The 143,453-nt window shown below is 46.2% G+C and overlaps 3 protein-coding genes across 12 annotated transcripts; all 3 read right to left on the bottom strand.

Annotated features, from left to right (window-relative positions):
* Positions 1-4,913: 4,913 nt before the first annotated feature.
* Positions 4,914-7,760, bottom strand: PNMA3 (PNMA family member 3). 2 transcript variants are annotated; one of them, XM_032592130.1, is made up of 3 exons: positions 7,583-7,760; positions 5,885-7,296; positions 4,914-5,763 (listed from the first exon to the last, which is right to left on the bottom strand). In XM_032592130.1, exons 2-3 carry the CDS (start codon positions 7,187-7,189, stop codon positions 5,659-5,661), a joined length of 1,410 nt encoding a protein of 469 aa, XP_032448021.1. In that variant the 5' UTR covers positions 7,190-7,296; positions 7,583-7,760; the 3' UTR covers positions 4,914-5,658. The 2 variants fall into 2 exon arrangements, with proteins under 2 accessions (XP_032448021.1, XP_030162105.1); XM_030306245.1 differs by having other exon boundaries at positions 4,914-7,296.
* Positions 7,761-46,541: 38,781 nt separating this feature from the next.
* LOC115507487 (paraneoplastic antigen Ma6F-like) lies at positions 46,542-52,076 on the bottom strand. Its single transcript, XM_030305874.1, has 3 exons — positions 51,590-52,076; positions 50,763-50,887; positions 46,542-49,127 (listed from the first exon to the last, which is right to left on the bottom strand). Exons 1-3 carry the CDS (start codon positions 52,059-52,061, stop codon positions 47,874-47,876), a joined length of 1,851 nt encoding a protein of 616 aa, XP_030161734.1. The 5' UTR covers positions 52,062-52,076; the 3' UTR covers positions 46,542-47,873.
* A 4,330-nt stretch (positions 52,077-56,406) lies between these two features.
* Positions 56,407-117,700, bottom strand: ZNF185 (zinc finger protein 185 with LIM domain). Of its 9 annotated transcripts, XM_030305804.2 has the most exons (23): positions 117,631-117,700; positions 117,344-117,467; positions 116,853-116,918; positions 114,633-114,671; positions 114,449-114,526; positions 113,857-113,946; positions 112,977-113,063; positions 111,782-111,865; positions 111,476-111,517; positions 109,738-109,821; positions 109,179-109,268; positions 103,576-103,662; positions 100,208-100,309; positions 99,049-99,147; positions 96,086-96,175; positions 90,452-90,649; positions 78,991-79,188; positions 76,040-76,150; positions 74,907-74,987; positions 72,397-72,468; positions 70,670-70,772; positions 69,683-69,781; positions 66,428-68,743 (listed from the first exon to the last, which is right to left on the bottom strand). In XM_030305804.2, the coding sequence occupies exons 1-22, from the start codon at positions 117,662-117,664 to the stop codon at positions 69,683-69,685; spliced, it is 2,058 nt and encodes a 685-aa protein (XP_030161664.1). In that variant the 5' UTR covers positions 117,665-117,700; the 3' UTR covers positions 66,428-68,743. The 9 variants fall into 9 exon arrangements, with proteins under 9 accessions (XP_032448040.1, XP_032448041.1, XP_030161664.1 ...); XM_032592149.1 differs by lacking the exons at positions 66,428-68,743; positions 109,179-109,268 and adding an exon at positions 56,407-56,465 and having other exon boundaries at positions 78,991-79,206; XM_032592150.1 differs by lacking the exons at positions 66,428-68,743; positions 109,179-109,268 and adding an exon at positions 65,608-65,642 and having other exon boundaries at positions 78,991-79,206.
* Between the last annotated feature and the right edge of the window lie 25,753 nt (positions 117,701-143,453).

Genomic DNA, 143,453 nt, shown 5'->3' with positions numbered 1-143,453 from the left:
AGAGAAGCAGATACTAGCTGAGAAAGATATCTCCCTCTAAGGAGTGGGAGATGGCTAGGTAAAATGCTGTTTTCCAATGGAGAAGTTTGGCCCAAGTCAAACTGCAAAGAGATCCTGTCCATCAAGAATCTGTTTGACTCCCAGCTCTGATGTTCCTCCAACCTCAGTAGATAACACTTATTTCACTCACCAGCTGGATCCCGGTAGCCACTTCTGATATAACACAAGTGCTCCTTCTAGTCCATCACCAACACTGCTTTCTTTCTCACTGACTTCTCTAGTTCACAGACATGAGCATGTTATCCCTCTCCTGTAAAAACTTCTGGGGAAGTGATACTTCATTTGAGATTCTGGTTGCCTACTTCACATGTGGAACAGAAGTCCAAAGTTAGCATGGGTACCACAGGAACTTCATAACCCCATACAACTTCCCTGTGGAACTGCTCCCTCTTCTTGCCCCTCTATCCATCACTCCAGACCCCGTCTACACCAGCCTTTTCCCCAGACACCAGATATCCTCTGACCATTCAACTCCATCCACTACAGGATAAGGGTCTTGGCTGTGAGGAGCTTACCAGGATTGTGAGGCCTGAGAGAAGGCAAACAGTCAAGGTGGGGTCAAAGATCAGCCCAGATTTTGGTATGGAGGTACTTTACAGTCTATGGCAAAGGGAGGGGAAATCCAAACAGCATGTGGAAGTCTTGCTGAGTTGTGGATTTTTATGTTCCCCACTTTGCAAGAAGTATAGTAGAGAGAAGGGAACTGGGCATAGACAGAGCCCAGAGTATTGCACAAAGCTCTCACTGAGATTATGACTGAATACTAATGCTGCATGCTCAGATTGAGACATTACAAGTTTTGGCACAGAACACCCTCCAGGAGCTGTAAGATGGAGAACTACCAGACCTTACACAGTGTTCCCACCAGCCAGAGCGGAGAGACCATATTGAAGTCCCCAGATGTTCATCACAGAACCCAGTAAGGCCATACATTAGGAGAATGGTTCATGTAGCTCTACAAGACCTATATTAACAAGGCCTAAAAATGAGCCTTAAGAAGCTCATTCTGGTCTGTAAGTAAACAAACTTCATGATGGAACAAAACTCAACCCAGAAATAAGGTAAACAAAACCAAGACACTTAACAACCTAACAACCAAATGGCAGACTTCTATGCAAAATTTCTAGATATGTTAAGGAAGAAAACATGACCCATAACCAAGGGGGAAATGTACCAGTAGGTTCAGAAATAGCAAGGATGATGGGGTTAACACATAAAGACTTAAATACAGCAATTGGAAACAAATATGCTACAGAATTGAAAGAGAAGCATGAATATAATGAAGGAACCAATGAGTAAAAGTCTCAGCAGGGAAATGATAACTATAATGAAGAAACAAATGGAAACTCTATAACTGAAAAATACAGAAGAGGGAATATAGAAAACTGTAATAGACCCACAGGTACACAGTTAATTGATTTTTGACCAACACTCCAAATAAAATTGATGTCAAAATGAAAAGTTTTCAAATGCATCCTGACTCCTCACATCCCCTAAAATACAAAAATTGGTTTAGGTACATCCCAAGACATAAATGCAAAAGCTAAAACTACAGAGCTTCTAGAGGAAAACAGATGTTTTCTGTAAAACATTTGTAAATGTAGGCCAAGCAAAGATCTCTTAGGCAGGACCCAGAAACTAGTCACTGTAGAAGAAAATAAATAATGCAATGGACCTCATCATAGTTAAATCCATCTGCTTATGAACAGACACCACTAAGAATATGCATAGACAAGACACAACATGCAGAAAATAGTCCCAACATATATATCTTATAAAGGGCTTATATCCAAAGTGTTTTGACAATTTGCACAAGCCACTAATAAAACAAGGGAAAGGATCCTACTTGAAAACTGGGCAAGAGACTTGAATAGGCAGTTCACTGAGGAAGATAGCTAAGAAGCACACAAAAAGTGCTCCATATCATTAGTCATCCCAAAAATGCAAATTAGTATCACAATGAGATACCACTATGAGTCACTGACCAGAATGGCTAAAAGTTCAAAGCTGACAACCCCAAATTTTTGAGAAGCCCAAGAAAGAGATACTACTGATGGGAATACAAATTGTCATAACAGCTTTGCAAATCTGTGAGGAGTTTCTTATAAACATAGCCCTACTCTGTGGCATAGTAATTTCAATGCTAGGTATTTATTCAGGAGAAAGGAAAACAAACGTCCACAAAAAGACACAAACAGATGTTCACATAGGCTTTGATCACACACCAATATTAGTAACACACATAGCTGTAGACACCTTGATAACAGTAATGTACCAGGGGCTGCAGATGGATGATTGCATAGTAGGCCCAGCTGTACCACTCATCAGTTGGCACCAACAGAAGTCTTGCTCTTGTTTTGTGAAGCAGTGACATGTGCCTTGTTCTGCCTTCTTCCAACTTTCTTGTTTGATTCCTCAAAGAAATAAAAAACCACCAACCATCTGACACATGCACTCATACAAAACTCACACATCTCATTTGTTCACTCATACACTAACACATGTACACTCCCCCATTAGCACACATTCACTCATACTCATGCACACACTACCTCACACAAACTCATACATATGCACACACTCACACTCATACACCAGACACTTTCACTCATGAACACATTCATGCACACTCACATATATACACTGACACAAATCCACTTATACACACTAACATTCATATATACACTTGGCTACCCACATACTCTCAGTCACTCACACATAGTCATGTACATACAAACTTATACATGCTCACAAACACATACTCACACACACACAAGACACATTACCCATGTACACAATTATACATACATGCATTCACTCACACATGCTTATTTTGCTCATTCACATATATACACATACAATGACACACATTTTCACTGATACTAACGTATATAAACATACATCCACATACCTACATACTCACATAGTCACACACACTCATCCACATACAAACTAACACATATTCACCCATGCTCACACTCAACAAACACATTTACATACATTTACTAACACATTCACAGACTTACATAGTTGATCACATATTCACACACATTTACTGACACACATATAGGCACATATTCACACACTCATACACTCATACTTTCACACAATTACATTTTACACACACTTACAGATACACTGACACAGGCTGGCCTGATTTTGATGCTCCAGGTCTGGATGCCCTGAGCCCCAACGAGGCAGTGAGGGATCTTGGAGTCTCTGGCGACTGCCTGCTGTTCCTCACCCTCCCTTATTCCTGGAAGTTCCCTGGGAATCCAGACAGCCACTACACACTCCCACCAGCATCCTATTCACTGGCACCATCTGGCTCTGCTTAGCTTCATTCCCTTGCCAAGGTCCGTAAGACACTGTTTCTTAAATGTTGGCCACCTTTTGCAATTAAGACATTTCAAAGCTCTCATGGACCTTATCCTACACATACTCTCATGTTGACCAGGCAACTGTTTCCCCTCTACACCCACACCCCCAGGTGAACCTTCCCTCAATTGCCCATAGCAGAGGCAAGACTCAGCTGAAACATTCAATGAAATTTATTGAAGAGAAACATTTACTGAAACCATTGAAGAGAGGGAATGACAACACAGAGAGGAATGTCTAATGGCCACTACAGCCCACAGGTCGCGGACCCCTACTCTTGGGGTCCTGAACAAGGTGCCTCTGTTTCCCCCAACACCATGGCCCTCCTGCCATAGTCTCCCTTCCTGAGGGCCCCACGATCGGCCTCTGGCCAGGATGATGGATGCCATGGAGGGCCAGGATGATGGAGAGCCATGGCCCCTCACTCCAGAGCACTCTCCACTCTGGCCAACATGGTGGGGCCTGGTCCTGCCCTATGGCCTGCACAGGACAGTCACAGGACACTGGAAAACTCAGCACGGGGCACTGGGACAAGCCGAAGAAACTGAGTCACAAGTAACAAGAGAGTGGCACATCAGAGCACGGTTTCCGTGGAGACTCCCACAGGCCACCTCTGTCCTTGGTCCAGTGCGTCCTTCCTGAGGTCACGGTGTGAGCACCAGCCATGCTCTCTTCTGTCCTTCCCGCCATCTCCTGGGATTGGGCTCGAGAGGTCTCCGGGGTGGGGTGGGGGCGGCTGCTCAGATAAGAACACACACACATCTCCACAAGAACAAGCAGCAGTTGGCCTAAATCTACACCAAGGAAGCAGAGGTTGAGCTCACGACACCGGACGAGAGCGAGCAGAGCCTGGGCTCGCACTGAAGCTCGTGGCACACACCCGGGGCTGAGAGGTGGCTCCTGCGTTAGGCCAGGACACCCGCTGCGGGCTCCTGCACACCTCAGGGCTCTGCACGGGAATGGTAACTAGTGTGTGTGTAGGGGGAGCTGGGGGGTGAAACTTGACATGGGGGTCACTAAGGGGCCTACAGAGACACAAGTGGGCTTCCCAGAGCATGGAGTGACGTGCTCCAGGGGTCAGTGAATGAGGGTCCCCCTCTTGGGCGGCCCGAGGGGCTGGCACCCTCGAGACGGCTCCTAACATCTCCCAGGCCAGTGTGGGTGGCAGACATTTTCAGGTGCCCCTCATCTAGGCTAGGGCCAGCCACTCAGGAGTGCTTCCCAGACTGGCTGCCTGAATTGGCAGGGTTTGGTGCTGGCCTTGGCATTGCCAGCTGCTGAGTTGTCGTTCACCAGGCCAGTTCCATGCCTCCTTGCCTGCAGGCTCCTGGTCTCCAGTGGCACTGTATAAACAAAAGCAGAACAACCTCCCACCACCAAGCCCTACCCCCTCCTCCTCCTCTCCTCTACCTTTTCCTCCTCCTCCTTCTTTACCTCTTTCTCTTCCTTCTCTCCTACGCCCTTTTCTCCTCCTCCTCCTCTTCCACTTCCTTCTCTTCCTCTTCCTCCTCCTCCTGCTTTGGAACCAAAGTTTCTCTGCTACACACTCACTCACACCAAAGCCAGCTGTGAGGTACTGGCCCACCAAGTACCAGTACTCCCACCTGCCAGGCTGAGCTGAAGCTCTGGCCCAAGGATCTTCTCCTTGTAGTTTTTGCTCTCCTTGCCCCTATAGCCCTTCCAGGCTGCAGCAGAAGGAAACTGCCTGTAGGCTGGTGCTAGGCTCCCAGAGCCTTTGGTTCTCCTGCCCTCACTTGTGCAGGGGCTTGAGGGTTCTGCCTTCCTGGGGGTCCCCTAGAATAGTGTAGATAGATAATCTTGAAAACAGGCTGGACCATGTGGCCTCCTGTCTGGGGCATTACCTGTCTGTTGTACAGCTCTTCTTTGCCTGAGATGACTCCTTCAGGCAGGGCTGGTCCTGGGGAAGGCTCCTCCAGGCCCCACATGGCCTGCGGGCCAGTTGGCATCTTTAGCTCAGAGCCCACAGGGTGGGCATTTGGGGGTGGCCAGATGATGGGGCTGATGAATGAGTCCCCAGCTCTACTTTCTTCAGCCTCTGCTGTGTTGGGGTCTTTGCCTGCAGCTGGTGCACCCCATGTGCTGGGTGGGGCAACCCCCCAGTTGTGTCTCTGGCACCTCTTCAGTGCACTGTTGGCCTTCACTGAGTCCCATGTAGCTTGGTGAGTGGAGTCTTTTTCATCTGGTAGAGGATGAGGGGGCTCAGCCTGGGCATGGCTTCTTTGCCCCTCTACCCCACTCAAGTCCCCTGCTGTTTCTGTGGGCTGCCCCTTTCCCTTTTTCCAATATCTCTTTTGTTTCCTCTGCCTGAAATAAGAAGAGGTGCCCTGTTCTCCTGAGCCTACTTGGCTTTGGGCTTGGGATGGCTCTTTTCCCAAGCCCTGTTCCCATTTCCCGACTCCATTGCAGCCTGTCTCTTCTGCTTTACCAAGAGCGGGTTTGGAGGGTTGCTACACTGTGCCCTGATGTGGCCATCTTCTCCACAGCTATAGCAGAATGTGTGATGTTTCCGTTTTCCTGAACCTCGGGAGCTGGCCCTTAGCACACGCCCCCTTCGATGCTGTCCTCTGCCTCTCCTGCGCCGGGAACCTTGGGAAGGCCTGGCCTGAAGAGTGCTGCCAGGGGCAGCAAAAGACACTGCTCTGAGAGCATTGGCTCTGGCAGATGCCCTTACTCCTGCATCCAGCCCCTGTAGCCTCCCCCTTTCTGGACCAAAAGTGGCCTCCCACTCCTCCTCCTCACGCAGGAGCTTCACCAGTGCCAGAAAACCAGGTGGTTTCCTTCGCTGTTTCATCAACTTAAGCCTGTCTCGAAGTTTGTCAGTAAGGGTAGCCCCACTTAAGACTTGTTTCAGGCGAGCCTGATTCACATTCCTTCGCAATACTGCATTTTTTTCTACAGCTCTTTGGAGCAGGGGTTCCAAACGCAACACAAAGCTGGAGACTTTCTCTCCCACCTCCTGATAGGCCTTATAAAATTTCACATGGGCGATTTTACGACTTTCCACAGGTCCAAATACCTGTTGCAGGGCTGCCAGGCACTCCTCCACAGTTATGGCAGCATTGTTGGCCCGGAGCCCACTGACCACCTGCAGAGCAGGGCCCCGCAAGCATTCCATCAGCCGCCGCCTCTTTTCACCCTCAGGCACCTGCCACATCTGTAGCACCTCAGTGGTGTGCTCAAGCCAGGCTTCAAAGGCTAACGCCCCTGGGATGGACACAGTGTTCCCAGAAAAGACTCTTAGTTCTCTGTACAACATTTGTTCTAGCAGAGGCTGCACTGCTGCCCCCAGGGTCTGGGCCCAGGTCCAGAAGTCAGGTGATATGGCCACTCTTGGAGCAGGGCAGTTGGTGTCTGATCCAAGCACTCTGTTCATATCTGACACTGTCCGCCTCTCCTCCTCTAAGAAGCGGTTCAGTCTATTGAGAAATTCCCCATCTGAGTTCCGAGGTTTTACAACCACTTCCCAGGGCCCTCCCTTTCCGGGTATTTCCCTGGGGATCAAAGCATAGTCAATATCTTGGGCAAGCTCCAAGAGAAATGCTTGGGCATTCTCTTCCCTCCTGAACATCCTGCCAATGACCCTATACCTGCCCAGGTGCCTGAGAGCATCCTGGAGAGTCTCCTCAAATTCATCCTCACCACAGTCCTCAGGAATCCCCAGGATAAGCATGGACCTCTGCGTGTTCAGATGTTCCCCCCGACACCAATCCTGCAACAGGGTCAATGGCATGTCCCCAATCTCTGTGGAGCCTAATTTAGGGGATAATGATCACTGCGTGGTGCACATGTATCAGGCCAACTCCCAGGGCGACAGCAGACAGCCCAGATCTCCACAGCCTGTGAATACAAACGAGGCGAGAGCGAAGCTAAGCGCCCCCCCCCCGCCTCCGCCCCGCCGCGCCCACCCCCCAGGTGACCCTCCTCCCCCGGGGCGGTGCCTTTGCAGCCCAGGCTAGACCCCTGCCCCGCCTTCCACCCGCCCGCCGGGGCCACGGCCCCTCCCCACCGCGTCCCTCTCGCCCCCGCGGGCTGCCGCAGTCCTACTGGGGCGGGCGGAGGGCAGGCGGCGGGCGGGCGGGTCTCCCGGAGGGCTGAGCGCACCCTCCCCGGTTCTGGTACCTACCTTCCTCTGGGTCGGGGTCCTTCCTCGTCGAGGTCCCAGCAGGTGGGGCGCAGGGGCTGCGCCGAGCGGCAGCGGGGTCGTGCGCCCCTCTTTTCCTGGCTGCCTCTCACTCCCTCTCCTTCTTCCTCTCCCTGTCCCTCTCTCAGCGCGGCACGTGGGCTAGCGCGCCGGCGCCTGCTCGCCACCACTCTCTGCAGTGCGGACTCGGGGCGGGGGCGCAGTGGCGGCGGAGCGCGGACCCTCCGCGTCGCCCCGGAGACCGCCGGGCCATTGGCGCGCGCGGGTCACGCGGCCAGGCTGTGGCCACCGCCGCGGGCACCCCGGGACCGCGCGTGACGTCACCTGCTCCTTCCCCCGCCCCCGAGGGGGCGCTGGCACAGGTGGGGATCCTGGGGACCCGAGAGCCAGTGCCCCCATCCTAGACCCAACCCTGCCCACCTCCCGCCCCTCCCGGAACATGCTCTCGGGGCGTCAGCCTGGCGAGGGGTCCATATCCCCGGGTGCCCACCAGAGAGCCGCTGGGCAGGCCCGAGATGTGCCCGCCAGCGCTGCATTCTGGCATGGGTGGAGCGCGGGATGGGGGCGCGTTCTGGGGCTCCTTCACCTGTTTCCGCCCCTCCTCCACTCCACCCAGAACGGGTCCTGTCCCAGCTAGGCGAGAAGCACTTCGTCCGGGTGCTACTACGTGGAATAGATGCCACCTGCGCACATGAGCGCTCGCACACACCACCGCAACCGGGGGTCAGCAGTCCCCATACTCGCGCGGGGGCCGTGGCCGCTGTGGGCACACGACGGGCCAAGATGCGTCGCTGCCCCAGTGCCAGGGCCCTGCCCCAAAGAGGGTACTGGTTTGCTCGGTCCTTTTCCATTTTGAGTGCTGCAAGTCCACTGTCTGGAAAAGAAAGCACTCCATTTGGAGCCCAATCCCTTGGACCTGCCTTTTCGTGATGGCAGTGGGCTGTGGGTTGTACTGCATCTGTAGGGTCCCAGTGTTATCAGAAAGAGGAAAGGAATGATTGCCCTTCAGGCAAAGGTCCAGCGGTCTGTGCTCCTGCCTGCTCTGCCAACTACATCCTCACCTCCTGTGTGCAGAGCTCTCCCAAGCTACAGAAGGAGGGACCTGTGGTGGATGCCCAGGTTAGGCTCACCCATCCAGCCAAGTCTGGAGAGACACCTTGTACTGGGTGTGGCATAGAACTCTTCACTTGCTGCTATAAACATTGGGGTTCTCTTAATTACTGAGAACAAATTGAGGGTTGATGGGGGTGGGGGAGAGGGGAAAGTGGGTGATGGGCATTGAGGAGGGCACCTGTTGAGATGAGCACTGGGTGTTGTATGGAAACTAATTTGACAATAAATTATATTTAATATATAAAAAAAGAACTGTTCACTTGCATTCCCACTCCACATCATGATGATGCATTCTGTTTGCCTGACAGGGACCATGTAATAATGACCTCTAAGTGCTTTTCTCTGCTCAAACTGGATAAACGTTCCTACCATGACTTCATAAAACTTATTTCTTTTATCTCTCACCAGAACCCTGAGAGGTAGGTATTAGCATCCTTATTTGACTCATGAGGCTCAGAGAGGTGAAGGGACATATACAAAAGCATGCACCTTAATGCAGGTGGAATTGAAATTAGATTCTAAATTGGTCCCCATAACCCTTTGAGTAGACTTAGGACTATTTCTATTCTGGTTATGTCATCCACATTAGAATTACTTCCCTTATTTCTGTCCACTCACAGTCCATGTGAGGAGGAAAAATCCTCCTCATATTTACTAGAGAGTAAATTGGCTCAACTTTAGATTTGTAGGTTTCCTTCTATTCAATCATGTAGGAAAATGGGAAAATTGTTAAAAATTGTTTTTCTCAAAAGTGGTGATTCACTTTCTATGGCATATGGAATGGGACTACTCAGGGGTGCTTTGAAAGTCTACCATGTGGGGGCGCCTGGGTGGCGCAGTCGGTTAGACGTCCGACTTCAGCCAGGTCACGATCTCACGGTCCGGGAGTTCGAGCCCCGCGTCGGGCTCTGGGCTGATGGCTCGGAGCCTGGAGCCTGTTTCCGATTCTGTGTCTCCCTCTCTCTCTGCCCCTCCCCCGTTCATGCTCTGTCTCTCTCTGTCCCAAAAATAAAAAAAAAAAAATTAAAAAAAAAAGTCTACCATGTGTATCTTTTTTTCTTAAAAACATCTAAGTTACTCAAAATCCATGTCTCTTATAAAACACTTGGTTGCCAATTTCCAAATCAGCTTTTTGTGATCCTGGGATGGCAATGAAATAGCATAGTTATCTGGAAGACTACATACAGTTCCCAGTTTTGCCACTCAGAGGACTTAACCATCTACTCAACTTACAGAAGCAGAAATGAGTCTCAGTGAAGGAACACAACCAGCCCAAATGACACAATGAGTAAATGGCAAAGTTATGAGACATCAAGGGGAGATGCAAAGGCATCTCCAAGGAAAAAGGGGACATTCAGAATTTCTCTGGGAAAAGGCATGTAGAGGTCCCAGCCAGGTGCAATGCAGCAGATCTGTGGATATCCTGGATGTCAGGAAAGAGTGATTTGGAGACACCAGGGTTGAAGTGATATATTTCAATATGCTTAGTTTGAAAGTTTTTGAACCCTTTTGTAATTGGAGATAAACTTTCCTCTGGTTTTAGGGCCTCCTTGACTCTGTGCTCAAAGGATGGTAAAGAATAATGTCTCTTCTATTTAAATAGAAGGATTTTCAAGCCAGTAAAAATATCTTATTTGCTTTTATGTCTCCATTGCCTTGCATGGTTCTAGCACAAAGGCACTAAAATTGAGGAACTGGTAGATAAATTCCACTTATAAAGTGGAAAGTATAATAGAGCATGAAGGAGGCCACCTCCACTGGAGTGGCCTTCTCCTAGCTTAGACCAGTAGTGTCAGGGTTATTTAGAGAACAAATTCCTGAGCCCTACCTCTGGGGAGTCTGATCTGCTGGGTCTGAGATAGACCTGGGATTTTTTTTTTTTTACCAGAGTTTCTGGTAAGTAAATACTATAAAAAATACATTCTACAACATTAAACATACAAAAGGTCATAAAAAGTACAACCAATACTTTGATACCTACTACCTAAGATGTAAAACACTGCCAGTGAAGTTAACCTCTTTGCATACTCCTTCCCAATAGCCTCTTGCTCTCTGCCCCATAGAGAGAAGCAATGTTATGCATTTGCATTTCTTTTGTATTTCCACTGCAAATAAATTTATCTTAAACAAGTGGAAGTATTGTGTTCTCATGTTTTAAACTTTGTATAAAGGTATCATATTGTTGGTATTCACCCATCTAGTTAACTAATCATTGTTTGTGAGAATCACCATTTTGATACATGCAAGTTCGGTTCATCAATTTTCACTTCTGTATAATATTCCATTGTAGGGGTGTATGTATGTGTATGTGTGTGTGTGTATACAAAAATGTACTTATAAGTTTTCACATTGATGAATATATAAGTTGTTTCTCATTTTTAGTATCACAAATAATGCTTCTCTAAAATATTGTTGGAGAGTTTCACTATGGTATGTACCTAGCAGTGGCATTGCTGGGTCAAAGACTATTTTTAGTGTTAAGATACATTGTCAAACTGTTCTTCAGTTTGATATACCAATTTATACCTCTATCAATCTCCACATCATCACCAACATATTACGTGACTTAAATGTTGCCAATTTAGAGGGATGCCAATTGTTATTTCTTATGTTTTACTTTGAATTTCTCTGATTATAAATGAGGTTTAATACCTTAGTTAGGGGTCCATTTCTGATTCCTTTTGTTTGAAATTCTTACTAATCTTTCCCATTTCTTTATTGGAAGTTTCTCATTTTTATGCTTCATAGGAGTTCTTTGTGTAATCTGGAAACTTTTTCTATTTAAGTTACTTTTGTTGGTAACTAATTGGTAACCAATTACCCAAAGCATACTGGCTTACAACAACCATTTTATTTTGCTCACAATTTTGTGAGTTAGGAACTAGGGGAAAGTTTAGCTGGGCGGTTCTCACTTAGGATTTCTCATGTGGTTGAATATGTGAGCTGGGAATTTAATGATATGCAGGCATAACTGGGCTGGAAACCTGAGATGGCTCACTCACATGGCTGACATTGAATCGTATTTTGGGTACTCACAGCCAATAACATTCTAAATGTTTACACACAGTCAGATTACAATACCTCCTCTGAATTACCATTCTTGGGTCAATGAAGTTTTTGCTGTGGACTATAATAAATTTCTGTGGGAGAATGCATGTATAGACAGAAATTACTCCCCTTAATTATTTAAGATTGCTATATGTTGGATTATATCCTCCCAAAATTCATATGGTGAAATCCTAACCTCCAGTATATCAGAATGTGGCCTTATTTGCAATTAAAGACATTCATTGCAGATGTAATTATAAAAAAAGTTATGCAGCCATAATTTTGCATTATTTTGAATTAATAAACTTTATTTTTTAGAGCAAGTTTTGGTTCACAGCAAAATTGAGTGGGAAATATAGAAATTTCCTGTATACTCATTATTCCCCAACACACACAACCCCCTACACTATTGACATCTCACAATATAGTGATACATTTATTACAATTACTCAAACTGGTTTACATTAAGTTTATTCTTGGTGTTGTACATCCTCTGGGTTTTGACAAATATAATGACATATATCCACCATTATAATATTATAAAAAGTAGTTTCATTGCCTTAAAAATCCTCTGTGTTCTGCCCATTCATCCTTTCCTCCCCACTAAATCCTAGCAACCACTGATCTTTTTACTGTCTCCACAGTTTTGATTTGTTCAGAATGTCATGTAGCTGGAATTATATAGTATATATCCTTTTCAGATTGACTTCTTTTATTTAGTAATATACATTTAACATTTTTCCATGTCTTTTCATGACTTGATAACTCATTTCTTTTTAATGCTTAATAATTTTCCATTGTCTGGATGCACCATAGTTTATCCATTCAACTACATATTTTTCTTTCTTTTACACATGACTTATTTTTTAAAATATTTTTGAATATATGAAATTTATTGTCAAATTGGTTTCCATACAACACCCAGTGCTCATCCCAAAAGATGCGCTCTTCAATACCCATCAGCCACCCCCCTCCCTCCCACCCCCCATCAACCCTCAGTTTGCTCTCAGGTTTTAACAGTCTCTTATGCTTTGGCTCTCTCCCACTCTAACCTCTCTCCCTTTTTTTTTTCCTTCCCCTCCCCCATGGGTTCCTGTTAAGTTTCTCAGGATCCACATAAGAATGAAACCATATGGTATCTGTCTTTCTCTGTATGGCTTATTTCACTTAGCATCACACTCTCCAGTTCCATCCACGTTGCTACAAAAGGCCATATTTCATTCTTTCTCATTGCCACGTAGTACTCCATTGTGTATATAAACCACAATTTCGTTATCCATTCATCAGTTGATGGACATTTAGGCTTTTTCCACAATTTGGCTATTGTGGAGAGTGCTACTATAAACATTGGGGTACAAGTGCCCCTATGCATCAGTACTCCTGTATCCCTTGGGTAAACTCTTAGCAGTGCTACTGCTGGGTCATAGGGTAGGTCTATTTTTAATTTTTTGAGGAACCTTCACACTGTTTTCCAGAGCGGCTGCACCAGTTTGCATTCCCACCAACAGTGCAAGAGGGTTCCCGTTTCTCCACATTCTCTCCAGCATCTATAGTCTCCTGATTCGTTCATTTTGGTCACTCTGACTGGTGTAAGGTGATATCTGAGTGTGGTTTTGATTTGTATTTCCCTGATAAGGAGCGATGTTGAGCATCTTTTAATGTGCCTGTTGACCATCCGGATGTCTTCTTTAGAGAAGTGTCTATTCATGTTTTCTGCCCATTTCTTCACTGGATTATTTGTTTTTTGGGTGTGGAGTTTGGTGAGCTCCTTATAGATTTTGGATACTAGCCCTTTGTCCGATATGTCATTTGCAAATATCTTTTCCCATTCCGTTGGTTCCCTTTTAGTTTTGTTGATTGTTTCCTTTGCTGTGTAGAAGCATTTTATCTTCATGAGCTCCCATTAGTTCATTTTTCCTTTTAATGCCGTTGCCTTTGGGGATGTGTCAAGTAAGAAATTGCTACGGCTGAGGTCAGAGAGGTCTTTTCCTGCTTTCTCTTCTAGTGTTTTGGTGGTTTCCTGTCTCACATTCAGGTCCTTTATCCATTTTCAGTTTATTTTTGTGAATGGTGTGAGAAAGTGGTCTAGTTTCAACCTTCTGCATGTTGCTGTCCAGTTGTCCCAGCACCATTTGTTAAAGAGACTGTCTTTGTTCCATTGGATATTCTTTCCTGCTTTGTCAAAGATTAGTTGGCCATACTTTTGTGGGTCCAGTTCTGGGGTTCCTATTCTACTCCATTGGTCTATGTGTCTGTTTTTGTGCCAATACCATGCTGTCTTGATGATTACAGCTTTGTAGTAGAGGCTAAAGTCTGGGATTATGATGCCTCCTGCTTTGGTCTTCTTCTTCAAAATTACTTTGCCCATTTGGGGCCTTGTGTGGTTTCATATGAATTTTAGGATTGCTTGTTCTAGTTTCGAGAAGAATGCTGGTGCAATTTTGATTGGGATTGCATTGAATGTGTAGATAGCTTTGGGTAGTATTGACATTTTAACAATAGTTATTCTTCCAATCCATGAGCAGGGAATGTTTTTCCATTTCTTTATATCTTCTTCAATTTCCTTCATAAGCTTTCTATAGTTTTCAGCATACAGATCTTTTACATCTTTGGTTAGATTTATTCCTAGGTATTTTATGCTTCTTGGTGCAATTGTGAATGGGATCAGTTTCTTTATTTGTCTTTCTGTTGTTTCATTATTAGTGTATAAGAATGCAACTGATTTCTGTACATTGATTTTGCATCCTTCAACTTTGCTGAATTCATGTATCACCACTTCTATCAGACTTTTGGTGGAGTCTATTGGATTTTCCATGTATAATATCATGTCATCTGCAAAAAGTGAAAGCTTGACTTCATCTTTGCCAATTTTGATGCCTTTGATTTCCTTTTGTTGTCTGATTGCTGATGCTAGAACTTCCAACACTATGTTAAACAACAGCGGTGAGAGTGGACATCCCTGTCGTTTTCCTGATCTCGGGGAAAAAGCTTTCAGTTTTTCCCATTAAGGATGATGTTAGCTGTGGGCTTTTCATAAACGGCTTTTATGATGCTTAAGTATGGTCCTTCTATCCCGACTTTCTTGAGGGTTTTTATTAAAAAGGATGCTGAATTTTGTCAAATGCTTTTTCTGCATTGATTGACAGGATCTTTGGTTCTTATCTTTTCTTTTATTAATGTGATGTATCACATTCATTGATTTGCGAATGTTGAACCAGCCCTGCATCCCAGGAATGAATCCCACTTGATCATGGTGAATAATTCTTTTTATATGCTGTTGAATTCGATTTGCTAGTATCTTATTGAGAATTTTTGCATCCATATTCCTCAGGGATATTGGCCTGTAGTTCTCTTTTTTTACTGGGTCTTTGTCTGGTTTAGGAATCAAAGTAATACTGGCTTCATAGAGTGAATCTGGAAGTTTTCCTTCCCTTTCTATTTTTTGGAATACCTTGAGAAGGATAGGTATTAACTCTGCTTTAAGCGTCTGGTGGAACTCCCCTGAGAAGCCATCTGGTCCTGGACTCTTATTTGTTGGGAGATTTTTGATGATTGATTCAATTTCTTTGTTGGTTATGGGTCTGTTCAAGCTTTCTATTTCCTCCTGATTGAGTTTTGGAAGAGTGTGGGTGTTTAGGAATTTGTCCATTTCTTTCAGGTTGTCCAGTTTGTTGGCATATGATTTTTCATAGTATTCCCTGATAATTGTTTGTATCTCTGAGGGATTGGTTGTAATAATTCCATTTTCATTCATGATTTTATCTATTTGGGTAATCTCCCTTTTCTTTTTGAGAAGCCTGGCTAGAGGTTTATCGATTTTGTTTATTTTTTCAAAAAACCAACTCTTGGTTTCGTGGATCTGCTCTACAGATTTTTAGATTCTATATTGTTTATTTCTGCTCTGATCTTTATTATTTCTCTTCTTCTGCTGGGTTTAGGCTGCCTTTGCTGTTCTGCTTCTATTTCCTTTAGGTGTGCTGTTAGATTTTGTATTTGGGATTTTTCTTGTTTCTTGAGATAGGCCTGGGTTGCAATGTATTTTCCTCTCAGGTCTGCCTTCACTGCATCCCAAAGCGTTTGGATTGTTGTATTTCCATTTTCGTTTATTTCCATATATTTTTTTAAATTTCTTCTCTAACTGCCTGGTTGACCCACTCATTCTTTAGTAGGGTGTTCTTTAACCTCCATGCTTTTGGAGGTTTTCCAGACTTTTTCCTGTGGTTGATTTCAAGCTTCATAGCATTGTGGTCTGAAAGTATGCATGGTATGATCTCAATTCTTATATACTTATGAAGGGCTGTTTTGTAACCCAGTATATGATCTATCTTGGAGAATGTTCCATGTGCACTCGAGAAGAAAGTATATTCTGTTGCTTTGGGATGCAGAGTTCTAAATATATCTGTCAAGTCCATCTGATCCAATGTATCATTCAGGGCCTTTGTTTCCTTATTGACCGTGTGTCTAGATGATCTATCCATTTCTGTAAGTGGAGTGTTAAAGTCCCCTGCAATTACCACATTCTTATCAATAAGATTGCTTATGTTTATGACTAATTGTTTTATAGATTTGGGGGCTCCAGTATTCGGCGCATAGACATTTATAATTGTTAGCTCTTCTTGATGGATAGACCCTGTAATTATTATATAATGCCCTTCTTCATCTCTTGTTACAGCCTTTAATTTAAAGTCTAGTTTGTCTGATATAAGTATGGCTACTCCAGCTTTCTTTTACTTCCGGTAGCATGATAAATAGTTCTCCATATCCTCACTGTGAATCTGAAGGTGTCCTCAGGTCTAAAATGAGTCTCTTGTAGACAGCAAATAGATGGATCCTGTTTTTTTATCCATTCTGATACCCTATGTGTTTTGGTTGGCGCATTTATTCCATTTACATTCAGTGTTATTATAGAAAGATATGGGTTTAGAGTCAATGTGATGTCTGTATGTTTCATGCTTGTAGCGATGTCTCTGGTACTTTGACTCACAGGTTCCCCCTTAGGATCTCTTGTAGGGTTGGTTTAGTGGTGACGAATTCCTTCAGTTTTTGTTTGGGAAGACCTTTATCTCTCCTTCTATTCTAAATGGCAGACTTGCTGGATAAAGAATTCTCGGCTGCATATTTTTTCTGTTCAACACATTGAAGATTTCCTGCCATTCCTTTCTGGCCTGCCAAGTTTCAAAAGAGAGATCTGTCACAAGTCTTATAGGTCTCCCTTTATATGTTAGAGCACGTTTATCCCTAGCTGCTTTCAGAATTTTCTCTTTATCCTTGTATTTTGCCAGTTTCACTATGATATGTCGTGCAGAAGATCGATTCAAGTTACGTCTGAAGGGAGTTCTCTGTGCCTCTTGGATTTCAATGCCTTTTTCCTTCCCCAGATCAGGGAAGTTCTCAGCTATGATTTCTTCAAGTACACCTTCAGCACCTTTCCCTCTCTCTTCCTCCTCTGGGATACCAATTATGCATAGATTATTTCTCTTTAGTGAATCACTTAGTTCTCTAATTTTCCCCTCATACTCCTGGATTTTTTTATCTCTCTTTTTCTCAGCTACTTCTTTTTCCATAATTTTATCTTCTAGTTCACCTATTCTCTCCTCTGCCTCTTCAGTCCGAGCTGTGATCGTCTCCATTTTATTTTGCAGCTCATTAATAGCATTTTTAGCTCCTCCTGACTGTTCCTTCGTCCCTTGATGTCTGTAGCAAGAGACTCTCTGCTGTCCTCTATACTGTTTCCAAGCCCAGCGATTAATTTTATGATTATTATTCTAAATTCACTCTCTGTTATGTTGTTTAAATCGGTTTGATCAGTTCATTAGCTGTCGCTATTTCCTGGAGTTTCTTTTTAGGGGAATTCTTCCATTTCATCACTTTGGATAGTCCCTGGAGTGGTGCAGACTGCAGGGCACTTCCCCTGTGTGTCTTGAATAGCTTGCGTTGGTGGGCGGGGCCGTAGTCAGACCTGATGTCTGTCCCCAGCCCACCGCTGGGGCCACAGTCTGACTGGTGTGTGCCTTCTCTTCCCCTCTCCTAGGGGCGGGATTCACTGTGGGGTGGGGTGGTGTGGCCCGTCTGGGCTACTTGCACACTGCCAGGCTTGTGGTTCTGGGGATCTGACGTATTAGCTGGGGTGGATTGGCAAGGTGCACAGGGGTGGGAGGGGCAGGCTCCGCTCGCTTTTCCTTCGGAGATCTGCTTCGGGATGGGCCCTGTGGCACCAGGAGGGAGTCAGACCTGCCACTGGAAGGATGGATCCACAGAAGCACAGCGTTGGGTGTTTGCGCGGTGCAAGCAAGTTCCCTGACAGGAACTGGTTCCCTTTGGGATTTTGGCTGGGGGATGGGCGAGGGAGATGGCACTGGCGCATGCCTTTGTTCCCCACCAAGCTGAGCTCTGTTGTCCGGGGCTCAACAGCTCTTCCTCCCCTTGTCCTCCAGCCCTCCTGCTCTCCGAGCAGAGCTGATGACTTATAACATTCCAGATGTTAAGTCCCGCTTGCTGTCAGAACACACTCCATCCGGCCCCTCTGCTTTTGAAAGCCAGACTCGGGGGCTCTGCTTTGCGGTGGGCTTCCCCTCTGCCCCGGCTCCCTCCCGCCAGTCCGTCTAGTGCGCACCATCTCTCCGCCCTTCCTACCCTCTTCCATGGGCCTCTCGTCTATGCTTGGTCCAGAGAATCCATTCTTCTAGTCTTCCGGCAGTTTTCTGGGTTATTTAGGCAGGTGTGGGTGGAATCTAAGTGATAAGCAGGACGTGGTGAGCCCAGCGTCCTCCTACGCCGCCATCGTCCTCAAATCTCCATTCAGCTACTTAAAGACATCATTGTTGTTGTTTCCAAGTTTTGGCAATTATTAATAAAGCTGCTATAAGCATTCATGTGCAAGTTTTTGTGTGGACATAAATTTTCAGCTCTTTGGGGTAAATACCAAGGAGCACAATAGCTAGATCATATGGTGAGAGTCAGCTTAGTTTTGTGAGATACCTACAAACTATCTTCCAAAGTGGCCTTACCATTTTACATTTCCACCAGCAATGAGTGAGAATTGCTGTTGTTACACATTCTCACCAGCATTTTGTGTTGTCAGTGTTCCAGATTTTGGCCATTCTAAGGTGCGTAGTGGTATCTCATTGTTTTAATTCGCATTTCCCTGGTGACATATGATGTGAAGTATAGTTTCATGTGATTACTTGCCATCTATATGTCTTCTCTGGTGAAGTGTATTTTCAGGTCTTCTGCCCATTTTTCAATAAGATTGTTGGTTTTATTATTTTTGAGTTTAAATGTTCTTTATATTTTTTGAACAATAATCCTTTATCAGATGTGTATTTTGAAAATATTTTCTCCCAGTCTGTGGCTTGTCTTCTAACTCCCTTGATATTGTCTTTCACAGGATTTTTATTTTGCAAATATTTTCTCCTAGTCTGTGGCTTGTCTTCTAACTCCCTTGATATCTTTCACAGGATTTTTAAATTTTAATGAAGTACAGCTTATCAATCATTTCTTTCATGCATTGTGTCTCTGGTGTTGTATCTAAAAAGCCATTGCCATACCCAAGAGCATCTAGGTTTTATCCTATGTTATCTTCCAGGAGTTTTTTTGTTTTGTGTTTTACATTTAGGTCTATAGTTCATTTTGAGTTTCTTTTTATCAAGAGTTTAAAGTTTATGTCTAAATTCTTTTTTTTTTTTTGCATGTGGGTGTCCAGTTCTTCCAGCACCATTTGTCTAAAAGACTATCTTTGCTCCTTTGTGAAAGATCAGTTGACTATGTTGGTTTATTTATGGGCTCTCTATTCTGTTCCATTATTCTGTTTGCCTATTGTTTTCCCAATACCACACCCTCTTGATTACTCTAGTTTTATAGTAAGTCTTAAAGTTGGGGGTCCCTGGGTGGCTCAGTCGGTTGAGCATCTGACTTTGGCTCAGGTCATGATCTCATGGTTTGTGAGTTCAAGCCCCACTTTGGGCTCTGTGCTGACAGCTCAGAGCCTGGAGCCTGCTTCTGATTCTGTGTCTCCCTCTGTCTCTGCCCCTCCCCCACTCATGCTCTGTCTCTTTCTCTCTCACTCTCAAAAATAAACAAACATTTTTAAAAATTTAAGAGTTGGGTAGTGTCAGCCCTCCAACTTTGTTCTCCTTCAATATTGTGTTGGCTATTCTGGGTCTTTTGCCTCTCCATATAAACTTTAGAATCAGTTAATATCCACACAATAGCTTGCTGGGATTTTCATTGAAATTGTGTTCAGTTTACAGATCAACTTGGGAAGAACTGACATCTTGACAACATTGAGTCTTCCTAATTTTTTTTGTATGTTTTGCATCATTTTCCTGCTTAATGGGAAGGAACACATAACCTGTAATATTATAGTACTGAGAACTGGGCATGGAATGGTGCTTTGAATGGAGATCCTATTGAACCAAATATAATGATGTTATAAGGAGAATTGAATGGAAAATAAGAATTAACAATGGAACTGCTTGTTTCTAAGTAGGAGGAATATGGGTAATTTTTCATGAGAAAGACTATGAGTTTTTTCAGACATCTGGGCCCTCATGAAAAATGTAAATAGACATTTTGTATACTGATGTGCCATTTTGTATACTGATGTGCCATTATGTTTTATACAATTTTTAGGATTATCACTATTATGGTGAACTTTGGATTTTGGAATTTGGAGCCCCTTGGTATTTTTCCAGTGGGAATATGGGATTTTTTTCCCTTATTTCAGGCTGGTCTGTGCTGTCACATTTACTTGACTTGGCTTCTTGAGGTCACCCTGATGGCCACTCTAGAGTATATGATGACTAGAGGGTCCCCATGACTGAGGTTGAACTTGACACTTCTGAGGAACACACAGGAGCACAGAGATGTAGGCTAGACAATGTTGTGTAGCCTGTCTTTGGGATGATGAAGGCGGATTGCCTCGTGGAGGCAACATATTGATGTTACCCACTTGAAATCAGTAGTGTGTAGGGCTAGATTTGGACAAGCTGGAGTGTCTTTATCTTGGCCAATAGTTCTTGTAGCTAATCACTATACTGTAAACCTTCACCAGCTCATGAATACATGAGGTTTTGTCCATGCCTGCCTAGTGCTGCCTGAGTCCCAACCTTGGGCAGTGATCTTATGTATGAGTGAGAGTGATGACATGTTAGTAGCTGGTTCCAGACTTTTCATTTCTAGTTCTCTGGTCTAATAACCCTGAAAACTCTAGAAATGTTGGGTTTCCTGTCAGTCCTTGAGGAAGGTCTTCAATTTTCATTTTTGAGGGGTCAGGTTCTGAAAGGTTCCAAATTCATACACCAGTATAGTTTTCTATCCAAGTACTCCATTCAGGGGCTTAGAATTTCTATTCTAAACTAAAAGAATTTCTATTCTAAACTAGTCTTTCACTTCTAACATCACCTGTGGTTCTTAGCAACCAAAGCAGATGGAGGTGGAAACATACTCAGTGAATTTAGTCATCCCAGCATGCATGCATGCTCTTAATTGCCATGACAAAAATTTCAATATAAAGTTCCTTTTAGTCCCATAAAGAAATGAGTCACAAAACCTAAACTCCATACTTCAGTGACAGAGTAAACTTAAATCAGTATCTCAAAAAATAACAGCTTTCATAACTGGCATTTCATAAACGGAGTTGTAAGTGTCCTTCCCCCTATAAGGAACATATTAAATATAAAACCTCACTATTACATCTAAAACCTCATATTACATCTCAAACCTTAGCCTCAATGACGTGGTGAGGAAAGGAGAGGCCAGGAGATTATTGGAAGCATAGGAGGAATTTTCCTGAGTGACTGAGTAGTGGTTCAGGGATTCCCCAGAATGTGGATGGTCTTTGGCAAAAACAGTATTTACTGAGCTGGGTCTGGAGATGCCAGGTGTAGTTTGGCCTCCAAAAAACTTCACTTTGAGCATGTGTTTGTTCGTTTTGCAAATTAAGTGTTGAACTTGTAAGGTCATATGTACTTGGGTCCCTAAAGCTAGTAGGCAGCTAACCCAGACAACTTCTAGGCCCTGGACAGACTAGTTGAAGAGCTAAAATCTTAAATGCATTAACATCATTAGCTGCCAATCCTCTGAAGTGGCAGTTTCAGTTCCCTATCCCTGCATAGGATCCAATGTCAAATCAGGGTGCCTCCTCTAGGTCTGACAGCAAGGCCAATGCTCACATCTAGAAACTTTTCAGGAGTAGTGTCTTTGTTGCCACTAACAACAGGCTAGAAATATATCTAGTTAGACTGGATAATACTCAAGGCTAATTTGAAAAAGAAATAATGAGAATCCTTGAAATTTTTGTGTTTCCCCAAATAACAAAAAATTCCAATAGAAGGGCTGATGACACTGCTGATGACTAAATTAGAGTCTTGAAAGTTAAAACTGAGTAACTCTCTTAAGAAAAAAAAGAAGTGGAAACCATGAAGAAAAGAGCACCAACAGAATTTCCCAAAAACAAAATAGAAGAAAAAGGAGTCAACTTTTTCTCTTCCTATGTGGGTAGATCCTTGTCCTGGGGGGGTGGTCCCCCATCCCTCCTCCATACCTCCCCAGCCACACTGCTGTATTGCTGTATTAGATGTTGTCTTTCTCCCTGTGTATTCTCCAGTGGGTAAAGGCTGTTCCAGAACATTATAACCTGGATGAATCCACTGCAGCCTAAAACAACACTCTAGAGCTGCCTCTGCAAGTCCACTTTAACTCTGGTTGGAACACCCATGTTTGGATGGTATATATGAGCTGGAAAAAAGTATGGAGGATAGGAAGATGGTGGCGTAGGAGGACGCTGGGCTCACCGTGCGTCCTGCTGATCACTTAGATTCCACCTACACCTGCCTAAATAACCCAGAAAACCGCCAGAAGACTAGCAGAACGGAGTCTCTGGAGCCAAGTGCAGACAAGAAGCCCACGGAAGAGGGTAGGAAGGGCTGAGAGGCAGTGCACGCTGCACGGACTGGAGGGAGGGAGCCGGGGTGGAGGGGCGCCTGCCGGCCAAGCAGAGCCCCCGAGTCTGGCTTGCAAAAGCGGAGGGGCCAGATGGAGTGTGTTCCGACAGCAAGCGGGACTTAGCATCTGGGAGGTCATAAGTTAACAGCTCTGCTCGGAAAGCGGGAAGGCTGGAGGACAAAGGGAGGGAGAGTTGCTGAGCCCCAGGACGAGAGAGCTCAGTTTGGCAGGGAACAAAGGCGCTAGCCAGCACCATCTCCCTGGCCTATCCCCCAGCCAAAATCCCAAAGGGAACCAGTTCCTGCCAGGGAACTTGCTTGCTCCGCGCAAACACCCAACACTGTGCTTCTGTGGAGCCACCCCTCCAGCAGCGGGTCTGACTCCCTCCCGCTGCCACAGGGCCCCTCCTGAAGTGGATCACTGAAGGAGAAGCGAGCTAAGCCTGCCCCTCCTGCCCCCGTGCACCTTGCCTACCCACCCAGCTAATATGCCAGATCCCCAGCACCACAAGCCTGGCAGTGTGCAAGTAGCCCAGATGGGCCACACCACCCCACCCCACAGTGAATCCCGCCCCTAGGAGAGGGGAAGAGAAGGCACACACCAGTCTGACTGTGGCCCCAGGGGTGGGCTGGGGGCAGACATCAGGTCTGACTGCAGCCCCGCCCACCAACTCCAGTTATACACCACAGCACAGGGGAAGTGCCCTGCAGGTCCGCACCACTCCAGGGACTATCCAAAATGACCAAACGGAAGAATTCCCCTCAAAAGAATCTCCAGGAAATAACAACAGCTAATGAACTGATCAAAAAGGATTTAAATAATATAACAGTGAATTTAGAATAATAGTCATAAAATTAATCGCTGGGCTTGAAAACAGTATAGAGGACAGCAGAGAATCTCTTGCTACAGACATCAAGGGACGAAGGAACAGTCAGGAGGAACTGCAAAACGCTTTAAACAAGATGCAAAATAAAATGGAAACAACCACGGCTCAGATTGAAGAGTCAGAGGAGAGAATAGGTGAACTAGAAGATAAAATTATGGAAAAAGAGGAAGCTGAGAAAAAGAGAGATAAAAAAATCCAGGAGTATGAAGGGAAAATTAGAGAACTAAGTGATACACTAAAAAGAAATAATATACGCATAATTGGTATCCCAGAGGAGGAAGAGAGAGGGAAAAGTGCTGAAGGGGTACTTGAAGAAATCGTAGCTGAGAACTTCCCTGAACTGGGGAAGGAAAAAGGCATTGAAATCCAAGAGGCACAGAGAACTCCCTTCAGACGTAACTTGAATCGATCTTCTGCACGACATATCATAGTGAAACTGGCAAAATACAAGGATAAAGAGAAAATTCTGAAAGCAGCAAGGGATAAACGTGCTCTAACACATAAAGGGAGACCTATAAGACTCGTGGCTGATCTCTCTTTTGAAACTTGGCAGGCCAGAAAGGATTGGCACGAGATCTTCAATGTGTTGAACAGAAAAAATATGCAGCTGAGAATCCTTTATCCAGCAAGTCTGCCATTTAGAATAGAAGGAGAGATAAAGGTCTTCCCAAACAAACAAAAACTGAAGGAATTCGTCACCACTAAACCAACCCTACAAGAGATCCTAAGGGGGATCCTGTGAGACAAAGTACCAGAGACATCGCTACAAGCATAAAACACACAGACATCACAATGACTCTAAACCCGTATCTTTCTATAATAACACTGAATGTAAATGGATTAAATGCGCCAACCAAAACACATAGGGTATCAGAATGTATAAAAAAACAGGACCCATCTATTTGCTGTCTACAAGAGACTCATTTTAGGGGCGCCTGGGTGGCACAGTCGGTTAAGCGTCCGACTTCAGCCGGGTCACGATCTCGCGGTCCGTGAGTTCGAGCCCCGCGTCAGGCTCTGGGCTGATGGCTCAGAGCCTGGAGCCTGCTTCAGATTCTGTGTCTCCCTCTCTCTCTGCCCCTCCCCCGTTCATGCTCTGTCTCTCTCTGTCCCCAAAATAAATAAACGTTCAAAAAAAGAAAATTTAAAAAAAAAATTAAAAAAAAAAAAGAGACTCATTTTAGATCTGAGGACACCTTTAGATTGAGAGTGAGGGGATGGAGAACTATTTATCATGCTACCGGAAGTAAAAGAAAGCTGGAGTAGCCATACTTATATCAGACAAACTAGACTTTAAATTAAAGGCTGTAACAAGAGATGAAGAAGGGCATTATATAATAATTACAGGGTCTATCCATCAAGAAGAGCTAACAATTATAAATGTCTATGCGCCGAATACCGGAGCCCCCAAATCTATAAAACAATTAGTCATAAACATAAGCAACCTTATTGATAAGAATGTGGTAATTGCAGGGGACTTTAACACTCCACTTACAGAAATGGATAGATCATCTAGACACACGGTCAATAAAGAAAGAAGGGCCCTGAAGGATACATTGGATCAGATGGACTTGACAGATATATTTAGAACTCTGCATCCCAAAGCAACAGAATATACTTTCTTCTCAAGTGCACATGGAACATTCTCCAAGATAGATCATATACTGGGTCACAAATCAGCCCTTCATAACTATACAAGAATTGAAATTATACCATGCATACTTTCAGACCACAATGCTATGAAGCTTGAAATCAACCACAGGAAAAAGTCTGGAAAACCTCCAAAAGCATGGAGGTTAAAGAACACCCTACTAAAGAATGAGTGGGTCAACCAGGCAATTAGAGAAGAAATCAAAAAATATATGGAAACAAATGAAAATGGAAATACAACAATCCAAACGCTTTGGGATGCAGCGAAGGCAGTCCTGAGAGGAAAATACATTGCAATCCCGGCCTATCTCAAGAAACCAGAAAAATCCCAAATACAAAATCTAACAGCACACCTAAAGGAAATAGAAGCAGAACAGCAAAGGCAGCCTAAACCCAGCAGAAGAAGAGAAATAATAAAGATCAGAGCAGAAATAAACAATATAGAATCTAAAAACACTGTAGAGCATATCAATGAAACCAAGAATTGTTTCTTTGAAAAAATAAACAAAATGACAAACCTCTAGCCAGGCTTCTCAAAAAGAAAAGGGAGATGACCCAAATAGATAAAATCATGAATGAAAATGGAATTATTACAACCAATCCCTCAGAGATACAAACAATTATCAGGGAATACTATGAAAAATTATATGCCAACAAATTGGACAACCTGGAAGAAATGGACAAAATCCTAAACACCCACACTCTTCCAAAACTCAGTCAGGAGGAAATAGAAAGCTTGAACAGACCCATAACCAACAAAGAAATTGAATCAATCATCAAAAATCTCCCAACAAATAAGAGTCCAGGACCAGATGGCTTCCCTGGGGAGTTCTACCAGACGTTTAAAGCAGAGATAACACCTATCCTTCTCAAGCTATTCCAAGAAATAGAAAGGGAAGGAAAACTTCCAGACTCATTCTATGAAGCCAGTATTACTTTGATTCCTAAACCAGACAGCGACCCAGTAAAAAAAGAGAACTACAGGCCAATATCCCTGATGAATATAGATGCAAAAATTCTCAATAAGATACTAGCAAATCGAATTCAACAGCATATAAAAAGAATTATTCACTATGATCAAGTGGGATTCATTCCTGGGATGCAGGGCTGGTTCAACATTTGCAAATCAATCAACGTGATATATCACATTAATAAAAGAAAAGATAAGAACCATATGATCCTGTCAGTGGATGGTATATATGATCTATACACACATACTCCTTGCATGAAGGGAAGAGCTTCTTCTGTTCCCCATCATCCTGTGGGAAGAGCACCTCCCCAGATATTCTGGATTCTGTGTAGGGGGAGAGGGATCAGGGGAGACCTGCAAAAAGCAGTTCTCAGACCCCTCCTCCCTTTCCAAGTCCAGAGGCCATGTTGTCTGGACTACCACCCCGTACTGGTGGGGAGTGTTAGTACCAGCACAGTCCTGGAGTCTAGCCTGGGGTCACTGAGACCCTGACAGTTCAAACATCTCTTCCACTTCTGCCTGCTTTTAAAGGTGTATGGAACACGAAAGAGAGCCTGAAATACTAGGCAGGTAATTTATATAAATTTCTTAAGTGTTCTCTTAGGTTTTTAGCCAATGCTTAAAGGTTTGAAGAAAGTCACTTTCTTAAAATCATAAACAGCAAAGGAATGTTCATTCAGAGGTATTTTGGCCATTTGCCTTCTTTTTTTGTTGTTTTATTTTTTATTTATTTTCAAGAGGAGGGAGGAATAAAGAGAGGGTGACACGGATCCGAAGCAGGCTCTAGGCTCTGAGCTGTCAGCACAGAGCCCAACGTGGGACTCAAACTCACAAACGGAGAGATCATGACCTGAGCTGAAGTCAGATGCTTAACTGACTAAGCTATCCAGGAACCCTGGCCATTTGTCTTCTTTAAATTATTATTATTAAACTGAAAAATTGCCTAGAGAAAGAAATAGACATCCAAGTCCAAGAAGCACAGAGAGTTCCAAACAAGGTTAACCCAAGGAAGTCCACGTCACCACACATAATAAAAATGTCAAAGGTTAAAGATAAAGATAAAATCAGTAAAAGAGAAACAAATAAGTACCTAAAAGAGAAAATCTATAAGGCTATCAGCTAATGTTTCAGCAGAAACTTTGCAGGCCAGAAGGGAGTGGCATGATAAATTCAAAGTGCTGAAAAGAAAAAGCCTACAGCCAAGAATACTCTACTCAGCAAGGTTATCATTAATATTTAAAGAAGATGAATTATAAATTGGACAACCGTGAGGAAACGGATAATTTCTTAGACACAAAATCTCAGGGCACCTGGGTGGCTCTGTCGGTTAAGTGACTGACTCTTGATCTCAGCTCAGGTTGTAATCTTATGGTGTGGGATTGAGTACTGTGTCAGGCTCTGTGCAGTGCAGGGTCTGCTTTGGATTCTCTCTTTCTGCCCTTCCACCCCCACTCTTAAAACAAATAAACTTTAAAAAAGTAGCATACAATTTCCCAAAACTGAACCAGGAATAAATAGAAAATCTGAACAGACTGATCGTAAGTAACATAATTAAATCAGTAATATTTTTAAAAACTGCCAAAAATAAAAGTCCAGGATGAGATAGATTCACAGGTGAATTCTACTAAATATTTAAAGAAGAGCTAATACCTATTCTTCTCAAACTATACCAAACAATAAAAGAGGAAAGAAGGCTTCCAAATACATTGTAAGAGGCCAGCATTACTCTGACACTAAAACCATAAAAAGACACCACAAAAAAAAGAAAACTACAGGCCTGTATCCCTAATGAACATAGATGCATTCCAGGAATGTAAGGATGGCTCAGTATTTGAAAATCAATCAACGTAGTACACCACATCAACAAAACCAAGGATAAAAATCACATGATCATCTCAATAGATGCAGAAAAAACATTTGACAAAATACAGCATCTGTTCATGATAAAAACTCAACAAAGTGAGATTAGAAGGAACAAACCTCAACATAATAAAGGCCATATATGAAATACCCACAGCTTAACATCATACTCAACAGTGAAAAACAGTAAGCTTTCCCTATAAGATCGGGAATAAGACAAGGATATCCACTTTTATTCAACATAGTACTAGAAGACCTAGCACACCAATCAGACAAGAAAAATAAGTGAGAGTCACCCACATTGGTAAAGAGAAAGCTAAATTGTCACTATTTGCAGACTACATGATACTATATGTAGAAAAATCCTAAAGATTCCACCAAAAAACTACTAGAACTGATAAATGAATTCAGTAAAGTTGTAGGATTAATACCCAGAAATTGGTAGCATTTCTATAGACTAATAACAAGGTAGCAGCAAGAGAAATTAAGAAAACAATCCCATTTACAACTGCACCCAAAGGAATGAAATATCTAGGAATATACTTAACCAAAGAAATGAAAGACCTGTCCCTGAAAACTATAAAATATTGATTAAAGAAATTGAAGATGACATAACAAATGGAAAGATATTCCATGCTCATGGATTGGAAGAATTAATATTGTTAAAACGTTCATATTACCCAAAGCAACCTATAGATTCAATTAAATACCTATAAAAATACCAAAAGCATTTTCCACAAAACTATAACAAATATACTAAAGTTTGTATGGAACCTCAGAGGACTCTGAATAGCCAAAGCAATCCTAGGAAAGAACAAAGCTGGAGGTATCACAATCCCAGATTTCAAGATATACTACAAAGGTGTAGTAATCCAAACAGCATGGTACTGGCACAAAAATAGACACATAAATCACTGAAACAGGATAGAGAGAGCAGAAATAAACCAACACTAATATGGTCAATCTATGACAAAGTAGGCAATATGAAATGGGAAAGAGAGTCTCTTCAATACATGGTACTGAGAAAACTGGACAGCTACACTTAATGAAATTGGATGACTTTCTAACACCATACACAAAAATAAATTCAAAATGAATTAAAGGCCTAAATGTGAGGCCTGCAAGTATACAATTCCTAGAAGAGAACATAGGCAGCAATTTCTCTGACATTGAACATAGCAACATTTTCTAGATATGTCTCCTAAGGCGATGGAAACAAAAGCAAAATTAAACTATTGGGACTCCATCAAAATAAAAAGCTTTTGCATAGCAAAGGAAATCATCAACAAAACAAAGAGATGTTCTACTAGATGGGGTTAATATCCAAAATATATAAAATGTATAATGAACTTATACAACTCAAAACCCCCCAAAAATAATTAAATTAAAAAATGGGCATCCTGAGTAGACATTTTCCCAAAAAAGACATACAGATGACAAACAGACACATGAAAAGATGCTCAATATTACTAATCATCAGGTAAATGCAAATCAAAACCATAATTAGATATCACCTTATACCTGTCAGATCAGCTAGGATCAAAAAGACAGGAAGTAAAAAATGTTGGAAGAATGTGGAGAAAAAGGAACCCTCATGCACTGCTGATGGAAATGTAAATTGGTGCAGCCACTGTGGAAAACAGTATAGGAGTTCCTTGAATAATTAAAAATAGAACTACCCTACAATCTAGTAATCCCACTGCTGGGTATTTACCCAAAGAATACAAAAACACTAACTCAAAGGGATACATGCAACACTATGTTTATAGCAGCATTATTTACTATGACCAAATTATGGAAGCAGCCCAGTGTCCATCAATTGATGCATCGATAAAGAAGATGTGATATATATTTATTATATTATATTATATTATATTATATTATATTATATTATATTATTATATATAATTCAGCCATAAAAAAAGAATGAAATGTTGCCACTTGCAATGACATGGATGGAACTAGAGAGTATAATGCCAAGCAAAATAAGTCAATCAGAGAAAGACAAATACCCTATTGTTTCACTCACACATGGAATTTAAGAAACAAAACAAATGAGCAAAGGAAAAAGAGAGAGAGAGAGAGAGAAACTAAGAAACATATTCAACTATACAGAACAGACTGATGGTTATCAGAGGGGAGGTGGCGGGATATGAGTGAAATAAGTGATGGGTATTAAGGAGTACACTTGTGATGAGCACTGGGTGATGCATGGAATTGTTGAATACTATATTGTACACCTGAAACTAATATACCACTCTATGTTAACGAACTGGAATTTAAATTAAAACTTAAGAAAAATTTAAAAATAAAATAATAACCCCCAAACCAAAGAAAACAGAATGGAAATAAAAGTCACAGTGTAAGGAATATAGTCAATATTGTAATAGTGATGTAATAGGACAGATTATAGCTACACTTGGGATGAACATAGCAAATGTATAAACTTGTCAAATCACTAAGTTGTACACCTGAAACTAATGTAACATGTGTAACAATTATACTCAAAAAATGTTTAAAAATTATTATAACTATTAACTGGTTGCTTTCAAGATCATAAAATTGATAAAAAGAGCATTAAACAAAGTACAAATAGCAATAAATATTACTCTGTATGCCTGTTCTCCTTCTCCTGAGACTTACACATAGCCATGGGCTAAGGTGATCTAAGTCACCCTGACCTCCAGGCAGTCTCTGTGTCCATTTATACAGAATCCTGCCATGCATGACCATTTTATGTCCTCTGGAATTGTTGTTCATCACCGTGAATGTAGATACATCCAGCTCCTTGATTTAGCTAGAGTGCTAATACTTAAGACTTCATTAACATAGTCCCTATAATCATTGACCTCAGACTAAGCCTTTCCCCTGGAGTGCTTCCTAAAAGACTGAGGATCCTGTAGCTCTATTCACTCTTTCCCTCTTTTGTGTACTTCACGAGCTACTCACAAAGGAGTACACATTGATCTAACACCTCAGTTTCCCATTCAATTTCTCTTTCCATTCCTCAGTCACAGGGAAATCCCCAAAATAAAAATGTTTATGCATAGTTCCCTAGCCCTCTTGCCCTGGAGCCTATGGATCTAAGTATGTTGGTGGTTCCCTCTCCAAAGCTCCTAAATCCTCTATGACCACCTAATCTTTAACATTGGCTGTATGGAAGTTGTGGCTGACACTTGAAAAGTTGGATTTGGTCCTGTATGAATTTACTGTGGCTGTTTTAACAAATCACCACAAACTGGGTGGTGTAAAGCAACAGAAATCTATTCTATCAATGTTCTGTTGGACATAAGTCCAAAATTAGTGTCCCTGGGATGAATCAAAGTTGGCAACTGTAAGCTCTCTCTAGATGCTCTAGAGGAGGATCCTTTCTTGCCTCTTTCAGCTTCTCTTGGCTGCCACCATTCCTTGGCTTGTGGCCACATCACTCCAATCTTCAAGGTCAGTATTTTCTAATCTGTCTCTACTCCTTCACATAACTTTCTCCTCCTCCTCCTGTGTGTGTGTGTGTGTGTGTGTGTGTGTGTGTAAGAGGGGGGGGGGATCTCTACTATCTCTCTAAGGGCAGTTGTGATTGGATTTTAGGCCCATCTGGATAACCAAGGATAATCTTCCCATGTCAAAATCATTAACTTAATCATATCTCAAAATCCTTTTTCCCAAATAAGGTAATATTTTCTAGCTCCAGGAATTAGAACCTACTATCTTTTGAGGTCTTTATTCAGCCTGCCACAGGTCCCAATTCATGCCCCTGCTCTGGTCCAACCCACTGGGCTCACCTCTCCATTCCCCTGATATTTTCTCTTGGAAAGCTTCTGCAGATAATAAATAATAATTATGTGCCTAATAAATCCACACAATGAAAGTCTTGGCTTTATAGTTGAAAAATTATTCTTGACAGTTATATACCTAGCCAATCTGGGTGCTTATAGTACTTGACTCCGGCTTTGTAGAGAAAGGGTGATTTCTACAGCTGCCAGTCACTGACAGTCCTACATAAGAATAGATTTAGGTTTTTCACATGGTTTATAGAGGCACACTTGCAAGTCAAACAAGCTTCTCTCTTGTATATAGATTATGTCACATGACATAATCTCAATGTCATATCATGCCATTAATGATATAATTTATGCAGGAGTGAGAATGGACAAGAAGAAAGCACATGAAAGGGACAGAGTCAAACCCTGCCATCTTCACCTGTGTATATAGTATTCTGTCTACGGTTTTCATAGGTACACACCAAATGATAGCAGCATTTACCTTTGAGGAGATGAGTGAGGTTCATGAAGGAGTCAAAGAGATTCTTTTTGTTTTTTATTCAATTTTATCATTCAATGCTATAAACATTGGATAAATGTTTTGTTTGTCCAAGCTAAAAAAAGATAAATATATATGAATTACCATTCAAGAGGGAAAACAAGACATCAAACAATACTTATAGAATTATCCCATTTAGGGGCACCTGGATGGCTCAGTCAGCTAAGCATCCAACTTTAGCTCAGGTTATGATCTCACAGTTTGTGAGTTCGAATCCCATGTCAGGCTTTGTGCTAACTGCTCGGAGCCTGGAGCCTGCTTCAGATTCTGTGTCTCTGTCTCTCTCTGCCCTACCTTGCTCTCTCTCTGTCTCAAAAAATAAAAAAAGTTAAAAATTAAAAAAATAATGATCCTATTTAAATAAAATAAAACCAAATTATATATACATATATGTTTATATGTATTAGTGTTGAGGGGACAGAGTTCTGGAAGAATGCTCACTGAGAGACTGACAGTGCTCACCTCTTCTGGAGGGAAGGGAACAGAATTGGAAGTGTGACTTTTAGTATTTCTTCAGCATACCTCTTGTTGTTTTAAAGTTTTACCATGAAAATATAGTCAGGGAGTACAGTGGTCAATTTTATGTGTCAACTTGACTAAGCTATACTGCCCAGTTGCTTGGTCAAATATCTATGTAAATGTTTCTGTGAATATATTTTTAGATGTGATTAACATTTAAATTAGTGGACTTTGAATAAAGTATATTACTGTCAAAAATCTGAGTGGACCACGTCCAAATACTTGAAGGCCTTAAGAGAAAAGACTTGAGGTCCCTCAAAGACAAAGAAAATTTTCTCCAAACTGCCTTCAGACTTGAGCTGCAATATTCACTCTTCCCTGGGTCTCTAGCCTGCCTTCCTGCTTTGAACATTTCAGACTCACCAGCTCCCACCCCACAATTATATGAGCCAATTCCTTCTTTTCTCTATCATCTATCTAATCTAATCTACCTACCTATCATCTATTTATCTATCTATCTATGTAATCTATATATTCCCTATTGGTTCTGTTTCTGTCATACAGAGAGATGAAAATGTACAAAATAAGCCACTTCTTTCAGGACTCTCTCTGCTTCAAGACATGCTCTGGGGGCACCTGGTTGCACCTGGGTGGCTCAACCTGTTGAGTGTCTGACTCTTGATTTTGGCTCAGATCTTGATCCCAGGGTCGTGGGATCAAGACCCACGACAGGCTCCAAACTTAGTCTGCTTAACATTCCCTCTCTCTCTCTCTCTCTGTCTTTCTGCCACTCTCCCTAACTTGTGCCCTCTCTCTTAAGTAAAATAAAATAAAATATAAAATAAAATACAAACAAAACAAAAACATACTTTATAGTTGAAAAGGTTTAGCTTGGAATTCCAGCTCCACCACTTTTAACTGTATCGTTCAGCAATTAAATTACACTTACAAATTTTTGCTTCCCCATAAGTATAAATGAGGTAAATAATGGAAATTAAATAATCTTTTGCATTACTGTAAAAGTCAAATGATGTAGTGTCTGGTACATTGGACATTATCACAACTCAGCAGATGCCATTTATTAACATTTTTCATTTTATGCTAAGAAAACAGTGAGAAGAACTTGAAGGGTTTTGAGCAGGGAATTAACATAATCTGATCTGTCTTTAAAAAATAATTCTGGGGTGCCTGGGTGGCTCAGTCGTTTAATCGTCCGACTCAATTTCAGCTCAGGTCATGATCTTATGGTTTGTGAGTTCAAGTCCTGCATCAGGCTCTGCACTAATGGCGTGGAGCCTGCTTGGGATTCTGTCTTTCCCTCTTTCTTCCCCTTCCCTGCTTGTGCCCTCACTCTCTCTCAAAATAAATTTTAAGAAAAAACAATCTGGCTGCTATATGAGGAACGCATAAGAAGGGGGCAAAGTGGATGCAATATCAATTTAGAAGGCTACTGCACTAACATGGGAGTTATGGTCATAATTTGGATGAGGATGGTGGTAGAGGAAATGAGGATAAATGGTAAGGTAGCATTTGGCCAACAAATGCTCCTATAGAGAACAAGAAAATCCCATTAAAACGTGACACATGTTTCCACCACAAAAAAGAAATTATAATTATGTGACATGATAGAGGTGTTAGCTAAGGTTAAGGCGGTAACATATTGTAATATATAAGTATATCAAATCAACACTTTATACCTTAAACTTACAGAATGTATATGTCAATTATATCTCAATTAAAATGAAACTTTAAAATTTACAGTAATGTAGGGTAGTGGCATGAGGGTGGACTAGAACTGAATATAAATGAAGAGGGTCAAGGAGGGGTCTGTACCTGAAGCTTACATGCATGGTAGATTCATGGGTTGTTCAGTTTTCTATTGGTCTTTAAAGTGTTGATATACATCATACATGATATTTTTATGCATATGTGTTATATTTAATAAAAATTGTTTATTTTTAATTGAATTATAATTGTCATACAATATTATATTAGTTTTAGATATACAACATTTGATTCAACAATTTTATGCATTACACGATGCTTACCATGATGAGGGTAGTTACCATCTGCCACCATATGAGGTTATTACAATATTATTGACAATATTTCCTATGCTGTACCTTTCATCGCTGTGATTTATTCATTTTATAAGTAGAAGTTTGTACCTTTTAGTCCCTTTTGAAGCAATCTTGAGAAAGAAGAACAAAGCTGGAGGTCTCATCATTCCAAATTTCAAACTATACTATAAAGCTATAGTAATCATAACAGCATGGTACTGACACAAAATTAGACACATAGATCAATGGAACAGAATAGAGAGTCCAGAAATAAAACCATGCTTATATTATAAATTAATTTATGACAAAGGAGGCAAGAATATACAATGAGGAAAAGACAGTCTCTTCAGCAAATGGTGCTGGAAAAACTGGACAGCTACATGCAGTAGAATGAAACTGGACCACTTTTTTACACCATACACAAAAATAAACTCAAAATGGATTAAAGGCATGGGGCAGCTGGGTGGCTCAGTCCGTTAAGCTTCCGGCTTCATCTCAGGTCATGATCTCATGGTGAGTTCGAGCCCTGCATCGGGCTTTGTGCTGATAGCTCAGACCCTGGGGCCTGCTTCGGATTTTGTGTCTCCCTCTCTCTCTGTCCCTTCCCCACTTGTGCTCTCTCTCTCTCTCAAAAATAAATAAACATTTTTTAAAAAGTTAAAAAATAGATTAAAGGCCTAAATGTAAAACCTGAAACTATAAAACTCTAAAAGAAAATGGAAGCAATAAACTCTTGGACATTGGCATCAGCAATATTTTTCTGGATCTGCCTCTTCAGGCGAGGGAATCAAAAGCAAAAATAAACAATTGGGACTACACCAAATAATATGTTTTTGCACAGTGAAGGAAACCACCAACAAAACAAAAAAACAACCTACTAAATAGGAGAAGATACTTGCAAATCATATATACAATAAGGGGTTAACATCTAAAAATATGTAAAGAACTCATACCATTCAAGAGCAAAACAAAAAATCTGATTTCAAAATGATCAGGGGACCTGAACAAACATTTTCTCCAAAGAAGACATACAAGTTGCCAAAAGACAAAGGAAAAGATGCTCAACATTACCAATCATCAGGGAAATGCAAATCAAAACATTATATATATATATATACACACACATATATATATTTAATTATTTTTAAATGTTTATTTTGCGGGAGAAAGTGTGTGCATGAGTAGGGAAGGGGCACGGAGGAGAGAAAGGATCACAAACAGGCTCTGTGCTGTCAGTGTGGAGCCCATTGTGGGGCTTGAACCCATGAACTGTGAGATCATGACCTGAGCCTAGATCAAGAGCTGGACACTTAACTGACTGAGCCACCAAGGTGCCCCAAAACTTTTTTTTTTAAATAGTAAAAACAAAAACACATGAAAAAAAAAAAGTTCAGTTTAAAGCCATTGGAACACTATTGAACTGATCGAGATTCAAAGGGCCAAAATGTAGGAGAGGAGAACCATGGAAAGGTGAACTGACATTTTGCTGCTTTTCTTCCCACTGGGGGCATTTGCCAATTCTGTGTACAGTGCAAGAGGCTGAGAATACAGGTGTCACCCAGGTAGATGACAACAGTAGAGAACCATAAAACCAAGAGACATTTCAGCAGTCTCACATGGCTAGAGAGACAAAATTGGAGACTTAAAATGCCAAGATTGTTTTTTAAGTTTTTATTTAAATTCCAGTTAATATACGGTGTGATATTAGTTTCAGGTGTAGAATATAGTGATTCAACACTTTCATACATCACCCAGTGATATCACAAGTGCACTCTTTTATCTTTATCACTTACTTCACCCATCCCCCACCCACTTCCTCTCTGGTGGAGTCTTTTTCTGGGGCGTCTGGGTGGCTCATTCAGTTGAGTGTCTGACTTCGACTCAGGTCATGATCTCATGGTTTGTGAATTCAAGCCCCGTGCCAGGCTCTGTGCTGAATGCTGAGAACCTGGAGCCTGGAGCCTTCTTCAGATTCTGCATCTCCCTCACTTTCTGCTCTTCCCCTGCTCATGTTTTTTCTCTCAAAAATAAATAAACATTAAAAAAATTTTTTAAAGAAAGAGTCTGTTTCTTGGTTTGCCTCCCTCTCTCTTTTTTTCCCTTTGCTTTTTTGTTTTGTTTCTTAAGTTTTACATATGAATGAAATTATATGGTATTTGTCTTCATCAGACTGACTTATTTCACTTAGCATAATACACTCTAGCTCCATCCATGTCATTGGAAATGGCAAGATTTCATTCTTTTTTGATGGCTGAATAGTATTCCATTGTGTATATATACCACATCTTCTTTATCCATTCATCAGTTGATGGGCATTTGGGCTCTTTCCATAATTTGGTTATTGCAGATAATGTTGCTATAAACATTAGGGTGCATGTGTCCCTTCAAATTAGTATTTTTGTATTCTTTGTTTAATACCTAGTAGTGCAATTGCTGCATCATAGGGTTAAGAAAAAAAAAGCCAAGATTGCAAAGAGAAGGTAGAGGCAGGTGACTGAGTATGTCACACTGCAGGATTTCCCCTCAAGATCTATGCTGAATTTTCAAGTTATGTGCAGTAACAAGCTAAGTAGCTAAGCAGAAAGCCATTCTAAGACAGTACTTTTCTTTACTGTGTCTCATGGTACAAAAAAGAAGGCATTCATTATTGGAACAGAAGTAAAACTGTCTTTATCTACAGACATTTCTATGTACAAAATCTCAGAATTTACCAAGAAAGCTCTTAGAAGTAATAAGTGAATTTAATCACAAGAAGGGAGGGACTGCAAAGGGGAATGAGGAAGCTTTGTGGGGATAGAAATGTTTATTATCTTGATTGTGATGATGGCTTCATTGGTGTATACATATGTCAACATTAATCAAATTGTGCACTTTAAATATGTACATGTCAAAAACACCTGAATAAAGCAATTTAAATTAAAAGATTAGGTGAAAAAAAGATAAGTTTGACACATTGAAAAATCAGAGGATTCAATGTCTGAAGGCCCTGAAGAGGTTAGAAAATGATCACAGTAGGAGATCTGTGCTCAGAGAGTGGGATGCTTGAATCATTGATTCTCAAGGAGATACTTACAGGAGATGACAAAGCCTGGGATGTGCCAGTGGGAGACAGTGGCTGAGATCAAGGTCACTTTTGTGCCCACTGCATGTTGTGTTCTTTTTTCCAGAGCATGACCTCCCTCACCTTTTGTCTGGCCAACTCCTACTCTTTCTTCAGGTTTCGCCATTTATGTCCTTTCACCAAGGGCACCTCACCTGACACCCTGCCCCCATCTAACTTAGGTCCCTCTCTAATACAATTTTGTAGTACTTACCCTTCCTAAGCACTTAACACAATAATTATATATGTATTTGTGCAATTCCTTAAGCAGTTAAATGTTCTGTGACATCAGGGACCGTGAGTGGTTTTGTTAACCATTGTATCCCTAGCACCAGGAGCAAGGTAGGGCAGACCATAGCTATTCAGTATTTATTGAATATGTAACAGAATGTTAGAGGGACTGTTGCCTATTTCCACAGGAGTTTCACCCAAATCTGAGGATACGAGGTGCTAAATCCCTGCACAGTCTCTAGTCTCAGTGGAAACATAACACAATGCTTGTTATGTAAATTAGCCTAACATGGCCTATGTGCATTGGCTTATAGGTTTTTTATTTCTTCACTGCAGGCTGAGACCTGTCAGTTCAAAAGCCCATTGGTGGAAAAGTCTAATTTTTACACAATTAATTGTTTTAAAAATGGTCCAAACAAGCAGATTTTTGCCAGTTAGGGTCTGTCTTCTTTGTATATTCCAGGACACCTTACCCTACATCTGCTATCCATTGATAAAATGAAGGCTGGTGGTTATAAAGACCCCAAACTACTGCTGTTCTTCAGAATTGTCTGATTCCAAAGATGTTTCCCCATCACCAAGACACTTATGCACCCTGCCTGATCCTCTCTCTCTTGGAAGTTACCTTGTTCTCCTCCTTTTCTGGATGGTGGCCCCCTAGTCTACCCATAAGCCTCTGGATGGTCTCATGCTATGAAGGGTGTGCAACCTTGTCCAAGTGCAGCCCAGTAAAGTTTGTTGTGTGACTGCCTTTCTTGGTCATATATTTTTCCTGATCAGCCCCCAAATCCCTCAAACACCCTACAGTGTTGAATTTACTAAAAGATGGCAAAACCACTTCAGTAAGCACCATCATATCAAGGCTAATTAAGAAAAGATCAGATATTTCCAAGTTATTTTAAATGGAATTTGTAGGAGGAAAGTGTGTGTTGTTTTTTCCCCCTACTTCCTCCATGAAGGAGAGGGAGGGGTTCTCTTTACCCCTTCCCAATCATATGTGTCAGTTTTGACCCTCCAGAAAGCCAAGATGGAATTATAAGTGCAAAAGATTTATTGATAAAGATAAAGGGGAGAGGGCACAGGAGAGGTCAGGAAGACCTTCAGATTACAGTGAAGGTCTCACGTGTGGAAGAAAAGGGAGATGGAAAAAGGATTGGAAGAAAGAGCCTCATACTGTGGTGCTACTTTGTTTTTTGTTTTTTTGTTTTTTTTTATATATATGAAATTTATTGACAAATTGGTTTCCATACAACACCCAGTGCTCATCCCAAAAGGTGCCCTCCTCAATACCCGTCACCCACCCTCCCCTCCCTCCCACCCCCCATCAACCCTCAGTTTGTTCTCAGTTTTTAACAGTCTCTTATGCTTTGGCTCTCTCCCACTCTAACGTCCTTTTTTTTTTTTTTCCCTTCCCCTCCCCCATGGGTTCCTGTTAAGTTTCTCAGGATCCACATAAGAGTGGAACCATATGGTATCTGTCTTTCTCTGTATGGCTTATTTCACTTAGCATCACACTCTCCAGTTCCATCCATGTTTCTACAAAAGGCCATTTCATTCTTTCTCACTGCCACGTAGTATTTCATTGTGTATATAAACCACAATTTCTTTATCCATTCATCAGTTGATGGACATTTAGGCTCTTTCCATAATTTGGCTATTGTTGAGAGTGCTGCTATGAACATTGGGGTACAAGTGCCCCTATGCATCAGTACTCCTGTAGCCCTTGGGTAAATTCCTAGCAGTGCTATTGCTGGGTCATAGGGTAGGTCTATTTTTAATTTTCTGAGGAACCTCCACACTGCTTTCCAGAGCGGCTGCATGTGGTGCTACTTTGAAAAATCCTTGGCCATCCCAACTGGGCAATCTGGTACAAAGTTGGCCCATAGAGAGTTCCACATTGAGCAGAAATTACTCCAGTAGTCCTGCTGTGGTAAGTCATTGGGAGCTGCCTGGGAATAGCATGGCCTCTGCTCAAATGCTGCAGTGAATCTTGAAAATGTTGCACCTTGATGCAGTCATCTTAATGTACTCCTCTCTTAAAGTGATATCTAAGTAGTGAACTTCCACAGCTACCACAGTCCACCCCTTGTGCCACACAGACCCACTACTCCATTTGTTTAGGGAGAAGTTTCTACATTATTCCCATGGGCCTCTCTTCCTGAAGGTAAACTTAGAAGACAGAAGTTGGTGGGACAAAGTACAACCCCATTGATACATTTGGTCTTGTAGCTGCAATAGGTACTCATTATTTCCCTCCTCCACTATTCATTCTAGGTTTTTCTCACTCTCACCTGTCATTTCATCAGTCTTGGTGATGTTCCTTCATCTCTGAGGGGTTTGAGTACCTGGTATCCCTACTCTTCTCACACCAGAATTGCTACACTTGGCCATTCATGGTCATAATTGGGCAAGGGAATACAAAGAGTCAACCAAGGAGATCACCTGAGTTCCCCCCATATTCCGCTATGCCCCCATTGTAACAGCAGTTCTACCCCTTCCTTGATAGGTGTCAATTACCACTGCCAAAAATAGTGACTTTTCCTGTTTACTGGTCTCTAGACACAAAAAAATAAAAAAATACCCAGGCAGCAGCCATATCTATAAACACAACAGGACTCTGGTTGTGTCACCTAGTATGAGTGCACTTTCTTGAGGGGCCATAACCTCTACCTCTGCACAGTCCAGAGCTTGGAATATGTGAAGGTCCACCCCTGAGTAGGTCACTGGGAAAGATGGAAAGTGAGGCCACTATAGTTTCCATCCCTTGGTTTCCAGACCCATGTATTCTTCCCACTGGGAACACAGTACTAACATGGAAGTCTTAGATTCAGTGCATATACTGCATCTTGGAGGATGGTAGTCCATCCTTAGAGAGTATTACCTCTAAGCTTGTGCTTCAGCTGCACATTCAGCAGGACATTCTGATATTCTACCAAGCTAGCAGCTTCCGGGTGATGTAGTGGGTGATACCAGAGGATCCCATGCCCGTGGGCCCACTCACACACATTTTTCTTTCTGAAGTATATCCCTTGGTAGTATACTATCTTGTGTGGTATTATGGGCCTGAAGATCATGCACTCTGAAAGCACCTGGATAGTGATGCTGGCTGAAGTTCTGCCAGCAGGAAAGGCAAACCCATTATCAGAATAGGTTAAAATTCTTGTAAGAAAGAACCAATGTTCCTTCCAAGATATAAGGGACAAACATGTAGTAAACATGGAGGAATGGTGCCATATTGGGGTCTCAACATTGGTCTCTGTTGCTGGAAGATTGGACATTCATAGCCAGCAGTGTCAATATAGGCCTTGATAAGTAGGATTACATGATGTTGGACTCATGAGCAGTCTCCATCTGTCCTACTGCAGCCACTCCACTTATGTGTCCATTGTGTCCATTCCAGGCTGGATGATGATGAAGGGTGGCTAACATCAACTTGAAAAGTCTTTTTTTTTCCAACTGGCTGCTAGGTTCCTCTTTAAGTGTTGTCTTCTGGTGAGCATTAGTATGTAATATAAAATTCTTCTCTCTCCATGCCCACTCTCATATATATAGCCATAGGCCTCTATGCCAGACCTCCTTGTCTCCAATCTTCCAATTCTTTTCCTTCCAGGACCTGAGCTAGGCCATTGGCCACTGCTCAGGAGCCTGTATATAGTCTCATCCTGGGCTATTTCTACAAAAAGGATGATGTACTTCTGTTTTACCTCCACTCATTGGGAAGATCTTCCTTCTCCATTTTCTTTCAGGGGCATCCCTGGCTATATCTAGAATGCAGAAACCATTCGCTTTCAACTGGTACCCAAATACCAAGCCAATACGGGATCATATGGCCATAGGTGTGAGCTGAGATAAAGGCTATCTTGTAACTGTGATGGATAATATGAGTATCTGAGCTACTGCTCACAGAACTTACTACACCTCTTTTCCTGCCCAGGTTGTATTCCAGACATACCATTTAATTGTACAGTTAATTGCTGATGGGCCATCTGATCTTGACTTTATGAGTCTGATAGGTCCCAGTTCATAATAGGAAGTTCCAGATGCACAGTCATTTGGAGCCCCATAGTCAAGCATTCGGTCTCTACCAAGGCCCAGAAACACATCAGATGCTATTTCTAGAAAGGTGTATGGCATAACCCTGTTCTAGAACCCCAGGTGTTGGGGTGGTGATTCTCCTACACAGGCAGGCCTTGAACTCTATACTGCATCCTTGTCCCCTGCTGATACCTCTGACACCATGGGGTCGGCCAAATGAGATGGTTCAAGTGACTGCTTGCACTGCAGCCAGGACCTGCCGTAGATTAATCTCCTGCACCTGCCTTTCTCAAAGATCTCAGCCTTCTGTGTCACCTGATATATGGACAAGAACAATAATCCTGGGGTGGAGTTTTTTTTTAAATTTTTAATGTTTATTTATTTTTGAGAGAGAGAGAGAGAGAGAGAGAGAGAGAGAGAGAGAGAGAATGAGTGGGGTAGGGCAGAGAGAAGAGAGAGGGAAACACAGAACTCAAAGCAGGCTCCTGGCTCCATGCTGTCAGCACAGAGCCTGACACAGGGCTGGAACTCATGAACTGTGAGCTCATAACCTGAGCCGAAGTCAGATGCTTTACTGAATGAGCCACCCAGATGCCCCTGGAGGTGGAATGTTTTGTCCCTAGAACCCAAAGAGGCCTACCAGGTACATTACTTCTTTCTTTTTGGTGGAGGATTCAAGACATGATTTGTCTTTTACTTTGGAGGAGGCATCCTGGCATGCCCCTGACTACTGGACTCCTAAAAACTTCATTGAATTGGTGACTTTCAGAATCTTTGCAGGGTTTATCTCCCACCCTCTGGAACACATTATATCTTACAGAAGCCTTTTATTCATCCTCTCCAATCAGTATAATGGTGTCAGTGTAATGGATATGGGTGATGTAGTGATGTTCTATAGACTGTTCAGTTGATCCACATCTCTGACTATATTATGAGAGGATAGGTATGACATAGGGTAGTAGAGGTAACATAGTCATAGAACAAATTATAAATTAAAGATCTTTGCATGTACACATAATTAAGAACTGCTTCTTATCCTCTTTGCTTGATTGCTTGGGATAGAAAGGAATGCATTTGTTAGGTCAATGGCCATATACCTTATGGCCTTATTTTTTTTAACAAAAGTGTAAATAAATTTATTTTATTTAAATTAAAAACTTTTAATTTAAAGTGTATAAGTCACTCCATAAATGTTGACATATGGGTCTTAAAATATTCATTGGTAAAAGGTTTTAGTTATGTCCTTTTGCTTTCCAGAATTAAAATAAAGCTACTACTCCACCACTATTTTGTAGAAACAGCTGTAACATTAAGACAAACAACAAGAACAAAAATCTCAACCACTATCACCGCCATCACAAGACCCACTAACATATTCCTACCAGAGGTGGAGACACACCCTACTTTAATGAGAGCAAGAGTGGCCTCAATATCTGCTTCTATACTTCGTTGTTTTAGTACCTAAGGCCTTAGGTACTGCTTGGGCAATGTTACCACATCCAGCACACAGCATCTATAACTGGGACTACTACTTGGTGAAGTTTTGGGCAGTAAGTATAGAGTATTTAGACTGGCAAAGCAAATGGAGATACGATGGGTACAACCACCTCAGTATCCTTCAGATCTTTAAGATATGAAGGGTCTAATCTCCACCATGCCTCCTGTAACATTGTTTGTAATTCACTTTCTTGGCTGTGTGTGTGTGTGTGGGGGGGGGTGCAGTTGCCTAGACTTTGACATGGATTTTAACAATGTTATGGTTTCCAAGAGACAGATAGACCCCCACCTAAAATTTCCTTTGAATGTTGAGACTAATGACAAAACACACATACCAAGAGGCAAAAAAAAAAAAAAAAAGGTTCATTACTTACATAATTGAGGATTCTGAAGAGGGAAAGATCTCTCAAGCAGTTGCAAAATGGCTTGTGAAAGCAAGGAAGTGACTGGGGCCAGGGTGAGCATTCCCATATGTAGGCAGAGGCATGATTGTTTCCAATCTCTCTCTGGTGCCAAAGGAGGGAGCACCCAGGCTTTCTTACAAGGTTGCCCAGATATGAAGCACAGGGTGAAGAGGGAAACATCTGAAAAGGAAAGGCTAGTTTCTAGGGGGAATAAAGGCTGGGAGCAGTGCCCCTTCCTGCACTGCTTCTGCTTTGGGAAATGGAGGCTCTTAGAACTTGAAAGATAAGCCTCAAAATGGCCTGTACTGTGTCTGTCTTAAGTCAGGGAGAGATTTTTCTAGAAAACATAAAAATGCAATAAGGCTGAAAGGCAGCACTTATGGAAATGGAGATGACATTAAGACCTCTCAGCTGCTTGGTACCAATGTTAACAGAAACTACTTGCTTTAGTGTGAATGCATCAAGAAGATTCCATGAAAATAAAGACAACAGGAGAGTCACTCATGAAGTCCCCTCAAGTATAACAACTGAGCTTTAATTACATGATACAGACGGTCCATTGGAGCAAGAATAGTAGATTTCTAAATAGTAGATTTCTAAATGGTGTTGGAGCACCATTACAAATATCAGGGAGGCAGGAAGTAAAATAAGATAGGATTGTTTAGGAGACACTTGGAGAATCATTCAGCCTTAGCTGACCCCTCCCTCACATCCAGTCTGACTGCCACAGCAACTCTCCCACTAGGCTCATCAAGGCCATGGCAGTTAAGAACTATCTATGAAATGGAAACTGTACAGTGAATGAAAGGAGCACAAATCCCAAACATAAGAAGCCTAGCTCTGTAATTCTATGACCACTACAATCCCTTAATTTTTCTTGTAACTCAGTTTCTACTGATTAAAAAAGAAAGGCCCACATGATCTCAGGACCTAGGAAACGTAAGGCTCCACGGCTCTGCAGGATCACCTTGCCCACCCCCATCACCGTTCCTCGCCCAACTCTTGGGAATTAAGCTGCCTTTCCACAGAACCCCAGAGCCCTGCCCAGGCAGATATGCCCAGGAGGTCCCTCATGGGTGGAGGATCCGCTGCCCTCCCCGTATGTCCACAGCCCCTGCCCCTGGGCAGCTCTGAAGATCAGTGGCCAGTGGCCAGAAACGACCGAGAGGCCGGGGCACCCTGCCAAACAGGCGGGGACCACAGGAGCCCCGTTCAGCTCCTTATGGGCACCCAGCTCGCTCCCTCTTTCTCGCCTCCGCCTGGACTGTGGCGATGGTCCGTCCACACGTGGTCAGAGGGGCTGCTTCAACCCCAAGGTCGGTGGCACCACCAGAGCCCACTGGGCCAGCAGGGCAAGGGCAGCGAGAGCCCAGGGAGCCTCCCAGACGGTAGGCCTAGCCCATTTGTGATCCTCGCGCACCATCTAGCGGCCGGAATCAGCACGGCAGCAAGAAAAGCTACACTGAGGCCGTTCTCCCCCAGGGCAGCCATTTCGCTCTGTGGGCTGTCGCATTTTCCGATGGGCAAAGTTACCCAAGCTTCCAGTTGCAGGAAATGGCGGTGCGCGCAGGCGCACACCAGCTTCACCGCGCTCGGCCCAGTGCGCAGGCGCACAGAAAACGCTGTCTCGCTCCAATAAGCGCACGCGAACAGACGCGGGCCAGTCAGGAGCGCACGCGGGAAGCCAGACTTGTGTCCAGGCTGCCCAGACTCCTGGAGGAGTGCTGGAATCTCTACCATTTTTCTTCCCAATCCAGAATCTCCTTGTTTTCCAAACATATCGTGAAGGCTTTAGAACATTAATTGCAGAGACTGAGTTGATGAGAATAAAACCAGGAGCTATTCAATATATATCTCTGTTGGGTCTCCTGGATGTCTCAGTCGGTTAAGCATCTGCTCAGGTCATGATCCTAAAGTTCCTGAGCTGAGCTCTGCCTTGGGCTCTGTGCTGACAGCTCAGAGCTTGGAGCCTGCTTTGGATTCTGTGCCTCCATCTCTGCCCCTACCCCACTCACACACTCTCTCTCTCTCTCTCTCTCTCGAAATATATATATATTTTCCTTCTTTCAGTGTCTTGCCTAGTTATCTCCATAGCGTTCAGTGTATGCTCAGGACATTAAATGAGCTGCTGCCGGCACACACCAGACTCCTATTGATGGACAAAATTTAGCTTACTCAGTTCCCTTACAGGATCCATAAGCCACTGTTCCCTGTGTGGTGACAAATTTTACACATGAGGCACCCCATACCCTATCTTGGACCATGCTTCCACCATACCTCACTACCAACTCGGGATACCAGGCCACTGTTGACCCCAGTCCTATACCAGTAGGCCCTTCCTTCAATTGCCCACAGCAGAGGCCAGACTCAGCTGAAACATTCAATGCACTTTATTGAAGACATTTACTGAAACCATTGAAGAGAGGTAATGACAACATAGAGAAGAATGTCTAACAGGTACTACAGCCCACAGGTCGTGGCTCCCCTCCTCTTCAGGTCCCAAACAAGGTGCCTCTGCTTGCCCCAACATGATGGCATCCACCCATAGTCTCCCCTCCTGAGGGCCCCACAGTCTCTGGCCAGGATGATGGATGCTAGCCAGGGCACCCTCCCCTCTTGCTGACATGCTGGGGCCTGGTCCTGCCCTATGGCCTACACAGAACAGTCACAGGACGCTGCAAAACGCAGCATGGGGCACTCGGACAAGCCAAAGAAACTCGGTCACGAGTAACAAGAGAGTGGCACATCACAGCACGGTTTCCACGGAGACTCCCGCAGGCCACCTCTGCCCTTGGTCCAGTGCCTCCTTCCTGAGGTCGCGGGGTCAGCACCAGCCATGCCTTCTTCTGTCCTTCCCGCCACCTCCTGGGACTGGGCTTCGACAGGTCTCCGGGGCGGGGTGGGGGCGGCTGCTCAGATAAGAACACACACACATCTCCACAAGAACAAGCAGCAGTTGGCCTAAACCTACACCGAGGAAGCATGGGCTGAGCTCACGACACCGCACGACAGCGAGCAGAGCCTGGGCTCGCACTGAAGCTCGTGCCACACCCCCGGGGCTGAGAGGTGGCTGCTGCGTCAGGCCAGGACACCCGCCGCGGGCTCCTGCCCACCTCAGGGCTCTGCACGGGAATGGTAACTAGGGTGCGTGTAGGGGGAGCTGACACGGGGGGTCACTAAGGGGCCTACGGAGGCACACGTGGGCTTCTCAGAGCGTGGAGTGACGTGCTCCACGGGTCAGTGAATGAGGGTCCCCCTCTTGGGCGGCCCGAGGGGCCGGCACCCTTGAGACGGCCCCTGACCTCTCCCAGGCCAGTGTGGGTGGCACACATTTTCAGGTGCCCCTCGCCTAGGCTAGGGCCAGCCGCTCAGGGGTGCTTCCCAGGCTGGCTGCCTGGACTGGCAGGGTTTCGCGCTGGGGCTGGGGCTGGGGCTGGGGCTGGGGCTGGGGCTGGGGTGGAGCTGCCATGGGAGGGGGCACCCCTCCCTGCCCCACTCTGCATCAAGTATGGTCATCCTGGTCCGTCGGAAGGGCTGATGGTGGTGGCCAGGGTGCCTTGGGAAGATGGGGTCCTGGGAATTTGGGCTGGGTGGGTTGTTGCCTCCACGTGGGGAGAGGCTGCTGCCCTGGCGTGGCCTCCCCCTGCCTCCAGAGCGCTGCTGCCTGAGAGGAGAGGGGGGCCCCTGGGCCTTCTGAGCCTATTTGCCCGAGGAGGACTTGGGGGGCCTCACCTCCCCAGCCCCGTCCTCGTTTCCCGACTCCTCTGGGATGGGCTTGGGCCCCTCCTCCAGGGGCTCCCCAGCCTCCTGGTCTCCTGCCTGGGCGAGGCCCTCCGGCTCACAGCCAGGACCTCCCGGGCCCTCCCTGGAAGCGCTGCCCATCTGGGCAGGGGTGGGGCCCCCAGGGGCCTCTGAGGGCCTTGCGTGATCTAGGCCCGCAGAGGCGGGAGCATTTTCATCTTCCTGCGTGGCAGGGAAGATCTTGGGGGCCTCCTCAGGGACGAGGGCTGCCCTGGCGACATCACGGGCTTCAGGAGCAGCCGTATCAGCTTCGGCACTGCCAGGAACGGCCTCACTGGCCCCTAGGTTGGCCAGGGCAGCCTGGGAAGCATCTTCCCTGGCTGGGGAGGCTTCGGCAACCTCTCCGCTGGCCCGGGCAGCGGCCAGGCCTCCGGTGCCCACACGGGCCCCCTCTTCCACTTGCAAGTGCTCGCTCCTAGCTGCGGTGGCCTCCCACGCCTCGGTCTCCTGAATGAGCCGCAGCATCCCCAGGAAGCCAGGTGGTCTCCTGTCCAGCCGCATCCTCCTCAGCTTGTTCTCGAGCATCTCGTTGGGGCGGGCCCGCGTCAGCACCTGCCGGGCGCGTAAATGGCCCGCAAGGTTGGGATGGATGGCCCCCTTCTCCACGGCCGACTGCAGCAGGCCTTCCAGGCGAATCACATAGACAAAGAGAGTCTCCTGGGGCCGCTGGCCACAGGTCAGGAACTTGAGCCGTGCGGTCGTGGGGGTGTCCTCCCTCCCGAACACCTGGACCAGCGCGGCCAGGCAATCCTGTGCAGGGACGTCAGGGTTTTCTGCCAGGAGGCCGCACACGAGATCCAGTGCGGGGCCACCCAAGCTCTCCATCAGCCTCCTCCTCCTCTCCCTTTCTGTGATGTGGCACCACAGGGACAGCATGTCGCTGGTGTGATCCAGCCAGCTCTCAAAGGACTCTTCTTCTCGGTGTGGCTCTTCCGTTCCAGGAAAGGTTCTCAGTTTCCCAGAGGCCCTGTTTTCCAGCACAGGCTGCCAGGCCGGGCTCCAAGGCTGGGTCCAGGATCTTCCCGCACCTGTGGCTCCTGCCACACCCACAGCTCCTTCCTCACCTGCAGCTCCTGCCACACTCACAGATCCCGACAGACCTGCGATTCCTGCGTCCCCAGCGGCTCCCTCCTCATCTGACTCTCCTGCTTCCTCTTCAGGCCCTGCCTGGCGCACAGCGGCTGCCCCGCCTCCAGCTCCTTCCTGGCCTCCAGCTCCTGCCCCGCCTCCAGCTGCTGCCCCACCTCCAGCCGCTGCCCCGCCTCCAGCTCCTTCCTGGCCTCCAGCTCCTGCCCCGCCTCCAGCCGCTGCCCCGCCTCCAGCTCCTTCCTCACCTCCAGCTCCTTCCTGGCCTCCAGCCGCTGACCCGCCTCCAGCCGCTGCCACGCCTCCAGCTGCTGCCTCGCCTCCAGCTCATGCCCCGCCTCCAGACGCTGCCCCGCCTCCAGCCGCTGCCTTGCCTCCAGTTCCTGCCTTGCCTCCAGTTCCTTCCTCACCTCCAGCCACTGCCCCGCCTCCAGCTCCTTCCTGGCCTCCAGCTGCTGCCCCGCCTCCAGCCGCTGCCCCGCCTCCAGCACCTTCCTGGCCTCCAGCTCCTGCCCCGCCTCCAGCCGCTGCCCCGCCTCCAGCTCCTTCCTCACCTCCAGCTCCTTCCTGGCCTCCAGCCGCTGACCCGCCTCCAGCCGCTGCCACGCCTCCAGCTGCTGCCCCGCCTCCAGCTCATGCCCCGCCTCCAGACGCTGCCCCGCCTCCAGCCGCTGCCTTGCCTCCAGTTCCTGCCTTGCCTCCAGTTCCTTCCTCACCTCCAGCTCCTTCCTCGCCTCCAGCTGCTGCCCCGCCTCCAGCTCCTTCCTGGCCTCTAGCTCCTGCCCCGCCTCCAGCTGCTGCCGCGCCTCCAGCTGCTGCCCCGCCTCCAGCTCCTTCCTGGCCTCCAGCTTCTGCCTGGCCTCCTTCCTCACCTCCAGCTGCTGCCCCGCCTCCAGCTGCTGCCCCGCCTCCAGCCGCTGCCCCGCCTCCAGCTCCTTCCTGGCCTCCAGCTCCTGCCCCGCCTCCAGCTGCTGCCCCGCCTCCAGCCGCTGCCCCGCCTCCAGCTCCTTCCTGGCCTCCAGCTCCTGCCCCGCCTCCAGCCACTGCCCCGCCTCCAGCTCCTTCCTGGCCTCTAGCTCCTGCCCCGCCTCCAGCTGCTGCCCCGCCTCCAGCTTCTGCCCCGCCTCCAGCTCCTTCCTGGCCTCCAGCTTCTGCCTGGCCTCCTTCCTCACCTCCAGCTGCTGCCCCGCCTCCAGCTGCTGCCCCGCCTCCAGCCGCTGCCCCGCCTCCAGCTCCTTCCTGGCCTCCAGCTCCTGCCCCGCCTCCAGCTGCTGCACCGCCTCCAGCCGCTGCCCCGCCTCCAGCTCCTTCCTGGCCTCCAGCTCCTGCCCCGCCTCCAGCCACTGCCCCGCCTCCAGCTCCTTCCTGGCCTCCAGCTCCTGCCCCGCCTCCAGCCGCTGCCCCGCCTCCAGCTCCTTCCTCACCTCCAGCTCCTTCCTGGCCTCCAGCCGCTGACCCGCCTCCAGCCGCTGCCACGCCTCCAGCTGCTGCCTCGCCTCCAGCTCATGCCCCGCCTCCAGACGCTGCCCCGCCTCCAGCCGCTCTCTTGCCTCCAGTTCCTGCCTTGCCTCCAGTTCCTTCCTCACCTCCAGCTCCTTCCTCGCCTCCAGCTGCTGCCCCGCCTCCAGCTCCTTCCTGGCCTCTAGCTCCTGCCCCGCCTCCAGCTGCTGCCCCGCCTCCATCTCCTTCCTCGCCTCTAACTCCTGCCCCGCCTCCAGCTGCTGCCCCGCCTCCAGGCGCTGCCCCGCCTCCAGCTCCTGCCCCGCCTCCAGACGCTGCCCCGCCTCCAGCTCCTTCCTGGCCTCCAGCTCCTGCCCCGCCTCCAGCTGCTGCCCCGCCTCCAGCCGCTGCCCCGCCTCCAGCTCCTTCCTGGCCTCCAGCTCCTGCCCCGCCTCCAGCTGCTGCCCCGCCTCCAGCCGCTGCCCCGCCTCCAGCTCCTTCCTCACCTCCAGCTCCTTCCTGGCCTCCAGCCGCTGACCCGCCTCCAGCCGCTGCCACGCCTCCAGCTGCTGCCTCGCCTCCAGCTCATGCCCCGCCTCCAGACGCTGCCCCGCCTCCAGCCGCTGCCTTGCCTCCAGTCCCTGCCTTGCCTCCAGTTCCTTCCTCACCTCCAGCTCCTTCCTCGCCTCCAGCTGCTGCCCCGCCTCCAGCTCCTTCCTGGCCTCTAGCTCCTGCCCCGCCTCCAGCTGCTGCCCCGCCTCCATCTCCTTCCTCGCCTCTAACTCCTGCCCCGCCTCCAGCTGCTGCCCCGCTTCCAGGCGCTGCCCCGCCTCCAGCTCCTGCCCCGCCTCCAGACGCTGCCCCACCTCCAGCCGCTGCCTCGCCTCCAGTTTCTTCCTCACCTCCAGCTCCTGCCTCACTTCCTTCCTCACCTCCAGCTCCTGCCCCGCCTCCAGACGCTGCCCCGCCTCCAGCTCCCTCCTGGCCTCTAGCTCCTGCCTGGCCTCCAGCTGCTGCCCCGCCTCCAGCCGCTGCCCCGCCTCCAGCTCCTTCCTGGCCTCCAGCTTCTGCCTGGCCTCCTTCCTCACCTCCAGCTGCTGCCCCGCCTCCAGCCGCTGCCCCGCCTCCAGCCCCTTCCTTGCCTCCAGAAGCTGCCTTGCCTCCAGCTCCTGCCCCATCCCCAGCTCCTGCCTCGCCTGCCAAGGCAACCCCTGCTTGCCTCTGGGTCTGTGCAAGGAAATTGGGTGTATCCTGTGACTCTGATTCCGGGGCCTGGGGCAGGAAGACCACAGTCCAGGGTCCTCCCATGCCTGGTATTTGTCGGGGGATCACACTTCGGTTTAAATACTCAGCAAACTTGACCAAGGCGACCCTGGACCTGAGCTCCTTTCTGAACACCTTGCCCAGTACTCGGTATCTTCCCAGGGGCTGGAGGGCAGCCTGCACGGCCTCCTGGAATTCCTGGTCCTCACAGTCGTGGGGAATGCCCAGGATGAGCAGCGAGCGCTGAGCATCCACGCCCATCCACCTGCACCAGCCACGAAGCATAGCCAGTGCCATCGCGGATACCTGCGGGGGAGGGGCGCGATCGCACAGGGGCGCGCAGACTGTCGCAGGCTCTGCAGTGGAGGCCTGTGGGTGCAAAGGGGAGAGAGGGACACTGGTGCCAGACAGCCCACCGCACCGCCCCCCACACCGACCTGGATCTCCTCCCTGGCCAGTTCACGTCTTCCAGGCCACGTATCAGAACCCCCACCATGCAGCCCTTCACCTCTGCAAGGAGAAGGTCCCCTTTCGCCTTGTCCGACACCCCTGCTGGGGCCACTGCAGCCGGAGCCCCTCCCACCATCGTCTGCAACCCCGCAGCAGCCGGGAGCCCTCCCTTCCTGATCCCCACAGCCAGGAGCCCTCCCATCCTCTCTTTCTTAGGGCTGGACCCAGGGCACCCCTGCTCTGCCTGGGCAACCTAGACACCGGGTCCCGCCCTCTCCCACCAGCACCTGCCCCTCTGCAACTGGAGCCGCCCTCCGCAGTCAGGAGCTCTTCCCACCCCTCCCCTCCAGCGCCGACTGGGTTCCGCCTCCTGCCCCCACTGCCTGCCTTGGCAGAGATCCAGCCCTTACCCAAGGCGCTCGGTACTTCCAGGGTCCCGTTGGAGCAAAGCCCCTGGTCTCCGGCTCACTTTCTCTGACTCTGCAGGCGCTGCTGGGCAGGGACACGCCACCTGCGAGCTGTGGGGCGACTCTGGAGGCCACCTCAAAGCCCTGGAGCGACAGGATCAGAAGAATGCACCTCAGCTGCACTGCCCAGGACTGCACAGTCCAGCAGGTCTCCCAAGTCCTCGGTACTAAGGCCACGTGGGCTTCCCGGTGTTCCCAGAATCCCCAGGTGGATGAGGGAACAAGATCTCGGTATCTCAGTGCAGGGCAAATGCCAGGATCAGGAGAGCAGGAGAAGAGGCATCTGTGTTGCCGTGACAACGGGACCTGCTTGGTTAGGGCTTGATGTGACAAGCCTTGGAGCCTCCAGAAGCAACAGGCACACCCTTTGGCCCTCCAGCTACAAAATGGTTTAATAGGGGTGTGGGAAGGTAAGGTTGGGTGAAGCTAGTAGAGAGAAAATTCAATGGTTGTGAATGGGGCCTGGAAAATGGGAGTGGGTGGTTAGCTGGGTGCCAATGTCCCTCGTGCCACTTTGCATTCACAGGTTAACCCCATCATGCCAGAAACATCAATAACAGACACAGGCTGGCTGTTCCTAACTCAAAGGCCTAATTACAGCTTCTTATGCTGCAAAACCAGCTCTCACCTCTTAGGCAGGCCCTGAATTGGAGATTGTGGGATTTGGAATCAGGCAAAGCTGGATTCACCTAGTGGCTGGGTGGCCTTGCACAAATTACTGAGAATTTCTTTCCATCATCTGTAAATTGGACAATAAGAACACTCTTCAGGGGCACCTCGGTGGCTCAGTCAGTTAAGCGTCTGACTCTTGGTTTCAGCTGAGGTCATGATCTCACGGTTTCATGAATTCAATCCCTGCATCATGCCACAGCACAGAGCCTGCTTGGGATTTTCTCTCTCCCTCTTTCTCTTCCCCTCCCCAACTCACACTGACTCTGTCTGTCTTAAATAAATAAACTTTAAAAACCAAAGAACACTCTTCTTCCAGCATATTCATGGAGCTTTACCTCAGACTGGACACATGGTAATCTTCCAGTAGTGGACACAATGATGTAGGAATAGAAGGGTGTGGTGAGGCAGGCATTGGTGTGGGTATTGAAGGCTGGTTGTTACAGCCACCTCAGTGGTCCCAAGTCTGAGCCCTGAGGAAAAAGGGGATGTGAAGGGAAACATTGGAACTGTTTTCCTGAGAAACACAAGGATCGACTGAGATGACAGAGTGTAACTCTCTGCTTTTATAGACTTAACTCCAACTCTCTCCCCCACCCCTAATTCTGGTAGAGACATTAATTTGCCATATTACTTATATCACTATATATTTAAAAAACCTACTGGGAGAATCCATAGATTGGGAGAACTAGCTATGCATTTGGGGCTTGTTCAGATTTCAATCTGTCTATCCAGGCCACACAGTCATTACCAGATCCTCATCCTAGCAGTTTTTTAAGCCCATGACTGACCCAATTCTCTCACTTCCAAGCCAATTCTTGCCAGAGAGGACAATGGCCACTGGTATGTGCTTGTCTCTCTTTGGAATTTAGTTACTTTAGACTTCATTACACCCAGAACTCTCAAATGTCCTTTAAAAATATGTGACTTTCTTTGACCATCTGATTTCTTGTAGTTGTTACAGTGGGATCAATGCTCTGTCATGATGTACAGTCTAACCAGAAGACAGAACGAGCTTATTCCAGATCCATGAAGAAGGTACTTCTTTCTCTGGAGACATTTTAAATAATTTCTCTTTTAATACTAGAACTGCTTAAGGTAGTTGGGGTATCCAGTGTGTGTGACTTTTTGACACGAGACGGAAGGGGACCCTGATGGATTTATAATTTCCCAAAGGTCCATTTCTGTTGAATTATGGATATTAGTAATAGGGGCTTCCTTTTGCTCCCTGGCTATGCTAGTCGCAAGTATACATAATTCTGCACCAGATTTATCAATGGAAAAGATATCCCCTGGCTATTTTTCTGAGACTCTTATTAGCCTATCACCTAGATAAGTGTCAAAGTCTTCATTTTTCCACCCCACACTTCTTATTCACAGTCTTCTCAATTTTTACATTTTTTAATGTTTATTATTTTTGAGAGAGAGAGAGACTGAGCACGAGTGGGGGAGGGGCAGGGAGAGAGTAAGACACAGAATCTGAAGCAGGCTCCAGGCTCTGAGCTGTCAGCACAGAGCCTGATGTGGGGCTCGAACTCATGGACCAAGAGATCATGACCTGAGCTGAGGTTAGACTCTAAACCAACTGAGCCACCCAGGTGCCCCAACAGTTTTCTCAAATTTTTATGTAGAATGCTAGAACAATGGGACATTGTAAAGCCAGACTTGAGAACCTAATGCTGGTTCACTAGACAAGGTGAAATTGAGTATTTAACAAATGACTGTTCTCTTCTAAGGCAAAAAGGAATTTTGTATCCATATTTATTATACGAATTGTTCACAACATTTCTATCAGTCTCTCCTGGATGTATCACATGATGATAGACCAGCATCACTGTGAGATATTTATGTTCACAAAAACATTTTGTGTTTTATCCTAGGATCATTTGGGGGAATGTTCTGTAGTGCCATCACAGCTTACATGGGATGTTTTGAGATGGCATGTGGGAAAAAGTAATAAAAACAATTGATAGAAATAGGAAACACAGTGGATAGCGATATAATAACAAAAATAAGTAGATGTAGTAACTCAGTATAGTGACATGGATTCTCACAGTTTACCCATGGCAAATAGTAAATATAAGCTTCCTAGAGCTAGGAATTCACCACAGCAGTCCTCAAAAGGAAATGCCCCATGGCTGTCTCTTGGGGGTTGTACAAAAAGGCAGATCATTTGGCTGCTAATGTTGCCCCTGTTGAGACTAGTGGCAAAAGTGCAGCTCTTCCTGGGCTAAGGCAAAGATGTTCCTCCAGACTCCAGACTGCCCGAAGAATATCTGCCTTTGTCCTTCACTGGCTGCTGCCATCAGCACATACAGTATCCTTAGAGGATGTGTGTTCTTTGATGCACAAAAGTTTTAAGCTTTGATTAAGTCCAGTTTATCTATTTTTCCCTTGGTTGCTTGTGCTTTTGGTGTCATTTCTAAGGAAACATTGCCTAATCAAAGACCACAAGGTTTATACCTATTTTTTTTTCTGTTTTATAATTTTAGCTCTTACATTTAGGTGTTTGGTGCATTTTGAGTTAATTTTTGTATAAGAGGTGAGATAGGAGTCCAAATTCATTATTTTACATGAGGCTATCCAGTCATCTCAGTACGATTTGTGGAAAAGACTATTATTTTCTAATGGAAGGTCTTGGCACCCTTGTCAGAATCAATTGACCACAGACATATAAGTTTATTTATTGACTCTAAATTCGATTCCAGGGGCGCCTGGGTGGCGCAGTCGGTTAAGCGTCCGACTTCAGCCAGGTCACGATCTCGCGGTTTGTGAGTTCGAGCCCCGCGTCAGGCTCTGGGCTGATGGCTCGGAGCCTGGAGCCTGTTTCCGATTCTGTGTCTCCCTCTCTCTCTGCCCCTCCCCTGTTCATGCTCTGTCTCTCTCTGTCCCAAAAATAAATAAACGTTGAAAAAAAATTAAAAAAAAATAAATTCGATTCCATTTATATGTCTACCCTTATGCCAGTACTACACAGTCTTGATGACTCTAAATTTGTATTAAGTTTAGAAGTCAGGAAGTGTTGAGTCTTCTTTGTTCATATTTTTAAAGATTATTTGAGCTATTAGAGGTCCCTTGAAGTTCTATACAAACTTGAAGATTAGTGTCTCCATTTCTGAAAAAAAAAAAAGCCAGTGAGATTTTTATAGGGAATACATTTAATCTTTGGATCAATTTGGATAATATTATCAACAATATTAAGTCTTCTAATCTATGAGCACAGGATGTATTTCTATTTATGTAGATCTTTAACTCCTTTCAACAATGTTTTATAGTTTTCAGGGTTCAGGTCTTTCACTTCTTTGATTAAATTTATTGCTGAGTATTTTATTCTTTTTGATGCTACTGTAAATAAAAGTGTTTCCTTCAGTTCGTTTCATATTGTTTATTGCTAGTGTATAGAAATATAACTGATTTTTATATTTTGATGTAGCCTACAACTTTGCTGAATTTATTTATGAGCTCTATTAGTTTTTTTTGTATTCCTTATATAAGATTATGTCATAAACATGTAGAGATAGTTTTATTTCTTCATTTCCAATCTGGATATATTTTATTTCATTTTGTGTCTAATTTCACTGGTTAGAACCTTCAGAGCAATGTTGACTGGAAGTTATGAGAGCAAATATCCTTGCCTTGTTCCAGGATATTGGAGAAAAAGCCTTCAGTTTTTCACCATTGAGTATGAAGTAAGCTGTGTGTTTTTTCCTAGATGTTCCATATTGGATTGAGGAAGTTCTCTTCAATTTCTAGTTTGTGTGTGTATGTGTGTTTTACTGTTTTTATCATGACATGGTTTTGGACTTTTTCAAATGATTTTCATGTATCTATTAAGGTGATTATATAGGCTTTTCCTTTTATTCTATTAATATGGTGCATTACATTAATTGATTTTTGTATGTTGAACCAACCTTGCATTCTTGAAATAAATCCCAGTTGGTCATGTATTATCTTTTTGTATTCTGCTAGATTCAGTTTGCTAGTATTTTGTTGGGGATATTTTCATATATATATTCATTAGGGAAATTGACCTGTAGCTTTTCTTTCTTTCTTTCTTTCTTTCTTTCTTTCTTTCTTTCTTTCTTTCTTTCTTTCTTTCTTCTTTCTTTTTCTTCTGATGTCTGTGTCTGGTTTTGGTATCAGGATAATGGTGACTTCATAAAATGAGTTAGGAAGTGTTCTTTCCTATTTTTGTGGAAGGATTTGAAAAGGTTGTCATTTTAATTATTCTTTAATTGTTAGGATTCATCAGTCAGGCCATCTGGTTCTGGGCTTTATTTTTGTGGGAAGTTTTTTGATTACTAACTCAATCTCCAGTTATAATTCTGTTCATATTTTTAATACCTTATTGAATCAGTTTTGGCAGTTTGTGTCTTTCTAGGAATTTTTCAATTTCATCTAGCTTATCTAATTTGTTGGCATATAATTTTTCACCAGTATTCCCTATGATCCTTTTTATTTTTGCAGGGTTGCTAGTAATGTTTCTTCCATTCCTGATACTAGTATTTTGAGACTTCTCTATTTTTTTCTTGGCCAGTCTCACTAAAGGTTGTCAATATTGTTGATCTTTTCAAAGAAACAGCTTTTGGTTTTGCTCATTTTCTTTGTTGTTTTCCTATTCCTTATTTATTTCTCTCTATTTTTTTTATTTCCTTCTTTCCGGTATATTTGGGTTTAGTTTGCTCTTCCTTTTATAGTTTCTTAAGGTGGAAGTTTAGGTTATTATTTGAAATCCTTTTCTTTTTTAATATATGTGTTTACAGCTATAATTTTCCTCTGATCACTTGTTTGCTGCATCACATAGATTTCAATATATTGTACTTTCATTTTTATTTACTTTGCTGTATTTTGTAATTTCTCTGTGATTTCTTCTTTGAGTTGTGATGTAGGAATGTGTTGTTTAATTTCCACATATTTGTGAATTTTCCACTTGTACTTCTGCTATCAATTTCTAATTTCATGCCATTGTGGTTGAAGAGCATACTTGGTGTGATTACATCATTTTTTCAAGTATAATTAACATACAGGGTTATATTAGTTTCAGGTGTACAATATAATGATTCCACAATTCTATACATTACTCAGTGCTCAACATGATAAATATACTCTTAATCTCCTTCACCTATTTCACCCATCCCCCCCTACCTCCCCTCTGGTTACAATCAGTTTGTTCTCTATAGTTAAGAGTCTGATTCTTGGTTTCTCTCTTTCTCTTTTTTCCTTTGTTTTTTTTTTTTTGTTTTGTTTCTTAAATTCCACATATGAGTGAAATCATAAGGTATTTGTCTTTCTCTGACTGACTTATTTCATGTAGCATTATACTCTCTATATCCATACATGTTGTTGCAAATGGAAAGGTTTAATTATTTCTATGACTAATATTTCATTGTATGTGTGTGTATTATATCTTCTTTACCCATTCATCTATGGATGGACACTTGGGTTGCTTTCATATCATGGCTGTTGTAAATAATGCTATAGTAAACATAGGGGTACATACATCTTTTCAAATTAGTGTTTTAATTTAATTTGGATAAATACCCAATAGTGGAATTACTGCATAATACAGTAATTCTGTTTTCTTTCTTTCTTTCTTTCTTTCTTTCTTTCTTTCTTTCTTTCGAGTCTATATACTATTTTCCACAATGGCTGCACCAGTTTGCATTCTACCAACAGTACATGAGTGTTCCTTTTTCTTCACATCCTCACCAACATTTGTTATTTCTTGTGTTTGTGATTTTAGCCATTCTGACAGGTGTGAGGTGGTATCTCGTTGTTTTGATTTGTATTTGCCTGATGATTAGTGATGCTGAACACCTTTTCATGTGTCTGTTGCCCATCTGTATATCTTCTTTGGAGAAATGTCTATTCATGTCTTCTGCCTATTTTAATCAGATTATTTTGAGGGGGTGTTGAATTCTATAAGTTCTTTATATATTTTGGATATTAACCAACTTATCAGATATATAACATGCAAATATCTTCTCTCATTCATTAGGTTGCCCTTTTGTTTTGTTGATCGTTTCCTTCACTGTGCAAAAGCTTTTTGTTTTGGTGTAGTCCCAATAATTTAATTTTGCTTTTGTTTGCCTTGTCTTAGGAGACATAGCTCGAAAAAATGTTGCTAGGGCTTATGTCAAAGAAATGACTGCCTATGTTTTCTTATAGGATTTTATGGTTTAAGGTCTCACATTTAGGTCTTTAGTCCATTTTGGGTTTATTTTTGTATATTGTGTAAGAATATGGTTCAGTTTCTTTCTTTTGCATGTAGCTATCCAGTTTTCCCAACACCATTTGTTGAAGAGATTATCTTTTTCTCCATTGTATATTTTTGCCTTCTTTGTCATAGATTAATTGACCATAAAAGTGTGGATTTATTTCTGGACTCTCTGTTCTGTTCCATCGATCTATGTGTCTATTTTTGTGCTAATACCATACTGCCTTGATTACTATGGCTTTGTAGTATATCTTGAGTACTGGGATTGTAATATCTCCAGTTTTGTTCTTCTTTTTAAAGATTGCTTTTGCTATTCAGGGTCTTTTATGGTTCCATACAAGTTTTAGTATTATTTGTTGAAGTTCTATGGAAAATACTGTTGCTATTTTGATGGGGATTGCATTGCATGTATAGATTGCTTTGGGTAGTATAGACATTTTAACAGTATTTGTTCTTCCAATCTGTTGGCATGAAATGTCTTTCCATTTCTTTGTGTTGTCTTCAATTTCTTTGATCAGTGTTTTATAGTTTTCAGAGTACAGGTCTTTCACCTCTTTGGTTAGGTTTATTCCTGGGTATCTTATTATTTTGAGTGCAATTGTAAATGGGATTGTTTTCTTAATTTCTCTTTCTGCTACTTCATTATCAGTGTATAAAGATGAAACAGATTTCTGTATGTTAATTTTTTATCCTGTGACTTTAGTGAATTCATTTTCCAGTTCTAGTAGTTTTTTGGTGATGTCTTTAAAGTTTTCTATATATCGTATCGTATCATCTGTAAATAGTGAAAGTTTTACTTCTTCCTTACCAGTTTGGATTCATTTTATTTTTTTCTCATCTGATTGCTGTGTCTGGAACTTCCTGTGCTATGTTCAATGAAAGTGGCAAGAGTGGACATCCTCATCCTATTCCTGATCTTAGAAGAAAAGTTCTCAGTTTTTCACCCTCAGTTAGTTACGGGTTTTTCATATATGACCATTATTATGTTCAGGTATGTTCCCCCTAAACCTACTTTGTTGAGAGATTTTTTAAATCATGAATGGATGTTGTACTTTGTCAAATGCTTTTTCTGCATCTTGAAGTGACTATATGAGCTCTATCCCTTCTCTTGCTAATGTAATGTATCATGTTGATTGCTTTGCAAATATAGAACCACCTTGCATTATTGGAATAAATCTCATTTGTTGTGACTTTTAAAGTGTATTGTTGAATTTGGTTTGCTCATATTTTGTTAAGAATTTTTGTGTCTATGTCCATCAGAGATATTGGCCTGTAATTTTCTTTTTTGTAGTGCCTTTATCTAGTTTTGGTATCAGGGTAATGCTGGCCTTGTAGAATGAATTTGAAATATTTTCTTCCTCTTCCATTTTTTGAAATAGTTTGAGGAAAATAGGCATTACGTTTTCTTGAAATGTTTGGTATAATTCACCTGTGAATCCATCTGGTTCTGGACCTTTGTTGGGAGTTTTTTGATTACTGAGTCAATTTAACTACTAGCAACTAGTCTGTTAAAATTTTCTACTTCTTCTTGATTCAGCTTTGGAAGGTTGAATGTTTCTAGCAATTTATCTATTTTTTCCTAGGTTGTCCAATTTGTTGGTATATACTTTTTCACAATATTCTCTTATAATCCTTTATATTTCTGCAATGTTGGTTGTTATTTCACCTCCTTCATTTCGGATTTTATTTATTTGAATCCTCCCTCTTTGTAAAAAAAAAGATTAGTTTAGCTAAAGGTTTATCAATTTTATTCATCTTTTCAAATAACCAGATCCTGCCTTCATTGATCTGTTCTGTTTTTTTTTTTTAGTCTCTATTTCATTTATATATGTTCTGATCTTTATGATTTCCTTCCTTCTACTAGCTTTGTGCTTTATTTGTTCTTTTTCTAGCCCCTTTAGGTGTAAGGTTAGTGGTTTATTTGAGATTTTTCTTGCTTCTTGAAGTAGGCCTGTATTGTGGTAATCTTCCCTCTTAGAACAGCTTTTTGTGTATCCCAAAGATTTTGGACTGTTTTTATTTTCATTTTTCACCATGTATTTTTTAATGTCCTGTTTGATTTCTTGGTTGAACCATTTACTGTTAAGTAGAATGATATTTAGCTTCCATTTATTTGTGGTCTTTCTAGAATTTTTCTTATGATTGATTTTAGTTTAATACTGTTGTGGTTGGAAAAGATACATGAAATGACTTCAATCTTTTTGAATTTGTTGAGACTTGTTTTGTGGCCTAACATGATCTATTCTGTAGAATGTTTCATGTGCACATAAAAATAACATGTATTCCACTGTTTTTGGATGGAATGTTCTGAATATATCTGTTAGATCCATCTGGTCCAATGTGTCTTCAAAACCACTGTTTCCTTGTTGGTTTTCTGCCTGGATGATTTATCCTTTGATGTAAGTGGGGTGTTAAAGTCCCCTACTTCTGTTGTATTACTATCACTTTCTTCCTTTATGTCTGTTAATAGTTGCTGTGTGTATTTGGGTGCTTTCATGTTGGGTGCATACATATTTACAATTGTTATATCTTCTTGTTGGATGTTCCCTTGATCATTAAGTAGTGTCCTTCTCTGTCTCTTGTTACAGTCTTTATTTTAAACTCTATTTTGTCCAACATAGATATTGCTACCCCAGCTTTCTTTTCGCTTCCATCTCATGAATAAAATTTTGGTTCAGCTTCTCTCCTTTCTCCAGTTCCCTGAACTTTGGCCTTCCCCCAGCCTAAGTGCCTACTGAGAATAGACTGGCCTCAGGGGAAAATATTCTCTGGTATACTATGTGATCATACCACCTTTCCAGCCCACTTTTCCACATTTGATTCTTTCTAGCCTTGCTTACTCTTCTTATACAGAAAAACACTTTTTGCATAACTCTTCAGATGTTTGAAGAGTTTATGGTCACAGCACAGCATTCTCCCTATTGCAATAGCCCCTTTTCCCTCTTGTAATAATTCTTCTGAATAAAAATCTCTTTTACTAAATCTGTATTTGTTTGTTTTATTTGAAAATACTTAACATACAATAAAACACACCTGTTTTAGTTGTACAGGCCCATGAGTTTTGATAAATGTATGCATTTATATAATCACCATTGCAATAAAGATTCAGAATGTTTCCATCACTCCATCAAAGAGTGCATACTGTATGATTCCACTTATATAAGACTCTTAAGAATGCAAACTAATCCATAGTGACAGAAAATAGATTGCTGACTTCAGGGTGGAAGGATTACAAAAAGGCACAAGGAAAGTAGATGCATATGTTCACTATTTTAATGGGTGATGGGTCCACAGATGTATATATGTGTGAAACTAAACACGTACGGTTTAAATATGTGCCATTTCTTATTGTTAAATATATATTAACAAAGCTGTTAAAGGGGCACCTGGTGGCTCAGTTGGTTAAGTGTCTGACTTCAGCTCAGGTCATGATCTTCCGGTTTGTGAGTTCGAGCTCTGCGTCGGACTCTGTGCTGACAGCTCAGAGCCTGGAGCCTGTTTCAGATTCTGTGTCTCCCTCTCTCTGTCCCTCCCCTCCTCATGCTCTATCTCTATCAAAAGTGAACATTTAAAATTTTTTTAAAAGTAAAGCTGTTAAAAATATGAATGTACAAAAACATTTACAAATTAAAATGCCCTGTAGTTATCTCTCACAGCCAGAGGAAACTTCACAGAGAGACACACATATTTCCAACCAGAAAGTAGGTGCAGAAGGCACCCAGAGGAAGAAATTGTGCTGATCACATTATGTAGAATGCAGCAGACAAAAGTAGTTCTTGAGCAGTGGGAGGGAGGGGGGGACTGGGGTCACAGGCAGCATTCATAGGCAGGGCCCAGTGTTCATATGACATTCAGAGAGAAAGGAATCCTTCAGATAAAGTTAGATAACAGGCCTGGCATACAAATTGCTCCCTAGGAGACAGCACTGTGCAGAAAGTGTTCAATAACAGTGTACGGTGAAGAGGGTCTGAAGCATGGGTCTTTCGCAGAGCAGATGGTGTGATAGAAAACATTCATAGGCACAGTGCATGTTGCAGAGGCCATTCATAGAAGGCTGGGTGGAAACAGCGTTAACAAGGAAGCCCATCAGGAAAGCAGTGCCAGTCTTTCTCAAGCAGGAAGAGTTGAGAACAGGGACTCCGTGGTTTACACCAACAGAAGGCTAGAGCAACAAAGATCAGGGAGGCTGCCACTAGAACATAAGGAAAAAACCCCAATGATTCCAGCTTCCAAAAGGACTGTCATGATCCTCAGGTTCTCCAGAGGCCACTGAAAAAACACATGTGTACCCTATTTTTGACAACCCATAGTGTTCAGTGTTGCTGCCAGAGAATAAGGGCTTCTTTTCTGCCTTCCAAATTCTGTATAATTACCTCTTAGAATACTCAAGTACCTGCAGAACTGATCCCAGAAACACTTTGATGATGGATTCTGGGACCTGTAGTTTCGAGTATTCTCCCTTATATAGGGGAGAGAATGCACAAAGAGGCAAGCATGCTGCCTAGTTGCTAACAGCCAATCCAGCATGGGCCACCTCTTTGACCACTCATCACCCATAATACTCTTCTATCCATATTTTTCTCCCAAATATTCAATAGCAATACTATGTTTCTGCTTAGCATAATGCAAGCATTCTTCATATAGGGGAATGTGCCTTCATCTTCTCCAAGAAGCAGTGTCAAAAATCCCATTAGACACATCCTCATTCTCTGGGGGATGTCTGTTCCTTTTCTAGTTCTGTCACAATTACACTTTGATATGCTGTAATCCACAGACTATAAGATTAAGCACCACCCACACAATTTAAATTGAGGTTAATAAATGAGAGAAGGAAAATTGGGCTAATAAATTCAAATATATAACAACAAAGCAAGACAAAATATGCATAGTTTCTATAGCTCTTATTTCTGAAGCTGGTCATGAGGTCATAGTATTTACAATTTCCTTCTTCCACCAGTATTTCAAGTTCTCTATGACCTCATTCAGGTGGCTGGGTTGTTTACCTGGTGGGAAGATACAAATCTTCATTTCTGACCAGTATGAGCCCTTAGTGGTCCTGCCTGCATGGGTCACTATAGTTTTCCATTAACTTGTATTATTGGACATGGGAACACTAAGAAACACTCTCAGAGGATCAATCTCCTAGGTTTCAAACATAGTCCTTCCTGCCCCCACTATGTAACAGCAACCGTGTCTCCCCTTGATAATCAGAAGCAATCAACCAGCCACTAACTCTCTTCTTTGTTGTTTCAGTGGCATGAGGGACCCCCACATGGCCATGTGGCAGTCTCAACTTTCAGTTCAATGGAACCATTGTTGGTTCCCCTGGTGAAAGCTTTCCTCCCTTGGGGCCTCCGCAGGGAGAAGATATTGTACAAAGAAGCATCACAAGAGGAATGTGTTCTTTGGAGACCTACAGGTTGAAGACATTCATAAGCAGAGTCCTTAGAGGACACCACATGAGGGTTCATGGGTTGGGGGCCTTCATGGGTTAGATCTATGGGGGAGGTGGGGGAGGAATAGAGGGTATGTTCTGGGATCAACCTTCTTGGTGGAAACATGGTATGCTAAGTGATTTTTCAAAATAACACTACCGTATTTTCCTTTTAGGTATTTGTGTCATATACTGTCATCAACAGAGTCCTAGAAATATCTGGTTAGGAGCTACTGCTGTAGTCCTTATCCTCTGAAGTAACAAAACCTCTTCTTCCATTCCCAATTGTACTCATGTAGCCAAGATGGTGACTGAGGTTGGGGTGAGAAAGTAGCTCCAGGGACACTAGCTCAATAGCTATTGAACATTGGGTTCCAAAGTCCCTGCTCACTAGTGGAAGGATTCCTCTGTCATGTCTTTTATCTTTGGACTTTTGATCACCTTTTTTTATCCCTGGGCTAGATTAAGACATATACAGTAAGAAAATTGTATTTTGGGATATAAAACTCAGAAGTGTGGGTCACTTGATAGGCAGCACGATGATTCAACAGGATTCTGTAGCACTGACTTTAATGAGAAAGATGAAAGTCTTGACTACTGGTACACTTCTGGAGGAATGGGTTCAGATGGTGTGTGGGCACCTTTGAGAAGGATATTTGAGAGATACATATTTAGAATTATTGTCAATGAAGAGTTTATGGGACCAGGGTTGTTTAGATGGGAGAAGAGTTGATGAGGGAGAACCCAATAAGCATCTTTATTACTTTAGGGGCTGGCATAAGGGCAAGGGAGGATATATTACCAGTGGGTGACAGTTAAAAGGAAAAGATTCTAACTCAACTGAACAACGCATTTTCTGAAACTGGACCTGTCCACAGAGTGGGCTTGTATGGGACTGAGCTGATCATTGCAAGTGTACAATAAGGACTAGATGGCCATCTGTATGCAATGGTAATAAAGGGGAGGATGGACCCAAAAGAATAAAATATTCTTTGTTAAGATCTCATCAGTCTAGGGACACCTGGATGGCTCAGTCTGTTAAGCATCTGACTTCGGCTCAGGTCATGGTGTCATGGTTCACAAGTTTGAGCCCCGCATCAGGCTCTGTGCTCTCAGCACAGAGCCCACATTGGATCCTTGGTCTCCCTCTCTCTCTGCCCGTCTCCCACTTGTGCACTTTCTCTCTCAAAATAAATAAATAAACTTAAAAAAAACAAAAATATCTGACTAGTCTAAAATGCTATGCTTCCTGTGCATGCATGATTTCTAGATTTTGCTATTTTTTGCCTCTTTAGATTTGATACTTCTTGAAGTATTTATTTGCTTTTATAGAGAATGGCTTCAGGTAATATTAGAAAATAAATTACACAGCCAATACACCAAGTTATTACACTTAAAAAAAAAGGAAACCTTAACATTGACTACATTGACATATTTAATATCTCAATATTTATTATAATTGAGTACATTAATTTGGGTTAAGCAAATGTGATTAAAAACACTAGACAATTAAAAAGAAGCAAAAGTATAATGCAACCACCTCTCTTAAGTCTGCAGAATTTTGTGCCTTTTTAGACATGAAAGTGTCTGTTTTGAATAGAAATCAATATTGATCTTACAAGCTTTCCATCAATTTCTTGCATATTGGTTCTAAAACTCCCTTAAAGGCACAGTGTATCTTAAAGGTGGAGAAGTCAGCCTATCTTGGATCTCTTTATCCTGTACTCGATCAACTAGGCTATACTGACTCAGGGTTGGTACCTCCAACACAAAGGAGCAGCCTTTCTTTCCCTTTTATTCATTCATTTAGCACCTATGTGTCAGTGTCTATCATGTGCCAAATCCCTCGCTGTGGGCTATACCTGGGGAATACCAGCTCATATTTAGTGGTACATGACCTATTGTATCACTTTTCCCCTCCAGAGCAAATCTGATGCACATCTATGCAAATAAATGGAAAGTTCCTCTCTGATCATTTGACAGGAAGACAAGTCCACCAGCCAATGTGCATAGGAGTCAGAAACTGGAGAGAGATGGAGACATTTTCTAATTAAATTAAGGGAACAGACCCTCAGTTTTCATCAGAAAACTTTCAGGTTGTCCTTCCTCTCAAGGACCTTACACAGTGATCCTGGTCCCAAAGGCAGATGAGCTTAGTTGAACCTGAGTAGAGTATCAGCTGACCACATGGATGGGCCTGCAATTTGTTTAGACAGGCAACAGGTTTCTCTGTTCCAAGTACTTGGGACTCCAGTAGTTGCTGATATCCTGGCTAGCTCAGATCGGGTAGCTCACTGTGGCTTTCCCTGGGTTGACAAGCTCTTCTTTGGGAAGGTCTGTGAGGCAAGTCTCTACCCAGCAGAGAAATCTAAGTTTGGAAGAGTATCTCAGTCCAAAATTATTTTCATAGAAAGGGGAGGAGAGGGAAGGAGGGCACTTTGACTTTTGTGGTACTTCATAGGGAGACCTAGGATGCCCAGAGGAGGAACATGATTTTATACTTTCCTCTCTTTGTAAGAGTATGCCTCAGGGGAGACCTATGGAGGGCAATGTTACTTGGTAAAATGAGGTAACCTCCGCACAGACCTTGGCACACGACACTAAATCAATGCTTGGTAATGTGGTTACTGTTACTGAGAACATGGGTTCTGGAGAGAGAGAGCAATGGTTCCACACGATGTAGTGACCACCTTCTGAGCCTTGATATTCCCATCTATAAATTGGGTACAAAAATAACCTCTGCATAGGATGAGTATGAGGATTGATGCCATCACTTTGTGATAATGCCTGATAGGTAGTAAGGCCTTGAGAAATGTTAACTGTTTTTCTCCCTTCTTAATCCTGCTGGAGTCTATACAACCTGAAACCTACTTTTGAAGATTTCTGTGTAACTATTGGAATTGAAGGAAAAGGTATTAATCAGCTATCAAGATTCAGAGACAGATGTTCCTTTGGTCAGTGGCCTCTTAAGAATCACACCCCATGGAATGTAATCTTATCTGTGTAGACTTTCAAATGCATGCCCACAAGCTTGCAGGGAAAAAAAAGCCTCAATTATAGTGAAAAGTGGGAAGAAGATAATTAAAATCTGCTATATAACTCAATAAAAAGCAATTAACTATTTTTAAATGTGTATGGAAAGTTAAATATATAAATGTATGTATATATATATGTATACATACATACACACATATATATGGCAACTATAACAGACAAGCTAAATATTAGCCTAAGCCAATCCCTAGCATTCAATGTCTGCAATTTACCCACCAGAGATTTACCCACCTGGCCCCTCAGAAGCCTCAGGGGACCTCTTGTTTTCAAGCCCCAAAGATACACTTAGAGCTGTAACCTAGAATGTGGGGTTCCTCTCTGTCTCAAAAGTCAGGACACGCTGAAACTCATCCTCCTGCCTATCGTACCAGATCATCTAAACTCATCAGGAAGCCAACCTATCTTAAGAAAGCCAAGATGGAATTCTTGTTCAATCTTTTTTTTTCTTGAGCCTGAAATAAGATCATAGATGTAAAGTGCTTACTAAGCTATTAAAAGCTACACACACACGTTATTGCCATCATTAAGATACTCTACTAGATGCAATCAGTTCAACTTGAGAAGGGCAAAAGTCTGAAGAAATCAAATGGGGAGGAGGAAAGTGAGGGAAGAGGAGCTAGCAACTTGGGGCAACTGGGGACAGCCAAACTTGTCCAGGAGTCATCAACTTCTTCTCAGCCTGGAAGAGCTAAAAGAAAATAGTAGTAGCCATTAGATTAGAAATTCACATCCAATCCAATAACCAGTCAGAGGTTCTTGGGGTGGCTGATGTCTCCAGGCATTAGGTAAAATAGTCCAGGTCAAGTGTCTTCTAGAGAGAAGGCAGGACAGGCTTATAGCTGGTGCAGAGCCTGGTTGCTACCCATTTCCATTGTCTTCAAGGTGGATACTCTGCTCTGTGTTTCTAGTTGAGGAGGTGCTAAGGAGAAGGGGCTCCCAGAATTTGGAAAGGCAGTGTCCTATAGGCACCAGGTCCCATGCAGCTCAGACACTGAGTCTGGGTCAGTTCTACTGGCTTTTAGCATGCAAACCTGTCTTCAGGCAGTGTTGGGGATGTGGTCCAGAGGCTACCCAAGCAGCCCTTCCTGGTTGGGCCAGCCCCAGGATGGCACCATCCCCTCCCACATATGACCATTTATCCTGGCCTTTACCTACTGCTGGTCCCCCACCTGATTCTAGTTTCACTGAGCACCTTGCTTTTTGAGTCCTGATTTTATGCTATATAAGCAATGGTGGAAGTGATCCAATGGTGGAATTTAGAAGAGAGCCTTGGATTTGAATTAGAAGTTCTGGGTTGAGATCTTGATTCTGCCATCCACTAGCTAGTTGTTTCCTTTTTAGGTCTTCATTTGCTTGTTCTCAAATGAGGCTAACAACACAGGCCTGGCCAGCATCCCAGGGAAGCTAGAGAGCTCAGATAAGATGCTGCATGAAAGGTACTTATTGAGAGGAAGATGCTATAACTCCTGCAACTTAGAAGGGTCTTTGGGGAGGGTCTTTATCTGTACCACCTAAAACTTCAAAGTCTCAAGGCTAAGAGAGATAGTAGCATTCTGGTTTGAGACTCAGGAAGAGACCCGGGCACATTTCTTCTCCCAAATAAGTTTCCTGGCTGCTTGGTACCCACCTAGAAGAGCTTCTCATAGCATTTCCCACAGTGGATGGTGTCATGGTGAATGAAGATCTGATCCAGGAGCTCACCCATTGGTTTACTGCAAATCCCACACTGAAAGAGAAAGCAAGCTAGAGGTCAACATGCAAGTGAAGCAACATAAATTAGTGGAGTGTGGAGGGTGCACCTGAGCAGACACTGACTTGATGGCACATCCTGGACTTTGAAGCAGAGAACAAAAGTTGGTAGAAAACAGAGACAAAACTCAAACAAACAAACCCACACAAATTAGCAGGCATGATGATCACATAGTAGTTAGGAGCCCAGGTTTCAGAACTGTGCCTGGATTTGAGCCCTAAATCCACTGTTTATTAGCGGGGTGATCTTGGGCAAGTTACTGAGGTTCTCTGAGACTCTATTTCCTGATATATAAAGTGGGCACACTGGCAGGTTATCATAAGGGTATGGTGAGGTAGCCCATAAAGGACACTGAACCCGGGGTCATATGTAAAGTAAGCCATTGCTGTTGTAGGAGGGCTGAGGGACTTTAATTGTGATATTTAAGGTCCAAAGGAAGGTGATATGAAAACCTAATGAAAGGGAAGGCTATTACAACAGTGTAGCTCTGCTGTCCTCAGGACTCTCACACCTGCCACTCTAGTGGATATCTGAAGGACAAAAGTGGCCAGTCATCTACAGTGGACCTTCCTGCAGACAGTCTTGAATAAGAGGGGTCATGAGTTCCTAGGTGTCTAGGTCTCCAACCATCTCCATGGCTGCCCTGGGCTGATCAGGCATTCTGGCTTCCAGTTTGCAAAAGATGCTGAGCACCGTGGAAATGACTGCTGGCATCCTCAACTCCATCCACTCATTTAGTTCCCACTTCTCCCAAGCCTCTGGCATGGAGCACAATCACACAGAGATCAAGCCTTCTTTCTAGTCTTTGATCCACGAGTCTCCCTAAGTCTGGACGATGTTAGCAGCACCACCCTTCTTCCTTACCTTAAAGCAATAATCATGGCAGCAGATGCCAAGATGCTCTAGGGTAATCTTTGGACAGTCTCTGATCTCCTGGTTGCAGTAAGTACAGATCCCTCCAGTTGTTCTGTGAGATGAAAAACAAGAACCTGGCAATCAGGCTGGCATGCAGGCTACTGATGTGATGCAGCCAGACCCTCTGATTTGACACAAACAGCCCTATGTGCCTGTATTCTCAGCCTGCCATCTTTTTCTGCAGTGTGAAATTGGTTACATATCCCTTGGCTGGGCCTCAGTTTACTATAGACCTTCATGATATTTCCAGAAATTGGTCATGTATCTTCACCGTACTCACAATCATATGTGTGGACCCCTTGGTTTGATTCTTATTCCAGGCAGCTTACCTCTCCCTGACCCCTTGCCTGGCATGCTGGGGGCACTACTCTCCTCTAGAGCAGGAAGACCCATGCCTTCTTCTATAGGACATGTGCCCTTGTCTTCCCTACCTGGCGCCCTGTCTTCATGATGCTTCCCTTCATGCCTGGGGCCACTAAGCCCTGCCTCTCAGACCCTACACTCTTGGACCCACCCTGCCCCGTGATACTCCAATGACCATTCCAAAGACAGTCTGGCTGTAGATTCTGATGGGACATCATGTTGGAGTTCTAGATACCGACTTCTAGGTTGAGTATCTTCCCACTTTGAGGGTCCCTGCTTTTGTTTCTGAGAGTCACCACTGCTTTTCCTCCTCAGAGGGAACCTGCTCAAAGTGCCTGACCGCCATGATTCTTCAGGCATAAATTGGGAGTGCTTTCTTTCAGAGATTTGGATATGCTTCTGACAGAAGCCAGAGGTGGTGCTACCAACCTGGAGCCACACAGGATCCTCCTTTCAAGGGCCCAGAATTACCATGATCATCTCAGGTTTGGTCCCTCCATCATGTAGGGCTCAGTCTCTTAACAGTGTTGCTAAAGACTCCTGCCTTAATCAAAATCCTGTTCCCCACCCCCCCATGTATTTTACCATCACCAGTTTCAGCTCACAGTTAGTCAGATAACACAGTAGAAATACCCCTGACCTGGGAGTAGTCATGGACCTGGGATTTAGTCCTGGCTCTGCCACTAACTCCCTGTGTAACATAAGGTACATTATTTATTCTTTTCAGGCTTGTTCCCTTCACTGTGACCTGAGTGAAATGCATCTCTAAGACTCCTTTCTCTTTTATTTCAAGAATTTAAAAATATGACTTCTTTATCATTAAGACCATCCTGTGGCCACTGTCATCTAGTGACAGCTTTAAAAACTGCTGAATGAAGCAATGTCTGCACCTTCATTGAATTCACATGAATGGCTCTCTCTGGCTTCTTGATGATAGCAACCCATTTTTCCTCACTTTCCACCTATTGCTGTCTTTTGTAGTTTAGTTTTTTTTTTTCTTTCTGGTCATATTTACAGGTTAATTAAGTGATCATTTAGGTTCTAATTCCAAGGGCCTCTCCTGCTAACATGAGCTCCCTGGGCCCTCAGGCATCATAATTTCCCTTCTCAGTAGCCTTTTGAGTTTGCCCTCTTTGTCTTAGCTGGGTCCAAAGGCTTTAGTTGCCACAAGTGTGACATCCCAAGGCCAGATCTGCAAGTGGGTCAGAAGCAGCCAAATGGAAGACAAAAGCAAATAGACTTAGTGTGGAAATGTCTCTCAGCTGTTTCTTCTCTGTAGACCTGAGAGCTCCCTGGAAAGATAGTAGACTCACCTCTCAGAGTACAGAGAGCTGTCACATGCAGGTTTCTTCTCCACATCACATGAGTCTTCAATGCTTCTAATGCTGCAGAGAGTGTGATGGGGAAGAAGAGGGCAGAAGATGGGAACCAGATGACTACCACACTCATGAGCGGAAATGCTTTTATAATATTTTTAATCCTGTGGCCACAAGCTGAGACATGGTTCTGCATGGCCAGCCATCATCTGTTATGCTGAAGTGCAGTGGAAGCTTTGAAATTGGTGCCAGGGAGGCATAATTCTCTTGGAGAAGGGCTCTTGCATGGGGGCAAAGAATACCTGCCATGCTGAGGAAGATGACAAGGGCGGTGGCCACAATTCTTAAGGCTGTGTATTCCAGGAGGCACCCTCCCAGATTCACTGACCAGTAGGAAAGGATCATGGCTCTTCTCCCCACATATGCGTCTGGGTTATAATGTGAGTCACTAAGAGCCCACTCACAGCAGAAATCAGACGTTAGGAATGGGAGCAAACAAAAGAAGGAAAGATTCTGACATATTACCTGTGTTTGAGTTACAGGGGGAATTGGGTTGAAGTTTTTTTTTTCCATTTCGCATCTTCATTTTCAATATGACTTTTGATAATAAACACAAATGATTAAAAAAAAAACCTATTGTCAGGAAAGTGTGACTAGCTACAAGCCATGGGATACACTTTAGTGAAGCTGCCATTCTCACAGGAGCCATGTGGTGGCCATGAGAGGTAGCCAGAAAAACTGCTGCTCCGAGGTTAAGTGATTTGCCTAAGGTCATGGTTGGAGTAAGGAGTGAGCTAGAATTTCAGTCCAGGTTCTGGTTTTTTTTTTTTGTGTGTGTGTGTGTGTGTGTTTTTCTCAGCATTAAGCTTATCTCTAAGCTTCCTGGAAGGTAAAGAAAAAGGGGGAAACACAATACACTACACAATCCTCCAATAGAGAAACTCTGCTTTTTTCATAAGACATAACATTTTAACTGAATGTAAACTTCAATTTTAAAATAAATTTAGATAGGGTGCCTAGGTGGCTCAGTCGGTTAAGCGTCTGACTTCGGCTTAGGTCATGATCTCACAACTCGTGAGTTTGAGCCTCGTGTTGGGCTCTGTGCTGACTGCTCTGAGCCTGGAGCCTGCTTCGGATTCTGTGTCTCCTTCTTTCTCTTTGCCCCTCCCCTGCTCATTCTCTCTCTCTCTCTCTCTCTCTCTCTCTGTCTCAAAAATAAACATTAAAATTTTTTCAAATAAATGTAGTTGCCATATGGTAAGAATTAAAGTTTACAGAGGAGTGGGAATGACAGAAGAAAACCCAGGAGACAGAGTTCAGTCAAGTAACACTCCTAGAGGCAAATGCTGGATGGCAGGGACAGCTCCCTCGGGGGTGCTGGGGTTTTTGCATATACTATTTCTAATCTCAAAACCTCCCTAAAAAAAAGCTATAGAGTCAGAAAACAGATCAGTGGTGGCCAGGGGCTGTGGCTGGTGGTGTGGGAGACTGCTAATGGTTATGGGGTTTCCTTTTGGGGTGATGAAAATTGGATTGTATTGTGGTGATGGCTGCACACATGATGAATGTACTAAATGCCCCTGAATTGCACACTTTAAAGAGGGAAGTTTATGACATGTGAATTATATCTCAATAAAGTTACTGACAAAAACCACCCTTAGGAGTTACAGGTGAAGAAACTGAGGCTCAGAAAGGTTGAGAATCTTGTGAAAAATGACCCAACCAATGGGGGCCAAGCTAGGGCTTGAACTTGACGTCCATGTCCATTATCCCACAACACCCATGAAAGCTGGTCCAGAATCCCCAGAGGCCCAATCATGAAATAAGGCCAGGGAGCTCCTCTCTGTAACTAAAATCCTCATTCTAGGCATGAGATGATGTGCCATAAAAAAAGATTCCAGGGAGAATGGTATGTCAGTGCAGATTACTTTTTAACTGAGGTGGCATGAAGGTATCCTTCCATGTGGCATCAGGAAACAAGCAGATATAGAGATGATGAGTGAAAAGTTAAGTATATATCAGGAACTGTAGTCAAATGTGTGCTCAAATGTGTGCAATTCATGGCCATACAGTGGCCATACAGCAATTAAATGTGAGGAACCCTGGCATGCTGGAAAGGGCATGGGAGCTTAAGAGATGGTAGGGATGGGATTAACTAGATAAAAGAGATTGGAACAGGATGGAATTAACTAGATAAAAAGTCCTTAAGGGCTTTGCCAGCTCTGTAAAGAGGAATGCTCTTAGAATTTCACTAAAGAAAGCTTGTGGTCTACCAAGAAAAAAAGTTAGGCAGAAGGGCATGGCACTGGAAGTAGGATGTAGGATGAATTAACAATAAAGGGGAACACAAAGGTACCAACTTAGGTAGAACAGCTTGAAATCATGTCTGTGGGCAATTATATCATTCATCCATTCAATAAATGATTACACAGAAACAATTCTGGGCCAAGTCCTGGATGAGGTATAGGGGATTCAGGATCATGGAAGGATCTGAGACTTGCTCTTACCTGTCATAGCATGAAGACACTGGCTTCCCAGAGGATACCTCACTAGCATTCATGTATTCCTTCATGAAGAGAATCCCTTTGCTGTAAAAGAAGCACAGTGAAACAGAAAGAGGTATACTGAAAGATTCCAGGGCACTGGGTCTTGCCCAAAGGAGGGTCCCAAGGCTGGGAGGAAGTGAAGGAGCTTATGGTAAGCCCTGGAGGTAGAGGCACTGATGGGCTCTAACTGCCACCAGGCAAGGAAAATGGCAAACAGGAGCTGCTGCACTGTTGAGTGTACTATTGACTGGGCTGAAATTGGAGGCTGTGGGTTCAGCTTGCTGTGTACAAATGTGAGAGCCCTAGAAAAAGGCTCCCTGCAATCAATGTCAACATGCTTTCCTTCATGAAGATCTCTATACTATGGGAGGCTTGTCCCCCACCTCCCCAGACTGCAGTAAAGTGAACTTCCTATCTTCCTCTCTGACTGCATTTTCTTTCCCTTTTGCCCTGGCTCCAGATAGTTTCCAAACTGCAGCCATAGACTGTTGGTCCTCGCCACTCTGTGTGAATCTCTAGCAACAATAAAATCTCTCCCTTCTCAATCCTAGATACGCCTGTGGCAAAACTGGAAGTCAGCATCATGTTTGGCTTACCATGGCCCTGAATTTGACCTTTATCAAGCTGGCTTGATGTTACCAGAGAGTGCTCTGATCTCCTTGCCCTCCCCATACACACACATCACTCAGCCTTCCTGCAATAGCTAATACTGCAGGTGAGGCCAGGAGTGTAGGTGAAGCAGTAAATAATGTGAGAGAGACAGACATAGGCCCTGGCCTCAGTGGGCTTTCTCTGGCCTTACCACATGTTTCTCAAGAGATATTATTAGCAAGGTCCTACAGATGGCAGAGCACCAGGAATTGACATTGGGATGGGGGGAAGGGGATACAATGAGACTCTGTCCAGGCTTACAAACAGGACTTTAAATTGGGGAGATCTGGACTACACTATGTGGTCCCTTAACCAATGGGATTCTGGGAATTGGGGGTGGCACTAGAGCTAATATTAGGGAAGTGACATGGGGCAAAAACCAAGTCGTTTAGCTCTTGGGGGGATATAGCCCAGAGAACACCTCCCAGGTTGTCTCTTATTACCTGGTTGAAATGGAGTCCAATTCACTTGGGGAGGCTGGGATGTAAACATGAGGCTGCTCAGTAGAAGGAGTAACGGTAACAGTGACCATACAGCTCGAGGGGTTTTTCACCCTGAAGGAAGTAAATGGAGGGGGGAGTGTGTCAACACTGAGAGCTGACATCTGCCAAGGTCAAATAGGGTTTGGGGGCCTACTCCTGAGACTGCCACTTGAAGGAGTTTAAAAATATGCCAATGTTTTTAAAACAACCCACACAAATCATGGAGCTTATACAAGTTATACAAGTCTCCTGAGATCAGTGGGTAGAACCACTTACTTTATAGATAAGAAAATCCAGGTTAAGTGACCCAGGTAACACTGAGTCAGTGGCAAGACCTTAATCTTACAGATCCTCCCAGAACTCCCCAGTACAGCCAAAGGCCTTGGCCTGTGACTCACTTGATTTGAGCAGAGCCATTGGGCTGACAGGGACTTGACAGAACAACTCAACTCACCTCCTCACTGGATGGGACAGCCCCTTCCTAGGATCAGCTCTATCCCCCATCCTCCAGAGAACTCTCTGGAGAATAGAAGGCCAAGGGAGAGAGGGACAAATGAATTTAGGCATAACCAAAGAAGAGACTTGGATGTACCTCATTCTGGAAGGCATTTGCCACAAGCAGAGGCAAGAAACTGACACATATGATGGTTTTTCTGAATCTCCACCATTTGACTGTACACACAGTCCTTGGCCTAGAATCTGACCTCCTAGCTGGCTTGCAAGGTTTTTCTCTGGCCAGGCCCTTACTTGCTTTCACTCTGCCTGCTCCTGGGTCACCAGCCCCATACCCAAAGCTGCCATAGCTGCTTGCTGCCATCGAAGGCATTCTGTTGGGCACCACCACTGCCCCCCCCCACAACTTGTGCCATCCCCTTTACATCTACCCACTCTCCAGTGGCCTTGGGACAGCTCTATAGGCATACATTGTCTTGGGATGAATTTGGCTTCTCTCCAACATGTTGCTGCTCAGATCAAGTTCTGGATGTGGCCGTCTCAACCTGACCCGGGTTCTGTGGTATCATTCCCTTGTTACAGAATTCAGTGTTCAAGACCTCAACTAGTTTAACAGTGGGCAGGAGCGAGAACAATCATGATCTTGTACTGCCTAGCTCCCCAGCTTCATCTTCTCAAACTATTTCATACACACACACACACACACACACACACACACACCTGAATCTCTAGCCACACTAACTGCCCTAATACCTTTGCACATAACACCACCTTCTCCTTTCAGAAACCCTTCTGGAGTACTTGTTCTATCACCTCAGAGAAGTACCTTGCTTTGGGCAAAGTACCCTGCTTTTATGTGCCCAGTGATCCTATGCCTATTCTTATGTCACCCTATGATATAGGAATGAACCATGGAAACTAGAGGAGGTGGACTGACTGGGAAGGGAGGCCCCATGGGAAAGACAGATGGGGGATAAAATACAGAGCCAGAGTATGAGGAGAAACTGAATGCATGAGGAAGGAACAACTAGCAAGTGTCTGGCATTCTGTGGTCCACACTTAGCACAATAATTGAAGGGACAATAGAGCTGAAGGGGCAAGGTAAAAAAAAATCTCATGGGGATCCTTCTAGGACTGCAATGTGAGCAATAGAAGACCCCCACCAGGAAGGCTCTTATTCCTGGTCAGGTAACATCCCACCTCCCTCCCATAGTCTCCTCCTCCTAATCTAAGATCCAGCCCTGGCCCTGCCCACCTGGTCTCCTTTCCCCCTCCTCACTTCACTTCTTACCCTCCATCCATAGAACCCTTCATTTATTCTCTTCTTCTCAGCTCCCTCTCCCATCGTGGTCTCTGTACATGCTGCCCATGTTGTGTCTTTCCAGGTTGTTTTCCAGTCTGGCTCCTCCTTGTGCTTCAGGCCTCAACTTAATTGTATCCTTCTTAGCAGAAAAGCTTTCCCCAACAATCTGAGCTACAACACTCCTTGTCCCAGCCTCTCTCCATCAGAGGACCCAGTTTCCTTCTTTTCTGGGCTTATCACAAATGGAGAAGCACAAATAGAGCACAGTCATTAGCAGCACAGGCTCTGGACTCTGACTGTCTGGGTACTGATGCCTGTTAGACCACTGCCTGGCCAAATGACTGTTGGCAAGCTATTTAACCTCCCTCTGCTTTAGTCTCTGCTCTGTAGATCTGAGATAATAGCACCTCCCCTATAAGGTTGGTGTGAGAATGAGACAAGTACACATAAGGCACAAGAACAGTGCCTGCACATTTTCAGTACACAGCAGACACTAATGGTTATCATTATGGTATTGTTGCTATAGTGTTTATTCATTGGTACACCATGCAGTCCCTGAGGGTGAGTGCTGAGGGGCCTGGCCTTCTTGCTCAATGTGGGTGATACCTACAACTGGTTCATAGAAGGTACTTATATATTGTCTCTAGGCCCATGGCTCTTGCTTACTTCCAAACTCATGGTTGCTTTGGGGAAAGATCTCCAGAGAGCAAAGAGAACACCCAAATGTTGCCATGCAAGGCCACCCTTGTAGGGGTGGCAGTGGAAGAGTTCATCCAACATCCTTTATCTCTGATAGGAGTTCCTGTTCACACCAGGGTACACCTTCCTCAGAGATCTTCCATCTCCATTAATGGCAAAGGCATTCCACATCCCTCTCCTGACCCAGATCTTCATGCTCCAGATGGCTGCCAGAAAACATGGTACTCTGTTCACCTTCTCTGTTCCAGGATTGGTCTAAAAGATTTGATGCTATGGCTTCAAACTGAAGCCCATGAGGACCTACCCCTCGGCACTCATTGCTGGTCACCTTTCCACTGCTTCCTGGCCACTTATATCTGCAGAGAGGATTGCCTAACATGTTAGGGTTTGTTCTGGATGGTGGCTCATGAAAAGAAACCTGGGCTATAGCAGGAGCTCAGCACAGTGTAACGCTTACCTGCTGGTGTGGCTTCCCAGTTCCACAAGCTCCTCTGGTCTTCTGGGGCTGCTCTGCTGCTCTGGGGTTCTGAGGGCTGCAGGCTGCTGGAAGGGTGCAGCTGGGTCCCCGTGGCCACCTCTCAGGACTGCAGGCCTCTCCTGCCAGGTCTCTCCCACTTTGGCAGGCAAATTCTTGTCTTCAGAATCAGCCAAGGTGCTGAGGAACAGTGAACACCTTTACGGAATGAGTCTTTGGGACCAGTCCTTCTTCACCCACTGCATGCTGATGTCACCTATTGTGGCCATAATGGGCTCCTCTCCCAGAGGGTGGGGAAGAGAGGAGCCCAGTACGGCCCCAACCCCAGGGAGAGTCTATCTCCCTTTTGGGGCTATCCCAGCACTACTGCTCCCTTCCTAATGACAAAGACAGTCTCCAAGAACACATGATGACTTCAATGAGGTTTTAAAAGAGTCTTCTTCTAGTTGGAAACAGTGGCATTCCTGTCCCCTTCTTCCATTGGCTTTTTTTTTTTTTTTTTTGGCAAGGCTTCCCTGTCCCAGTCCATCTGTCCTGTCTAAAAAGCCTCAAGCCATCTGGTCTCTTCCCCAAGCAGTAGTGTTCAGATGACTTATGAACACAGCCAGTCCTGCCAGTGTCCAGCTGTCTGGGAAGGAGCATCTCCCCTAGGCTCCCCTGGCAGGCTGGGTGAAGGTGAAAAAAGGGAAACAGACCATAATGCTCATTGGGTTTTCAAAGGGGCTAATGACCCCAAAATTGGTCACCAATACCCAAAGACTCTGGGCCAGGCCAGAAATATGTGCCTTGGCCCATTTGTGATCCTCAAGCGCCATCTGGTGGCTGGTATGGGCAAGACTGCAGCATAAGCCCTGCCCAGTACATCCATTTTCCTTATAGATGGTCACATTTCCCAGCAGGCACCGCGGTCAGAACGCTTGGCTGCAGGAAATGGTGGTGCTCCCGGTGAGCACACACTGAAATGCGTAGGAGCCTTGCGCACACACAGGCAGGTGCATACGTATTGTTGTGGCAGCCTTATTTTCACAGCTAGTAGTATGTGTCTTCTTTATTGCTAAGTAGTCCTAGCTATTATTACGAGGTAATAGTATTTTCATCCTCTTTTTACGATGAACAATCTGGGGTGAGGGTCCCTTTGCAGGTCATAAATGGCAGTCAGAATGGAACTTCAGCCTCCCTCCCTGGGAGATGAAAGTGGAATGGAAGCAGAAGCAAGAGCTCATCACTTAAATGTCCGAGATAAGAGATAAGTATACAAACAAAAGTTTGAAAAACCTCGGTTTCTCCCCCCACAACAGCCAAACATTATGAAAGAGCTGTCTACACTTACTCTTGTGACTTCTTGACTCATTTTTCCTTGTCAACTCTCCACTGAAGCTACTATTGCTTTCCAATATCCCAAATTATCTGTGCCTAGTACCAATATCTGGTCTTTTAGCCCCTGCCCCCACTGGGGACTCTCCAGAATCTCAGGGACCCCAAAAGCAATCATCTGAAGCTGAAAAACTTAATTTGAAATACTCTGGATATTTTATCCAGGTAGATGAGCCTTGGAGACAACCCAAGGGCTGTTTCTCTTGCTCCCTCACTCCTCGCTTAGATACAGTCTCCATAAGATTACTATCAAGGCAAAAAAAATTCTTAAAACCCTCCTCTACAAATAGTAGTAGGAACCTTTAGCCTTCATGTGGAGCAGGTAACCTCAATTTACCCATCCACCAGAAACACAATTCTCATAAAAAATAAAGTGGGGCAAAGACAAGAGCTAACTCATAAAACCAGTGAATTTGTGTGTGTTTATACCTACTCATGGCTGAAAATTTAGAATTAAAGCCATGATATCTCTGCTTGTGTTTGTCTATATGTTTATGTATATATGTTTGTGTATATATGTATGTTATATATGTATAATATTTTCTTATCTCTGGAGAGTATACCAAATTAATTTATAAAATCCCTTATCTTCTATTCCAAATAACTTAGAGATAAATAAGCACTTACACAAATTAAACATTCCTAAAACTTTCATAAATTAAAGAAACAATTTCTAATACTTTGTAAAAAAAACAGTATTCTTATAAAAACTAACACAAATGGCTAAAATTAACAACACTGGAAACAACAGATATTGGTGGGGATGTGGAGAAAGTTGGTGGGAATGCAAACTGGTGCAGCCACTATGAAAATAGTATGGAATTCCCTCAAAAAGTTAAAAATAGAACTATCCTACCATTCAGCAATTTCACTATTTGGTATTTATCCAAAGGATATAAAAATATTGATTCAAAGGGGCATATGAACACTGATGTTTATAGCAGCATTATCAACTATAGCCAAACTATGGAAAGAACCCATATGTGCATTGACTGATGAATGGATAAAGAAAATGTTGTGTGTGTGTGCATTTATATTACTCAACCATTGAAAAGAATGAATTTTTTCCATTAGCAACAACGTTGATGAAGGTAGACTGTATTATGCTAAACGAAAAAAGTCTGTCAGAGAAAGACAAATTTCATATGATTTCACTCATATGTAGAATTTAAGAAACAAAAGAGATGGGGGCGCCTGGGTGGCGCAGTCGGTTAGGCGTCCGACTTCAGCCAGGTCACGATCTCGCGGTCCGTGAGTTCGAGCCCCGCGTCAGGCTCTGGGCTGATGGCTCAGAGCCTGGAGCCTGTTTCCGATTCTGTGTCTCCCTCTCTCTCTGCCCCTCCCCCATTCATGCTCTGTCTCTCTCTGTCCCAAAAATAAATAAAAAAACGTTGAAAAAAAATTAAAAAAAAAAAACAAAAGAGATGAAGATAGGTGAAGATAAAAAGAGAGAGGAGAAAACCATAAGAGATTCTTAATTTTAGAGAACAAACTGTGGGTTGATAGAGCACTGTGGGTGGGTGATGGGCTAAAAGGGTGACAAGTATCAAGGAGGGCACTTGTGATGATCATTGTGTGTTATATGTAAGTGATGAATCACTAAATTCTACACTTGAGACCAATTTTGCCATATATGTTAACTCACTAGGTTTTAAATAAAAACTTAAAAAAGAAAACAAAAACCCAAATATTTTAAAAATTCTAGTTCAAAAACTTAGCTAAATCTTTGGCAAACAAGACTAGTTTAATATTCCTAATTTAATGAAAACAGCTGTCTTGTGAGTTATCAACCTTACATATAATAGAAGCACATATTTTAATTTTTTAATATTTATTTTTTTCAGAGAGTGCAGGTGCATGAATGGGAGATGGGGCAGAGAGAAAGGGAGACACAGAATCAGAAGCAGGCTCCAGGCTCTGAACTGTCAGCACAGCCCGATGCGGGGCTCAAAACCATGAACTGCGAGATGGTGACCTGAGCGGGAGTCAGATGTTTAACCGACTGAGCCACCCAAGCGCCCCACACGTATTTTTATTATACTTGAGTATAATCTTCATAAACTTAAATGGTTTAACTAGCCACGTAAGCTAGTATTACATCTACTAGATGTAATATAGTATTATATTATAAAATATATTATTTTACATTTTATATATATAATCTATGTATAGATTATAAAAATATAAATTCGCTTTTAATCAAACTGAGGCATTATTCTGACAAACTCTATTTCAGCAGTAATTATGTTTTATAACATGTCAGCTTAAAGACAGTTTCCAAGATCTTTTTGGAAATTTAAAACCTTAGATTGATGCTAAATTAAATTAACAGATATTTAATAAGTACCTAGATCATTTCTAAGTAAGATAAAATACTGAAATATTAGTTACTAAGCCTAAGTTTAAGTTTATATACTTTTTGCTTCTTATTTGTTATAGTACAGAGAGGTTGTACATACATTTGTTAATAAATGTGTTCATTTGTGCACACTGAAAAATTATACTATAAAAAAGTATATAACTATAAAGTTTTATAAGATATATATTCATAAGCTTTACTAGTCTACTGCAAAATGCTGGTATATGACAGATAATTCAAAATGATCTACATTTATTTTTCTCTGTAATATAAAAGTTACTAACAGTTTAAAATTATAATCAATATGTATAAATGAGACTACTAAAAGCAATAAGGCAAAGGAGAACAACTTTGTATGCAAGGTATGAAAATATGTTTTTGTTAAGGAAAAAGAATAAGTTTGTCCTAAATTAAAATAGTGGTTCCAAAAATTTTGTAAGATGAAATGTAAGTAGATTTAAAATTATAAAATGTTTACAGAAAAGAAATTTTATTTGCCGTGTTCAAAATTTACTAAAATTAAGTGTGATTATTTATAGTATTTTCTTTTTTTTTTAATTTTTCTTAACGTTTATTTGTTTTTGAGACAGAGAGAGACAGAGCATGAACGGGGGAGGGTCAGAGAGAGAGGGAGTCACAGAATCTGAAAGAGGCTCCAGGCTCTGAGCTGTCAGCACAGAGCCCGATGCAGGGCTTGAACTCATGGACCGCGAGATCATGACCTGAGCCAAAGTCGGACGGTTAACCGACTGAGCCACCCAGGCGCCCCGAGATTATTTATAGTCTTTTCAAAAAGAGCTCTGGTATCAAGTATTGTACCGATAAAAAATTAAAATTTGGCTTTCTCTCTGTTAAAATAGTAAGAGTTTCTTGGCTCACTGGTGTGCTCTTAATAAAAGGTTAATGATAGTTCTTTTTTCCCCAGTAATCTATTGTGAAAATGAATAAAGGAAAACCTCACTAAAATGGAGTCAGGAGGCCAGAAGTGGGAGCTCTCATGCCCTACCACTCCTTGGTGTCCTTTGCAAAACTAACAGGAAGAAGCCTAAATTTTACTATTCCAGCAGGAGGAAGATTTTCTCCTTGCCCAGCAATAGCCCAGCTCATGAGAGACTGTAACAACTGAGCCAAGGAAAAGCCGCTACACTTCAAAGTCCCAGTTCACTCCAATGGACTTTTTGTTTATAACAAGCCCTCCCAATGTTTCTCCTTTTTCTGTAATAGAGTGTTCCTCTTCTTTGCTCTTGGACTTGCTTTTGCTGTAGCTTGTGTGTCCTGAATTGCAATTCTCTGCTATTCCTGAATAAACCCATTTTGCTGATAAAATAACTGCCTTTTTATTTTTAAGGTGAACACTATCTAAAAAGAAAAGTTTTTATGTCTTATCAAACTAATATCCTATTCTTTATGTTGACTTTATCATGTCAATTATTTTTAAAAGGCCTTAATTTTAAAGGAGCTAATAGTCTTTGGGCACCTGGGTGGCTCAGTTGGTTAAGTGTCCGACTTTTACTCAGGTCATGATCCCACAGTTCGTGAGTTCGAACCCCATGTCGGGCTCTGTGCTGACAGCTCAGAGCCTGGAGCCCGCTTTGGGATTCTGTGTCTCTCTTGCTCTCTGCCCCTCCCCAGCTCACGCTCTGTCTCTCTCTCTCTCCTTCAAAAATAAATAAACATTTAAAAAAGACATTTTAAAGGCTCTAACAGTGTTTACAATCATTTTATCTCCTATGTTTACTTTAATTTTTTCTCACACTTTGATTTAATAGATAACCAAGTAGTATTTCTCACTATCCCATAATCGTTATCAAATCCTCAAACCTTCTGATAACATTTGACATTTTGACTTCCCCAAATCAAATCTGAAATATCTTTTACACCTAAAACTGACACTGAGATTTCCCAGAAGGCCCAAAGGATTTATTTGTTCTTTCACCTTGCAACAAGAGCAGTACTAAAACTATTCATATTTATTTAATATTGTATACATTTTATGGGAAGCAGTTTCAAATCCAAAAATAATAATGCTGAGCCTTTCCTAAGTTAAATTTTAAGGGGTAAAATTTTAATTATACAAATATTTCAGAAATTATATAAAATTCCTAGCGATCTGTCAGTGCCCTCACTGTCTTGGTGCTGCCTTGCCAAATATTAAAACAACAGCACAATGTTATCAGTCATAATTTTAATTATTTTTAAAATGTAACTTAAATATGTTCTTACTACCATATGTCTGTCTTTCACTAGCTTGAAACGTTCCCTTTTAAAAGGGTCATTGCCACTACTGTTGCTAAACCTTTGTGAGAACAAGTACACCCACGTGGGGAATTCTGGCTCCTTCAAGTGACTGAGGAATCCATTTCACCAGTTAAGTCATCTAAGAAATCCAACAGGTTCTTCTCCTTCCCCCAATTACATTGTTCTTATCATTGTTGGTCATCTGAGATAACAGATCTAATGAACTATAAAAATTAAAGTTTGCTAAACTGATGGAAGAACTCAATCTCCCATGGCCTAAGGTTTTATCCTTGGCACCGATCATCCTCTGATCCTCTCCTGATGGATCACACCAACTGTCCCCATGTGAAATAATATCTGGACCACCCATGAGAAATCCCTATTCTGTCTGGGCTCTGGAAGAGTTTAACCTGGTCAATTCATACATTCTAAAATACCCACAGGGATTTTTCCAATCCTCTGTCCACTCTCCCTCACAATTCTGCTGTTATCATTGCCTACATCCCTGCAGGTCTCACTCTACTTCCCTCTGTACTTCCTGGAATCCTAGGCTAGTCAAGCCTTGTCCATTAGGAGGTTTGCACTGACTGGCTTTCCTCCTGGTGCATACCCAGAATGGGGCTAAGGGTCTCCTTGCTACTTTGGACTATTAGCAGTAGTGGTCTTTAATCCTCTGGCCCAAAGACTCCAAATGTCACCTTTGCTGATGAGCCTAGTCTACCGAGATGCCATGCCAGTGACCTGACCCAAAGACTAGAAATGGAAGACCTAGACGGTTCTAGAAAGAAGACTTTTCCACAACCACACCCAGCATGCTTGGGGATTTGGACTACTAGGAGGAAGAAAGGAAGGACAGTTGCAAGGTGTTGCTGCCCACCTTAGAAACAGAACAGTATTGCCAGGGCAATTCATCCAGGCGGGCCCAGGCAGAGCCTCTGTCTGAAAGTCAGAGCCTTGCCTCAGGTGCCCTTGTCTGCCAATCTGTTTGAGTGTGCCGCTTTGTCTTGGTGTCTCCATGGACTGGGCATTTGCTCAATTGGCTCCAGGCAGTTAGAAAATAGCTTGGAGATACTCTGCCCACAACCTGGGCCAGAAGGGGTCACACACTCCACTCTTCCACTTGAGCCACAAAGATGACTTTCTGACTTAACACTTCTCTTTCCCTTACTGCTCCCCCAAGTCTTATCAGCTGCCCAATTCTGGGTCCATTTTACTTACTTAAGAGTTCTATTTCCATGTCCACAGCTACCACCCTAGCTGGGGCCCCATCATCTCTTACTTAGTGGACTGGAACCTCTTTGTAGCTCTTCTCCCTGCCTCCACTCTTCCCACGTCCAGTTCATTCTTCACACTGCCACCATAGAAATAAGTCTAAAGCACAACTCTGACCATTTCACTTCCCTGCTTAAAACTTTTCTGGCTCTGGGGGTGCCTGGGTGACTCAGTCAGTTAAGCGTCTGACTTCGGCTCAGGTCATGATCTCGCGGTTTGGGAGTTCAAGCCCTGCATCAGGCTGTGTGCTGACAGCTCGGAGCCTGGAGCCTGCTTTGGATTCTGTGTCTCCCTCTCTCTGCTCCTCCCCCACTCATTCTCTCTCTCTCTCTCTCTCTCTCTCTCTCTCTCTCTCTCTCTTTCTCTCAGAAATAAAGAAACTTTAAAGAAATTAAAAAAAAAAACTTTTCTGGCTCTGTATGTGGGAATGTAAAATGGTAGAAAACAGCCACCGTGGAAAATAGTATGGCAGTTTCTCAAAAAATTTAAACATAAAATTACTATATGATCCAGCAATTCCACTTCTGGGTATATACCCAAAAGTACTGAAAGCAGGATCTCAAAGAAATACTTCTACACCCATGTTTATTACAGTATTATTCAAATTTGCCAAAAGGAGGAAGCAGCTCAAGTATCTCTTGACACTTGAATGCATAAACAAAATGCAGTATGTCTATATTATGGAATATTATTCAGCCTTAAAAAGGAAGTAAATACTGACATATGCTACAACAGGGATGAACCTTGAAGACATTATGCTAAATGAAAGATGCTAGTTACAAAAGGACAAATACTGCATGATTTCACTTCTATGAGAAACGTAGAGTAGTCAAGTTTATAAAAACAGAAAGTAGAATGATGGGTGCCAGGGGCTGGGGAGAAGGGGATGGGAGTTGTTTCATAGAGAAAGAGTTTTAGTTTTGCAAGACAGAAAGAGTTCTGGAAATTGGTTGCATAACAACATGAATGTACTTAATGCCACTGCCTTTATACTTTAAAATGGTTAAGATGGTAATTTTTATGTTTTGTGAATTTTACAACAATTAAAAAAAAACTTTCCTAACTCTTCTTTGTCCTCTGGAGAAAGTCCAAGCCCTTGTTAAGGCATAAAGGTCAGACTCTGCACATTTGTGTCTGTGATCATGTGGCTTTTGTCCTTTATTAGATTGATATGGTGTGTTGGTGACCCTAAGACCACCACCAGGGTCCATGATTCACTAGGAGCACTCCCAAGACTCAGCATATAGTCATCCTCAAGGCTAAGATTTATGACCATAGAAGGATACCAAGCAAAATCAGTGAAAGAAAAAGGTGATATTTTCATTCACAACCCAAGATTATTACTGGAGACTGGTCACATAGGAACTTTCTGCCTGGCACGAACCAAAACTCCCAACTCCCAGGAGGCAAGCAGACACTCAGCATAAAGCACGTTGTTTGTACAAGTGATCCAGGTGGTCACCCTTAACTCTCATCATTTAGGGAAATTTTCATATCAGTGTAGAGAACTGTTTACCTCTTCAAGTTACTGGAGGCCAGCCAAGGGCACATCTTGCAAGCAGCCCTTTCTTTTTTTTTTTTTTTTTTTAATTTTTTAATGTGTATTTATTTTTGACAGAGAGAGACCGAGCATGGGCGGGGGAGGGGCAGAGAGAGAAGGAGACACAGAATCCAAAGCAGGCTCCAGGCTCTGAGCTGTCAGCACAGAGCCCGACACGGGGCCTGAACTCACAGACCGTGAGATCATGACCTGAGCTGATGTCGGATGCTCAACTGACTGAGCCACCCAGGCACCCCACAAGCAGCCCTTTCTAAAGAGAGTAGCCTCAGGCCTGCTAGGTTAACTCTTGTTTGCCCAATGTCAACTTTTCAACGGCTTTCTCATCATAAACCACAGTCATATCAAACCACAGGGTGCTGCGAAGCATGCAACACTGCCATCTACCCTTCAGCACAGGAGATTACCCTTACTCCTGGGCCCCTCCTTCACCTCCTTACAAAGTGCTTCAAGAGGAACATCAACTGTCACCTCTGTGAAGCCTTCTCTGATTCCATGCAGCCAGCCAAGTCACATACTCCTACTATGCTGCCATTATAACCTATCTACACCTCCTTGAGGTCAGTATTTCCAGTGCTTAGGACATGGCTTGGCATGGGCTAGTCATTAAGTAAAATATTGTTTAATTTTACAATGTGTGGCTCATTAACTCACAGAAAAAATCAAGGAGCCCACATTACTCTGTGTATTCCTTCCCCTGCCCTCCAATCTACATTTGCACTCATCCTTCCCTCCTGTTTCAAAAACAGAGCCCTCTACTTCCTTCCCAAGACTCTAGAACCCCACCCTAAGCTCACCATAAATTCAGTGACCATTAACCTTTGGATTTGCTCATTCTTTATTCAAATATCAAACTGTCTTTACCAACAGTGTACTTCCTTCCCTGGGAACATAGGCATGCACTCTAGAAAGCACTTCCTATCATCCTGTAGCTGTATTTATCTAATCACCCATCAAATTTCCATCACTTGCTGGCCAACATTTTAGAAAGAGTTGTATACCTCCACCAACTGCACCACCTCACCTCCAAATTCTTCCTCAATCCGCTATAAGTCAACCAAACCTTTCTGCCTCCCTGACCTGCCCTCCATTTAAGGCAGCCATAAACTCCATTCTACCAAATCCTGTGGTCTTATTTAAAGGTCCACAGCATACTGGAAAGTTAGCTCAGCCTAGCTTGGTTTCCATGACAGTACTCTTTCCAAGTTCTTCCATTTATCCAAAACTTTCTTTCTCAGTATCCCCTTTCAGATCCTCTTCTGCTACAAGACCTTTCAATATTATTTGCCAGAATTCTGACCCAATCTGCCTTTGTAGCTCTTATTTTTATCTTTTTTCATTGTATGGACTCAGAGTTTTAGGGGGCCAATAATTAACACCTCTTTTTAGACAAAAGAACAGAAAATGGAGATAAAGGTCCACTGACGAAGCTGATGGCTTTACACATAGAGCCAAAAAGGAGGGCACCCCATACATCCTTGAACCACAGGGCCTTACTCACCCAGCCAAGAGCCTGGCTGGACAACTGACCCCAGGGGCTTGTAGACAAAAGCAAAGAATCCAGGGTGAACCTTCTTGGCTGTACATATGAAGCCATTTTCTTCCAAAGACAAGGAGGATTGGTGGCCAAGTTGGATCCATGCAGTTTCTGTTCCCAATGTGGCAACCAATTAGCCATTCCTGCCCAAGAGAAAAAGAGGAGGAAGGGAGGCCAGCAGTATAAACAAGAGACCAGGGAAACTCCACATCCATTAAACAACAACAAAACTGGCATTAGTAACATTAATGCTATATTAATCATGAACAGATCAGACATGACTTGTAGGAAGATTCGCTCCAGCTGCCATGTGGAGAATCAGGCCAGGCATTATAAAGTAAGATGATGCAGGAGACCAGTTAGGAAACTATTTGCTCAGTCAAGAGAGAAATGATAAGGCCACAAGTCTTATTGCCTTATAAAATGTAAAGTTGAAGGAAAGTGGTAGCCAAGGCTTTTCCAAGATTTCAGAATTGGTCAACTGAGTGGATGGTGATGGTCGCAAGCTGTGGAAAGAATGAGCTGAGATATAGCAAGGAAGTTGGGGAGAGGTGCTGTGCAGAGATATGATAAGGTCATTTGAGTTATGCTGAATGTAAAGTGCCTACAGGGAATCTGGACAATAATGTCCAGTAGGTCTGGAGTTGAGTAAAGATTATACTAGGGGCTGCAGAGTGGATGAGGTTGTCTGAAGAATGTTCTCTCTCTCTCTCTCTCTCTCACACACACACACACACACACACACACAGTGCCATTTTACACACACAAATAGTCCTCTTCCTACTTATGACCCCCATCCTGGGAGACCTCCTTCCTGGTCCACATGTCAGAAATTAGCCAGGGCTTCTTACCTCTGCATACATACACCAGCTCCTATCCTAGCCCTATCCCAACTACTTGTGCTGTAGGAAGCCCCTAAACACTGCTTTGCACCCAGGGAGTCACTATCCCAATCCCACTCATGGAGCAGGAGTTTGAACACCTTGGTGTGTGATGTGCCAGGCACTGGCATGAACATGGGGTAAGAGTGGGTCCCACTTGGGTCATGGCCCCTGACAACTCTCCAGCTCAGGTAGGCAGGGACCCAGCACAGTTTAATACTTACCTGCTGGCCTGGCTGTCCAGTTCCACAAGCTGCTCTGGTCTTCTTGGGATGCTCTGCTGCTCTGGGGTCCTGGGGGCTGCAGACTGCTGGGAGGGTGCAGCTGGGTCCCCATGGCCACCTCTCAGGACTGCAGGCCTTTCCTGCCAGGTCTCTCCCACTTTGGCAGCCACATTCTTGTCTTCAGAATCAGCCAAGGTGCTGAGGAAGAGTGAACACCTTTATGGAATGAGACTTTGGGACCAGTTCTTCTTCACCCACTGCATGCTGATGTCACCTCCTGTGGCCATAACAGGCTCCTCTCCCAGAGGGTAGGGAAGAGAGGAGCCCAAAGGCAGTCCCCACTTGTACCAGAGAAAGCATGAGCCTCTGATGATTTTGCCATACCCTCAATCTAGCAATGAGGAAGCAGATTCTCAGCTGTCTAGGCATCAAGGGAGATATTTCTTCCTCCCTGGAATCACATCATGCCTACACTTGCACACCCTTCCATCCCCATCTGAGGTGCTTCCAATGGTCTCATTCTTTCTCCTGGTGCTTCCTCCTTAACCTCTAGTGTGATGGTGCTGCTGCCTGGAGGCCTCAAAGATGTTATATGACCACTAGGCCAGGGACACAGAGTCAGGCTAAACTCAACTCTCCCAACATCAGCAGCCTGCCTCCAATCACTGGTGAGGCTCCCCTGGAACAAGAAGATCACACTACCAGCTACCTCCAGCCCTAGGATCTTTTATTCATAGAAGTTAATCCCATAGTAGGCATGCTCCCTGCCTTCATGCTTCAAGTGGAGCAGTGACCATACTTTTTGCAAAGTATGCCCTGAAAGCAATGTGACTCTTCAGCCTCAGGTGAGAGGAACAAAAATATCCCAGCAGAGACAATAAACTTATTACCACTTCCAGCTGCCCAGGCAGATCTGCAGGCAAGTGGGTGTTGTGTCTCCCTGTGCTGCTTCTACCCTAATGGTCTGCTGCAGCCCAGCCAGATACCAAAAGTGGTCTGCTCAGATAATGCCAGTCCCTTAGTCAGCAAGATACCCTGACACACCCACTCCACCCTTATCTGTGACATACATGCTTGAGCCAAAAACAAACATAGAAGCCCAAAGAGCTTGTTTCCTGCCTCTGTAAGCCTGGAGCTAGCTTTGCCATGGACTTAATCAGAGTGCTGTCCCATCTCCTATCTGTTATAGAATTACAGTAATAGAGATTGTCCTTATGAAGTTTGTGAATCAAGTCAAGATTTCTGCAAAGAGTAATTTTGGGGTCTACTGCAACACAGTGGCAAGTGGGTGAATAAGGTTCCTTTGCCCTAGGCCTCAGAGCAAAGCCACTATGATTATAGGAGTTGTAGTCCACCTGACCTATAAAAAGTAAATCTTACTAAAACAGTCACAGGCAGTCTTGCTGAGCAATGTAATATCCCAGAGGTCTCCCATGCCCCTAATGAACTGCCTGGAAGTCACGTGCTTAGAGATACGCCTGTAACTAGATCAAAGATCCGGTAGCCTAACACAGCTACTGCCAATTCCTGACACAATCAGACTCTCCACATGGAAGATAACAATACCTTCCATTCTTAAACTACCCCCAAAAGACTCCTCTGCTGGTTGTCAATGGTTCTTCACAGTGAATACATGTGCTTAAAGTTCACATGCTTCTCATGCAGAAAGAACATAAACCTGAAAATCTGAGACTTGCAACATAACAAAGAGGAAAACAGCCTATGTTTTAGATGTAAAGTCTAATAACAAAAGTTTGCTGGGGAAGAAATGAACTACTCTGTCTTATTAAATGAAATCAGGCCAATAAGCTGGTAAAAGGAAGCAGAGGCCAGTTTTCCCAGTGTTTTTTTGAGGTGGAAGGAGGCATTCCTCTGGGGCTGCTTTATTTAGCTTGAAGTCTTTTATAAAAGGAGAGTTTGACATAATACTTTGTGCCAGGAAATGTTCTACATGCTTTGGACAAACTCACTTGACCCTCAGAACAACACTGTGTGATAGGAACTATTATTACCACTATTCTACAGTAAGGAAATACAGAGTGTAAGAGGAAGAAACTTAAAATGTCTGACTCCATATTGCTTCTATTTCCCTTACTACTGTGACCTATAGCTTAGAAACTTCTGTTTAGCCCTGCATGTAGGCATGCTACAGCTAAGATTTGCAAAAACCACTCTTTACCCAAAACTTACTTCACCCAAGGGGATAAGGAAGTATGCACAGAAATGACTATGCTATGTTTAAGATTTACAGGAACAACATGACCAAATTCCTGTAAACAAAGATAAACTGACCAAGGACAGAGAAATTACACAGCCTTCCTGGGATGTCTACAGATGTCAGTCATGTTTTAACTCCACCCCCTCCTGATTCCTCCTTTTGCTAAGTTTCTTTTGCTTCTTTTATAAAGCTCAAATTTCATGCCAAGGGGAGATAGCTCCTTAGGACAACAGTCCACCATCTCCTTGGTTTGCTGGCTGTCTGGATAAAGTCGCTTTCCTTACCCCAGTGTCTTGCCTTTCCACTTACTGGCTTGTCTTGCAGTGAGCAAAATGAGCTTGGACTCGGTTAGAAGAGATTAAAATGATACCCAAGGTCAAATAGCGAGTGACAGAGCTTAAGCATAAGACCATGCACAGGAATACATGCTCCTGATTACCATACTATACCACTTCTTCCTGTACATGTGATGAAGCAAGACCAAGTTAGACTAGGGAAGAGTTCATCAACTTTGGAACAGTTTGACTACTCCGCAGGATAGCCTTGCCCCCTGCCCCCATCACCCTTCCTCGCCCAACTCTTGGGAATTAAGCTGCCTTTCCACAGAACCCCAGAGCCCTGCCCAGGCAGATCTGCCCAGGAGGTCCCTCATGGGTGGAGGATCCGCTGCCCTCCCCGTATGTCCACAGCCCCTGCCCCTGGGCAGCTCTGAAGATCAGTGGCCAGTGGCCAGAAACGATCGAGAGGCCGGGGCACCCTGCCAAACAGGCGGGGACCACAGGAGCCCCGTTCAGCTCCTTATGGGCACCCAGCTCGCTCCCTCTTTCTCGCCTCCGCCTGGACTGTGGCGATGGTCCGTCCACACGTGGTCAGAGGGGCTGCTTCAACCCCAAGGTCGGTGGCACCACCAGAGCCCACTGGGCCAGCAGGGCAAGGGCAGCGAGAACCCAGGGAACCTCCCAGACGGCAGGCCTAGCCCATTTGTGATCCTCGCGCACCATCTAGCGGCCGGAATCAGCACGGCAGCAAGAAAAGCTACACTGAGGCCGTTCTCCCCCAGGGCAGCCATTTCGCTCTGTGGGCTGTCGCATTTCCCGATGGGCGCTGCGACTCAAGCTTCCGGTTGCAAGGAAATGGCGGTGCGCGCAGGCGCACACTAGCTTCAGCGCTCTCGCTCCAGCGCGCAGGCACACAGAAGACGGTGTCGCGCCCCACTAGGAGCACGGACACAGGGACGCGCCAATCAGGAGCGCACGCGCGAAACCGGACTTGTGTCCCGGCTGCTCAGACTCCTGGAGGAGTGCTGGGATCTCAACCATTTTTCTTTCCAATCCAGCATCTGGTGGCTTTCCATAGACATCGTGAAGGCTCTAGAGCAAGGCTTGTCAACCTCGTCATTATTGACATTTTAACTGGATTACTCTATGGTGGATGCTGGTCTGTGTATTGTAGGTCATTGAGTAGCATCCTTGGTCTCCACCCATTATTTGCCAATAGCAACCTCCTCCCCATTGTGACAATAGTGTCTCCAGCCATTGCCAAGTGATCCCTAGGGGTTCAGGGGGTGGGGAAGCTGCCCCTGGTTCAGAACCACTACCCTAGAACAAAGATTTTCAAGCTAGACTGCGCATGAAAATAAACTGGGAGTTTTAAAAAAGACAATGATGGTGTAAGCCACCTCACAACAATTAAATCTAAGTCTCTGCATAGGGCTCAGGAAGCTTTTTTGTTTTTAAAATATTTTCCTGTTGATTCTCAAGTGCGGCCTGAGTTTTCTCCACTGCCGTATTGCATAAGAAGCTAGATCCTGTCCCAGTTCAGGGAATATTAGATGAGATCATGCAGGCAGAGTGCTTTACACCTTAACCAGCTGAGAGTTACTGGTTCTGGATCTTAAGAATAGGTTCCAAACAACAGACTTCATAAACTAGCTTTTTAAAGTTTTTCCTGAAGGTTTTTTTTTTTTTTTTTTTTAGAGGCTCTTGTGTTGGGACTCAGTTTTACCACTTGTAAGCCCTTGAGCAAGTCACTTAACCTTTCTGTGCCCCAGTTTCCCCATCTTATTCATTTCACAGAGTTGCTTGAAAGATTGTAAAGCATCCAGCAGAGCACACTATAGGTGTCAGTTACTGTTTTCACTCTGTTAACTGTCAGTGCAGTCTGAAACCAAAAAGTCACAAAATAGTGCCTCATACCTCATAGCTTACCAAAGCCCTACTCCATCTATCATCCCTGTCACTGGTTAGGCTCTAGCCACTCTGTGCTTTGGAACATGCTGGTGTGTTCCCACAGCAGTGTTTTTAGGTCTGCAGCTCTTTTCTCTTTTCTAAAATTGGCTCCTTCTCCTTATGGGAGCTTGCCTGAGTTGCCCCATGTATTAGCCCTCCTCACTGCCACCACTCTATCTTAGCCCTCTGGGTATTTCTTTCAGAGCACTGTTCTTCCCAGAAGGCACAGAGACTTAGGTTTCACACCTTTGTTCTTCATTCCTACTGGGTGCAAACCTCACAGGATTGTGGGGAGCACTGTATGAGACACAGTGAGTAGAATGGAGTGCACACAGTAGGTGACCCAAAGTTAAGTAGCTATTGTGGTCATTAACAATATCCAGTATTAAAGAATCAGCCCTTTCATACCTCAATAGGCCTTCTATTCCACCACTCCTCCACAAGGACCCTCAGTACTAGCCACACTCAACTGCATACAGTGCTCAGGAAATACCAGGTTGTTTGGAGTCTTTTGCATATCCTTTTCCCTTTGCTTGAAGGGCTCCTATTCACCTTTCAAGATTAGGCTCAAAAGCCACCTCCCCCATGAATTTGTCCTGAGTGCGCCATTCCCCTGCTCCAGCATAATGTATTGTTCCAATCTGGGCTGGGCTTTACCTGCCATCAGCCATATCTGTGTGCTCCAGCCTCCAGCACAGGGCAGGTGCCATTCAAGTGATTGCTGATGGAAAGTGTGGGTACCTGGGGCAGCTGGGTTGCTCAGTTGGCTAAGCATTGATTTCGGCTCAGGTCATGATCTCATGGTTTGTGGGATCAAGCCCCACATCCAGGCTCTGTGTTGACAGTGCAGAGCCTGCTTGGGATTATCTCACTCTCTCTCTCTGCCCCTTCCCTGCTTGCACTCTCTCCCTCTCAAAAATAAACACTAAAAAAAAAAAAAAAAAAAAAAGACTGGGTGATTTCCTGATTTTGGAAGAATTCCTGGCTGGAGGAAGCAAAGTGTAGTGGAAGACTTTCTGGCCTCAGAGCCAGAAGCCAGAGGGTTCTAGCTGCAGTTTCACCTCTTGCCACATGCTTCAGACCAGCTCACAGGCCTTGCTGGCCTCACCTTCCAAGCCCAAAGGCCAGTGCATACCTGACCTGCATCTCTCCACCTCAGAAACTCAGCCCTATTCCCTGATGCCTTACCCCTTCGAGTGTGCATCCTTGTCCTCCAGGTCTGCTGGACTGTCACTCTTCTGGTCAGCTGGTCCAGCAGAGGCCAAAGTGGAGCTGGAGCTGAGGGAGGAAGCACACAGGCCTGCTGAGGCCTTAGAGCAAAGGAGACTCAGGGCCCTTGCCAGCTTCCTTCTCACCAGAAAGGGGAACCTACATCTGCCAGTAAAGGATGGCATCTCAGTCCTGCTGTTAGTGTGGCACAGATGCCACTGTGTGTGATAACGTCTTGTGAGTCCCGGCTGTGAACTGGGCACCTGAGTTCAAGATCAAGCACTGCCCCTGATCAGCTCAGGGGTCCCTGGGGAAGTCTCCTGGTTTGGGGTTCCAGTATCCTTGCCTGACCTATACACCTCTTAGGGCTGTGTGGGAGTCCAGGAAGATTGTTCTTTACTAAATGCTCTGCACACCCACAGCAAACTGGCCACTCCTACTGGTGGACTGGTAGATGGAATAGGGCAGAAGCCTGCAGCTTGGGAATGCACAACCCCTTCCCATTGCACCTTAGCACTCTAGAGCCATGTGCCCTCCTCAGCCACCTCCATGTGCTCCCTGGTACTGAGCATTCTAGTGCCAGTTGGCTGTCCCTGGGATTCCTTCCTCTGACTCCTGCTTGCTGGATTGGGCTGCAGTCCCTACAGGAGGGTCTATTCCCAGGCTCTGCTTCCTAATGCCATCCCTTCTGCCACCTCAGCTTGGGTCCTTGTGAATACATGCTGGGCTTTCAAGGCTGAGAGTTTTCACCACACACATCTTGATCATCCAGGAGAAGAGGGAAGCCAACAGCTGGGCACACTCTGTGGAAGGAGTCCAAGCCTAGTCTGGGTTCAGGACTTTGTGTCTATATGTGTACTTCCTCCCAAAGGGATGGATTCTATCCCCAACAGATGATGAGAACTGAAGGACTGCTCGAACAGATGCTCAGGGCACAGTACTCACTTAGATCACACGGCTGCCTGACACTGGGCCACCGTGTCCTTGTGGTTAAGTGTAGGCTCTCTGCAGGGACATTGCCTGGATTCAAATCAGTACTTTGCTACCTCTCAGGTGTGTGACCTTGGGCACATCACCTGAAATGGGGATGATAATTGTGTCTGCCTCATAAGTTTTCTGAGGAGAGTAAATGGGATAATAGATGCTAAGTACTTAGAATAATGCCTGGGCCCTAACATGTGCTAAATTGTTCCTGTTTTTATTACTGGGGCCTGTGGACATTTATAGAAGCAGCATCCCTTTGTAGTCTATCTGTATCCATCAACTTGATACAGATTGAGTGACTGGGTGCTGTCTTACCCAGTATTTCCAGGGGTAGGTTGCATTCTTTGTCTCTGTAAATCAGGCAGGTTGATGTTCACAGCAAGCTGAGCAGTCACAGCTCACAGAGCACCTCATTGCCCATGCAAGCCTGCACTTGAGTAACACACTCACTAAGATTCCTCATGTTTGTTCCCACATCCATTTATCCCAGTTGTACTTGCAACCATAATTACTAAATTCAATTATTAAACTCATAAAAGTGAATGGAAAAGGAGTGGTTGCTTTTTGCATAAGAAACATTTTATGGGGCACCTGGCTGGCTCAGTCGGTAGAACGTGCAACTCTTGATCCCGAGGTTATAAAGTCAAGCCCCACGTTGGGTGGAGAGATTAGTTAAAAATAAAATCTTAAAAAAAGAAACATTTTCCTTGGAAATATAATAAAGGTAAGTTTCTTAAAAATCATTGCCAAAATATGTACAGTTAAGACGATGTAAAAAACTAGGTTAAGTCTTTAGACTGTTTTGCAAGTTAATTTGATGTTTGGCTTAATTTTAAAGAAACTGAAAGCAGAAAGCAAAGACTTTGTTTTAGGAGGGTGTGTTAGCAAGAATGATCTGGATGAATATTCAAAGATAAAGCAGTCAAGAACTTTACCCAATCACACTGGACCAGAGGTCTACAACAGCAACAGTTAATCTGCACAACTGTGCTGGCCAGGACACAGTGAGGCAGGCTGCAAGTGCTGGCCTTTCAGACAGTGGTTTCCACTAGTGGCAGCTCAAAGAGCCAAGGCCCCAACCCAGTGGCCTTTCTTTGCACCTGCTGAAGCAGAGTGGTAGGGCAGGTGTGCCGGCTGGCAGCATGCCCTTGTGGCTCTCTGCAGACACTGGCTTTGTCCGTCTGCTCTGAACCATAAGGGCACTAGCACAACTTGGAGCTGAACTATCTGTGCCAACATCAGCATACCTATACTTTGTCCCCAAGGATGACTCATGCTTGGTTTGCAGCCACTTAGGGACAGGTGGGACCTTGGGAACCACTCCCTGAATCACCTGAGAAAGTGGACCCTGACTCCACCCAGATCCAGGAATTTAGAGCCCAGCCAGACATGTTTATCTTCTCAGTGGGGCCACTGCTTTTCCTCTCACTGAACCACAGAGCATAGTTGTCCAGAGGAGGTGGGCAGGACAGGAAAAGGAGCTTAAGGATTTGTGGAAGGAAAAGAGGAAAGCAGAGATGAAGGACCTCCTTCTAGCTTGTCCTCGGAGCTCAGCCAAGAAGAGAGAAGGCACTGATTAACCCATCATTTGGTCATTCATTTGTCCCTTCACTCATTCCGTACATATTCATTCTACTTCCTGGTGCCTGCCCAGGCAGGGCTGAACCTCCAGCTGCAAGTGGACCCTTGCACCTGCTCTGGAGGATCTTGAGAGCAAGTGGCAGAGGGCAGGAGAAGGAGCAAGATTCAAGCATAGGCAATTCTGATAAGTGGAAAGCACAGGGACAAAGGATGTGGTGGGAGCAACTGGAGAAGCAAGCTGTAGACAGGACTATGGGAAATGACCAGTGTTCAGTCCCCCGTAACCCAGGCAGTTTTGGCAGCTTGACTCTGGCCTGTCACCAGGGACATGAGAGAATCAGTAACCTGGGGCCATCTGCCTCCTCCAGGCAGCTTACCCTCCTCTCCCAGAGTCAATGTCTGCTTCAATCAAGCCTTCAGGTGGGAAGCCCATGGCTCTGGATCCCACATTGCCATCACTTGACTGTGCACTTGACCTGTTATGGGAAGAGAAACACTTGCTGACTCTGATTAGGTTTTGATCTAATATAACTAAGATGTCCTGAGAGCCGGCCTCAAGGACTAGAAGGCCAGGCTCCCAGTTGCCACCCTGCGCTGCTCCAACTAGAGCCAACTGGACATCAGCAAGCATTTCTGCTTTTCTTCCAAACCTGATGGAATGGGAGCAAGAGTGGAGCCAAAAAACAGAGCAAAATGGCAACTTGGGAGGAAGCTGGCACAACGTGGGGAAGCCAATGGTCAAAAAAACAAAGGGCAAAGCACTTGGGGCCACTGATAATAATAGAGCCCAAGGCAGAAACAAGCTCCCCCAGACATCCCAGGTCCCCTTCCCTCATTTCATGACTGAGTCCCCATTGGGGGTCCAGAACCCCACACTGATAAAATGGAGGCAGACAGGCAAGGCTGTGGGCTCTTATCCATTACTGGTTACCAACTTCCCATTGAAGAAACACTCAACTCTCAGCCGTTGCTCACCACACCCAGGCTTCCTTGGTCTAGCATGAAGGACAGCTCAATGAGATAGTCATAGGATGGCTGGGCACAACCATCCCTTCTGGACTCATCATCCACTACTGGCTCTGCCTCCCATCCTTGCCAGCACCTGCCATGTCTCCCTTTATCCACAGTTCATCCTGGAAGTCTATGCTAGATGCTCTGTTGAGGTCAATGCATCCTTTGGTCATTGACTTCCCTAAACTTCTGACTTGGCAGGCTTGCTTGCCCTGGCCATCAGCAGGACTGCTTTCAGTGGGGGCAAAGGCACAGTGAACTTGGGCCAAGGGCTGGGTAGGGGTGGTCTGGCCTGGAGTTTTGTCCTCCTCTGCAACTGGCTTTCTGAGGGATCTTGGCAGGGGCCTGCCCCTCTCCAAACCTCATACATTCCTTCATTTATTCTTTCAAAAGATATTCACTGAGGACTTGCACTGCCCCAGGCACTGGGGACACAGTGGGGGAACTGGACAGTCTTGGTCCCAGCTCTATCCATGGACCTTACACCATAGGCCACATGGGCTCTATGTCCCTGCACTGAGTTACCTTAGGTCTAGATTGGGGCCCTTGCAGGCCTCCTCACCAGCCAAGTCTTCCTTGGCCTCTCTAGGGCTGGGGTCCTCCTTGTATTTGGAGCCCAGGGAAGACCTATGCAGGAAAGAAACATAAGTTAACCATCCAACCACACTCAGATGAAGGCATTTATCTCATACTCAGATGCCAACTGTCTCCAAGGAACTTAAAAGCTGATATTGCAGGACTAGCCAATTCTCAAAATATCATTACTAATAGCTACTATTGATTTAGGGTCAGACTCCATTCTCATGATTTTGCATGCATTAACCCTCCACATAAACCCCAGGATATGGGCACTATATTTATCCCTGCCTACTTTCTAGATGAGTGAATGGGAGCACAGACAGCCCAAGCAACTTGCCCCAAGGTTCCCAAGGGGAAGAGCTAGGATTTGAACCCAGTCTGATTTCAGAGTTCTGTACTATAATCCTCCATGGTGTTGAGACTTCTCCTAAGCTGCTAATTCAACCTCCCTATGTTCTCTCTGAGGTCATCAGGGAGCCTCATGGTGTCCAACGCAATGGATACACTCCTTTCATTATCACCATTCAGGACCACTGACCCAGTGGGCCACTCCTGTCTTCTTTCCCCAATTCATCTGTCATGACTGTGACACCATCTCCTACCTCTCTTGCCATACCTTCCCAGTCTCCTTCACCATTCCCTCCTCTTCTGCCCCTTTTTTTTTAAAATTTTTTTTTCAACGTTTATTTATTTTTGGGACAGAGAGAGACAGAGCATGAACGGGGGAGGGGCAGAGAGAGAGGGAGACACAGAATCGGAAACAGGCTCCAGGCTCTGAGCCATCAGCCCAGAGCCCGACGCGGGGCTCGAACTCACGGACCGCGAGATCGTGACCTGGCTGAAGTCGGACGCTTAACCGACTGCGCCACCCAGGCGCCCCTCTTCTGCCCCTTAATGTTGGTGTTATCAGCATTCCTTTCCATCTGCATGCTCCACCTCTTTGCCCACCTCCTCCTCCTTGACATCAACTGCTACCCTCAAACCAATGACTTCCACATGTTTGCACATCTCTGTGCTCCTGACCCATACCTCCAATGCCTTTCAGACTGTCCCTTGGTCAGCTCACCCTCGACATGGCTAGAATTGACTGCCATTCCCAGCTGCCCTCGGGGGGATGACCAGGCAGCTGCCACCTCCACACTGGGCTCTGTGCCCAGCCTGCTAGCCCCTTTCTCAATTCCCTTGATATTGTACTTCATGTAAACACTGACATTGAATCCAATTATTTCAGCTTTCATCTGTCTGCATATAACATGTAAATTTCTTGAACCTTGACCTCTCTCCCAAACCTCAACTACAAACCCTCAAATGCCTCCCAGCAATTTGTATTTGGTTGCCCACAAGTAAACTCATTATATATTCATTTAAAAATACTAAGTATTTATATCACCCCTCCTTGTCCCTTGCCCCTGGTCCTCAGTAGTGTGGTGAGTTATGGAGCAAAAGGTGCAGAGTGGGAGTCAGGCAGCCTGAGTGGAGTCCTGGATCTGCCTGCTCTTGGCCATGTAACCTTGAGCAAGTTACTTGACCATTCAGGGTCTCAGTTTCCTCCTCTGTAAAATAGACATAGTGACTGCATCTGCATCATGCATGAGGATACCTGCTAGGCTGTTGAGGCAGGGCAGGGCTTGGTGAATTCTAGCTTTCTCTCTTTCTTCTTTCCCCAAATTGATTCTCTGGAAAGTGGGAGAGGAGCACCCCTGTGGGATTTCAATGGTTGTAGCTTTGCCACTCCCAGACAAAGTACCAGAAGCCTTGTGGGTTCTAGAGACAGGAGGCACAGCAGGGATCTTCACTGGAGGCAGCCTGGCTTCCTCCTGCATCTCTTGGGGTTACTTGGACCCTGTTTCTCAAAGACTTGTCACCTTAGGAAAATCAGTGAAGCAGCTTCCAATGTTACCTTATTAAAGATGTTGTCACACTGGATGATCCTCAATCATTCCAGCAATAAACACTCTCACATTTGTTCTGGGCCAGAGGGAATGTAATGAACATTTAGCTGCAGCCCCTGCCCTCCAGGCTCTCAGAGTTCTTAGGGAATATTGATCCAGGAGTGGACAACTGTGCATAGGCACCACATGGAGACCTGGGAGGCTGGAGACAAGGGCCCAAGGAGGGAGGGGTATACGAGGAGTACTGAGTTCAGGCTGCAGAGCCCAATCAGGGTGGGGGGCATTGCAGGGTTTTCCCAGGGGGCTGGAATGACTACTTCTGCCTTTTAGAAATCTCACCCAGGTAGAGATGTGGAGGGTCTAGGGATGGGGCAATAGGAGAATAAGAATAGGAAATATCTCTAAAATAGAATGGGTAGGACTCAGTGCCAGACTGGGGTGGGAGTGTGAAGAAGAAGGCGCCAAAGAGGAGAGTAAAGGTACCTAGAGATCCATCAGGACTCATCTTGGATGACACTTCCTCCAGGAAGCCTTCCCTAACCAACCCACCCTTATGCTAGTGAGAGGCCCCTTTGGAGCTCCTACTGCTCCAGTGGGCATACACTCTGGCCTCCCTCCCCAGACTCTGGGATTCATGAGGAAGAGTCTCAGTCTGGCTGCTTCACAGCTGCCTTCTAGGCCCTGGCGCAGGGGTCAGGTGTGCATCAGGGGCTCAGTAAATGTTAGTTGAGTGAATAGTTAAATGAGTAGGAGAGAGAGTGCTGCAGGATCCCTCCCACTACTTGTCCCTCCAAAGAGAATTGGCCCCTCCATGCTCAGATCCCCCCTTGTCCCCGCCCCAGCTCCTAGCAATCCACCCCCCATCCTGTCTGCCTGTTGCATGGCTCTCTGCCTCCTATCTTGAGGCAGGGGCTGGGCCCTCTGTGCTCCTTGTAGTCCTCCTGTCCCTCACCCTCCCCAGAACCAGGTGTGGTGGCATCATGAGCTGTCAAGGCTGACCTGGTGACCCCACCCTGTTCCCAATAGTCCTGTCACACAAGCAGAGCAACTGCCCCAGCGGCTTCAGGGGGCTTTGCAGAGCCCATGTCTCAACCCAGCACAGCTGTCCTGTCTTGTTCTCAGTGCTTGGCAGGGCTGAGCCCTCACAGCTTGCTGGTGTCTGCATCTGCCTCCCCTACCAGGCAGATGGTCAGCATCTCTGGCCAGGGGACAGTCACCTCTGGCTTGCCAGGGCCAGGTTTGCCTCACATGAACCAAGTACTTGCCCCTAAAGAGGTGTGGGGTGAAAGCATGAATGGAGGCAGAGAACCTAGGTTGACCATGTCTCTTACCAACCAGCCCCTGGGCCTAATCATTTGCATCCCTTCCTTGCTTATCCCATCTCTAAAATGGTGTGGAAGGAGCCCAGCAGGGCCCCCATACCTCATTCCTTCCAGGTCTGGGGTCATCAAGCGGAGTCCTGCCCCAGGTGTCGTGATCTGCAGGTGGACAACTTCCTCACCTCTTGTACTGCAGCCAAGAAAGATAGCCAGGGAGTTGCTGGTAAGGAAAGCCTCCCCCTTTTCCCATCTGTGCCAGGGGTCCAAGGGCATTCTCCTTCAGAGGCCTCCTGGGTAATGCAGTGGGACACCCAGAACCATTGTCTTTTTTTTCTCTTGTCTCCTCTTTGGCCTTTAGCTTTCTTGGTGCTACAGCTGAGCTTGACCCACTGACCTCCAGGTCGCAGAGGAAGGAGAGTGAAACACCCCTTTACCAGTCTCCCACTCTTGAGCCCAGCCCCCTTTAAGCATAGCAAGTGGATTCTGGATAGAAATGGGACTGCCCAGCCCCAATGCCCTGTCTGTAGCTGCTGTCATGATGCTGTCACCCACTTGCAGAGATGAGCCCTGGCTATGGTTCCACTGGAATGCCCAAAGTGGCTATTTGTGAAGCCAGTGAGAATTCTGGGTATATAGGCTGATGGGGACTGATAACAAACAAGATAATCAGGAAACCTACAGGCCAAAGTTGGAGAGCCAGTGGGAGTAGGATATCAGAGACTTGGGGGATGAAGGAAAGTGACCAGTTGCCTGTGAACTGGAGTCCACAGAGAATCAGACATTCTCAGCACTCAGAGGATGCTGAGGATTCCCTTTGAGGATTCCTGTGTTCAGAGCCTGGCCCACAGCTGACCACATACATCCTGCCAAGTCTGATTCCACTGCAGGACCTGACCCCCAGCAGGCTTGGGCCATGGTGATGGCCAGAGCCAGAGGCAATCTAGAGCTCTCTGGCTTTGTGGGAGTACTCTTCACTCAAGACCATACCTTTCTAGGTCCACAAAGTAAGGCCTAAGCCATCCTTTAAGACCCAAACCACTTACAACCACTCCCTCCTTTCTTCAGCTGCCTGTGGACACTGGGTTGGGTCCTGGGTTATAGATGGGGGTGAGTCCCAGGCCAGGTGAAGCCCCCAGCCTAGTGTGTATGGGGGGGGGCAAAACAGGGACAGAGTAGCATGGGTCCTGACTCTACTAAAGTGTAAGACTGTGCACAAATTCAGCCCCAAGGGCACCTGAGAAGCTTCATGGAGATGTGGCCTCGCTGGGGGCCAGCTGGAGGCAGGTGGGAGAGGAAGAGATGGAGGCTGGCAGGGGCCTTAAATGATGAAACCAGATCTGGTGTGGCAAAGGGATGCCATGGAATGGGCTTAAAGTGGGGGGTGAAGAGCTTCACATGATCAGACTAGCACTTTAGAAAGGCCCCTTTGGGTCCATGACAGGGAAGGAGGGGCCAGGGTGAAGGCAGAGAAACAGGTAGTCTTCACCTTGGGTGAGCCGGTGTGACTTGGCTGCTCTCCTTGGAAAGTCACCTTGGAGTTGATCCTGACGTCCGGCTCCAAGCTAAACTAGGAGGCCATAGAGGATCGGGTCAGTGGGCTGCCTGTGTATGTCCTTCCTGGGATTTGGCTGAGAGGTCGCACATTAGAGATGACAGGGGGAAATGGAAGGGCTTCCAGGGACAGGGGGCCTGGTGCACAGGGGCAGCTCTGATCTGTGCATGTCTCCTCCCATGATAGCAATGATGACAGCATAAAGCACCTGGCCAGGACACACCCCACTTGGGAACATCACAGGCAAGTAAAACATACTTCCTCACTGGTGTTTCTGGTTATGTGGCAGAGGAAATAGGAACAAAGTGTCACCCCAACCTGCCCAAGCTGGCACCTCTCCCTCAATGCCTTCTTCCTTTTTTGTCACCCCGTTTAGCAATCCCTTCTTGAAGACCCAGCTCAAGTGGCACCTCTTCCAGAGGGGCTGTTATGAGTTGCACTGTGTCCCCTTAAAAGATATACTGGAGTCCTAACCCCTGGTATCTATGAATGTGCCCTTATTTGGAAATAGGGCCATTGCAGATACAATAAACTTAAGATAAACTCATACTGGAGGAGAGTGTCCTAATCCAGTGTGACTGGTGTCCTTATACAAAGGGGGCATTTGTACACAGACACACAGAAGGAGTATGACCATGTGAAGACAGGGGCAGAGACTGGAGTGATACATCTACAAACTGAGAGCTGCCAAGGATTGCCAGCAATACCAGAAGCTAAGAGAAAGACCTGGAACAAATCCTCCCCCAGACCATTTGAAAGGAACATATAGCCCTGCTGACACCTTGATTTAGGACTTCTGGCCTCCAGGTATGAGAGGACACATTTCTGATGTTTTATCCACCGAGTTTGTGTTAACTTGTGACAGCAGCTCCAGCAAACTCATACAGGGGCCTTCTGGTGTCTCTTCTCCTGCAGCAGCCCACCAGCCCCTCTCACCAGACCTTCAACCACAGATGGCTCTAGTCCAATCTTAAATTGTCAGCTAGGCTGAGGGCCGATGGAGACCGGGAGCACTCTTCCAGTGTGGACCCAGCTGCCTGTGGGAGTACCTCCTTCTCTGCCCCCACAACCGCATTTCCCTCAGAGGCCAGCAAGATGGCGATATTGGTCTCTTCATTTGCCCTGCAAATCAGCAAGCCTATAACTGGGAGCACCCAGGCACTGTGCCAAGGATTTCATATGTATTACCCCTTTTAGTATTTGAGAAGGCCTCAGGAGGTAGGTATCACTACTCACTATTGTATACATGAGGAAACTGAGGCATAGAGAGGTAAAGTGGCTTGCACAAGGCCAGTATAAGGCAATGCCAGGGTTTGCCTTGTGCCAAAACCTGTGCTTTCACTCAGTGCTCTCCAGCTTACTCTGTCAGACAGCATGTTGGGGCACAGCCTGCAGGCCTCACCATGGTCGAATGAGGCAGAAAGCCAAGGAAGCTTGACCAGTGCTGTGACAGGGACAGCAACCAGGCCTGGGGGCCTTTGTGCATACCAGTTTCTCTGGAAGAGGGTATCTGAATAAGTTCAGTCCAGAAGGTATATAGGAGTTGTCCCACAACGAGAGGGTTAAAAACAAGATGAACCCAAGAAAACAAGTTTTGGGGTGCATGGAGGGAAGGCCCCCTCCACTGTTGAGCAGGGGGTGGGAGTGATGGTAGAGACAAGTAATTCAGATATAAGCACTTGGAGCTGAGGGACCTTTGAGATGCCAGGCAGGTCCGGCATCTGATGGAAGGGAAATGACAGCTGGACAGCCCGGAGGACACAGCCTGTAGGTGTTCTTGTGGTGCATTCCTATTCCAAACTTTCAGCCCTCCCTGAAGTCCCTGAACGGTTTGGCACCTAAGACAAGGGTTTTACTCCTGGTTGGCCTGCTGGGTGAGATGAGGAAGTTACATCAGACTTGAGCCAAGGAGGATATTGCAAGGACAGACTTGGGGAAGAGGCAGCCTCTTCAGAGCCATACCTGGAAACAAGGCTGTGATATTTTCCTGCCCCACTCTGCCATAAACCAGCTTTTTCTGAGTCAGTACAGCACCCAGAGTTTGGCTGAGTCACTGCTCCCCATAGAGCTGCACTTCTTCAAGGGCACAACCCAGCCTGGAGTTCTCAGATAACCAGGCAGAGAGAGGCTGGGTATGGGGAACTGATGGTGGTTGCCTGACCTGACCAGTGCAAGACCTGTCTGGTACAGTGGAGTCAGAAAAGAAGGCCACCCAGGACCAGGCAGTGGCTCACCTGGAAGCTGCCTGGCAGGGTTCCAGATATTTTGTGACTGCACAATCTGAGGGAAGAAGCACTATGAGAAGTATCAAAGTAAGCCTCCCTGACCAGCCCCTGTTGCACATTTCTGATGAGAACTCTTTCCTTCCTATTGGAGGCTTCCCCATTGTGAAACATCTCTGGTATCTAGAACTTTCTGTAATCTGGTCCCAATTCTGTTTCCTGGGGCCTCACAGGCAAGATTGATCTCGGACTTTTGGCCTTCACAACTGTGAGGCAGTATATTTCTGTTGTTTGAATCACCAGTTTGGGGTACTTTCTTACTGCTGCCCTAACAAACCACTATAGCCACCCTGCTATGACAGCAGATGAAGGGTATTAAACATCCAAAAGATATGTTAAAATGCCTCTCAAATACATAATACAGCACAACCTAATTCTCCTAAGTTCTCTTTTAAAAAGCATCTGAAACCACTGCTCTTCTTTTTCTGCACAAAAGACAAGGAGAAATCAGAGATGTGCACTGTTTGGGGCTGAATTATGTCCCCTCCAAATTCATATGTTGCAGTCCTAACCCTGGTACCTCATGGTACATTTATTTGGAAATAGGGTCACTACAGATGGAATTAGTTAAGATGAGGTTATACTGAGGTAGGGTGGGCCCCTAATCTAACATGACTGATGTCCTTATAAGAAGAGGAGATTAGAACACAGACATACACACATGGAAGAGCATGTGAGGACACACTGGGAAAGGTGGCCATCTACAAATCGAGGAGAGGCCTCCCTCCCAGCCCTCAGAAAGAACCAACCCTGCTGACACTTAAATCTCAGACTTCCAGCCTCTAGAACTGTGAGACAATACATTTCAGTTGTTTGAGTCACCCCATCTGTGGTTACAGTTGCCCTAGCAAACTAAGACAGCCCCTATGTCCCATCAATCCCCAAGTCCCATCAGTGCTGCCTTGTGAAGAGCTCTGAAATATTTCCACTTGTTTAAAAGTTCTCACCGACAGGGGCACCCGGATGGCTCAGTCGGTTAAGTGTCCGACTCTTGATTTCGGCTTAGGTCATGATCTCAGGGTTTTGTGAGTTCCAGCCCTGCTTCGGGCTCTGTGCTGATGGCTCAGAGCCTGCTTGGGATTCTCTCTCTCCCTCTCTTTCTCTGCCCCTCCCCCGCTCACAATGTCTCTGTCTCTCTCAAAATAAATCAAGTTGAAAAAAATAAAAATTCTAATGGACAAAAGTTTAGACAAACAGGGAGAATCACGACATGGAGGCAGTGAAGAAGAGGGGCAGTGGTGCTGCTGGAGCCATGGCCTCAGGATGGCCTCACACTCCTGGCTCCCTCTAGGAAAGAAGGTCTGCAGCCTTGCTCTCCACCAGTCTATGCTATGGCAGGTGGCCCTATCTCCCTCCTGGCACAGAGGAGGGAGCCCTGAGGGACCATGGTCACATACAAATTTTTGTGGGACTTGAACTGGGGAGGAAAGTAGGGGCTCGCAGTGGCATTACAAGAGCTGGAAAATCTCCTGGGGTCCCTAAAAGTGACCTGTAGACAAAGGTGCTCTGCCCCTCTGGTTTCAGAGTCTTCCAAGGGTGCCATGGAGGCATACCACTTAGCAGACTTGGATTTGGACAAAGCTCCCAGTCCTGGCAGGAGCTTTAAACAGCAGCAACAACAGGGAAGTGGTGCTCTGAACAGGACTTACCTTGATTCACTGAAAAGTACAAGGAGGTATTGATTGCTCTTCATTTGCAGACAAGAGAGCACCATTATTTGCCCAGACACTCAGGGCTCAGAAATCAGACCAAATCTGGACCCCGTCTGTAGTGAGATTACCAGCACTCAGTCTGCCCCCCTGCCCTCTCACCCCAGTCCCAGGCTGTCCCATCTGACCAGCTTACAGACCAAAGCCAGCTCATGGCACCCACCTGGGCTCCCAGCTCCTGGCAGGGCTGGGCAGAGTCAGCATGTGCTCAATCCAAATCCCCTGAGACAGTTTGGCTCTGTCTCCATCCACACTGGCAAAGAAGGCAGCTCTGAGTGGGGCTGGGGGCTGTAGAGCCTCCTTCCCCAGCAGAGGACAGAGGACATAGCTGGCAGGCTGAACTTGGACAATTTACAATAGAGCTATTAACAAGCCCAAGAATGGCAGGGCTAGCACTCTGATGATAGGCCCTCTCAAACCCTATGGCTAGTACTTTTTCCTAGGATGCTGTGGCCACAAGTGGGATAAGATGACACAGATAACATTAAAAAGACAAGAGTGATGTACTCTCTCCCTGGAGGTCAGGCTGTTTTGCTCCTTTTAGCCCTAGGACATCCAGCTAAAAAGCTCTTATTGATTTCTGTGCCCTGTCTTGACACTGAGCACATGGGGACACTGACCGTGAGGCTTTGCAAGGAGATGACCTAGCAGAGGTTCCACAGTAACAGTGTCAGGCAAGCCTGGAAGCCACCAGCCCCAGACAGAGATGAGTAATTGATTACCTGCTCGAGCCAGGAGAGGATCTTCCTAGAGCAGGTGGGTCCTGGCTCTTCTCAGAAGGCCTGTCCTCATCCACCACCTCAACCCTTTAGGCAAGACGAGAAACAGATGCACCACTTGTCCCCAGGGCACCTGTGGCCTGCTCAGCCGCCCTACAGCTTGCTGTTCCTAAAGGACATGATTTCCTTCTGTGCTGTCTATGGCCATGAGGTGGCCCAGCCTGGAGGCTCAGCAACTCCAGTTTGGGATAAAGGACAGCATATCAGGTTGAATAGTATCCCTTCAAAATCCATGTCTGCCTGGAACTTGTGAGTGTGACCTTATTTGGAAATAAGGTCTTCGCAGATATAGTCAACATAAGATCGGGTCACACTGGAACAGGGTGAGCTCTAAATCCAATGACCAGTGTCCTTATAAGAAGAGGGAAATTTGGACACAGACACACAGACAAAAGGTCATAGGACAATAGAGGCAGAGACTAGAGTGATGTGTCTACAAGCCAAGGATTGTCAAGTGTTGCCTGCTGCCACCAGAAGCTGGGAGAGAAGCCAGAGACAGTTTCTCTTTCACAGCCTCCAAAAGGAACCAATCCCGCTGACACCTGGATCTTGGACTTAAAGCCTCCAGAACAGGAGACAGTACATTTCTCGGGTCTTTGCCACCCAGTTTGTGGTACTTTCTTATACCAGCCCTGGCAACCTAATACAGCCAGTAAAAGCACATCATTATCTGTCACTTCCTTTATGCTGCCATCACCCTTTCCTGACTGTATTCCAGTCTTCAGCTCACTATGCAACCTTGTCATGGATGCTTTCCTTGTTTACCTCATGGAATGTCCCTAAAATTCAACTTTCTGGAAGTCTCTTCCCTATACTCCCCAAATATTCTCTCCCAGAAGATATTCTGTCTCAACTGATGGGGACACTCCTCTCTCACTCAACTGGAGTGTCCTAATGTCCTGATAATTTCGTATTGAATTCTGTTCACCCTTTAGGGCCCATCTCCAATGTTATGGTCACTTCCAAGGGCCTGGCCAGGCAGAGGCTCCCAATGATAAGCCTCTGGACCCCAGCCCAGTAATCCCTCCTGCTGAGGCATTGTCCAGCCTGTCCCTGGTAGAGTGGGAGGGAGGGCAGGGGAACAACTCCTTTTTAGCCTGGTAGCTACTTTTTTTTTTTTTTTTTAACGTTTATTTTTGGGACAGAGAGAGAGCATGAATGGGGGAGGGGCAGAGAGAGAGAGAGACACAGAATCGGAAACAGGCTCCAGGCTCTGAGCCATCAGCCCAGAGCCTGACGCGGGGCTCGAACTCACGGACCGTGAGATCGTGACCTGGCTGAAGTCGGACGCTTAACCGACTGCGCCACCCAGGCGCCCCGCCTGGTAGCTACTTTTGCTTCAAACCCCAGAAGCCCTTGGAAACACTAAGGCTCTATTGGGGATCAGGGGCCTAGCCCTGTTAGCAAATGGAAGTTTCCAGCCACAAGCTACGTTCTGTCAGCCAGATCTTGCCTACACAGAACTGCCTGCTGAGGCCACAAGTGCCACCATACCCACCTACTTGCTCATCTGGCCTCCAGACAAAAGCCACTAGGCCCTCACAACTTCCCTTGCTCAGGGACAGAGGCCCCTTCCCACTCTGCACCTGCTTTCCATGGTGATCATACTCCACCTCTGCTGGCAGGAGGCCTTCTCTGCAGCCAGCAAGAGGCTTGCAAAGATTCCCTTGCTGACATTTACCTCTTTGCAATGAATGGAGTCTGCATCTCCTGGGCAGGGCTGCTGCAAAGGAAGCAGAAAGGCAATGTGTTGGACAGAACTCATGGACAAGTGACATCATGACCACTTTGCTTTATAGGGTCCTGGGCCTCTCTCTCACTCCCAGTACCTCATTAGCCCTGATGGCTGGAGCCAGACCTCTCAGTTTTCCAGAAAGAGCATCTGAGAATCCTGGAAGGTCTAGCCAGGAGGAAAGGAGGGGAGCCAGTTGGTAGCTGAGCTTGCCCAGAAGCCAGGCCCTGCTGTGTCTCCTGTCATGTAACTCACCTGGTGCTCTTCTTGGCTGCTGACAGAACGTAGGAGTGCTCCCGGGAGGCCGTCTTCCTCACCACACTGCTTGCAGCCTCTGACCTGCGGTGGCACAGAGAGAAAGTATCTAACGGCATAAGGCAGGACTCACTCTGCCAGCATAGCCCAGAAGCTACCCAGGATGGCTCAGGGCCACCCCAGGGAGGCAAGTGCACAAAGCCAAATTAGCGCCTGCTCCCAGAACTATTCAAAGGAAACAGAGACCATGCAGCCCACATTTATCAAGCATAGATTGTGGGCCTGGCCCTGTGCTGCATGCTGCAAATCCATACTGGCTCATTGAGTCCTTACAACTTAGGAAAGTAGGTGCTAGTATCACCCACAATTTACAGATGAAGAAACTGAGGCATGGGAAACTTTAGTGACTTGTGTTAGACGACACACTTAGCTGATGGCAAAGTGGGCAGTCAATGCTCAGCAGCCTGGCTCCTGAACTTCTGGCTCTTCCCTTGTACCTCCCAGGCCCAGGGACCACTGTCACTGCAGACTCTGGCCTTAGGATTGTCCATCTGCCAGACCTTCAGCACAGGAGCTTTGCTGTGTTTCTTAAGGCGCAGAGGGCCCAACAGACACTGGCAGTGGGGGCAGGCTCAGCCTGGGGTGGGAGGGGCAGTTATTTCCTCAGAGCCTAGCTGCTGCCCAAGTACCTGAGCCTCATTTTGAGGTGAGGGGCACTGGCACTTCCAGAGTGTAGCTCTGCCACCCAGCCATGCAGGCCCTGCCCAGCATAAAGCATACACAGCATCCACACAGCACACACGGCATACACACAGAGGGCTCCTCCTAGGAGGATGGCCGATTTTGGTTCAATTTGCTCAGGACCCTTTTTAGCAAATTGATATAAAGTCCTGAAGCACCTCCCTCTGTACACTCTGTCCACCCAGGGGAGGCTTCCCCCAGCCCTCATTACCTAGGTTCTGCTCCATGAAAGTTTCATAAAGGGTCCCCTGCGCTGGCCCAACACTGAGTGGGTGGTTCTGGGATTCAATGAATGACACCTGTTGCTGGAAGCCACTCCTCCAGCAAACAAGCCAGCACTGATATTGTACATGTTGTGCATTTTGTCACTGCAACTGGCACCATTCCTATATTACTGGTCCACAGAAACTTGGGCCCCTGCCCTGACTGTGGGATGCTCAGCGGGCACCATTACCTCCGTTTCTGCTCATCAGATGAGAAGAGAACCTCCTCCTCTTCAGCATCCCCTGATGCTGAGCTGCGTCTGACATTGTAGGGTGCCCTGGGGGAGAGGAGAGGGTGTGAGGATGCTGTTGGTTGTGGCCCCTCCTCCCCCATCTCTGCCCCTGTTCCCTGTCACAGGCTGCCACCCTCAGCAGTTTGGCTTCCTGACTTACAACAATAATAGCACATGTTGGCATTGCTGCCTCTGAGTCTTTGCTCATGTCACTTCTTCCTCCTCAAGAGCCAGCCCTCTCCTCTCTCCTTATTCCAACCCTAACTGTCCTCCAAGACCCAGTTCAAGCCTCTCCCCTCCTCCAGAAAGATTTCCTACCTGGTCCATGTCACTGGATCGTTGTGACAAGGGATATAAAGCAATATAAAGATGTGGGGCCCTTGGGAACTGCAGATTCAACCCACACTTCTGTCCAGAAACCCCCTCCTTGGCCACATAGTGGGGGGCGTATTTGATAGGGGCCAGAAGGGGAGCCCCAAAGATTTATATCCAAGAAGCAGTTCAGATTTCAGCACAAAATGCCAATTACTTGGCTGCCAGGGCTATCATCATGCTCAGGATCATCAGGCCCCAGTGCGGCCCGGCCTACACCCCAGAGGGGTGCAGAGGCATGTCCAGGAAACAGAGTCAGCCAACATCAGCCCCAGAGATATGACCCATGACCCTTCCTCCAGACTCACCGGCCCCTTCTATAAGCTTCTTAGAGCCCCTGCTTCGCCACAGATCAGAAGAGCAATGTGCTCCAGGTCATAGTGGCAACTGGTAGGAATGTCAGGCCTGCTGTTTGGGCTTGTCCTTGAAGGAGGGAACTGAACTGGGTCTGCCATTGCATACTTACAGCTTCTTGTAATCCTCAGTGGTCATCTTATAGCCGGAGGAGGAGGGCCGAGGAAGCCCACTGGGAGCTGCTCTCAGCAGACCAGCAGCACTGGAGAGGAAAGGAGTTTCCATGTGCCCACTCCCAAGCCCCCTCTTGCTTCTAAATTTGTCTACATGTCCCAGCAGGAATGTGGCTGGTGGCCTTTCTTCTTTTCTTTCAGCCCTGCCACACACCCATCCCATCTGTGCCACCCTGAGCAGGGCAGCCCTCCCGCCATAGGTTGACCCAGGCCCCTTGACCCTGCCTTTATGATGGAGCCCAGGTTTAACCTGACACCAAAGCGCTTTGATGACATGCCACTTCAGCCTTCTGGGAAGAAGGTAAAGTAAAGCACACAGCTGCTGGGAAACAGGACTGCCCAATCTGGGTCATACATCCACCTGGGGCTTTGTGTCCCAGCACTACTCTCCAGGGCCCTGCCCTACACAGGAGAGCTACCATCCACCACCCCTCCCCACCCGTGACAGATAGAGTAATCTCTCTGCCATAAGCCTGACCTAGGCCCTCATGCCTGGTGCTTGGCCTAGGCCCTCACCCCAAGGACACACACCTTTTTGGATCTCCATTGGCCTTGGGGAACTGCCGCTGTGGCTGACACGAGCTGTCTATGGGCTTGGTGAACACTCCCCTATAAGAAAGCCCAGAAGAAGTAGCCCTGTGAGCTCCCCTGTGAGAATCCAGGGAGCAGTGGTGTGCAGGCATGTGGAGGCAGGCAGGGTCCTATGGTTACCTACCGGATGATATAGCCAGTGGGAGCCCTTGTGCTAGGAGGCCTGCCGAGGGAAAAGAAGGTATGAGGTGAAGCAAAGATGCCCTATTTCCCCTGCACCCAATGCCAGCAAAGTGGATTGGCTGGTGGGTGCCCCAGTGTGGTCAGAATGAGGGGAACAAGAGTGGCTGGCCATTTCTCAAGAGAGCCAGCTACCCCTTCACCCAAAGCCAGGCTTCCTATTCTGCTCCCTCATGCTCCCCAGGAAAAGTACTGGGACCAGCCCAGGATGGCCCTGGATCACAGTAAGTGCCCAGGAAGATGTGTTCCATGGCTAAACATTTGCCGCAGAGGGGTCTCCTCCAAACTCAAGTTTTTCTCTCACCTTCCAGGCCCCAGCACTCCCCTGAACAAGAAGTCTTCTGGGATTGATGACAGCACTCCCACTCTCTACTCTCACAACTGGAGGCTGCATGGTCAGAGGCCTGGGGTTGAGGCATGGCAGGGAGAGCCCAGGGTCCCGGACCTAACCACATAGCCTCCTTTGGGAAGGCTCATGAGGGACCAAGGGGTAGAACCAAAGGCAGCTTCCCCACCCTTCCTGCTCCTTTGGGGCCTCTCTCCTCCAGCTCCTGAGATGCCCACATCACAGACTTGATGAAAGTTTGGGACTGGAGGGCATGGCTGGAAAACAGACTGCACATGCTGGGTGTCTCCTGCTTGGGAGCAACTGAGCGGGTTCAGAGGGCCAGTAGTGGTAGGCAGCAAAGAGCTGTGAGTTTGGGGTGCAGGGGCAGGAGACAAGGATTCAGCAGATGGCCTTTCTTTCTAGGAAGACAGTAGCTTAAGGGCTGGAGAACAGGGGAAGTGGGTCTAAGGGAACCCCACACAAGCAGGTGAGAAGGGCAGCACAGAGCCACAGTGTTCTCCATCATGGCAGACCCTGTCCTTAATAGAGACAGCAGCCTGCAGGTGACAAATTTGCAAACATACTTGGGGTGGGGCCTGAGAAAGAAAGGCCATTTCCCCCCATCTAGCCACACAAACATTTTTGGCTTGGGGAGGCTAGGCCATGATCACTGGCTGTCCCTTGGATCCACTTCTTTCCCCAAGAGAAAAGGAGAGCCGAAGTTTATGTAGACTTCCAGGTATCCGTGCTCTAGGCCCTGAGTCACAGTGCTCTGGGATGTGCTTTCTAAACATAGCCCCAAACAGAAGCCCAGGGTGAGAACCGTACCACCCAAAGTAAACTAGCCCCCTAGTGAGTAGACTGTCTTTAAACCGTCCTCAGGCCTTCACCAACTTTGCCAACTGCAATAATCACAATCCATAATTCTCTCTTTTATGTTCACCTCTCTATTTGGTTCATGCCTGTGTTCCCTGCTAAGATGTTAGTTCCCCAAGGAGAGAGCACAGGACCTGGCTGGTACTGGATGCCGAGTCAGGGAGGGGTGGTGATGGGCAAGTCCATAGTTGTTAGAGGCAGCCCCAGAGACTTAGCAGTGAACTTGGATCCCTCCCTTCAAGCTGCTGCCACTGCCTCTATCACCACCTGAGAAAGATCCTGGCACTGCCTTCACTGCCAACTGCCAGTGAACTGTAGCAAGACTAAAGCCTGAGGTTTGCATTCCCACCACTCACTGACTTGGCAGTGCTTTGGAGCACCCCTAGACACCGACAGGCAAAAGTCTTCAAAATGCAGACGGGATGGGCTGTTCCCTTTGGCCACATGTCAGAATATGTCATCATGAATTTGGGAGACCATTGGAACAAATGTGTCCATCTCCTTGACACCCTGATTCCTTCCTAAAATTCACCTGTACATCCCAGAGAGCTATGCAAAGGCTGTAAATCAAACTGTGGGCAGTTCTTTGGTTCCGCAGTGCACTCAGCAATCAGGGCTACCTACAAGAGAGTCATGTGTGACTCTCAACACTGTGTAAATCACCTCAGATATGTTGTCTCACCCTTTACAGAGACTTCCCAATGTCCACTAGGCAGCTGGAACCATGGAGGCCCATTAGGTAGCCAGCCTCAAGGTCACACAGCAAGGCCAGGGATCTGAACCCAGTGACACCTGCACTCCCTTTCCCAAGAGGAAGCAGAGTAGAAAAGCCTGTCTCTCCTGTGGATTTGAAATGATTCACTGCATACCCTAACATCTATTTTGAGTTTGGGCTCCTCCTTATCCCCTGAAGACTGCGGCACAAGGCCCACCCACTGGCCATCAGGCATCACCTCTTACCTGGTCTTCGGGACTTCCCCAGCTGATGAAAAGGATGTGGCTCGACTCCGACCAGGAGGCAGCTCTCTGGAGAAAAAGGGATCCTGAAAGAGTGGCTCTCTGCCATCAGCCACCTTGCAGCCTCCATCCTAGAGGCTGTCTGCTGAGCCCCAAAGCAGATGAGGTGGGGTGAAGTGCATGCACCACAAGAACTTGGCTCACCATTCCCGTCTCACCTTCTCCTTCCCTGGCCTTTCTCCACATTCCACAGGCAAGTATGTACATGCCCACTCGGCGTCAAGGGCTTTCCCACCTTGTAACTTTGGTTGAGTCTTGCCCTCAACTGGATTGCTTTCCCGTGCTCTGCCCTCCCCAGCTTGCCTGTGGCCACATGTCCCCACTGAAGTCTGAATGGTGGAAGTCCCTCAGCATCCCCAGGCATCGACGGGCCTTTGTGGATTACAGCCCTACCCCACCTCATTGTTGCTGGCCTCCTAGCCTCCTGGACTTACAGGGTGTGGCCCTCTGATTCATCCTGCTTGGTGATCCAGCTCTTGTCCCCCTTCAGCGTGGTCCGAACCTTCATCTGCTTGAGGACATTTTTGCGTTCCTCCTCACCTGGTAGTACTGGTTTCCCTGGAGGGGCAAGGCCAGGCAGCCTCAGAAGGGGAACCCAGCCCCAGGACACTGATGCCTCCCTGCCAGTCCTCCCAATATGCTGCTCTCTGCTGCCGTGCTTGTGGCCCTTGCAGGGCAGGCCACACACCAAGCCTGGGAGAAGAGGGAGTGCAGTCCTCACCTTTGGTGCTGCCTCCAAGAGCTGAGATACTCATGGCGCTTGCTCTGCAGATCCCTTCTCAGTTGATTCAACAGGGCTCCTGAGGACAAAGGCAAGCACATGGCTTGTCACTTCATGCATTTATAATGGCTTGCAGGTCATCATGTGGTCCCTGACTGTCCTTTGGGTATAAGGAGGCAAGAGTTGTTGGAGTTTGGGTGGTGGGCAGAGGCCAGGGAGTGAGCACACACTGGACCTGTCATTGTCTGATAGTAAAACCACCTGTCTGCCCAGAGCTGCTCACATGGGGAATGGGCTGCTATGGAGCTGTCTATTCAACAGATAGCTTATAAGGGCAAACCACAACCCCCCTAGAGAGTTCTGATGGCCAGATTCCAGGCCCAGATGAGTGTAGGGGAGAGAGGGGAAGCAGTGGAACTTCCACAGGGTAGGCTTCCTGAGGGCTGGCACTAGTGGGCTCAGAAAGAAGGACTAAAGGAAGGGTGGGGGCTGGGAGACCAGTTCCTTTGGGGTTGGATTATCTTTCTCACTCTTTAGTAGCTGTCTGACAGACCTTTGGCAGGTCAGCTAATGTGTCCAGTCTGCCTCACTGTCCTCATTTGTAACATGGGATTTTAAAAACTCTACCCTTCAGGACTGCCATGAAGGCAGAATGCACCAATGTTCTTGAAAATGCCTGGCACCACCTGGGCACAGCAAAGATCGCAGGGCAGTTGGACAGGAGCCAAGGAGCAATTGAGTTTCAACCTGTCTTCACTGGGACAGGGGACTGTCAGCTGTCCTCAATCAAAACCACCAAGCCTGAGAGTGTGCAGCCCTGTGTTGCTCACGGGTTTGCTTCATCTCCAGTGGGGAAAGCCCAGGGCCCCCCTGCCAACTTCTAGTAGTGCTCAGGGACCAGGTGAGGGTTGGGATCTGGTAAGGAATTGCTGTTGTGCTCTGCTTTCTCTTCCTCTCTCTATTCTTGCCCTGCTCTCCTTCCTTGTCTTTTCTCTGCCCTTTAGCCATGTGTTTCCCTCCTGTAGCCAGTGAAAGGTGGACCACAGTGACCTCCAGAGCCTCACAGCACTGTGAAGATGTTTGTCTCAGAAGAGGCTGGGGTGAGGAAGCCAACTGTCCAGGCTGGGAACGGCCCAATGCTAAAGGCAGATGGAAGGCCCATATCGTGGGTCTAATCCCAGCTCTGGCCTGCCACAACTAGCCCTGTGGGCCTCAATAGAAGGACTAGAGGTTCTGGTAAGTGGACATGATGGGAATGAGGGGCCCTGGCCCTGCTGGCATAGTCCTGAGGCAGAGCAGCCTCTCCCTTAGGAGCCTGTTACCCGCTGCCCACCCCCCCCCTGCTGCCAGCTGGCAAGGCCTGGACATGTTTCTTTAGAGGTCAAGGGCACACTAAAATGGCTAAGGCAGGGGCCAAGATCAAACCAAATTTGCCATGTTAGCAAGAGCTGGCTTTCCCATAAATTGCACTGAATGAGCAGCCCAGGAGGCCCAAGCCTGATGCGTGCCAGGAATGGCACTTCATCACAGCAAATGGCAGCCCCGCTGTTCAGCCCCTCCACCAAGGCTGCCACATCAGAGTTATATTGAGCAGAACTCATTCCATAAGCAATCTTTAGACCGCATAGATCCAACTGTCCCATCCCAGCAGCCCATGGAGTAGCCCCACTGGGCAGGACACACAGACACACTTGCTACCTAGGATCTTGGCCCCTCAGTCTCCTGGTGCTGCTGACTGACTGTGAGACCTTGGGCCAGTACCTCACCTCTGGGACTCAGCTCAGGGCCTCCTACTGCTGAGTGTTTAAGTTCCTTCAGGAATTCATCAGTTTCCTCTTGACAAACCTGTTGACCACATTGCCTAGAAGTTTCCTGCCAAATCAGAACCAAATAAGCCACCTCCAAAATCAGGATAGACTCACACACATGCAGAATGACAGAGGCAGAGGGACCACTGGGAACTCCCTGGCCAAAGGGGCAAGGATACATGTAAGAGCCCACAGCAAGGGAGGGTGGAGTTGCCTTAGGTCCCATCCACACAACTAAGACTCCAGTCAGAAGACTCAAGGCTTATGCCCCACCTCACCAGGCAAAGAGCAGGGCTGGTGCTACATCTCAGAAGTCAAATGTCCCCTTTTGATGGGACAGTAAATCTGAAAAAGTCAAGAAGTAGAGTCTTCCCATGGGCTTGAAGAAGGCAGCTCTTTGGAACAAGGAGCCTTTAAAGTGATGCGCCCCAGCCAGACAGATGGACACATGAGGTATGAATCAATGTCCCAGCTGCAGAGTTGGCTTTTCCCTCCACTTCACTGGTCCCTCCTCTCCCTGCACCTGCTTCATCTGTGCCTCATTCCCGCAGCTTGGCCCACATCAGCCCTCACTTTTCACTCAGCTTCTGCTGGCTGTCCATTGTCTCTAAGCCTGGGGGCAAACTCTCCAGTGTCCAGACCCAGTTACTTTTCTCACAAATGACCTTCAATGTTGACACTGTGCTCCAAGAAGACCATGTACTTCAACATCCGTAGAAGGTGGCCCTACCACAGTAATTCTCATGCCTTTGCTTATGCTGGTTCCTCCCACCTGGGATGCCATTCAACTCCTCCTGCTGAGCTAAGCCCTGCCTCTACCTCAGGGGCCCACCTGTCTTGCCTGCTCCTGCTCCTGGGGACTCTCCCCTCATCTGACCTGCATGCCTTGGTACTGTTGATCAAAGTCTTCCCAGACAAGACCTGCTCCCTCTACCAGCCTCAGCAAGAACAAAACTGAAGCATCCCCTCACACACCCAACACATACCCTGCACTGATTTTCTGCACTGAAGGCTGGCAGGAGCCATGCTTTTGACTAACCATACATTGCCACCTCTCCTTGGACCCAAGTCTCTTCTCAGACCCACCATCCCCTTCATCCCCAATCAATGGACAGCTGGGAAAACCCTCACTAGAGACAGGAACAGCTCTGAAGAATGGGATGCAGACCACTCAGGAGTATGTTTCCCAGGCAGCACTCACATACTGTTGGTGGGCAGATCAATGGACTCATCTTTTCAGAAGACAAATCTCTATATGTTTTGAAAGCCTTGAGAGGGTAAGACCATTGGTCCAGAAGCTCCCCTCACAGCAATCTCTCCTATGGAGACAAATGAGTAAGCAGAACAAAGTATACAAGAGGGGTGGTGTCCCAGTGTTGAATATAATGGTGAAAATTAGGCAATAATGTAAATTCCCAACAGTGATATTTAAACATACTATGATACATGATTCCAGCAAATACTATGCACTTATTACAAATGATATGGATATATGATGTAATTTAACAAGTTTCATGTGTATGGTTTCCATATATCATTAAGTGAAAGAAAGCTTTTAAACAAAAAGATGTGTAGGATGGTGCTATTTATTTAAAAGACTAAACAAGCAGTCATTTAACCAAATGAAATGGGAGCTGGGGCTGCTTGGATAGGTAATGATGGATCTCCAAAGTTGACGCAAGGTGAAAAGTGCCAAGGAAGGACTGGGAAGTGAGGCGAGCCAATGGATGCATGGGGAATTCTCTCCTTCCTCTGGGGTAGACATCCTGGGGAAGGTGCCCTGTGCCTCTAGGGTCCCTCTGGGCTGCTCTGAGCAGAGCCTTGCTGCCCGTGGGCACACACACAGCCTCCTCCAGGATCCTGGGTCTTCTCTGCACACAGCTTGGGTGGGAGGAGAACAGGTATGCATTTTGGGGGTATCTCCCACCTTACTTCTAGTCTTACTCTTCCTTGGGGCACTTGGGTTTCTTGCACAGCCTCCTAGGCCTCCCTGGCACATCAGGAAGGGCCACCTGGATTGACAGCTGACATCTTTGCTCCTCATCCCTAAGTGGCTTCACATGGCTGTGACACTGTCCCACTGCCTGGACCTTAATCTCATCTGTAAAGTGGCGCCAAGCCACCAAGCCCATGGACTTGCTCGCTGGGTCTCCTCCTGACAGGATATTCCCAAGCCACAGCATGTGTCACTGACTAGAATTTGGTACCAGTTCTTTTCCATCCCATACTTTAGGTGTCATGATGTTGGTGGGTGTCTTCATCTTCCAAATGGCCCGTGTGAGTGCATTTCTAGTTTGGATAGCCTCTCTGTGTACACTTTCAGTAGTACAGCTCCTGTTTCTACCTTGATAGGAAATCTTTCGGTACCTTAGGAATGGTCATATTGCCCTGCTTAGGGGCCTGGCCTAGACCACCAAAGGAACAGGTGGCTTATCAGCCACTTTCCACCCTAGCTATCCTTCATAGGGTAACTCCTTGTGCCAAGTCCAAACAAGGGTATATACCCAGACTACACCAGCCTGTCCCATGGCAGCTCAGGACCAAGTCTAAGTCCTCCTGAGCAGGCCAGGCCACCTCAGACACTAAATGGGTGCCCAGCCCACCCTCCTTGCCCTTCATACCCTTATTCCTCCTTCTTCCATTAGCCTGCAGATGCCTCTTGGGGTAGGCAGGGGGGAGTATCCTTAGCAAGGATGACTGGGGGGAGATGGGGACAGGCACTCCTGATGCAGATGGTCTCTGAATGCACCTTCCTCCCAACTGCTGAAGCCTCTCAAGGCTTTCCAGCAACCTCCCAGGGAAGGGGCCTCTGGCCCTGATTGGATAGAGAGAAGGAAAGAGCCAATGAGGGAGTGCAAGGAGCCTGTTTTCCCCAGGCCACAGCAAGCCTGGTGTGGTCAGGGAGTGGAGTTGGAGCTGATGCAGGCAGATTAGCAGGAGGGAGGGAGCCAGGGAGTTGGAAGACAGTGACTCAAATGCTTGGCTGATGCATGAGGAGACAGAGATGGAGAGAGAAGCAGCAGGAGAAGAGCCTCTGCCCCACAAGGACGTGCTCTGCCTCCAAGATGAGAAGACTAATTCAGAGAAAATTTTCTAGAATTGCCACCCAGGTTGACTCTCCATGTTGTGCACACCCTTTTTCTCAAGCAGGCTTCTGTTTCTTTGCCCTTGCAGCTACCTCTTTGCCAAATGGCCTAGAGCCTCAGCCCAGGAAGCATGTCCCAGAGGAGCCATCAAGTCCCACAGCCCCTTGGCTAATCCCATTCTCGGTCACACTGCACTAAAAATGTCTGCATTTCCCAATAACCTGGAAGGAAAAGGAAACCATAGGAGAGGAAGAAGGAATAGGGGCAGAGTCCACCTCAGGCAGACACCACAGCAGGCTGGACCTGGACAGGCATCTGCCCTTGTGGCTGTCTCCAGCCCCTGAGTGTCACCCATCCTGGAGTCCTCAGTCTGGTGCTGCTGCTGCCCTCATGCTAGCCTGCCTCAGGACTGAAATGCCCTTCCTCACCTCCCCCATCACAGTTGGGACAAGCTGGCTTCTTACAGACAACTGGGTGAACACCAACGAGCAGGTGAAGTGGCTAGGCCTGTGAACACAAACAGCCTGGACATCTATCCCATGGGCCCACCCCAGCCCCAGTGACCCTGGCCTGGGATCTTTGTACCAAGGGCTTGTGTGAAAAGAGACAAGTTGAACTAGTGGGTAGCTGGGGAATGAGGGAATGCTGAATGCCAGGCAGGGATCTCCAAGGCAAACTGGGAGGGAAAAGGAACAAAACACTCTTAGCTTTGCACACCAAGGAGCTGCAGCCAAAGGACACAGGTGTTGGGACTTGTCTGAATGTGTGTGTGCTGGGCGCTGGCCACAGTGAGCAATCATGAGTGGGCACACCACAGACAGAAGAGTAAGAGGTGGGACTTCTTACCCAGAGGTGAGTTTTGACAATGTACACCCAGAAGGCTGAGAGGGAGCCTGGCTGTGTTTCCCTATGTGTACCAACTTTCTGTGGACCCCATCCCTGTCCAGCAGGGATCACATGCAGTTGTGTCTTTTGGAACCTGAGCCTGCAGCTCAACTCTGGGTTGACCCATTAGGTGTGAGTCAGGAGTTGGCTGAGGAAGCCAGTGGGACAGGACAAGAAGACACAACCCCAAGCATGGCCCATGTGGCCAAGCCCAGTGACAAAATATGGATGTGGTAAGTGACATATACATGAAGGCTACAAGGCCTTGGGCTGCCCGGTGCATGGGCCAGTTGCTGGGCCAACCTCAGGCCACGTTTGAGTAAAGGTTTGTCTGTGAGCATTTTTTAAAAACAATTTTTAAAAAATGTTTATTTTTGAGAGAGAGACAGAGTATGAGTGGGGAGGGACAGAGAGAGAGAGGGAGACACAGAATCCGAAGCAGGCTCCAGGTTCTGAGCTGTCAGCACAGAGCCCGATGTGGGGCTCGAACTCATGAACCATGAAATCATGATCTAAGCTGAAGTCAGCCACTTAACTGACTGAGCCACCCAGGCGCCCCTGTCTGTGAGCATTTTCATGGGACTCCAAAGCAGGGAGCCCTAAGAGAGGCAGAGCCCCAGAATCACTTCAGCAAAAACATAAGTGCTCCTATCTGGGTCATGAGGGAAGAGGTGAAGTAATGAAAAGTCCCTTGTCTCTCAACAACTTGTTTCCAAGATGAGTAAATCCAGCCACTTCTGATCCTTCCACTGGGCACTGTCAGGTGGTCTCAGAGAAGACAGCTGGACTGACAGGAAGGACACTCCTTTTTTGCATGGGACCTTGGCTCCCCATCATTGGGTGAGGGTATCAATGACTAAACAGTGGAAAGACACAGCCTGCAAGGATGACTCCAGCTGTCATACCTGTTCCTTCTTGCCTTACTATAACAGCCTAAGTTGGGCTCTACAACACCAAGGCTCTAGTTCTACTGGCCAGAATCCCTCCATACCTCCCTTCTGGCCCAACTGGTAATGGGGGATTCTGACCATGGGGATGAGGCTCCTGTTCATTCTCACTGTAAACACTCCCTTTGAACACAGAGCCATCAGTGGTCCCAGGATGGAGGGAAAGTCTCAAAGAAAAGACCCTGTGCCTTAGATCCACCTTCTGGAATGCACATCTAGGTCCTCTTTGGGTGTGTTCCAAGCAAGTGCCTTTGAGCTTCAAGATTAGAGTCCTCCCTTGTGCATAAATACCCATGAGAGGCCCCTATTAAGCCCCTTCAGGGTAATGAACTATACTAGGATTGGGTGGTCTGGGTTACCAGGGGAAGGGTAACACCAAGGTAGTCAAGCCTGCCTGCTAGAGGACTCTGCCTCTTACCTTTTCCCTCTAAGCACCAGAAACAGAAGCAAGAAGGGGGTAGGAGACCATGCTTGTTCAGATAGCTGTAGAGCCAAGCCAGCTGGGCTCATTATCTGTCATTTCATGGGAGAGGCACACTCATGCTGCTAGAGATGTGGAGGACTTGGCCAAGGCCAAGAAGCCACACATCTGTGATGTCTGTTCAAACTCGGGTACAAATGAAAGAGCACTAGACAAGGGGTCCAAGTCCTAGTTCTGTCAAAACAAGTCACTGGACATGTCACTTACTCTCTCTGGGTGAAGATGAAGTCCCTAGTCATAGGAGGAAGGCATGCGTCTCAGTGCAGCCCGTCTGCTCATCAGCAAGTCCATGGGACCCCATGCAGTGCTGTTTTCAGCGAGCTTCCCTCCCTGTCCTGTCCTCCCTCTGCAACATCCCCTGGAGGACAAATGCCTAAGACACTGGGCAGGCCATGGGACAGGCTCTCCCAGGAGGCTGCAGCAGGAAGTGCAAGAATGGGCTGGCATGCACTCCACATGCCAGGCTGAGAAAGGCCTGTACAAAGAGATGAATGGAGTGAGGCCACAGGCAGGATATAGCATGGAGTGTGAAAGAGCTGGGGATGCCAAAAGTCAGGGAGTGTGACCTCCACCCCCAGCTTGGGTGCCCTCACCCAGTCTTTTCTGAAGGCATTTGGCCTAATGTCTAGGTTTGGACCCAGGCCAATACTCAGGCAGCCAAGTGCTAGAATGATCAAATGTGTTATGAAGCGGTCTCCTGTGGCCAGGTCTCATGACTGAGGACATCCTGATTCCCAGTCTCAGCATCTGGCAAGAGGACGATCAGCAGACAGGTTGCTTTCCTCCTGGAAGGGGCCCTTCAGAGGCCTGCCAGAGCGATGGCAGAGCAGCTGGGTCATGTCAGAGACCCCCAGTCTGCTACTCAGCACACAGCTCCCAGGAGCCCCAGTGGAGCAGAGCACCTTGACCTGCATGTGATGCTCCAGTCCTAGGGACTCCCATGTGGAAGCTAATGAGGCAGAAGGAAGGAGGTGCACCACGTGGAAAAAAGAGCTGGAGGAGATTTGGATTACAGAGGGAAAAATGTAATATGGAAAAAGAATGCCTGGGGGGGGGTAGTATTTGTAAATGTGCTTTACAGGTAAATGAGTTCTACATGAAAGTCTGGAATTTCACCTTCCCCCAGCCCACCCCCAACATCCCAGAATCTAGACTTCTTGGCGTCAGTGCTGGAGGGCCCTGGAAGGCAGCTATCTGAGGGTCTGACACAGGCCAACTCTCTTCAGAGGCAGTGTAGAGTTCAAGCCCCAAGGGGGTAAAGGGAGCCATGGCTGCCTGTTACTCTTGAGGAGCCAGGATTCCTTCTGGCTGTCCTGTGCCCACTTTCTAGTTTTCCACAGGCTGGATACAAGTGACTGCTTGGGGTGACTGGTCCATTTCAGAGGTAGCTTGGCCTCAGGGACCAGCAAGGGCTTCTTGGCAGGGTCCTCTGAGATACTTTGTGGAGGCCAGGGGTCTGGGCAGGGTTAAAACGATGGGGATAGCAGGGCCCATGAACCCTTACCCCAAACAGAGCCCCTTGCCAGAGCCATCTATATGAATTATTCCCACTGTTTCCAGGGCCTCCACCTCTCATGCTGTAGCATGAGAAGAGGCCCAGAGGAACCCTGGGAGCTCTCCTTCAAGGCCTGGGCTGGCTTGGTTCCTCACCCCCTGGACCTAAGAACCAAGGTGGTCTTAAGCTCATCCCAGTAGGGCAGAGATGCTATCCCCATTAGCACACAGACAGCCAAAGGGGTTGAAAGGGATTCAGGGGTCATAGATCCCACCCCCCACCTTAACCAACTCCCTCCTCAAGAATACCCCTGTACCCTCAATGTTGCCACCTATTCAGCCTTTGCCAAAGCAGGCCTGGTGACACACAAGTCCCCGCTCCCCCACTTGCCCCTGACTAACACTGGCCAAAGAATTCCTTTTGTCCTAGTTACAGGTGATTGTGAGTAAAGCTCAAGAGGAAAAGAGGAATGAGCCCCCTCTCCCCACCCAACAATACCTCCCACCCCAGCCGAGCTTGGACAGGCCTCCTCCCAGCTACTTTCTCCCCTTCCTGTCCACCCCGGACCCAGAGTGTCCTGAGCTCCACCCTTACCTATTATCACTGTCCCCATTTTTTTTTATAAGAATATGGAGACTCAGAGAGGAGAAAGAATTTGCCTAAGGCCACACTTTCATTTATTCAACAAGCATTTATGGAGACCTGACAGCCAGGCTGGGTACTGGGCAGACAGACAGACGGACAGGAGCCTATAGCAGCCCTTCTAGGGCACTGCCAGAGTGCTGCATTTCCCAAGGAAGTGCCCTTGGCTCAGGCCGTCCCAAAAGAATGAAAGAATAAGTGGGAGCTCACCAGGCAGAAGTGGTGAGACAAATCCTGGGTTTTTGTTTTGTTTTGTTTTGTTTTGTTTTTAGTCTAAACCAGGCACTGCCTGGTGTAAGCATTTTCACTCATTCTTATGATTGGAACCCTTGCCACATCAAGCTCTCTGGAAAACTGACCTAGTCATCAGAAAATGGTGTGCTGAGCCAATTATCACAGGAACCAGACTACAGGGTAAAGGTCAGGACCACCAGCAACAGCCTGCAGCAGCATGAGGCCTGCCTACCACTGGTCCCAGAGGCCAGGTCTCCTCCCTGACCCAGGGCATGGCCACAGAGCTCCACAGCTACCTCCACCGCTACCACCAGTGGCTCCAGTTCTTGGTTTCCTCTTGCAGTTGGAAATGAGTACACTCCCCACAGGAAAAACCTAGACAGTGGTTCTGAAAGTGGCCTCTAGGTCCCTCTAGAATACAAAACCCCTGGGACATGCGCTTAAGCTGTAAGTTCCTGACTCCCCACATTAGAGTTTGACAATGACATCCATAGGGCCTCTTGACTTTCATTTTTCAGCCCCTTCTCCACCCATACCTGTCCCTCTTGCTTTCCTTCCCCTACCCTTCTCAGTTCTCATTCACTGCTGTGCCCCAGTGCCCAACACAGGCAAGTAATCAGAAAACACTCACCAAACACGTACATTATCTGTGAGACAAAGTAACCTGGCTCCATTCTTAATACTCAAGTGAGTCTTGAGCGGGTACCTCTCTGTGCCTCAGTTTCCCTTTTGGAAAAAAGAACTGATGCGAGCCCTGTCCACTCCCTGACCCCTCCATGGCCACTCCTCAATGAACATTACTGTCACACAAGTGCTCCCATGTCAACTTCCCCCTTCCTAACGAAAATTATCAGAAAAGTTAACAGCAGGGAATCCAGATGAGACTTTGAGGGAGTTCTTTGTATCATTCTCACAACTTTTCTGTGCGTTTTAAATCAATCCAAGATAAACAGTTAAAAATGAAAACAGTAGACATTATTAAAAAAAAGGAAGCAAATCAGATTTTAGTAGGCATCCAGAAGTGAATTTAAGAATTAAATGTTTTGTGGCAAATATTTAACTGTGGGTAGACACCATATGCCTCACTGGTACAGACTGGTAGTGATTTTTAAATCATTTTTCTTTAGATGCGGAACCCACATTCCTCCCAAGCTGGGCCCACCCTCAGCCCTGGCCATCACAGTCGCTGGAGGAGGACACTGTGCAGCAGGTGTTCCTGGCTTCAGCCTCCCTTCTGTACAGGTGACAAAACCGAGGCCTCTGGAGGTTGTGTGGTCTGCTCGGGTTTGCACAACTACATGGTGGCTGAGCTGGTGTTTGAACCCAATCTGACCTCTGAGCTGCTCTCTTACCACTAGGCTGTAAAGACACCTCCCTGGTACATCACACACTCTACTACTGTTCATCTCTCTGCTCCACTTCATTAGTCTCCTGCCAGCTTGCTGACCCTCAGAAGCAATGATGCCAACCTCTCCTGAACATCACTCTCAGGCATGTGGGTCCCCTAGGTGCACTGCCCCTGTCCTGGCATCAGCCAGCTCTCTGCAGACACAGTGGAAATGAATACAGAGTCCCTGATGGATCCTAATCACAGGAGCCAAAGGCCTGGGGCACCATGTGGGTTGCTGCTCACAGCTCTGAAGCCATGGAAAATGGCTCTCCTCTTCTCCAGCCATGATTCTGTCCCATGCCAGGAGGGCCTGGCAGTGGGGCAGCTTCAGGACTCAGCAAGCAGAAAGAAAGCTGGTGTTATGCATGAGCTGGCACCTTATGGGCTGTGGCTTGAAGCAAGATCCAGACCAAAGGGATCAGTCACCCGTGGAGGCTGAGTGGGAAAGGAAGAAGGCAGGCTTCCAGCTTCCAGAGTACATTGAGTCAGATTTGGGATTTTTCTTGCCATGTAACTGAGGACAGTTCAGGGACTAGCTGCTGATGCCTATCTGCCCTGCTAGATCTCAGGAGGCTACATGGGCACTAGGCAGAAACACAAAGAGCACCAGGCATGCTGAGGGAAGCTGAGGTGAAACACTAGCCACCCCTGGGGTCACTGTCTTCAGTGGTTGAAATCTGGACTCTAGTTGAGAAGGAAGTGAGGTGGACAAATTCGATGCTGGTCATTGCTCCCTACTGAGTGGCTGTCCATCTCCCCAGCTAGCCTGTCACTCCTTGAGGCAAAGCCTGCCTGTGATTTCCCTCCAGGCCCCCACTGTCCAGCTCTGGGTAGAACATATAGGGGCTTAGGAAGAACTGGCTTTGGTCTTTCAGGAACACGGGGGAGGCTAGACTCATGCAGCCCCAGTGGATATATAGGCCTTGCCCTGGCAGCTGCCAAGCTCCTTCCCTTACTTCCAAGCCCTCCTCTTCCAGGAAGCCTTCCCTGATACTCCCAGTGAGGGCTGCTCCCCTGCTCCAGGCTCCCATGGCCCCTTGTGTTTATGCTATTCAAAGCTGCAGCACCCAGTATGGAAATGGGGCACCTCTGTCACTGACTTGTGACGTCCAAAGAGTGGAAATGAACAGATGTGAAGCACCTGCTGTGTGCTGCTCTGTGTACCTTCTATCAGCTTACAATAGTTGAGTATAGGGACTCCAGGCAGGCCAGGGCATCTGAAGTCCAGGCCAGGAAGGCACAAGGGCTGGGGCTGATAATTGATGGAAGTGGGTAGGGCAAGTGAGGTGGGTCTTCTCCTTCCCATCCTATGGCCCAGGGGTAATGAAACAAATAGCACAGGCACCAAGACCAGCCAGCAAGCTGGCCTCTGGTCTGTACATCTATGTCCTAGCTAGTTGCTTCTAAGCGGCAACCAGGGCCTTTGAGCTGGCCTCTGGGCTGCCCCTGATTTTTCAGATGAGGCAGTGGAGACCCTGGGAAGGTAGGTACATCTCCTGCTTCCCCTTTCTCCCAGACTTGCCCAGTGTTATGTGAGCTGGTGAGGAAGGAGCAGGAATGCAGAGCCTTTCCCCACTGCCTAGGCAGAAACACAAAGAGCACCAGGCATGCTGGGTGGGACCCAGCTCATGGGACCCTGCTTCCAGTCCCCAGCCAGGTACCATGACCAGAAATCTAAAGGGTCATGAGACCAAAGCAAGACTGGCTCTACTGCTTGATGGGGTGTGAGGGCATGTCTCTCTCAGGGTTCACAGAGTGTGATCCTGAGATGCTTTGCCATCTACAATGTCAAATCTAAGTGCAAACAGCTCAGTGAGAACACAATTCCTACCACATCTCAGATGTTCCAGAGCCCAGGCCCGCTCACACTGACCTCATCTGAACCCCCAACAGCCTTGGGTGGGAGGAGGCCTGGTGTGTTACCCCTTGGACGGATGGAGCTGCCCAAATGCCCCCAAGCTCGGAAGTAGCAGAGCAGACAGAGATGCTGAGCATTCAGTCTTCCTGAGGCCAGGTATCACTCTACCTTTCCAAAGAGGACAAGGCTCTTGGCTCCCCTACCCCCATCCAAACAATTCAGCCACAGAGCCCGTTTGCTGCAGATCCTGTTGATAACACTCAGTGACACTTGATTCGGCGCCTTCTGTCTGGGCAGCTACCTTTCTGGTAGCCCTGCAGGAGACTGCCCTGTGCCCAGCACATGCTCATCACAAGCAATCCTCGAGCCCCCTGCTCTGGGCTCCAGGGTGAGCCAGCCTCTGGGTCTCAGTGTTCTTATCTATAAAATGGACACAGGGTGAATCTAGCTGATCTGAGATGCCCCGATTCCTTTGCTTGCAGTCAACTCTTACAGCACCTTGGCCCCAGGCCATTCACTAACAATCAAATCATTTTTCCAGAAAGGGTGAGAATAGAGGGACCAGGCCAGCCTTCTCTGCCTCTCTAGTTTACTCTCTTTGCTTACAGGGAAAACCAGAAAACCAAGTTCACTGCCTCCTTGGTGGAAGCCCAGGAGGAATGCTTGGAGTGGGCGAGGATCATGGAAGGGGGAACTGAGGCCCTGAGCTGTCCCCGCCACCTGACTGGGTATGGGCGGGGCGTCCCCCACCCCCACCCCGTTGCCTCTCCACCGGGCCGCGCCAACGGCGACTCGACAGCCCTACCTGGCACAGGTGCCCGGATCGCGGGGTGGGCCGAGGAGCGGGCGGACACGGGGCGCGGGCTCCCTCGGGTGGACAGCGCCCAACCGGGCCAGGCCAGGCCGGGCCCGGGGCGGCGGTTGTGCGACGGCGGGAGCCTGGTGCAGCGAAGAGCGTGCAGGGAAGCGAGGAGGCGCGGACTGGGCTCCACCCGCAGGAGAACAAACAGGTTTTCACCGGCGCCCAGTGCCTCGCCCCTCGCCCCTCCCCTCGGCCGGCCCCCTTCCTCTGCCCTCTCTTGGGGTAGGTAGATGCGCCTGGCACATTCCGCACATTCTCCCTCCAGTGTCCTCGGCCCTCCAGCTCCTTCCCAGCCCCGCCCCTCGGGGCTACTGGAGAAATCAAGGCCGGGGCACCCCGAGGCGAGCACAGAGCAAGCTCCAGAAGGCTCTGCCACGGTGGAAAACTTCCAGGCAAATTCCTTTGGGCTCCCGGCTCCAGACCGGGAGGTCTCGGCCACATGAACTCCCCGGCTGCCTACTTGCGCCCCTGCCCACACCCGACGCGATCTGGCCCCGATTCAAGGCCAATGACTTCCACAGATGCTTTGGGTTAATTCTGTCGAGAACTACTGTTCCTAGATCCATTTTACAGATGAAGATCCCAGACAGGGGCGGGGAGGGGGGGAAGGGGGCCAGAGGCTGAGATCATACAGGAAATCCCAGAGGCTGGGAAGAAGAAGAAAGTGAGGGAGCCCGGCTCACCCGCAACACTAGAGAAGTTCTCACCCTGGAAGGCCATGCTGGGAGCACCTTGTCAGCAAGCCGGGCCACCTCACAGGTGACACATCCAGACCCCTAGGACCAGTGCAGTTTGATAAGTGTCATTCATTTGTGCTTTTTGAGTACTTGTGTCATTGAATCATGCTTACTGAGTACTTGCTATGTGCAAGTCACCGGGTTGGGGACTAGGAAGGAGGGGGCTTCAAAACAAGCCCCAACCCTGCCTGTGGGTCCAGGGAATGCCTCTTATGTGAGGAACTTAACTGCCGTCGAACAGACGGCATAGGGTTGGCTAAAAGTTGGCCTATCAGATGATGGGATCAAAAGGATGGACCAACAGTTCCTCCTTCATCAAGCTCTGTCAAGTCTATGTCCCAAATGGCCTTCCAATCCATAGACTTCTGTCCATGCCCACTGCCACCACCCTAGTGCAGGCCTGGACTATAGGACCAGCCTCCTTGCTGGTTTCCCTGCCTCTGGTTTTGCCTTCCTTCCCACCCTGTCTCCACACACAAGTCAGTTTAGTAGTTTATATGCGTGCAACTCTTTGATGGCTTCCCATTGCTCTCAGGATAAAAGCCAAACTTTAAGGGGCCCCAAGAATTTGTGGCACCAACCTTTCTCTGCACATCCAGCCACACTCCCCTGCTTCTGCCTTCTGAATATCACAAGTCCTATCTCCTTGGGGTATTTGCTCCTGGCACTCAGACTCCCTACAATGTCCTTTGTCCCCTTGTCTTAGTCGTTCTCCAAACCTTCACTCAAGTGGCTGTAGATCCTTCTCTGACTGCATGTGCCACCCAGGCAAGTAGATTGCCTCCTTCTGTGTGCTCCCCCAGTTCTCTCTGATGACATAGTTCTAGCATAGTGGCCATCACCTCTATTATTCTACATGGTGAACTCCAAGAGGGCAGGGCCACATCTGAGTCATCGCTGGGACACAAAGACAAGCACAAGGGGTTGGAGGGGATTTGCAGAAGGAGGGAATTGAGGGGTGATTGAGACTCTAGAAATAATTCTCATTATTCTCTTCCTGGGCTTTATCAAGTAGGGAGGAAGTGACCCTGTGTCTATGTGACTATGTGTATAGGGAGTGGGGATGGGGGGATTGTATATAAAGTCACTTCAGTTCATCTGTCTCTTGCCAACCAGCATTTTTCTGCTTCCACTCTGGTGGCCAGTATCTAATGCCTTCCCATCCTCTGCTTGGGTTGCTGGTGGCCATGGATTTGGCTTGGCCTCCTAGCTCCTAAATATACTCACTATATGACCTAGGGTGTATCACATCCCCTTTCCTTTCAAGAAACTTCAGATGTAGAGGGCACAGTGATGGGTTAGATATAAGGGTGAGGAAGAAGGTGGTACTTGCCTCCCAAAGCCTCCAGTGGGAAGGGGAAAGCTTGCTCCAGAGCCTTAAGTGTGGGTGGGTCAGCTGCAGAACACAAGACTGGGGTCCAAAGCCACCAATGACCAGTCAGTGAAGGCTCCCTGGGTTGGGCTTCCCTGGAGCCTCAAGCTCTTCCCATGTCCCAGGTGATTCAGCCCTTGCCCAGGCCAGATATGCCATGACAGTGTCAGCCTAAGAGACCAGCCTTTCTTCAACTCCTCCCTCCCTCCCAGGCTGCCAGGCCCTGCAGCTGATCTCACCTAAAACGGGTTTGACTCGAATGGTAACTGCTTTGCCCTACCCTGCCCTGCCTTGCCCACCTGTTCACTGTCCCAACAGAAACCCCCACTCCTACCAGGGCCACCCCTAGCCACCTCAGCCAGACTTCAAGGTCCTGCCAACTTCATCAGCCTCTTCTTTGACTCCTTGTTCTCAGGCACCTGGGCTCAGACACACCAAGTGCTTTCATACCACTGACCCCTGCACAAGATGTCCCCTTGGTGGTGACCTTCTGCCCACTCTCAACCACAACATTGGCTCATTCACAAACTTTGCCTTGGCCTAGAACTTGGAGGACAAGATTTTAGTGACTGTTGGCTGCCCCCAGACTTGGCTCTACCCCTGCCTGGCCTGAGCTTGGCCCTGTCCCTCTCTATTCTCTGCTCAAGTCTCTAACTAAGGTGAGCTTCATGGTGGGGCCAGGTTGGGCTGTTTGGGTAGACAAAAGGCCTGGAAGGTAGAGGCAGGAGTGGGCAGGTGACAACCCCCCCCCCCCGAAGGGGAAGGGGGTCCACAGCTCATGAGTAGGCAAGAAGACAGATTCTCTGGGAGACCAGGTTGAAGTAAGCAGATGAGTAGGGGGATAAGTGGCTGTTTGGAAAGAACTGGCCAGCAGTGCTCTGAAGAGTTCCCAGGTTAGGGAGGGAGATAATGGGTGGGGTTCTGAAAGCTGTCAGGCCTCAAAGCCAACCCAGGCAAGAGTGTCCTCATATTGAAGACCACTGGAGACAAAGCACTGACCCAAACTCTGCCATTGTACAAATGGGGAAATGGGCCCAGACAGGTAAGGCATCTAGCTGAGGCCACACAACCAGTCTGAGGGAGAGCTAGGACGAAAACCAGGTCTCCAGTTACTCTGGATGGAGCCCCTGCCCAGCTAGGGTGCTCAGGTTCACATGTCTGGAGGGCTGGGCTCCTGTCTGCACCCTAATCCGCTTCTTCCCTCCCTCCTTCCAGGGCTCACCCTGCTGCCTCATCCTCCTAAGCTCTTCAACCAGTTTTCACTTGCTGGGTGACTCTGCTGGCTCCAAGCAGGGTGGGTCCACTCAGGGCAGGGGTACCCAGGCATGGTTGCACCCCCAGTGGCCCCTATGGAGCTCTGAACTTGCAGGGCCAGACCTCTGAGTCTGTAACCTGCTCTCCAGGTTGCTGGGAGCTGGTCCAATCTGTCAGCACATGGGATGAGACCCTACCTGCCCAGTCTTGCCTTTGGGGGGCCCCCACCCTGCCCTGAGCCTGTACTCCAAGCTAAGGGACTGGTCCATTTACCTGGCACAAATATATACTCTCACTCACCAAGTGCCCCCTTTGGGCCTCCTGTTCCCCACCACACTGCCACACCCTCCACCCACTTAGAGACCAGTCAGACCCAGTCCTGGCTTGGAGCAGTTCCCAGTCTGATGGGAATTGCAGACCATTGCAGCTCCAAGGGGCGGAATCCACGCCTTGGGATTTCTTGCTCTGTGGACAGTGGCCTCCCTGGGATCAGGGAGGTCAGGTCACGCAGGCGGGCCTCCCCAGGTCATGTTGACATCTCCCATCCCTGCAGCCTGGACTCTCCACTGCTTTTTGAATCTACCATTTTGAATAACTTCACGAAACACTCTGCCATTGGTTCTGGCCTGTGTGACCTGATGCCCCAAAATGCAGACTGTCTCTTGTCTCTGGCTCTGAAGCAGCCCCAGGCCAGGCCTCCAGAGCACGAGTGCACAAGCTGAGCCAAGGCCTCGCTGGCAGATAAATCCCCGCATGCCCTGAAGAATGGATTTTTGCTGCTTTAAGAATCATCCACAGATCGGAAAAAGAATGTTCTAATTGGAAAACCTCCCCGCCATGGTTTTCCGGAGTTTTAGTACACTTGGCCGGCAAGGAGGCTCCTGGGAGGAGGAGGAAGGGAAGTCATGAGGAGGAGACAGTGGGCTCCCTGCCCAGCGCCCCCTCATCCCTGAGCTCAGCCACTCCGGGCAAAGGGCCACGCTGAGGGTCTCAGTGACAGGGGAATCTGGAAGCTGTCTGGCCATGCTGGGAGTCCCTCCCCCAAGTTAGTCCCAAGCCCTGCTCCCTGGATGCCCTGTGTGGCGGGGGGGGGGGGGTGAGGGTGGGGTGGTGGGGGTGGTGGGGTGGTGACAGAAGCAGCTCAGACTCCCAGAACCCTCTTGAAAGATTGATTCCCACTGTGCACTGTGAGGACTGGCCCAGAAGAGACAAGGTGTGGAAGCTACCACCTGCTCAAAAAACAGGAAGGCCAGAGTGTTGGGGTGTGTGTAACTGCCTCTGACCTGACTAGCACCCTGAGTTGGAAGACCTGGCAGGGGGATACAGGCTGCAAGGGAAAACTGACTTTGTAATAGTTAGATCTGTCTGGCAAGGGTGGGACCTCTCACTCAGGGACCCTGCTAAGCCTGGCCTGGCTAAACCACTGGCCAGTAGAGATGAGGCTATAGCAACCTGAGGGTCTGTCCAGCTCCAAGAGTTTCTGATTTGTTCTTTTTAGCTAAGCATTGCCCTTGCACTTGGGAAATGCCCACCTGGGAAGGGGAAATGCAGTGGATCCCCGAGACTCTTTTACACTGGAGAACCAGGTTACTGTGACTCACTTCTTGTAGGATGTATGCTTCTCTATTAGTCTCTGGAAACTTTCCTGGGTGCTTAGCTGCCTTAAGCTCCTCAAGGGAAACAGCCTTTGAGAGATTGGAGGGAACAGTTCAGAGGCTGCCTCTTCATCCATCTGAGCGGGACCAAGGAGCTGTTGGCCAAAGTCCCCTTTGGCGGAAACTCACATCTTGTGAGCATGGAGGGAAGGGTCTAGCTCTCATCACAAGGGATCAGAAAAGCCAGGATGTGGGGCACACCTGTTCCCTGTCCATTCCACTTGGCTCCAGTAACCTATACCTGTACCTTGACCAATTGCTTTTAGGCTCACTGGCAATGTGTCCTGCGCCCTTCCCTTCCTCCCCAGGCTGCCCAGCTGTGATGTTGAGGACTGCAGCTCCCTAACCAGCACATTTCTGTAGAGCTCTACTAGCCAGTACAGTTGCCACTGGCTGCATGTGGCTATTTAAATTTAATTAATTGCAATTAGATAAAATTGAGAATTCAGTTCCTCAGTCACAATAGCCAGATTTCAAGTGCTCAATAGCCCCATGTGGTTAGCAGATCCTGTATAGATAATGTTTCCATCATGGCAGAAAGTTCTATTGGACAGTGTCACTCTATCTTCTCCAATTCTCCTTAGAGGGAAACTCTCCATTTCATCCTTAACTGACAAGTCCTCCTGCAGCTCCACTCTGTAAGCCTCTTCCTTCTACCATACCCCATCTATCTCTGGATAGACTAGTTTGCCCTTGGTTGAAAACCTTTCCTCTTCAGCAGCTCAGGCCAACTGCTTCATACACCATCCAACATTCAGGCAAGTCTTTATATCTGGCTCATCCTGCTTTTCCACCCAGATCATATGGATGTGAGAAAGTGACTGGGAGGTGGAATAATAAGTGTGTGACTTCAGCATCCATGCCTGTAGACCATTTGCCACCACCCTTCAGGCCTCCCAGGTCTTTGACCCTGACATCTCTGAAGATCCTGTCAATTCCACTGCAACCTCCTCTTCCAACAGGCAGTCTGCATCCTGTCACCTCTGGAATCTCACTGCAGCCCTTACACGTTTTGACCCCTACCTCCTCTTTTTCTAGCAGGCTTGTTCATTGACCTTCTATGAAAGATAGCAACAACTATTTTTCCAGGTCATGGGGACTTCCCACGCATTTGCTCCTCTACTTTCCTCCCATCCATTAACCCTTTTCTCTGTTCACTTCTCGCCCTATACAGCTTAGAGACAATGGCCCATCACTTCAACAACTCTCTTGTCAACATCTGAATCTCCTTTATTGCACTGTCTGTCACCTCCACCTGACATGGCATCAAATCTGGACAAATCCAAACATCTGCTTTCTTCATGCCTGCCCCAAGGCAATGGTAGTACTGGCACAGGTCACAGAACTATGCAAAATAGTATCAATATAAATTTCTGGATCCTACCCCTTCTCACATTCACAAGAACTCCCTTCTTAGTAATTATCCCTTTCTATTTTGCATCATTTGGAGCATTCCCATCAACATTAACAAAATAAAAGAAGAATTTCACTTAACCCACTCCCACCTCCAGTTAGTGTTCCATTTCTCTGCTGCCCTACTGAGCAAAACTCTATGAAAGAGGTATCTAGACTCACTATCTCTACTTCTTCCCCCATTCTTCATAAACCCATTTCCGTTAGGATTTCAACCCTAACACTCACTAAAGTGTTGTCAAGGTTACAAATGATCTCCATGTTGCCAAGCCCAGTGGTCACATCTCTGCCCTTACTTATTAACCTCTTAACCATAGTTGATCACTCCTTAATTATAGAAAAACATGCTTCTCTTGGTCTCTATGACACCCTACTTATCTGGAGGTGTTGAAGGTTAGGAGCACAGCCTCTGGAAATGGACTGTCTGGGTGAAAATCCTGGCTGTGCCAATAAATAGCAGTGTGACCTTGGGCAAGTTACTTGTCCTCTCTGGGTTTCCACTTCTCACCTGTACAACAGAGGTAAGAATACCAGCATCTGCCTCATTGTAAAGGTTATATGGACAGTACTAAGAATAGAGCTTGTTACATAGAGAGATGCTCAATGAAATCACCATATGGCTGTTGATGGGCTTTAGGACATGCTACCCCAAAACATGGTACCATGGTATATTGAATATTTTAAGATGAAGGAGTTTGACAAAACAGCATAAGCAGGAAGGTTTCCGACCTTCCCTCTGCTCCGCCCCTCCCCCCCACAGCAGATCATAAGACCCTCATGTAAGAAGTGCTCTCCCTATACTCTTAGGAAAAGAACATCCAAGGGGGAGGGAAATGCCAAGAAGTATCTGAACAAACAGGCTTTGCTAAGTTCCCCCCAGTTTATCACACTTAGCTCAAACTCTTTACCCTGTCATATCTTTTCACAACTCTCCACTCTTCACCAAACCTAGCATGAAAACACTCAGGTTTAACCATTTTTTCAGGTCTTCATTTCCTTAGAGGGCTCCCATATCACATAAAACTTATATTAAATAAATGTGTATGCTTCTCTCTTGTTAATCTGTCTCTGTCAGTCTAGTTTTAAGACCCAACCAAAGACCCTAAGAGGGTTCAGGAAATCTTTTTCCTCCCTTTCAATGTATAAAGGTCCACTCAAGCTAAACATGTCCAAACAAAACTCCATCCCATCCAAATCTCTCTTCTCTAGGTCTCCCTAATCTCCATCAGTGGCACCTCCCAGATGTGCAAGTCAAAGGCTAACTTGATTTTTCTTTCTTCCCTCATCTCCACATCTAACCAATCAATAAGTCCTGATTGCTGCTCTACTTTCTAAATATACCCAGATCCCGAGCACTTCTAACCACTTCTACTGCCACGACCAGGCTAGTCCTAGCCAGTGTCTTCATTCACCTCACCAATGTCTCCTAGCTTCCAGTCTTGCCCTGCTGCATGTACTGACCACAAGTCAGCCAGAGCCATGATCCTCTATGCTCTCGGTCTGAGTGATAAGGTAACTCCATTCACCCAGGTGTCCAAACTGGAAACTGGGGTGCCATTTGATACTACTCTTTCCCTCTCCCACTCCAAGACCCAGTTAAGTGTCTCTTCCTGGGCTGCCCTTCTGCCCCAGCACTCATTACTCTGCAAAGTCACTGTCTCCTGTCTCACTCCTTCCTTCCTCCTGGATACAGTAAGAAACACATCTCATGCTTGCCCACTCACCCAAGCACTTGGTACAGTGCCTGAGTGGGTACACAAAAAATATTTGCCAAATAAATGAAGGAAAGGATAAAGGTTCATTTCAAATGCAGTGTGTATGATCAAGGTGGCATTTCATATCAGCGGATTAAAGGTGTATCATTCAATAGATGATATTGGAACAACTGGCCATTTGGAAAAACAAGCTGGATTTCCTACCTCACACTCCACACTGAAATAAACTCCAGATGGCTCAGAAATTTAATGTAAAAAAATTGAAACCATAAAAGTACTAGAAGGAATCCTGGGGTGTGGACTGTCTTTCTAAGTATGTCATGAAAACCAGAAATCATAAAATAAAAGACAGAGAAATTGAAAACTTCTGCATGGCAAAACCCACTGTAACTGTCATTAGACAAATGACAAACGAGGAAGAGTTATTTGCTATTTGCACCACATATGGCAGGGAAAGTCTTAATCATCCTAAAATAAAAAGGGGCTCCTTTCAAAGCAAGCAAATAGGAAAATAGGCAGCAAAGAAGGGAACAAACAATTCACAAAAGAAGTTCATTAACATATGAAGGAAATGTAAATGTAGTCAGAAATTCCTATCCCTCTCTCAGATATGGAAAAGTGAAAATGGGTATCCTAGGGGTGAGAGTATTAATTGTAACATTTCTGGAAGGGTCATCTAGAAATATATAACAAAATGAAAGAGGAAGACTCCCTTTGACCCAGCAATACCAACATTTAAAAATTCCCTTTATATATATATACACACATATACACACACACATAATGGTATATATGTAAATTATATAAAATGTGATGCAGGTAAACATGTACCCACTAGCCAGCATCATTGTCTAAGCCTTTTGTCCTGAGTCCTGGTACTCAGGATGACCTGTCCTGGCTTGGGATGAATGACTAATGTCTCTACTTGTGCTCTTGATCCCATCTCCTGCCACTTACTCAGGAACATCCCACTAACATTTTGCCCTTTCTCTTGGGTCATCAATTATTTCCTCTTGGTTGGATCATTCTGATCAACATGCAAATGTGTTATAATTTTTCCCACCATAAAAAAGTTTTTTCTTTTGTTTAATGTTTATTTTTGAGAGAGAGACAGAGAGTGCAAGCGGGGAAAGGGCAGACAGAGAGGGAGACAGAGGATCCAAAGTGGGCCTCAGGCCTCGGCACCGACAGCAAAGAGCCCAATGTGGGCCTTGAACTTGGAAACCACAAAATCATGACCTAAATCAAAGTTGGACGCTTAAGCAACTGAGCCACCCAGGCGCCCCAAAAAGTTTTTTCTTGATCACATCTTTCTCTTTAGCTGTTCTCCATTTATTGCCCTTCTCCCCTTCTCAGTAACAATCCTGGAGAGAACCATCCACACTCCCTGTGACTGATTCTGTTCTATCTCATTCCACAGAGATGGTTCTTATCAAAACTACCACTGCTTTCCATGTTGCTAAATTGAACGGTCAGTTTCTAGTTCTCATTTTACCAGATATGTCAGCAGCTTTTGACATAGGAAACATTCCTTCTGGAAACACTTTTCTCCTGGCTTCCAGGACACCTTACTCTCCTGGCTTCCCTTAGACCTTACCAGCTCCTTTTAAGTTTCCTTTGACCTCTTCTCTTCACTCCTACCCTGTCTAACTTAACTTTGGAATAACCCAGAACTCTCATGTCTTTAAATACCATATGAAGGCTGATGAATCCCATATTTTCATCTCCAACTCAGGCCTTTCCCCTGAATTCCAGATTCCTGTATCACAAGACCTATTCAATATCTCCACTTGTATATCTATTAGGCATTGTATTTGGTGTCCAAACCAAATTCCTTATCAGCCTTTTCTTCCAGACTCATTCTTCCCATAGCTGTCCCTACAAAGTTGGTGGTCACACTATCCTTCTAGTGGCTTGGGCTGAAAACCGTGGTGTGATCTTTGACTCCTCACTTTCTCTCACTCCTTACATCTAATCCATTAGGAAATCCTTCAGCCCCACCTTCCCAATAGATGCAGAAATCTGGCCACTTCTCCCCATCTCTACCATTTGGTGAGTTTATAGTTGTTTTGTTGTTAGGAACAACATGGCTCTGAAAATTCCCTTATACATCTAATCACACAGGCAAGAGATTCCGCAGATGAGCAGTTCTCAAACTTTGGTGAATATCAGAATCCTCTGGAGGGCTTATTAAAACCCAGAGTGCTGGACCTCATCCCCAGAGTTCTTGATTTGGTTTGGAATCCATCCGAATTTCTAAGAAGATGCCAGGTGATGCTGCTGTTACTAGTGCAGAAATTATACTCGGAGATCCATAGCTCTAGGGTATATTATACCCAGGAGTGGAAATGCTGGGTCATAGGATTCATGCGTGTTCTATCTGACAACAGAACACTGATTCCTATTCCTTTCAGTACTGCTTGAGAGTTCCCAGTGATCCACATCCCTGCCAACCCTTGATGTTGTCAGACCTGTTGTATTAACAACATAGTACATACAAAATGTTAGCTCATTGTGGTTTTGAGTTGTATTTATCTTCAGGTGGCAAATACATGGGATATGGGGTGGGGGACATAAGTACAAGTATACTCATTGTAACATTGTTTATGACATTTAAAAACTGGTAACAATCTAGGTTTCCATCAATAGGTACTTTCAAAATTTACAACAGGATACTATGTGAGTGATGAGGATGATGATTATAGGTCTCTAGTTATGGATATGGAAAATGCCTATAATATATTGTTAAACAAGAGGGGAAAAGAAGTTTACCTAAGATACATGACAGCATGTAGAGTGTGATTTCATTTCTGTAAAATTGTTCAAAGGAATTGAGAAACACCTTGGATAATGTTAATACTTGTTATCTTTAGGAGATGTATTCAGGGTTACCTTTACTTTCTTTTTTAAAATTTTCTGTAATGTCAATTCTTTTTAAGTGTGCATATCTCCTTTTTCTTTAAAAGAGTGATTTTGAAAAAATACATTCTGATATTTATGTTTGTATATAATAGAAAGTATCTGGAAGGTTTCACATGAAACTGGTCAGAATGGCTGCTTCTAGGCAATGGGTTTGTGTGGGCTGAGTGGGAAGGTACTTTGAGTTTTCTCTTTATTCCATTCCGTACTCTTTGATTTTTATGACAGTGTATTACTTTCATAATAAAAAAAAACACACTAATAAAAACAAAAAAGAAAAGAGAGTTATTCTTAACACCCAAGCCAGCCCTGCCAGCCCCTGCTGTTGCCAGGCCAGCCCGGCCCACCTAGCTGTGCTGAGGCTCCAGAGACTTCACAAGGAACCCACTTAAGTTGTGCCAGACCTCCTCTGGCCAGGGAGCTTTCAAGCTTTGGAGCCAAGGCCAGTCATTGGGTTGCCCAAGAAAGAGTTCCTCCTGCTTCTGGGTGGTGCCTTGAGCCAAAAGCAATGTGTCACCCCCATAAAGCCTGTGCCTGTGGGCTCCCGCACCCTCTGTGGTGGAAGGAGAGGCCAGCCCCCCAGAGGGCACAGAGAGAAACGATTAACACAGCCAAGGAGCTGTCAGAGGCGGGCAAGCTCCAATAATGAAAATCAGTGTCTCTAACAAAGCACTTTTAAGTCTATAAAGATCAGAGGTAGGAGGAAATAAATTCTACAAAATCAGAAGGTTGTAGAGATGATGAATGTGAAGTCATCTATGACACACTTGGATGCTAGAATCAGAAATCTCCCCCAACTGAGAAAGAATTAATTTGATCTAAAACAAAGACTTCACACAGCATGAACTGGATGTGCAATGGGACTGCGTACAGTTGTAGTTTCTCGAAAGGCACCAGAAGGAGAGATGCTTCCTCTTCACAGCAGCCCCTCTGAGCTCTGAGTGACTACCACATCAACACATGTAGCTAGCTCAGTCTCTTCGTGGAGTGTATCATGTGGTCATCATTCATTTTCCTTTGTCTCCCCCACAGCTCACAAGTTCCAGAAGACAGAAACTGGCCCCCATTCC

Source organism: Lynx canadensis, chromosome X, assembly GCF_007474595.2.
Source record: "Lynx canadensis isolate LIC74 chromosome X, mLynCan4.pri.v2, whole genome shotgun sequence".
NCBI lineage: Eukaryota > Metazoa > Chordata > Mammalia > Carnivora > Felidae > Lynx > Lynx canadensis.
Note: the sequence above shows the minus strand (reverse complement) of the source record. Positions and strands in the feature narration are given on the sequence as shown.

Coding starts and splice junctions, on each gene's coding strand:
- PNMA3 (XM_032592130.1), bottom strand. CDS start 7,189: ATGCCATTGACCCTGTTGCAGGATTGGTGTCGGGGGGAACATCTGAAC. Junction 5,764..5,884: donor ACCCTCCAAACCCGCTCTTG/GTAAAGCAGAAG, acceptor TTCTTATTTCAG/GCAGAGGAAACAAAAGAGAT.
- LOC115507487 (XM_030305874.1), bottom strand. CDS start 52,061: ATGGCACTGGCTATGCTTCGTGGCTGGTGCAGGTGGATGGGCGTGGAT. Junction 50,888..51,589: donor AGGCGGGGCAGCAGCTGGAG/GTGAGGAAGGAG, acceptor GCGGGGCAGCAG/CTGGAGGCGGGGCAGGAGCT. Junction 49,128..50,762: donor CAGCTGGAGGCGGGGCAGGA/GTTAGAGGCGAG, acceptor GGGCCTGAAGAG/GAAGCAGGAGAGTCAGATGA.
- ZNF185 (XM_030305804.2), bottom strand. CDS start 117,664: ATGAGTATCTCAGCTCTTGGAGGCAGCACCAAAG. Junction 116,919..117,343: donor GAATCAGAGGGCCACACCCT/GTAAGTCCAGGA, acceptor CTTTTTCTCCAG/AGAGCTGCCTCCTGGTCGGA. Junction 74,988..76,039: donor TTGGACTCCATTTCAACCAG/GTAATAAGAGAC, acceptor CTTCTTTTACAG/CAAAGGGATTCTCTTCATGA.